The sequence below is a fragment of the Pristiophorus japonicus genome, chromosome 3, assembly GCF_044704955.1.
Source record: "Pristiophorus japonicus isolate sPriJap1 chromosome 3, sPriJap1.hap1, whole genome shotgun sequence".
NCBI lineage: Eukaryota > Metazoa > Chordata > Chondrichthyes > Pristiophoridae > Pristiophorus > Pristiophorus japonicus.
Genome location: NC_091979.1, coordinates 53,601,598 through 53,745,776, shown reverse-complemented (window position 1 = coordinate 53,745,776; position 144,179 = coordinate 53,601,598).

Here is a 144,179-nt window from a genome sequence, read left to right as displayed (position 1 = left end):
CCTGCTTTCTCTCCATACCCCTTGATCCCTTTAGCCGTAAGAGCCACATCTAACTCCCTCTTGAATATATCCAATGAACTGGCATCAACAACGGTCTGCGGTAGGGAATTCCACAGGTTAACAACTCTCTGAGTGAAGAAGTTTCTCCTCATCTCAGTCCTAAATGGCTTGCCCCTTATCCGTAGACTATGTCCCCTGGTTCTGGACTTCCCCAACATCAGGAATATTCTTCCTGCATCTAACCTGTCCAGTCCCGTCAGAATTTTATATGTTTCTATGCGATCCCCTCTCATCCTTCTAAACTCCAGTGAATACAGGCTCAGTCGATCCAGTCTCTCCTCATATGTCAATCCTGCCATCCTGGGAATCAGTATGGTGAACCTTCGCTGCACTCCCTCAATAGCAAGAACGTCCTTCCTCAGATTAGGAGGCCAAAACTGGACACAATATTCCAGGTGAGGCCTCACCAAGTCCCTGTACAACTTCAGCAAGACCTCTCTGCTCCTATACTCAAATCCCCTCGATATGAGGGCCAACATACCATTTGTCTTTTTCACCACGTGCTGTAGCTACATGCCAACTTTCAATGACTGATGTATCATGACACCCAGGTCTCGTTGCACCTTCCCTTTTCCTAATCTGCCGCCATGCAGATAATATTCTACCTTCGTGTTTTTGCCACCAAAGTGGATAACCTCACATTTATCCACATTATACTTCTTCTGCCATGCGTTTGCCCACTCACCTAACCTGTCCAATTCACCCTGCAGCCTCTTAGCATCCTCCTCACAGCTCACACCGCCACCCAGTTTAGTGTCATCTGAAAACTTGGGGATATTACACTCAATTCCATCATCTAACTCATTAATGTATATCGTAAATAGCTGGGGTTCCAGCACTGAGCCCTGCGGCACCCCACTAGTCACTGCCTGCCATTCTGAAAATAACCCATTTATCCCGACTCTCTGCTTCCTGTCTGCCAACCAGTTCTCTATCCACGTCAGGACATTACCCCCAATACCATGTGCTTTCATTTTGCACACCAATCTTTTGTGTGGGACCTTGTCAAAAGACTTTTGAAAGTCCAAATACACCACATCCACTGGTTCTCCCTTGTCCACTCTACCAGCTGCATCCTCAAAAAATTCTAGAAGATTTGTCAAGCATGATTCCCCTTTCATAAATCCATGCTGACTTGGACCGATCCTGTCACTGCTTTCCAAATGCGCTGCTATTTCTCCTTTATAATTGATTCCAACATTTTCCCCACTACTGATGTCAGGCTAACCAGTCTATAATTACCTGTTTTCTCTCTCCCTCCTTTCTTAAAAAGTGGTGTTACATTAGCTACTCTCCAGTCCATAGGAACTGATCCAGAGTTGATAGATTGTTGGAAAATGATCACCAATGCATCCGCTATTTCTAGGGCTACTTCCTTAAGTACTCTGGGATGCAGAACTATCAGGCCCCGGGGATTTATCGGCCTTCAATCCCATCAATTTCCCGAACACAAGTTCCTGCCTAATAAGGATTTCCTTCAGTTCCTCCTTCTCACTAGACCCTCGGCCTCTTAGTATTTCCAGAAGGTTATTTGTGTCTTCCTTCGTGAAGACAGAACCAAAGTATTTGTTCAACTAGTCCGCCATTTCTTTGTTCCCCATTATAAATTCACCTGAATCTGACCTACGTTTGTCTTCACTAATCTTTTTCTCTTCATATATCTATAGAAGCCATTGCCTATCCACCGTCAACCCTTTAAATGTCATTTACCAGTCTATTCTAGGCAACTCACGTCTCATACCATCGAAGTTACCTTTCCTTAAGTTCAGGACTCTAGTCTGTGAATTAAGTGTGTCACTCTCCATCTTAATAAAGAATTCTATCATATTATGGTCACTCTTCCCCAAGGGGCCTCGCACAACAAGATTGTTAATTAGTCCTTTCTCGTTACACATCACTTAGTCTAGGATGGCCAGCCCTCTAGTTGGTTGTTCGACATATTGGTCTAGAAAACCATCCCTAATACATTCCTGGAAATCATCCTCCACCGTACTGCTACCAGTTTGGTTAGCCCAATCTATATGTAGATTAAAGTCACCCATGATAACTGCTGTACCTTTATTGCATGCATCTCTAATTTCTTGTTCGATGCTGTCCCCAACCTCACTACTACTGTTTGGTGGTCTGTACACAACTCCCACTAGCATTTTCTGCCCTTTGGTATTCTGCAGCTCTACCCATACAAATTTCACATCATCCAAGCTAATTACTATTCCTTAATATTGCGTTAATTTCTTCTTTAACCAACAACACTACCCCTCCTCCTTTTCCTTTCTGTCTCTCCTTCCTGAATGTTGAATACCCCTGGCTGTTTAGTTCCCAGCCTTGGTCACTCTGGAGCCATGTCTCCGTAATCCTAATTATATCATATTCGTTAATAGCTGCCTGCGCAGTTAATTCGTCCACCTTATTATGAATACTCCTCGCATTGAGGCACAGAGCGTTCAGGCTTGTCTTTTTAACACACTTTGTCGCTTTAGACTCTTGCTGTAATGTGGCCCTTTTTGATTTTTGCCTTGGGTTTCTCTGCCCTCCACTTTTACTTTTCTTCTTTCTATCTTTTTACTGCAAAGTCTGACCTCCCATATTTTTAAGTTCTAGCTCTGGGTCCTAAGCCTACAGCTGTGTGTCTTGTTTAAAACCCGACTGCTCCCATGTTGCTTTGTCTCTTTTCTCTGTGTGTTCCCAGACAGAGGGACAGCAGTGCTGCTGATTTCCTTGGTCAGTGATTTGTATATAGGTCTGCCAATACAATTTGCTACCTCTCTTCGTCTCTGCCTTAGGAAGTCGGTTTAAAATGGAGATCTCCTGCCATTCTCCAAATGAATGTGGGCCATCCTGGCTAATGGCTGTGGCATGAAATAATTTACATTCATCATATCACTTATGACATTTCACAAACCAGTCCTAATACTTAACTTCAGTGGATGCATTCTGTAGATTTTTTTTGTTAAACTTGTGAAAATTCACTTTGTTTTAAAAACCAACACAAACATATTGCAATCCCAAAAGAAATGATAAGTCCTTGAAATCTCTCAATCATGTAACTTGAACTGCAGTGATATTGGGTCTTTGTTCATTGCACATTTCAGCAGAATAGCATATCCTGTACATATTATAGAAAATATCTCCTAATAGGAGTACACAAAGTTCCATGCAGGTTTGTGTTGTTACAGCTATGAGACTTTAGTTCCCACATGCTAAAAATCCACTGAAATGTCCTGTTCAAACCAGTGAATGTTGTTACTGGGTTTAAAAGTAGAATATACTTCACACAAGTGCCTCACCTGTTTAAGTGTCTTGATGTCTGATGAGGTGTTAGCAAATGATATGATCTCTCCAGGTACTTTACAGTGCTTCGGTTTGGAAGAGCTTGCATAGACTCAATAGATGGCTTGAAGTTTTATTTTAGCATCAGAGCAGTAAAAACATAAACACAAACAGCTGAGGCAAAAAGAAAAATATGAATGCTAAATATCTAAAATAAAAAAATGATTAATGGAAATGTGCAGCAGGTCATGGAGCATCAGCCTGGGAATGACAGGTTAAAGTTTAGGGGGCCGAAATTGCCCCTTTGCACAGGGCCAGTTAGCGCTGCCAACCGGCGATAACGGAGCGCTAATGAGATAGTTCGTGGGCGTGGCACCCACATCGACCAATGCAGAAATGCCCCCAGGGCCCCACCGGCGAAAAGTGATTTCTGCCATGCCCCACAATTAACGCGCTAGCACGGTGCATGCACGGCGATGATGCGCACCGAACCTTTTGCACCCCTCAGGGGAAGTTGCCTCGCAGGACGCGAGGTCGGCGTGGGGCAATGCTACCGACAGCTTCTTGGTGCGAGAAGCTGTGGTGGCTGGTGCGCCCCGGCCTCCCTTAAAGGGGAGGTGGTAGCGCCATGGCCGCCTTTTTTTTGTCGGACGACTTTTCAGTCGACCCGATAATGGCGGCCACTGGTGTGGCCGGGCCGCCAACCTGCAGACCGGCGCTCCCTCTTGGGTGCTAGCCCGCTGGCCCGGCCGACATCCTCCCTGGTGGTCCAGTGGGTGCCACTAAAGAGGCTGCAGAGTTCGCAGTGGCCCTTCCCTTTAAAAGAAGGGGAGGGACGTGTGAGACATCAGTGTGACGCGGCACGTCCACGCCGTGGTGACGTCATCTGCGCGGTGCAGATGCGCTGAGCACGGTGCTGAGCATCACGCCCCGTGAACGCTGGGGGAACGCCCCTTTACCGCAGGCAACAGAAAAAAATCACTTTTAACGAAATGACCACCCCAAACCCAGCGCGGGGTAATTTTGGCCCCTTGGAGTTTAACCTTTCATAGGTCTGAAGGCTGTGCTGAAGGGTCAGACCCCAAATGTTGACTTGACTTCGTCCAAGTCAAGCTGTTTTACCTACTGTGCATTTCCTGCATTTTCTTTATTTTAAACAAAAAACTAAGAACACAAACCCTTCAATACCATGGTTTCTGCTTTTTTAATGATGGCATCTGCTGCACAGCAATCTCCTTGTTGCAGCGTTTCAGCTGAAGCTGTGTCCCAGGCTGTTCCAAGAGCTGAACCTGTCTGCGAACTCCTCAGTAGCTTGACAATAGTTCATCAAAATAATTCATTCTCCCAAATAATTTAGTTCTGTTAAATGTAAAGCACATGTATCTTTTACTTAATGCAGTTTTGATATAATTTAACGAATTGGTGGCCCAAGAGTTGCTCGCAGGTGGTTGGAGCATGGTTGATGTTAGTTGCCAAGATGGATAAACCTGGTATTTGCCATCAAACCCATGACTCAGGTGCTCCCTGGGGTGGTTGGGGTAGGGGGAGGAAAGTGCCATAAATAGGCATATTGTAAGGTTAATTAGAGGCTAATTGTTGAGCATAATTTCTGTGGATTGGCAGCTGCTTTTAAGTCTCCAGCTCTTGCCAATTGAGGCCAGGTTGTCAAGGTCAGAAATAAAAACAGCAGGAAATGACTGGCTTTATTTCTCTAATATTTTGACACTTTGAAGTATGAGCTCCAGTCGCGTTTGGGCCGACCGAGAAATGCCGTGTGAAGAGTTGAAGGTGAGGCCCGGACCATTATATGTCCCAAGCCTTATTAGCACTTGACAGAACTATCTTCTGCCCAAAACCGGTGGGAGGGATATCAGGGCAGGCGGACGGGAACGGGAGCGGCAATTCAGGCAGGAGCCTGATGCTGCCGCGGATTCAAGGAGACGATCCCTGGCATAAAATTAGTGCTGGGAGTGGGGAGGTTGAAAGGAAATGCTGGCACTGGGAGGCAGAGGCAAGGCTGGGGCAAGGGAGGCCCAAGGCCTCCATGTAGAAGCTAGTGGAGCAGTCGTGCTCCTCCTGACCCACAAAGAATCCTCAGAAAAGTTAAATACAAATACTTAACTTGGCCTTCTCTGGCCACGCTGCTGATTCCCACTCGGTCTGACTGTTGAGCTGATTGTGAATGTAAAGCAGGTCCCCACCTGCTTGGGGCAGCACCTGTTTTGAGCTGAGTTAAAACAGCGGCGAGCGGGAAAATGACAGGAACACAGTGCAAACCCGACGGAGTCCATTTTAACGACCCGTCCGCCCCATTCCCGCTAGGAGGGCTGGGTTAAAATCGAGGCTATGATGTGTGAAATGTGGTGGATACATGGGAGATGTTACCACCTCTGGCATTGCTCATGGTGAGTCAAAAGTTTTATAAGAATGGAGACGTTATGTCAAGGAGTAGCTTTGTCAATATTAAAGTGATATTGGGATCTTTAACATTGGATAAGAGATCCAAGGTCTGTCAGTAAGTATCAAGATGGGATACAGTGTCCAGCAGTAATTTCAGACAAATCCTCACTAGATGAAGGAGGACTTATGCGTTCTGGAAAATTTTGCAAACTGCTCAAGTTCAGAATGCACAGGTCTGGTTGGTAACTCGCTTCAATTGTTCTGGGGGAGAAAATGTTGGGGCTAAAAATCTGTGGCTGTTCCAACATACTCCCTTTGTAATATTGTTGGGAATCTGCCAGAATATCTGGAAACTAGGCCAGGACTCCAATATACTGATTTATACAGATAAATGTGAGGTACCATATTTTGGTAAGGAAAATAGGAAGGTTACATATTACTTGGAAAATACAAATTTAAATGGGGTAGAAACATAGAAACATAGAAAATAGGTGCAGGAGTAGGCCATTCAGCCCTTCGAGCCTGCACCACCGTTCAATAAGATCATGGCTGATCATTCACCTCAGTGTTAACAAGGTCATAAAAAAAGCAAACCAAGCACTCGGGTTTATTTCTGGAGAAATAGGATTAAAAAGTAGTGAGGTTGTGCTGAACTTTTATTGAACCTTGGCTAGACCACACTTGGAGTACTGCGTACAATTCTGGTCGTCATATTATAAAAAGGATATAGGTGGCGAGGGTGCGGAGAAGATTTACAAGGAAAATACCAGAACTGCGAGCGTATACCTTTCAGGAAAGGATGAACAGGCTGGGTTTATTTTCTCTTGAAAAGAGAAGGCTGAGGGGTGACCTAATAGAGATCTTTAAAATTATGATAGGGTTTGATAGAGTAGACACAGAGGTTCGAGTTTTCCCCTAAGAAATGTATGGGTTTGGAGCATAAATTGTTAAATGGGATTCCCGACCTGATCTCGCCTCCAATGCACCCACTTCCTGTTTTGCTGGGGGTGGGACGTGGTGGAGGAGATGGTCGACCAAGCCGCTCCCAGGGGTGTTACTTTAATTTAAATATTGTAATGAGGCTGGAAGCCTCTTTTTTTCCCCCGTCCAATTTGTGTTTAACAGTCTGGGGACGGATTTCACACAATTCGTGAAACCCGGCAGTTAAAGCGAAGCGAGGACTGTTGCATCCAGGAGGTAAATAGCTTTATATCGACCTCCTGGACCCAGGGTCCCGGCCTAATCCACCCCCTGCGATCAGAGACCCCATCAGGAGGCCTCTAATCGCATCCTCCCACCCCACCCCCTCACTTCCACCAACGATGATGATGAGGCCGGCCCTGATCCTCTCTCTGCCGCCCCCCCCCCCCGCACCGATCGCTGACCAATCCCCCCATCCCCCCGCAATCCATGATCCCTGCCAATTCTCTCCACCCCCCCCCCCCCCCCCCCACCACCCCTCACAATCCCTGATTCCTGCCAATCCGATTTCCTCCCCATCGGTCCCCGTCCCCAGCTGATTTCCAACCCCCCCCTCTCCTGTTACTTCCCTCCCGGCTGATCCTCTTCCCAACCCCACCTCCACCCACGCCCTCCCGCCTCCTCCCGATCCCCGACACCGCCAATTGCTAACCCCCCTCCCATGATCCCTCCCCCGGACTGGCCCCTCACTTCTGAGGCCTACCCACCGCAGCTAGCCAGCCTCTCAATCTGGCTGGTTGCGGGCGGCAATCCGAGGTCACTGCCATTAACGTCAGCAGGGTCTGCGGGAAACCTGGCCCCCTGATCCCAACCCGCCTCCCTTGAGAACATTTTGGCCAGTGAGAGTGCCACCACTTGTGGGGAAGAGCAAAACTAAAGATCATCAATATGTAATTCCCAAACTGCCATCTCAGAACTAACTGTGCCCCCTAGTTTGGTTATATCCCAGGTTGTACCTATCAGGAAAGGTCTCTTTTCTCTTGAAAAAAAGAAGGCTGAGGGGTGACCTAATAGAGGGCTTTAAAATTATGAAAGGTTTTGATAGAGTGAATCCAGAGAGAATGTTTCCACTTGTGGGGAAGAGCAAAACTAGAGGCAATCAAGATAAGATAGTCATCAAGAAATCAAGTAGGGAATTCACATAGAAACTTCTTTACCCAAAGTGGTGAGAATGTGGAACTCGCTACCATAGGAAGTGAATAATATAGATGAATTTAAAGGGCAGTTAGATAAGTACATGAGGGAGAAAGGAATAGAGGGTTATGGTGATAGAGTTAGACGAGGAAAGATGGGAGGAGGCTCAAGAGGAGCATAAATGCTGTCTGGCATGGACTAGTTGGGCCCAATGGCCTGTTTCTGTGCCGTATATCTTATGTAATCCTATGTAATTTTACACTTAATGCAAAATTCATGTTCAAGAATGAATGGGCCCAACTATCACCTCAGCATTGTTCCTTTAAGGCATTATAATTAGTAAACACTAGCCTCTACACAATGTAACTGATACACTTTTATACTCTCTTGTTAAATTCTGTAACTGAAGAGTATCCCAGGGTGTATCATATTAATGTACTGGTAATCTATATCATAGATTATGAGACTCAGCTCTATCTCCCTATTTTCTTTTGCATCTGAACCTTGGTCTCCGCCAAGGTGTCAGCGACATCACACGGGAAAAGTGCCCAGGCACTAGGTGGGAGACATTGGTAATTAGTAGGCACACCCTACTAGTTGGTTACAGGGAAGCACTGGCAAAGGCACCAATGTAACTGCAATCTCCTCCATGCTGTGTCAGGAGTACAACGTGTACAGACCCTGCTACTGCAATTGATCGTAAAAGAAGGAAAAGCCATCTTATCTCCCTAGATGTTTCAGTACAGCAGTATGGTACACACTGCACCATTTATAACTATAAAGCATATCATAGACAGACTGCTGCTCAGTGTATGCCTAGGTCATCGTATGGAAATATGTGGAAGATCAAATCTATGGTTAACAGGAATACAGTGATAGAGATAGTGCAAAGACTCAATGAATTTTTTTTTGATGACTTACGGAGGAAAGGCATTTGGTGGGTTTGGATACTAGGGCAACCAATGCTGCTCCCAACAGAAATTATCCATCATCGCAATGATATAAAACTTCCATCATGACAACTGGAGTCTGAAAACTAAGAAAGAACATGGGAAATCTAAGAGTTAAAAACCATCTTTGATAGTCTTCAATTATTTAAGTTGGATATTATAGTATAGACTCTCTGGAGTCTATGTAGCAATTTTCAGCTGCCACCGACAGCCAGGAATCTCAGTATTAATTAGGTCTGGTTCCCCAATGAAATGAATTGGAAGCGGAGCTTTGTAAATGGTAGTACATTTCAAAGTGCTAGTTGTGTGATGTTACCAGCTCATACAGAACATGTTCCAGTCAGCGCTGCCTCTCCTTTTCTAACCGAGACAGCCAACATGAATAAAATTTAACATGCACCAGTTTGCAACTCTATTGAAACAATTTTAATTGCACATTGAAGTAAAACAAAGTTAATTTTAAAAAAATGAAAAAAAAATGATAGGCACCGGCAACTTGCATTTATATAATGTCCTTCGTGTTGTAAAATGTCCCAAGGTGTTTCACAAAGGAAGGTTTGACCTGAACAAGAGTAAGGGAAGAGTGGGGGAAGTAACCAAGGATGAGACCATTTATCAGGAGGCTTATGAATGTGGAGACAGATAGTAAGGCAGATAGAATTCCAGACTTTCGGAGCAAAATAGACAAAGGCTTTGTCACTGATGGCAGAGCAAAAGCTGGGAGAAACATAGAAACATAGAAAATAGGTGCAGGAGTAGGCCATTCGGCCCTTCGAGCCTGCACCACCATTCAATAAGATCATGGCTGATCATTCCTTCAGTACCACTTTCCTGCTTTCTTTCCATACCCCTTGATCCCCTTAGCCGTAAGGGCCATATCTAACTCCCTTTTGAATATATTCAATGAACTGGCATCAACAACTCTCTGCGGCAGGGAATTCCACAGGTTAACAACGCCCTGAGTGAAGAAGTTCCTCCTCATCTCAATCCTAAATGGCCTACCCTTTATTCTAAGACTGTGTCCCCTGGTTCTGGACTTCCCAAACATCGTGAACATTCTACCCGCATCTAAGCTGTTCCGTCCCGTCAGAATGTTTCTATGAGATCCCCTCTCATTCTTCTAAACTCCAGTGAATACAGGCCCAGTTGATCCAGTCTCTCCTTATATGTCAGTCCTGCCATCCCAGGAATCAGTCTGGTGAACCTTCGCTGCACTCCCTCAATAGCAAGAATGTCCTTCCTCAGATTAGCAAACCAAAATGGAACACAATATTCCAGGTGAGGCCTCACCAAGGTCCTGTACAACTGCAGTAAGACCTCTCTGCTCCTATACTCAAATCCCTTAGCTATGAAGGCCAACATACCATTTGCCTTCTTCACCGTCTGCTGTACCTGTATGCCAACTTTCAAAGACTGATGAACCATGACACCCAGGTCTCATTGCACCTCCCCTTTTCCTAATCTGCCGCCATTCAGATAATATTCTGTCCTCATGTTTTTGCCCCCAAAGTGGATAACCTCACATTTATCCACATTATACTGCATCTGCCATGCATTTGGCCACTCCCCAAACCTGTCAACATCACCCTGCAGCTTTTTAGCGTCCCCTCCACAGCTTACACCGCCACCCAGTTTAGTGTCATCTGCACTCTTGGAGATATTACACTCAATTCCTTCATCCAAATCATTGATGTATATTGTAAAGAGCTGGAGTCCCAGCACTGAGCCTTGTGGCACTCCATTAGTCACTGCCTGCCATTCTGAAAAGGACCCGTTTATCCTGACTCTCTGCTTCCTGTCTGCCAACCAGTTCTCTATCCACGTCAGTATATTACCCCCAATACCATGTGCTTTCATTTTGCACACCAATCTCTTGTGTGGGACCTTGTCAAAAGCCTTTTGAAAGTGCAAATATACCACATCCACTGGTTCTCCCTTGTCCACTCTACCAGTTACATCCTCAAAAAATTCCAGAAGATTTGTCAAGCATGATTTGCCCTTTATAAATCCATGCTGACTTGGACCGATCCTGTCACTGCTTTCCAAATGCGCTGCTATTTCATCCTTAATAATTGATTCCAACATTTTCCCCACTACTGATGTCAGGCTAATCAGTCTATAATTACCCGCTTTCTCTCTCCCTCCCTTTTAAAAAAGTGGTGTTACATTAGCTACCCTCCAGTCCATAGGAACTGGTCCAGAGTCGATAGACTGTTGGAAAATGATCACCAATGCATCCACTATTTCTAGGGCCACTTCCTTAAGTGCTCTGGGATGCAGACTATCAGGCCCCGGGGATTTATCGGCCTTCAATCCCATTAATTTCCCTAACACAATTTCCCGCCTAATAAGGATTTCCTTCAGTTCCTCCTTCTCACTAGATCCTTGGTCCCCTACTTCCGGAAGGTTATTTGTGTCTTCCTTCGTGAAGACAGAACCAAAGTATTTGTTCAATTGGTTTGCCATTTCTTTGTTCCCCATTATAGATTCACCTGAATCTGACTGCAAGGGACCTACGTTTGTCTTCACTAATCTTTTTCTCTTCACATATCTATCGAAGCCATTGCCTAATTAAACCCTTTGTCCTCCTTTGCTGAATTCTAAATTTCTCCCAGTCCTCAGGTTTGTTGCTTTTTCTGGCCAATTTATATGCCTCTTCCTTGGATTTAACACTATCCTTAATTTCCCTTGTTAGCCACGGTTGAGCCACCTTCCCCGTTTTATTTTTACTCCAGACAGGAATGTACAATTGCTGAAGTTCATCCATGTGATTTTTAAATGCTTGCCATTGCCTATCCACTGTCAACCCTTTAAGTATCATTTGCCAGTCTATTCTAGCCAATTCACGCCACAAAACCATCAAAGTTACCTTTCCTTAAGTTCAGGGCCCTAGTTTCTGAATTAATTGTGTCACTCTCCATCTTAATAAGGAATTCTACCATCTTATGGTCACTCTTCCCCAAAGGGCCTCGCACAACAATATTGCTAATTAGTCCTTTCTCATTACACATCACCCAGTCTAAGATGGCCAGCTCCCTACTTGGTTCCTCGATATATTGGTCCAGAAAACCATCCCTAATACACTCCAGGAAATCCTCCTCCACTGCATTGCTACAGTTTGGTTAGCCCAATTACTATGCAGATTAAAGTTACCCATGATAACTGCTGTACCTTTATTGCATACATCTCTAATTTCTTGTATGATGCCGTCCCCAACCTCACTAATACTGTTTGGTGGTCTGTACACAACTCTCACTAGCGTTTTCTGCCCCTTGGTATTCCGTAGCTCCACCCATACTGATTCCACATCATCCAAGCTGATGTCCTTTCTTATTATTATATTAATTTCCTCTTTAACCAGCAATGCCATCCCGCCTCCTTTTCCTTTCTGTCTATCCTTCCTAAATGTTGAATACCCAATATTGAGTACACAATAGATGTAAATCAGAAGAGCAGAGAGTACAAGCAGGGACAGTAAGCCAAACATGATTGGTGAGAGCAGAGGGGATAGGGATAGGATGTGGCCAGCAGAGCTCTGGATGATTGGGTTCAAGTTTCGGCCTGAGTTGCTCCTATTTTTTTGGATTAACTAGTTTAAAAAGGAGCAGCTTAGAAATTGCAATTCTCGGCATTTAGTTTGCTCCAGTTCTAGTGAGTTAGAATAGTTCCATTTTAGAAAAAATTTTTTTCAAAAGGGGGCGTATCCAGCCACTTACGCCTGTTTGGCAAGTTTCGGCAGCGAAAACATACTCCAAACTAACTCAGATTGGAGTAAGTGTAGATTTCTGTACGCTCAGAAAAACCTTGCCTACACTTATACATCAGGCCTAGGGAACGAGAGATGGGGGCGGGGGGGCGGGGTGGGGAGGGAAGTTTACAAACATTAAACACTTTTACAAATAAAGAGCCATCATCAATAATAAATGATAAATAAATCAATTAAATAACCAATAAATCAATCAAAAAAAATGTTGAAAAAAAATTAAAAAATCAATAAATAAAAAATTAAGTTTTTACTCACCGACTGCAGCACAGGGAGCCCTCCAACAGCGTGCTGGGATCCCCCCCTCCCCCCCCCCCCCCCCCCGTGTCTCTCTCTCTGTCTCTGTCAGTGTCTCTCTGTGTTTCTGACAGCGAGGGGTGGGGGGGACGATGGGGGGGAGGAAGGGGGGAAGGAGGAGGGGGAGGTGGGAGAGAGGAGGGGGAGGGGAGAAGGAGGGGTAGAGGAGGGGAAGAGGAAGGGGGAGAAGAGGGGAAGAGGAAGGGGGAGAGAGAGGAGGAGGAAGAGGAGGGGGAAGAGGAAGGGGAAGAGGAGGGAGAGAAGAGGAGGGGGAGGAAGGGAAGAGGAGGGGGAGGGAGGGAGAAGAGGGGAGGGAAAAGGAGGGAGGAGGGAGGGAAGGAGGGGAGGGAGAGGGGAGAGGAGGGGGAGAGAAGGGAGGGAGGGATGAAGAGGGAGGGAGGAGGAGAGAGGGAAGGAGAGGAGGGAGGAGAGAAGGGGAGGAGAGGAAGAGGGGGGAGAGGAGAGGAGAGGGGGGAGGAGAGGGGGTGGCTAAACGGGCCCCGCCGACGAGAGGAAGCCGGGCCGAGGACTTCGGGTGGGGCCCGCCCCCAGCAAGATGCCGGGCGGGCAGGCCCCGTCGAGGACATGGAGGGAGAGGGGAGAGGATTGGGGAGGAGGGGGAACGGCTGAACGGGAGGTGGGGGGGGGGGGGAACGGGAGCTGAATGGGAGGGAGGGAGGGGGAGGGGAGCGGGAGATGAGCGGGGGGGGAGCGTGAGCTGAACAGGAGGGAGGGAGGCCCGAGTCCGATCTTCGCCACCTCGGTGAGCCCATTCAGCCAGGGCTAGGGGTGACATGCTTCAGGCCCCTCCCATGCAGCCTCGGGGGCGAGGAGCTACTGCACATGTGCGCGCACTCTAGCGTGCATGTGCAGAGGTCCCGGCACTGTTTTCAGCGCCGGGATCTGGCTCCGGCCTCCACGCATTCTGCTGTGCTGCGCCAAGGGCCTGGATTGACCGGGCGGAGGGGAGAATACCAAGGTAAATAATAGGCGCCGTTTCTGTTCTAAAAAGTCGGCACACCACACGGAGATACGCAGTTATAACCCTGGGGGAAAACTTGGGCCCAATGGGAGGTTATGTATGGTAGAACCTAGTAACCTGATGAGGAAGGCATTGCAAACATTTGAGGTCACATAGATATGGATGAACAGCAGTGGGGTAAGATAGGGATAGCATTAACTCCACTCTTTTGAATAATGTCACTGAGAGGCATTGTATAAATGAGGGATAGGAGAGGATGCATGGAAGAGCATTACAACATGTTCATGTGTGGTAATGTCTGTTGTTTCTTTGTACCCTTAATGGGTGAAACTTCACACTGAGTACACTAGTGCTCTGATAATCTGATACCTAAGCCCTCTGGTATCTTTGTATCCCATTATTAAAGTACTTTCATACTCTGGCATCCAGTTACCTTTGTTCCCTTTCATCCTGATACCCCAGTATGCTCATATCTTTGTGTTATGGCATCCTAGAATGAAGACTTATATTTATGCAGTGCATTTCATCTCCCCAGTACATCCAAATCCCTTTGTAGCCAATGAATAACCTTTAAAATATTGTATTGTTATTTTGTAGACAAATACAGCAGCCAACTCAAGCACAGCAAGGTACCATAAACAGCAATGAGATGAATGACCAGATAATCTCTTCTGATGAGTATAATCTATTGCTCTCTGGTAGCTTGGCATTGTCGCACCCATCTGCTAATAGTTCTCTTTTCTTAACAATCTAGATCCAAGTGTTCGAGCAGCTTACTGTCTGATATTCTGTTACCCTCGTAGCTAAGTGAACGAAATTCAATAATACAATGCATTCCATGAAGAGACATTTAAAGTTTAATAGAAATATTTCTGTGGCTCACTAATTCAAACAGCTGTATCCCCAGAACCACTGCCATGTGTTAAAATAATACCTTTTCCACAAGAGTGTCGTAAAGTGTAATTTATGATTGAATGTTGCTACCCTGATGGTTTAGTAAGTACTAGCTGTTCATTGGTGCACACCCAAAGAATATGGCTGCCACAGAGTGTAAAGGCAGCTTAGCAAACATCAGAAGATTGACACTGTTTCTGCTCCGGCTCTGAAGCATATATAGAATGTAATCTTTGAGTAGTATTGGGATTTCGATTATAATTTGTCTATTATTTGCTGGGGATTCTGCTCAAATGTTACACAGGAACAGGAATAATCCATTCAGCATCTCAAGCCTTTCCCGCCGTTCAATTGGATCATGGCTAATCTGTACCTCAGCTCCATTTACCTGGAATATACTTTATAATTTATATAAAATTTATATCCCTGGATAGATTGAACCTGTTGCTCTCAGTCTTGAAAATATCAATTGATCCAGCATCCACAGCTTTTGGGGAGAGAATTCCACTCCCCTTTGTGTGAAGAAATGCTTCTTGATTTCATTCCTGTACGGCCGAGCTCCAATTTTGAGATTGTGCCACCTTGTTCTGGATTCCCCCACCAAAGGAAACTACTGTTGCCTAACATTACCATTTTGAATACCTCAATTAAATCACCCCTCGACCATATAAACTCAAGGAACGATAAGCAAAGTTTATTCAAACAATCCTTATAACTTAACCCTATTAAACCTGGTATCATTCTGGTGAATCTGTGCTGTAACTAATGTTCCTGTTAAGCTGTGTGGCTGAATGGTTGGGCAGCGGTCTGGAGGTCCTGCGCAGGCTGCTCACTGGTTCTACATGAGAGAAACTGCGCACGCACAAAAATTTGAATGAGCCGCACTGCCAGTTAACAGGACCGTGCCCAAAAAACAAAAAGAGAAGGAACATTGGCTGTAACCCTTTCAAGGCCAATATATACTTTTATGGTTCCCAAAACTGATCACAGTACTCCAGATGGGTTCTGATCAAGTCCCTGTACAACAGAAGAATCACTTCATCACTTTTGATTTCCAATCCACTTGAGATACACGCCAACATTCCATTAGCCGCTTTGATTAATTTTTGTACCTGCGCACTTGCTTTTAGTGATTTATGTCCTTGGACACCCAAATCCATTTCCTCCTTCACAGTTCCTTGTCTTTCTCCATAAAGAAAATATTTTAATTTGTTTTTCTTGGATCCAAAGTGGATGACTGCATACCTCCCCACGTTGAACTCCATCTGCCACAGCTTTGCCCATTCAGTCTTCTTCTTTTGTATGGTAGTTTGTGGGAGTTTGCTGTGTGCAAGTTGGCTGTCGCGATTCCCACATTACAACAGTGACTACACTCCAAAAGTACTTAATTTGCTGTAAAGCGCTTTGAGAGGTCCAGTCATCATGAAAGGCGCTATATAAATGCCAGTCTTTCTTTCTTTTTAGCAGGAAAGCAAATCAAATCATAGAATCATAGAAATTTACAGCATGGAAAGAGGCCATTTCGGCCCATCGTGTCTGTGCTGACTGACAAAGAGCTATCCAACCTAATCCCACTTTCCAGCTCTTGGTCCATAACCTCACAGGTTACGGCACTTCAAGTGCACATCCAAGTACTTTTTCAATGTGGTGAGGGTTTCGGCCTCTACCACCCTTTCAGGGAATGAGTTCCAGACCCCCACCACCCTCTGGGTGAAAATATTTCCACTCAAATCCTCTCTAAACCTTCTACCAATACTTTAAATCTATGCCCTCTGGTTGTTGACCCCTCTGCTAAGAGAAATAGGTCCTTCCTATCCATTCTATTATGTCTTGACTAAAGAGTCAGACTAGATACTGCAAGCTCAAAGTAAGTGTGACCATAGTCCTTTATTACAGATCTCAGAGTGCCTCTCCAGCCTGTGAGGCCTCCTTATATACAGGTGCTCCCAAGGGATTGTGGAATCGATCTGAGTGAGTCGATCTGGGGCCTTCCTTTCCCTGGTTGATCGTCTCGGTGTGAATGCTGATGTTGGTGAGTCGTTTCTGGGCCTTCGCTGGGCTGCTGCACAGCTGGCCTTGCTGGACTGCTGGGGGTGATGGGTTCTGCTTCGTGGTCAACCGCTGGGTCGATTGCCACTTGTGTGTGTGTTGGAGGGTCGAAAAAGATAGAGTCTATTGTGGGTTGTTCTGGATAGTCCATAAATCTGAGTTTGGTTTGATCCAAGTGTTTTCTGCAGGTGAGTCCATTTGCGAGTTTGATCACAAGCACCCTACTCCCCTCTTTGGCCAAAACAGTGCCAGCAATCCATTTGGGACCTTGTTCGTAGTTCAACACAAATTCAAGATCATTTACTTCAATTTCTCGTGACACATTTGCGCGATCATGATATGTATTCTGTTGAAGCCACCTGCTCTCTACCTGTTCATCTAGATCAGGGTGGACTAACGAGAGCCTTGTCTTAAGTGCCCTTTTCATGAGCAGTTCAGCAGCAGGGACCCCGGTGAGCAAGTGGGGTCTTGTGCGGTAACTGAGCAGGACTCGAGATAAGCAAGTCTGCAGTGAGCCTTCAGTTACCCTTTTCAAGCTCTGCTTGATTGTTTGAACTGCTCGTTCTGCCTGACCATTGGACGCTGGCTTGAACGGGGCAGATGTGACATGTTTGACCCCATTGCGGGTCATGAATTCCTTGAATTTGGCACTGGTAAAGCACGGCCCATTGTCACTTACAAGGATATCAGGCAGGCCATGTGCCTGGCCTGTGGCAGATGGCATAGTTGTATGTGGACAACGTGAGCGCCCATCTCTGGATGCAGCCCGATGCATTCGTATTTATCCCCTTATTTTCAGAAAAGAGGGAAAAAAGCGGCTTATGGTCAGTTTCCAATTCAAATTTGAGCCCGAATAGCTATTGATGCATTTTCTTTACCCCGTAAACACACGCTAACGCTTCTTTTTCGATCATACTGTAGGCTCTCTTGGCCTTAGACAGACTTCTGGATGCATAAGCAACCGGTTGCAATTTCCCAAATTCATTAGCTTGTTGCAATACACACCCGACTCCGTATGACGATGAATCACATGCCAGTACCAAGCATTTAATTGGACCGTACAACACAAGCCATTTGTTTGAACATAACAGCTTCCTAGCTTTCTCAAAGGCATTTTTTTGGCTTTTACCCCATACCCATTCATCTCCTTTACGCAGTAAAGAGTGCAGTGGTTCCAACAATGTGCTAAGACCTGGTAAGAAGTTACCAAAGTAGTTCAGGAGTCCTAGAAACGACTGCAGCTCCGTCACGTTCTGTGGTCTCGGTGCGTTCTTGTTTGCCTCCATCTTCGAATCGGTGGGCCTGATGTCGTTCGCTGCGATTCTTCTCCCCAGGAACTCCACTTCAGGTGCCAGGAAAACGCACTTTGAGCATTTTAGCCTGAACCCCATACGATTAAGCCGACTAAGAACCTCCTCCAGGTTCTGCAGGTGCTCGACTGTGTCCCAACCTGTAACCAAGATGTCATTCTGGAAGACCACAGTGCGCGGGACCGACATCAGCAAGCTTTCCTTGTTCCTCTGGAATATTGCTGCGGCCGATCAAATCCCAAACGGGCATCTGTTGTGAACTAAAAGATCTTTGTGTGTGTTGATTCAGGTGAGGCCTTTCGAAGATTCCTCCAGCTCTTGCATCATGTAGGCCGAGATCAAATCCAGCTTTGTGAACATTTTCCCTCCCGCCAGCGTCGCAAATAGGTTGTCTGCCTTTGGTAGCGGGTATTGATCCTGCAGTGAGGAACGATTGATATAGTTACTTTGTAATCACCACAGATTCTGATGGTGCCATCTCCCTTGAGGACCGGAACAATCGGACTGGCCCACTCATTGAATTCGATCGGCAAAATGATGCCCTCTCGTTGCAGCCTGTCCAGCTCGATCTCCACCCTTTCTCTCATCATGTATGATACCGCTCTCGCCTTGTGATGGATGGGTCGCGCCCCCGGAATCAAATGGATCTGCACTTTTTCTCCTTGGAACTTCCCGATGCCTGGTTCGAACAGCGCGGGAAACTTGCTTAGGACCTGGGCACATGAGGTGTCGTCGACTGACGAAAGCGCTCGACCGTCGTCCCAATTCCAGCGTATCTTTCCCAGCCAGCTCCTGCCGAACAGCATGGGGCCATCGCCCGATAGCACACAGAGTGGTAAATCTTGCACCGCTCCATTGTAGGAGACCCTTACGGTAGCACTGCCAATTACGGGAATCAGTTCCTTTGGGTCCGTTCTAAGTTTGGTACGAATGGGAGTCAGGACTGGCCTTGAAGCCTTGTTGCACCACAACTTATCGAAAGTCTTTTTACTCATTATGGACTGGCTTGCGCCCGTGTCCAGCTCCCTAGACACCGGGAGTCCATTTTATTCAACCTTCAGCATTTTTAGGGGACACTTTGTGGTAAATGTGTACACCCCATATACCTCTGCCTCCTCGGTCTGAGGCTCTGGTTCATCATGATCCACCGTGGATCTGTCCTCCTCTGCAACATGGTGGTTTGCAGGATTAGCAGGGTTTGCAGCTCGCCGGCACATATGTTGGAGATGTCTCATTGTTCCACAGCCCTTGCAAACGTAGCCTTTGAAGCGGCATGAATGGAATCGATGATCACCCCCGCAGCGCCGACAAGGTGTCAATTGCCTTGTATTCACCACCCTTCATGGCGGACTCTGAGTCATCTGCGGACATGCAGCTACAGGCGTGTAAGTCCTGCCATGTGCATTTCGATTCGAAAACAATGTTACTTTGTTCACAGTACTTGCAGCAGCATTAGTGTGCTGGGAAATTTGTTTGGTATTGTCACTGGTGGCGATGAACGCCTGGGCTATCGCTGTGGCTTTACTCAAGTTTGGGGTCTCTACAGTCAAAAGTTTGCGAAGTATTACTTCATGGCCAATGCCAAGTACAAAGAAGTCCCTGAGCATATGCTCCAAGTGTCCTTCAAATTCACAATGTCCTGCAAGGCGTCTTAGCTCGGCGACGTATCTCGCCACTTCCTGGCCTTCAGACTTCTTGTATGTATAGAACCGATACCTTGCCATCAGAACGCTTTCCTTCAGGTTTAGATGCTCCCGGACCAGTGTGCACAACTCATCGTATGACTTGTCTGTGGGTTATGCTGGAGCGAGCAGGTTTTTCATGAGGCCATACGTTGGTGTCCCACAAATGGGTGAGGAGGATCACCCTCATTTGGCAGCATTCCCTTCTCCTTCCAGCTCATTGGCCACGAAATATTGGTCAAGTCGCTCCACGAAGATTTCCCAATCATCTCCCTTTGAAAGTTTCTCCAGGATGCCCACAGTTCTCTGTATTGTTGCATTGGGGTTTGTCATCTGTATCTCGTCGTCAGTTGTTATGTCTTGGATAAAGAGTCAGACTAGATACTGCAAGCTCAAAGTAAGTGTGACCGTAGTCCTTTATTACATATCTCAGAGTGCCTCTCCAGCCTGTGAGGCCTCCTTATATACAGGTGCTCCCAAGGGATTGTGGGATCCCTTGGGACTCCAGGGGATAAACTGTCTGGTGGTTAAACATGGTAATTACAGGTTTACATACATAACACACTCTATCTAGACCCCTCATAATTTTATACATCTCAATAAGATCTCCCCTCAGCCTCCTCTTCCAAAGAAAACAAACCCAGCCTATCTAATCTTTCCTCATAGCTAACATTCTCCAGTCCAGGCAACATCCTCGTAAATCTCTTATGTACCCTTTCCAGTGAACTCACATATTTCCTGTAATGTGGTGACCAGAACTGCACATCGTACTCCAGCTGTCGCCTAACTAGTGTTCAAGCATAACCTCCCCACTCTTGTATTCTATGCCTCAGCTAATAAAGGCAAATATTCCGTATGCCTTCTTAATCACCTTATCTACCTGGCCTGCGACCTTCAGGGATCTGTGGACATGCACTCCAAGGTGCCTCTGTTCCTCTACATTTGTCAGTATCCTACCATTTAATGTGCATTTCCTTGCCTTGTTTGCTCTTCCCGAATGCATTACCTCACACTTCTCCGGCTTGAATTCCATTTGTTACTGCTCTGTCCACCTGACCAGTTCCTTGATATCTTCCTGCAGTCTACAGCTTTCTTCTTTATTATCAACCACACAGCCATTTTTTAAAATAATTTGTAAACTTCTTAATCATACTCCCTACATTCAAGTCTAAATCATTGATATATACCACAAAAAGCAAGGGACATAGTACTGAGCCCTGCAGAACTTCCAGTCACAAAAATATCCATCAAGCAGTACCCTTTGCTTTCTGTCTCTGAGCCAATTTTGGATCCAACTTGCCACTTTGCCTTGGATCCCATGGGCTTTTAATTTCATGACCAGTCTGCTATGTAGGATCTTATCAAAAGTCTTGCTAAAATCCATATACACTACATCAAATGCACTACCCTCATCGACCCTCTTTGTTACCACCTCAAAAAATTCAATCAAGTTGGTCAGATATGACCTTCCTATAAAAAATCCATGCTGACTGTCCTTGATTAATCTGTGATTTTCTAAATGAAGATTTATCCTGTCCCTCAGAATTCTTTCCAATAATTTTCCCACCACTGAGGTTAGGCTGACAGGCCTGTAATTACTCGGTCTATCCCTTTTTCCCTTTTAAACAAAGGTACAACGTTAGCACTCAAGCACCACACCTGTAGCAGGAGAATTTGGAAAATTATGACCAGAGCCTCTGCTATTTCCTCTTTTGCTTCTCTTAACTTCCAGGGATATGTTTCATTCAGGCCTGGGGATTTATCCACTTTCAAAGCTGCGAAACCCCTTAATACTTCCTCTCTCACTATGTTTATTTCATCTAATATTTCACACGCCACCTCCCTGATTGCAATGTAAAAACAGACACAAAGTATTCATTAAGAACCATACCCACATCTTCTACCTCCCCACACCGATTACCTTTATGGTCTCTGATAGGCTCTACTCTTTTTTTTAGTTATCTTCTTGCTCTCAATAAAACATCATTGTGTTTTTCTTGATTTTACTTGCCAAAATGTTTTCATGCTCTCTCTTTGCTTTACTATTTTCCTTTTTTACTTCACCTCTGCGCTTCTTATACTCCCCTAGAGTTTCTGCAGTATTGAGCCCTCGGTATTTGTCATAAGCCTTTCTTTTTTTGTTTATCCTCTCCTGTATGCCCCTTGACATCCAGGGGGCTTTAGATTTGTTAGTCCCACCCTTTTTCTTTAAGGGAACATACTTGCTCTGAACCCTCAGGATCTCCTCCTTGAAAATCAAAGAGCAAGTTATTATTTAAATGGAGAAAGATTGCAAAGTGCCGCAGTACAGCGGGACCTGGGGGTACTTGTGCATGAAACACAAAAGGTTAGTACGCAGGTACAGCAAGTGATCAGGAAGGCCAATGGAATCTTGGCCTTTATTGCAAAGTGGATGGAGTATAAAAACAGGGAAGTCTTGCTGCAGTTGTACAAGGTATTGGTGAGGCCACACCTGGAATACTGCGGCAGTTTTGGTTTCCAAATTTACGAAAGGATATACTTGCTTTGGAGGCAGTTCAGAGAAGGTTCACAAGGTTGATTCCAGAGATGAGGGTTTTGACTTATGAGCAAAGGTTGAGTAGGTTGGGTCTCTACTCATTGGAGTTCAGAAGAATGAGAGGTGATCTTATCAAAACGTATAAGATTATGAGGGGGCTTGACAAGGTGGATGCAGAGAGGATGTTTCCATTGATAGGGGAGACTAGAACTCGAGGGCATAATCTTAGAATAAGGGGCCGCCCATTTAAAACAGGGAAGAGGAGAAATTTCTTCTCTCATAGGGTTGTAAATCTCTGGAATTCATTGCCTCAGAGAGCTGTGGAAGCTGGGATATTGAATAAATTTAAGACAGAAATAGCCAGTTTCTTAACCGATAAGGGAATAAGGGGTTATGGGGGGCAGGCAGAGAAGTGGAGCTGAGTCCATGATCAGATCAGCCATGATCGTATTAAATGGCAGAGCAAGCTCGAGGGGCCGTATGGCCTACTCCTGCTCCTATTTCTTATGTCCTTATGTTCTTATGCCTCCCACTGCTCTGTCACTGATTTACCTTCAAGTAGCTATTTCCAGTCCACTTTGGCTAAATCACATCTCAGCTGAGTAAAGTTGGCTTTCCTCCAATTGAGGACTTTTATTCCTGGTCTATCTTTGTCCTTTTCCAAAACTACCCTAAATCTAACTGAATTATGATCACTACTACCAAAGTTCTGTCCCACTGATACCCCTTCCACCTGCCCAGCTTCATTCCCTAAAACTAAGTCCAGAACCGTCCCCTACCTTGTTGGGCTTGCTACATATCAGCTAAAAAAGTTCTCCTGAATGCAAGTATCTGCACCCTCGATACTTTTCACATTTCTATCCCAGTTAATATTAGGGTAGTTGAAATCCCCGACTAAAACTATAGTTTTAGCACTTCTCAGAAATTTGCCTTCATATTTGCTCTTCTATCTCCCTCTGACTGTTTAGCGGTCTATAGTACACTCCCAGCAGTGTGATCACCCCTTTTTTATTCTTCAGTTTAACCCATATGGCCTCATTTGATGAGCCATCTAACGAACGATCCCTCCCCACAGCTGTAATTGTTTCTTTAATCAATACTGCGACCCCGCCTCCTTCTTATCCCGTCTGAAAACCCTGTAACCAGGAATGTTGAGGTGCCTTACATGCCCTTCTTTCAGCTATGTCTCAGTAATAGCTGTAATATTCTCCCAAGTGTCTATCTGTGCTCTCAGCTCATCTGCCTTTTCCCTTAGACTCCTTGCATTGAAGTGTATACATTTAACACTGCCAAACTTCCTTGTTGTCTATTTTCCAGCCTTTATTTCCTCTGTCTTCCAAATTCACTTTCTAATTTTTTGCGTTCCAATTTCAGCTTTGCTTCTCTCCCTTCTGAATCTACTCTCAGGTTCCCATCCCCCTGCCAAGCTAGTTTAAACACTCCCCAACAGCAATCCCCCGCCCCCCTACCTCCCCCACCCTCCGCGAGGATATTGGTCCTGGCTCTGTTGAGGTGCAACCTGTTTGGCTTGTACAGGTCCCATCACCCCCAGAAATGGTCCCAATGCCCCAAGAATCTAAAACCCTCTCTCCTGCACGTATTCATAAGGAACATAGATACATAGAAACAGAGAAAATAGATGCAGGAGTAGGCCATTCGGCCCTTTGAGCCTGCACCAACATTCAATATGATCATGGCTGATCATTACCTCAGTATCCTTTCCTAGTTTCTCTCCATACCCCTTGATACCCTTAGCCATAAGGGCCATATCTAAATCCCTCTTGAATATATCCAAAGAACTGGCATCAACGACTCTCTGCGGCAGGGAATTCCACAGGTTAACATCTCTCTGAGTGAAGAAGTTTCTCCTCATCTCAGTCCTAAATGGCTTACCCCTTATCCTAAGACTGTGTCCAATGGTTCTGGACTTCCCCAACATCGGGAACATTCTACCCGCATCTAACCTGTCCCATCCCGTCAGAATCTTATATGTTGCTATGAGATCCCCTCTCATCCTTCTAAACTCCAATGTATAAAGGCCCAGTTGATCCAGTCTTTCCTCATATGTCAGTCCAGCCATCCCGGAAATCAGTCTGGTGAACCTTCGCTGCATTCCCTCAATAGCAAGAACGTCCTTCCTCAGATTAGGAGACCAAAACTGAACACAATATTCCAGGTGAGGCCTCACCAAGGCCCTGTACAACTGTAGTAAGACCTCCCTGCTCCTAAACTCAAATCCCCTAGCTATGAAGACCAACATTACTATTTGACTTCTTCACCGCCTGCTCTACCTGTATGCCAACTTTCAATGACTGATGAACCATGACACCCAGGTCTCGTTGCACCTCCCCTTTTCGTAATCTGCCGCCATTCAGATAATATTCTGTCTTCGCGTTTTTGCCCCCAAAATGGATAACCTCACATTTATCCATATTATACTGCATCTGCCAGGCATTTGCCCACTCACCTAACCTGTCCAAGTCACCCTGCAGCCTCCTAGCATCCCCCTCACAGCTCACACCGCCACCCAGTTTAGTGTCATCTGCAAACTTGGGAGATATTACACTCAATTCCTTCATCCAAATCATTGATGTATATTGTAAAGAGCTGGGGTCCCAGCACTGAGCCTTGTGGCACTCCATTAGTCATTGCCTGCCATTCTGAAAAGAACCCGTTTATGCCGAGTCTCTGCTTCCTGTCTGCCAACCAGTTCTCTATCCATGTCAGTATATTACCCCCAATACCATGTGCTTTGATTTTGCACACCAATCTCTTGTGTGGGACCTTGTCAAAAGCCTTTTGAAAGTCCAAATACATCACAACCACTGGTTCTCCCTTGTCCACTCTACCAGTTACATCCTCAAAAAATTCCACAAGATTTGTCAAGCATGATTTCCCCTTCATAAATCCATGCTGACTTGGACTGATCCTGTCACTGCTTTCCAAATGCGCTGCTATTTCATCCTTAATAATTGATTCCAACATTTTCCCCACATAAGAAATAGGAGCAGGAATAGGCCATTCAGCCCCTCGAGCTTGCTCCGCCATTCAATATGATCATGGCTGAACTGATCCTGGCCTCAACGCCACTTCTCCGCCCGCTCCCCATAACCCTTGATTCCCTTATCATTCAAAAATCTATCTATCATCTGCTCTATCCTCCTATTTCTGAACTCACTAGCACGTGGCACTGGGAGTAATCTGTAGATTGCTACCTTTGAGGTCCTGCTTTTTAATCTTTCTCCTAGCTCCCTAAAATCTGCCTGCAGGACCTCACCCCTCTTTCTACCTTTGCCATTGGTATCTATGCTACCTATGGACCACGACCTCTGGCTGTTCACCGTCCTCCCTCAGAAAGTCCTGCAGAGTTAGGTGACGTCCTTGACCCTGGCACCACGGAGGCAACATGCCATCTTGGAGTCAAGTCTGCGGTGTGTCTGCTCCCCTAACTTTTGAATAATCTACCACTATTGCTCTTCCATTCTTCTTCCTCCCCCCGATTCAGCTGAGCCACTCGTGGTGCCATGCACTTGGCTCTGGCTGCACTCTCCAGAGAAACCATCACACTCACCAGCACTCAGAATAGAATATTGGTTGGCAGAATGGCAGGCAGTGACCAGTGGGATGCAGCAGGGTTCAGTGTTGGGTCCCCAGCTATTTACAATATACATCAATGATTTAGATGAATGAATTGAATGTAATATCTCCAATTTTGCAGATGACACTAAACTGGGTGGCGGTGTGAGCTGTGAGGAGGATGCTATGAGGCTGCAGGGTGACTTAGGTTAGGTTAGGTGAGTGGGCAAATGCATGGCAGATGCAGTATAATGTGGATAAATGTGAGGTTATCCACTTTGGTGGCAAAAACAGGAAGACAGAATATTATCTGAATGGTGACAGATTAGGAAAAGGGGAGGTGCAATGAGACCTGGGTGTCATGGTACATCAGTCATTGAAGTTTGGCATGCAGGTACAGCAGGTGGTGAAGAATGCAAATGGCATGTTGGCCTTCATAGTTACAGGATTTGAGTATAGGAGCAGGGAGGTCTTACTGCAGTTGTACAGATCCTTGGTGAGGCCACACCTGGAATATTGTGTTCAGTTTTGGTCTCCTAATCTGAGGAAGGATGTTCTTGCTATTGAGGGAGTACAGCGAAGGTTCACCAGATTGATTCCCGAGATGGCAGGACTGACATATGAGGAGAGACTGGATCAGCTGGGCTTGTATCCACTGGAGCTTAGAAGAATGAGAGGGGATCTCATAGAAACATATAAAATTCTGACGGGATTGGACAGGTTAGAGGCAGGAAAAAATCTCCTGTTGCTGGGGAGTTCCAGAACCAGGGGTCACGGTCTAAGAATAAGGGGTAAGCCATTTAGGACCGAGATGGGGAGAAACTTCTTCACTTAGAGAGTGGTTAACCTGTGGAATTCTCTTTTGCAGAAAGTTGTTGAGGCCAGTTCGTTATATATATTCAAAAGGGAGTTAGATATGGCCCTTACGGCCAAAGGAATCAAGGGGCATGGAGAGCATGAAAGAGGTACTGAGGTTGAATGATCAACCATGATCTTATTGAATGGCGGTGCAGGCTCGAAGGGCCGAATTGTCTGCTCCTGCACCTAACTTCTATGTTTCTATGCACTCGTGGGACTCCTGCAATACCTGTCTGATCCTCCTCTTCACTCTGGCGGTCACCCATTCCCGCTCTGCCTGCACACTCTTAAGCTGCGGGATGACCATCTCCAGAAATATGCTATCCACAAAGTTTTCAGCCTCGTGGATGCACTGCAGAGACTCCAACTGCCGCTCAAGCTCCAAAACCGCAGAGCTGGAGCTGCTGTAGCTGGTGACACATCCTGCATGCATGGTCGTTCAGGCAGCGAGCAGCATCCAGGACTTCCCTAATGGTACAGGATGTGCATTCCACGGACTGCACTGCCCTGCCATATCTTTATTTATTAGATTAATGAACTAAAGTTTTTAGTATACCCCTCTGCCCTTAGTTAAAGACTAAAAGACAAATGTCAATATCAAAGTCAGATATCCAGGCCAAAGCTTCCGCTGTAACAGCGTGGATATCTTGTCGGCTGCCTGTGAATTTCCTCCGAGGGCAGTGATCAATGATGTGCTCTCGGGTCTGGTTAGGAGCTCCACAGTTGCATGATGGAGATACTTTAATCTTCCATCTATGGAGAAGGTGGCAGCATCTACCGTGACCGCTTTTGAGATAGTTGATGGTTGTCCACTGATTGCGAGGAAGGTTTGATCCTTCAGGTTGTACTGTGGGGTCCTCTATAAGAAATCCATTCCGTATGTCACAGTTCTTCCAAGCATTTCACCATCGGTCATCAAGACTGAGGGGAATTCACTGAAGGCCTTCGGCAACAGTTCAAAATTGCCTTCTAGATTTGAGACGGGTTGGTGGTAAGTTGTTCAAGTTGGCCTGGATCGGCATTTCTTTGCTGGTGTAGCAATGGTATTCTCTAGCGACTGTATATTCGCGGTGTCAGTATGGTGGTGTGATGTTTGGAAGCATGGGCAGCCAAGGATTCGGTGTCGATAAAAGCGTATCTGCAATAATTCTCATAGTAGAATTCAGCTGGACATCAACAAATTTGAAATTTGGATTTCTTAGCCATGCCAAAGAGCAGTACTCCCCTGTAGAGTATACCAGGGCGAGTACAACTGTACGGAGGGTTGGAGCGTCTGCTCCCCATGTGAATCTGGTGAGTTTCTGAATCAAGTTGATCCTACTCTTTAGTTTCTTCCCATGGTTCTGGAGATGCTGTTTATACAACAGGGTGCGATCGAGTGTGACTCCTAAATTGGGTTTTTTGGCATGGTTTATCCCTGCACCTCAAAAGGAGACTTTCAAAGTTTGCTTTGCTTAGAAACATAGAAACATAGAAAATAGGTGCAGGAGTAGGCCATTCGGCCCTTCTAGCCTGCACCGACATTCAATGAGTTCATGGCTGAACACGTAACTTCAGTACCCCATTCCTGCTTTCTCGCCATACCCCTTGATCCCCCGAGTAGTAAGGACTTCATCTAACTCCTTTTTGAATATATTTAGTGAATTGGCCTCAACAACTTTCTGTGGTAGAGAATTCCACAGGTTCACCACTCTCTGGGTGAAGAAGTTTCTCCTCATCTCGGTCCTAAATGGCTTACCCCTTATCCTTAGACTGTGTCCCCTGGTTCTGGACTTCCCCAACATTGGGAACATTCTTCCTGCATCTAACCTGTCTGAACCCATCAGAATTTTAAACGTTTCTATGAGGTCCCCTCTCATTCTTCTGAACTCCAGTGAATACAAGCCCAGTTGATCCAGTCTTTCTTGATAGGTCAGTCCCGCCATCCCGGGAATCAGTCTGGTGAACCTTCGCTACACTCCCTCAATAGCAAGAATGTCCTTCCTCAAGTTAGGAGACCAAAACTGTACACAATACTCCAGGTGTGGCCTCACCAAAGCCCTGTACAACTGTAGCAACACCTCCCTGCCCCTGTACTCAAATCCCCTTGCTATGAAGGCCAACATGCCATTTGCTTTCTTAACCGCCTGCTGCACCTGCATGCCAACCTTCAATGACTGATGTACCATGACACCCAGGTCTCGTTGCACCTCCCCTTTTCCTAATCTGTCACCATTCAGATAATAGTCTGTCTCTCTGTTTTTACCACAAAAGTGGATAACCTCACATTTATCCACATTATACTTCATCTGCCATGCATTTGCCCACTCACCTAACCTATCCAAGTCACTCTGCAGCCTCATAGCATCCTCCTCGCAGCTCACACTGCCACCCAACTTAGTGTCATCTGCAAATTTGGAGATACTACATTTAATCCTCTCGTCTAAATCATTAATGTACAGTGTAAACAGCTGGGGCCCCAGCACAGGACCTTGCGGTACCCCACTAGTCACTGCCTGCCATTCTGAAAAGTACCTATTTACCCCTACTCTTTGCTTCCTGTCTGACAACCAGTTTTCAATCCATGTCAGCACACTACCCCCAATCCCATGTGCTTTAACTTTGCACATTAATCTCTTGATGAGTGTTGAGGTGATATGTCGAGATGACTGTCTTCGGATTTGACCGAAGTCGCCATCAACAGAAGTAGGCCTCTATCCTCTGTAAATCACTGGTCAGTGTCTCCTCGGTGATGGACAGATTCATGTTTTGCGTGACCAAGGCAGTGTCATCAACATATACGAACTTGCGAGACTCTGTTAGTCTGCCTATGTCCATTTGTAACTTTCTGCTCACATCTACATAACTTCTCGTTGTATTCCTGTCGAATTACAGTTGAGTCATGTTTTAAATCTCCAGATTTGACTCCACTCTCCTCCCTCCCTTTATCTCCCTGCTGTAAAATTCAGTCATCCAAAACTCCAATTTGCTTATCCTATCCCACACTAAGACCCACTTGCCCACCACTCCTGTCTTCATTGACTACATTCGCTCCGGGTCCCCAAACACATCAAACTTAAAATGATCATCGTTGTGGTTACATCCCATCATGGCCTCCCTATCTCTGTAACCTTCTCCGGCACTCCCCCTGCCCCCCATTCCTCTGGCACTAGGCTCTTTGTGCATCAACATTCCCTTTGTCCTACCATTGTTGGCCATGCCTTTAGCTATCTAGACTCCATGTTCTGAAATTCCCTCCATAAATCTCTTTACCTCTGTACCTCTTTGACACCCTCCTTCAAACCCACATATTTCACCAAGCTTTAGGTCACCCTTCCTAATATCTCCTTCTTTAGTTTTGTGCCTTTTTTTCTTATGCCTCTGAAGTGCCTTGAGGAACTTTTCTACATTGAAGGCACAATACAGTTGTAAGTTGTTGTGTTATAAATAGTTTTTTTCTTCATTTCTGTAAGTGTGATTGAGAGGACCAATTATTTCAATCTGCATTATAAAGTGTCGGACTATATTCCCTCCAGCTGCTCACTCATATCAACACGTGCTTATCTTCTTATAACCCTTCCCTTCCCCAAAGTGGGGAGAGAATGCAGAACTCAAACATTTAACTGAACATGCCCAGTTATGCTTTCCCACATTTGAAGGTACTAGCTGTGCAATTCATCCACAACACAGACGTAGTTCCTGTTTTTGAAAATTTCATTTGATGTCAACTTATTTGATGGCAACTAACGACGAAACCACAAGCAGTGCAAAGTACTTTTGTAGGAAACTGATGACAATTTCCAATCTACACAAATTGTGGCTCTGACTGAATCTACATTCTTAGTAATTGGCGTCATTTGCAAAAAATGATGTATTTAATTACTTATACTCCTGCTTGATCAGAATCTGACAATGTCATCAGAATACAATCAGACAGACAAAGCAACCTTTAGAACAGGCCAACTAACTAAAATTATTCACTGGTTTAATTTTTAAAGGGGTACGGTCTTCGAGTAAAAACACTTGGTAAACTGATTTTTGTTGAGAAGGGGATAGAGTCAATCGAGCTATTCATCATTTTCATGTATTTATTTGGATATTTGTAGGTGTATGAACAGGGTTTTGCGAAATATTGCTTCATGAAGATACTGCCTCTTTAAGACATAACTGTAGACATTTGTTTTATTTCTTAATGGGGCAGAAATCCCGGCCTTCCCAGGTCCATATGGAATGTGTACGTACAGACCTGGGAAGGCATCGCAAAAGCTCTGGCTTGACAGATCCTCCATATCCCCACAGCCAGGACTTTCGCATGGGCAAGATTGCGGTTCTCTTGTTCAGCGAATGTCCTGAAAACTCTTGCGCCTGGTAAAAGCAGGCGCATAGCCTACTTTTACCAGCGTAACAGTTTTAAAACATTCAAAAACATATAAAAAGAACATTTAAAAAACACATTGTAATGTTAAAAACCCTGCCCACTAAGGTAAGTTTATTTTTAACCCTAATAACAAAACTTAAAAAGAATCAGAAAAATATATTTTTTCTAAGACATTTATTAACTTTAATTTCAATTAATTTTAATTATGTGAGGTGTGTTTTTTATTTTTTATTATGGTGTTTAGTGTGTTTGATTTTCTTCCCTTATTAATAGCAATGAGAACTCGTAGATATGGGGTTCTCATTGCTATTAATGAGAATACTGTACCTAATTGGTTGTGCAGTCACACCTGACTGCACCATCTGCGTTGGAACCTGGAGGATGGGAGCGCGCTTCACAGCGTGGGAAGAGAAGGCCTCCCCACTGGAATCCCAGGGACCAGCAGGTAAATTAGTAAAAATTCTCCGGTTGGAGGCGTTCGTTCGAAGAAGCCTCTGACCGGAGGTTCAGGGCCAAAATGTTAAATGTGGGCAATATATCTCATTTTTTTTTTCTCTGAGGGGATATATGCTTCATGTAGAATCCTGCAGTAAGTACTAAGAGAAATAGTAGTGAATCAAATAGTAGGGAGAAAAATTCAAACAGGAAATGAGAAACAAAACCAAGAAATGTCGGGAGAACAAAAGCGACAAGTTAGTCAGCATCTGAAAAACCAAGTTGTCCGAAGTTTTCATCAGAAGCTTGATTCTGTTTCTACTTTCCTCAGTGGAGTTGAAGCTGGGTAGAATTTCACACAAACTGGAATAAAATAGTATAGTTCTCTTTAATTTTGCCAGCAAATTCTGAATATGTTCTGTTCCACTGATCGACTTTCTTTGCTATTTACTGCATCTTACAAATTTGAAACCATCCAAGTCATTCCAGTATCACTACATACTGACTAAATATTTTACAGCTTGACAGCAGATACGAGCAGCTTATGGCTTAGTTTAAGAAGCAAAATAATTCTGTATATTTAAAAAAAAACAAGAACTCGCAGTCACAGCAGGGTCCTTCTTTGGGCCAGTGGCCTATCACATAATTTATCTTGACTCCAATAAAAATTTTTATACTGGGTCATGCTGTCCCATTACATTCACGTGTTATACTCCTTTCTGAACCTTATTTTTTTCATAGCAGCATTACAAATGAAATTGTAACGAATAATGGACCTTACAGTTTATTTACTCCTACTTCATTCATTTGCCCCGATGCAGTTTTGCATCATTAATCCACTCTGTTTAAGACTGAAGCAGGATGATAATATTTAGTATGTTATAAATCCAGAAATGTGTTAACCTATTCTTGAAGGATAAGTCTGTGCCCATCTTTCCTGCAACTCTGTGTTCAATCAGGTTTCTGCTCCTGCCTCAGCACTGAAATGACCCTAATCAAAGTCACAAATTACATCCTCTGTGACTGTGACAGTGACCATGGTGCACTATTCCCCCTCATGCTTCTCGACCTGTCTGCAACCTCTGACATGGTTGAACGCATCAGCCTCCTCCAACGTCTCTCCTCCATTATCCAACTGAGTGAGACTGCCCTCGCCTGGTGCCACTCTTGCCGATCCAGTTGTAGTCAGAGAGTCTCCTGCAGTAGCTTCTTTTCCTGTCCCTGCACTATTTCCTCTGGAGTCCCCCAAGTATCTATCCTTGAAACATAGAAACATAGAAATTAGGTGCAGGAGCAGGCCATTCGGCCCTTCGAGGGTGCACCGCCATTCAATAAGATCATGGATGATCATTCAACCTCAGTATCCCTTTCCTGCTTTCTTTCCATACTCCTTGATCCCTTTGGCCATAAGGACCATATCTAACTCCCTTTTGAATATATCAAACGAACTGGCCTCAACAATTTTCTGCGGTAGAGAATTCCACAGGTTCACCACTCTCTGAGTGAAGAAATTTCTCCTCATCTCGGTCCTAAATGGCTTACCCCTTATTCTTAGACTGTGACCCTTGGTTCTGGAACTTCCCAGCAATGGGAACATTCTTCCTGCCTCTAACCTGTCCAATCCCATCAAAATTTTATAAGTTTCTATGAAATCCCCTCTCATTCTTCTAAACTCCAGTAGATACAAGACAAGTTGATCCTGTCTCTCCTCATATGTCAGTCCTGCCATCCCAGGAATCAGTCTGGTGAACTTCGCTGTACTCCCTCAATACCAAGAACATCCTTCCTCAGATTAGGAGACCAAAACTGAACACAATATTCCACGTGTGGCCTCACCAAGGCTCTGTACAACTGCAGTAAGACCTCCCTGCTCCTATATTCAAATCCTCTAGCTATGAAGGCCAACATGCCATTTGCATTCTTCACCACCTGCTGTACCTGCATGCCAAACTTCAATAACTGATGTACCATGACACCCAGGTCTCGTTGCACCTCCCCTTTTCCTAATCTGTCACCATTCAGATAATATTCTGTCTTCCTGTTTTTGCCACCAAAGTGGATAACCTCACATTTATCCACATTATACTGCATCTGCCATGCATTTGCCCACTCACCTAACCTGTCCAAGTCACCCTGCAGCCTCTTAGTATCCTCCTCACAGCTCACACTGCCACCCAGCTTAGTGTCATCTGCAAACTTGGAGATATTACATTCAATTCCTTCATCTAAATCATTGATGTATATTGTTAGCAGCTGGGGTTCCAGCACTGAGCCCTGCGGCACTCCACTGGTTACTGCCTACCATTCTGAAAAGAACCCGTTTATCCCGACTCTCTGCTTCCTGTCTGCCAACTTGTTCTCTATTCACGTCAATACATTACCCCCAATACCATGTGCTTTAATTTTACACACTAATCTCTTGTGTGGGACCTTGTCAAAAGCCTTTTGAAAGTCCAAATGCACCACATCCACTGGTTCTCCCTTGTCCACTCTACTAGTTACATCCTCAAACAATTCTGGAAGATTTGTCAAGCATGATTTCCCTTTCATAAATCCATGCTGACTTGGACCGATCCTGTCACTGCTTTCCAAATGCGCTGCTATTTCATCTTTAATAATTGATTCCAACATTTTCCCCACCACCGATGTCAGGCTAACCGGTCTATAATTCCCTGTTTTCTCTCTCCCACCTTTTTTTAAAAAGTGCTGTTACATTAGCTACCCTCCAGTCCATAGGAACTGATCCAAAGTCAATAGAATGTTGGAAAATGACCACCAATGCATCCACTATTTCTCGGACCACTTCCTTAAGTACTCTGGGATGGACCCTATGAGGCCCTGGGGATTTATCAGCCTTCAATCCCATCAATTTCCTTAACACAATTTCCTGACTAATAAGGATTTCCTTCGGTTCCTCCTTTTCGCTAGACCCTCGAACCCCTAGTATTTCCGGAAGGTTATTTGTGTCTTCCTTGACCCAATGTTCCCTCTAAGCTGTGCGCGCGTGTGCAGCCATGCAGTAGTCAGGAAGGTACCACGCAGACCACTCGCAAGCTGTTCTCTCTGAGATACTGTGCGTGCGCAGTTAGACAGAAAAGTTAAAGGTACCGTGCCCAAAATAAATTTAGAAGGTTCATTACTTGGCCCCCTTCTATTGCTCATCTACAAGCTGCCACTTGCCGACTTTGTCTGAAAACACAACGTCAGGTTCCAAATGCACGCTAATGATATCCATCTCGACCTCACCACCAAAGCGATTGTCTTCGGCCATGGCCAAAAACTGCGTTCCCTTGTCACCGACTACATCACCCTCCCTGGCTACTGTCTGAGGCTGAACCAGACTGTTTGCAGCCCAAGTGTCCTATTTGATCCACAGCTGCGCTCTTGACCCCATATCCTCTCCATCCCAAAGACTGCTTACTTCCACCTCCATAATGTCGCCCATCTCTGTTCTTACCTTAGCTTCTCTGCTGCTGAAACTCTCACCCATGCTTTTGTTATCTTTTCCTATGCTAAAGACATTATGTAAATGCGAGTTGTTGTTGTAAAGGATCCTACAACTAGTTTGCAAGATTTGTAGAAACTCAAGTGAATCTCTCAGTTAGACTTCAAAAATGTCTGACCATCAGCATCGCTTTTATAAGCCATCAGCAACAAACTATTACGTTTGACTTGAACTTTTTTATTTGGCTAATGCTTAAATTTAAAAAAATATAATTTTGATATCAATGGGGAAAGAAGCTGGGAGCAGCAACTCGGTCTGACACATGGAAGTGAGCAGAATTAACATCAGTAGAGATGCTGTTATTAATCCATATTGCTTTAAAGGTCATGTTGATTTAACTTTATCCGTTAATTGAGCTCCTTCACAATCTCAGGCTCAGTGACTCCTCTCAGCCAGTGTCACCAGTGGCATAAGAAATAAAGTATTAAAGCTCATCTCGATTCTATTCTTTTCCCTCGATCTTCTCTTGTTTTCTTCCCTGGCTGATTTTCCCTCTGCCTAGCCCAGAGACACCCAGCGAATTGCAGCAGTCTACTGCTGTTCCAACTGAGATCAGCTTTCTCCATACAGATCAAGTGTATTTGACTTAGTCCTATACCAGATGGTGCCTTTACCCACTGGCTGATTCTTTCTTCCCATATTCATTTTCAATGGCGTGGGGATGGTGGACACCCTCTTGAAATATCTTTTCGGTGTATGTGGATTCAAACGGAAGCATTAATCACAAGATTTTATTTGCGCAGTTTGCATTTCTGCAATTTGCATCTGCACAAATGCTGGTGGTAAGGTACAATTCAGAATTTTGTACTGAATTTGAAATATAACAACAACAACTTGCATTTATATAGCACATTTAACGTGGTAAAACGTCCCAAGGCGCTTCACAGAAGTGTTATCAAACAAAATTTGACACTGAGCCACAAAAGGAGATACTGGGGCAGATGAACAAAAGTTTGATCAAAGCGGTCGGTTTTAAGGAGCGTCTTAAAGGAGGAATGAGAGGTAGAGAGGTGGAGAGGTTTAGGGTAGAAATTCCAGAGCTGAGGGCCTTGGCAGCTGAAGGCACAGCCACCATCAGTTGAGAGATTAAAATCAGGAATACTCAAGAGACCAGAATCGGAGGAGCGCAGATATCTAATAACTGGTGCAAACTGCAAGTTGGTGATACCAGATGTATTATTTATATGCTTCACCAGGCTAATTTGGGACAGGGTCACCTCTCGTGTCACAAGAAGAGTCAAGGGCCATTTGCTTGACTGGTGGTGCAATTTCTTATACTCTTCATTTTTTAAAATTTCAGTGATATAATTTCAGCACCACTCCACTGAGATGCTAGCACCAGTGATAAAGGGCAGAGAATGCTGCCACTTCTATGGCAACTCTGGTAAGGAAGTGGTTGTGGTGTTGGACCAAAGATACTGCCACTGCAATATTGCTCCATGGCGGGTGCATTAGCAATATGCGGCCAAGGATGGGGGCACTACGAAAATGTGCTGATGGCACAGGGATGGAGCTATGGAGACAAGGATGGGGGCACTGATACACGTGATCAGAGCAGTGGAATGATATGCTGGGGACAAGAATGGTTTCTTTTTTCTATTGTAACAGTTCTGGTGCTGTGGGACTAAGTATAAAGCTACCATCTCAAGAACGAAAATTGAAGTTAAAATAAAAACCTTGCCTCGGCAGAATATATAAGATCCTGTTTAAAGTCTATAAATAATGTTGATTTTAATAATACAATTTTATTTTGTAGTCTTATTTTTTTTGCAATGGACGTACACACAACCAGTTACAGAACCCACCAGGTCTCAAAGTGTGCAGAAATCACCGTCGTAACATTTGACTTGCAGCTGGTCTCCGCTGTGAGTTTGTTGACATTAGATTTTCTGCTCATTGGCCCAGAATCTGCGGTTAGCAGTGACACAAAGATGATCGCTGCTGGCCCCCAAGTGTGCTCCATCCCTGTGCCAAGAACTTTGGGTTTTCCGATCTACAATTCAAATCAATGATGGTTTGTGGGGATCCCCTCGTGTGATCATCATCATCATAGGCAGTCCCTCGAATCGAGGGTGACTTGCTTCCACGTCAAAAAGTTCACAGGTGTTTCAATTAAGTACCTAAAATTCCAGGTCCCGAACTACATGTTGAAGGGTGGAAGATGCCTGTGCGTGGATTTTGTTAGCGTGTGGTGGCCGTTGCAAATCAGCCACCACATAGGCTTGACAAAGCTAGGTCTTGGTCTAGTGGCAAGGATTAACCAAGATGACTGGAGACCTGCTCTGCTGCACGGGCCTAGTGCATGCACAATCGCAGTGTGGACTGTCTCGTGCTGTCTCTGGGCCCTCACCTCTTCTGGGACCCGAACTCGCGCCTCTCCTGGGCCCCGATCACATCCCTCTACAATCTCTCGCCGCTCCTTCACCCCGACCTCGCCGCTCCTGCTGTACCTGCCCACGCTCCAATCACCGACCTGGACCTTGGTGATGCCCCTCTTCACTGCCGTTGCTCTCCTGCTCCAGCACGTGCTGCTCCCTGGAGTGGTGTGCCGCCACACTGCTCCTTCCGCTCCCCCGGCCTGCTCCGATGGTGCACATAGGCCGGGGGCCGCTCTGCCCTAGTCACTGATATCCCTCGTGTGAGCTGCTGTGACGTCAACATGCTGTCTAAGCAGCGAATCAAGACGCAGAATTCTCACAGATAGCAAAAAAGGAAGTTAGTAAGCTTTTAAAATGCAAACTTTTAAAAAATGTTAGCGAGAGCAAAATGAAGATTGGGGCTCTCACATGGGGAAAATGCAAACCTGAAATAATGCTGGACAAACTTTAAAAAATATTAAAAAAAATAATAATAATTTGTATTAAAATAGACACAGCACAAAATTTAAATTAGTTTGTCAGGTCCTTAACTTTTGTTTAGCAGTCAAATACGCTGTTAAAACTCCAGTTACACCTAATCTCTTTGGGTCTAACTATTAGTGGGGAATTTAACAGCGTACTTATTGCAGACGAGGCAAAGTTTTCGTCAGTTTCCCTGATCTGGGTGATTCCAGTACTGGCTCTGCGGCGGGGTGGCACAGCGCCGCCTGTGGAGGAGCAGTGAATGACAGACCACAGCTTCAGGATCTCCGCAGGCGCCAGTTGCCGAAGTTGCAGTCAGTTTCAAAGGTGGAATGACGGTGAACGCTGCCTGTTCGCTGTCATCCCAGCCGCAGATTGCGGGCCATTGTCTATGAACGGGTGACGAATTTAGACAGAAAGAAATCACCAAATAAAGAGCTAACAGAAACAAGTAATCTCCACAAGTAACTGTGTGTTAGCTGGTGCTAACAAAGACTCGTCCTGAGCATATCATATAATGTTTAAATGTTTCATCCACGACTGCTTTTTTTCAAGTTTATTCCTTATGCGTTAAGTACCCTTCCACATCAAAGATAGTGAGCAGGCAACCCACACCCAGGCTTCTGCAAGTGCTCTATGACCTGTGATGAGAAAATACAAAGTAATGGACCAGAGTGATTTTCCTCTACTTTCTCCCAGTATGCAAATGGCTGCTGTCTGCTGTCACCTTTCCCCTGATAACCGAGCATGCAGGGAAATTAAAGCCAGCGTCTGCTGCTTTGACCTGTTTCATGTGCCCCCTCATCCAATGCTTTTAAAAACTGGCTAACATTTGTATTCCATTTACTTACAATGCCATGAAGATTGTGATAAGCCCGAGATATCTTTACATCATTTTTAGATTTGAATGCTGGTAGTTTTAATATCCAATTTATGAAGGTTTATAAAAAAGAGGCTAATGGATAGATGGGAGTGATTACAAGCCCGTTATCTAATCAAGGAGTTTGTATGAGATCAATCATGTGGTGCTGGAGCACTTTCTAACTGTCACTGGAACCCTCGGATTGGATTATGGCCCCAAAGTGTATTTCTTGGTGTCTGTTATTATTTAAAAAGACTAAATATGTATAATATGTATGTTACTGCTAGTTTATTGAAAAGTAGAGCTTGGATTTTTCTGCACCAATTTTTTTTTTCCTGAAAACTGTGTTGGACAAGGGTGTAAAATTCATCAAGCACCTATTCCTGCCTGATTTCTCACTACTATGCACAATATATCTGCCCATTTCTGGGTGGGTACCGTCCGGCATTTTTTCTGTCATTGCTGCCATAGAGACGGCAAGGTGTGAGGGATGGCTGCATGTGCCTGGCATTCAGTGTTGCTGTAGGCCGCGGAGGGGCCCTTTTACATTTAAAAGGATTAGATGCTGTTTATCTTAAAATGTTTCCATCTTAAACTGGCAGTCCTGAGGTGGCAAACCATGCTAATGCTATGGGAAGCCCCCCAAGCCTACTATAGCTAATCACCGCCTGCCTAAATGCAAAAGAGACCCTAATCACGGCAAAGCACCCAGGGTCATGGCACATCCCAGTGGGGAAGTCCCACACTGCCAAGGGTGCACCAGGATCCCGGTTTAGCGGATAATCCAGGCTATACGTTGCAGCTGGTTACGAGGAAATTATAACAACAACAACAACTTGTATTTATATAGCGCCTTTAAAATATTGAAACATCCCAAGGCGCTTCACGGGAGTATTATGCGATAAAAAAAATTGACACCCAGCCGCATAAGTAGAAATTAGCAGGCGACAAAGAGGTATGTTTAAGGAGCGTCTTGAAGGAGGAAAGAGAGTTAGAGAGGTGGAGAGGTTTAGGCGGGAGTTCCAGAGCTTGGGGCCTAGGCAACAGAAGGCAGGGCCACCAATGGTTGAGCAATTATAATCAGGGATGCTCAAGAGGGCAGAATTAGAGGAGTGCAGACATTTCAGGGGGTTGTGGGGCTGGAGGAGATTAGAGATAGAGAGGGGTGGGGCCATGGAGGTATTTGAAAATGAGAATGCGTATTTTGAAATTGAGGCATTGCTTAACCAGAAGCTAATGTAAGTCAGCGAGCACAGGGGTGATGGTGAGCAGGACTTGGTGTGAGTTAGGACACGGGCAGCTGAGTTTTGGATCATCTCTAGTTTAGGTAGGGTAGAATGTGGGAGGCCAGACAGGAGTGTGGTGCAATAGTCAAGTCTAGAGGTAACAAATTTCAGCACGATGTTATAAAATAACAACTACGGAAAAGATGAGCCATTAAGAGGTTCCATTGTCTCGCTAATGGCTGCAGGTGGGTTTCATAAGTTTCAAATACCTTTCCTTTTCATTATTCTGTGCTGGATCTTTTAAATAGGCATCCATAATACATTGTAGATTAAGTGCATTCTATAGCCAGTTCATAATCACCAAGGTCAGATGGCAAGGAGAAGAAAGAATTTATGACAAAAAGCGAGTCCATTGATATAAACAAGGCTGTGTTTACTGTTGTCCCCAAATTATCTCCCCTTTCTACTGAAGGCATTGTCTTCATGCTGGAGTGCGCTTTATTGAACAGCAATTGATTGGCAGTACCTTACCTGAGTGACCATCATCATAGGTAGTCCCTCGGAGTCTAGGAAGACTTGCTTCCACTCGAAAAATAAGTCCTTAGGTGGCTGTACAGTCCAATACAAGAACCACAGTCTCTGTCACAGGTGGGACAGACAGTCGTTGAGGGAAAGGATGGGTGGGGCTGGTTTGCTGCATGCTGTTTCCGCTGCTTGCGCTTGGTTTCTGCATGCTCTCGGCGATGAGACTCGAGGTGCTCAGCGCCCTCCCGGATGCACTTCCTCCACTTAGGATGGTCTTTGGCCATGGACCCCCAGGTGTCGGTGGAGATGTTGCACTTTATCAGGGAGGTTTTGAGGGTGTTCTTGAAATGTTTCCTCTGCCCACCTTTGGCTTGTTTGCCGTGAAGGAGTTTCGAGTAGAGCGCTTGCTTTTGGAGTCTTGTGTCAAGCATGCGAACAATATGGCCTGCCCAGCGGCGCTGATCAAGTGTGGTCAATGCTTCAATGCTGGTGATGTTGGCTTGGTCGAGGACGCTCACGTTGGTGCACCTGTCCTCCCAGGGGATTTGCAGGATCTAGCGGAGACATCATTGGTTGTATTTCTGTAGCGACTTGAGGTGTCTACTGTACATAGTCCATGTTTCTGAGCCATACAGGAGGGCGGGTATTACTACAGCCCTGTAGACCATGAGCTTGATGGCAGATTTGAGGGTCTGATCTTCAAACACTCTTTTCCAAAGGCGGCCGAAGGTTGCACAGGCGCACTAGAGGTGGTGTTGACTCTCCATTGTTTATGTGTGAGCTTTGACAGTGAATGACAAGAGGCTATTCAACTGCAGGAGGCAGAGGGAGCATTTGTTAATTTTTAGTGGATTCACACAGAAATGAGGGACAGCCCCTTGGAAATATCCAATGCCGAGTTTATAGTATAAATATCCTTTTCCCCAATGCCAAGAAATGTTTTTATTCCTGAGACCTGAGAAATACATGCTTCCCGTGGACACAGTTTGACTTTGGTTGGTTTAGTTCTCTTGCTTTTCCGAGGAGTATTCCTAAAGTGGCACATTTTGCATGGCAGACACAGTTGAGAGATAGGCCCTGCTATCTCTAATGCTCAGGATATTCAGCTGTATGAGCAGGAGAGTCAAGGCTCCCCTACCTCCCTGCCATCCCTGCCTGAAGGAACCTTTAGGGAACTAAATGGCGATTGTGGCGACCACAAGTAAATAAAGAAAACCTAAAAACAGCTCTTATACAAAGAAAGAAAGAAAGAAAGAAAGAAAACATTATAAAAGTAGGGAGTCAAATCAAATACTGGAAATAAATATTTGGACCAAAAGTTGATAATGTGTGATATTGTCATTCAAGTTGTGTGAAGGTCATTCTGTTAATAATTTGACTTTAAAATTAGAAATGTGTGCATTAAATTGGATGGGTTAGGTGGTGTCAATTACTGCCAGCCCCAACTAATGAAGTCTTATTCCAGGATGAGTCCTGGGCTTGAAACTAAAGGGTTACATTGTCCTTTATAGAACACTGATTTAAGTGTGACCAAATGAAAGATAAAAAGCTAGAAGGTTTTCAAGTCTGTAATCATCCTGGTACTTTACAAAGCCATTTGTAACATGAAATGACCCCCTTTCAAATGGAGTTCATTGCTAACATGCCAGGATAGCACGCAGGTTATTTTCCCCCCTTCTGCATTGGGGGCAGCTTTGCATCAGAAGAATTCTTGGCAATTAATGCGCTACCTCTTGGGCTAATTAAATTAGAAAGGATAAAAAAAAATACAGAGCTGCTTTTGTGGTGGACACAATGTTGTGCTTCATGCATCTTGCTCAGGGAGGAATTTATGCCATTTAGCCCCAGCTCCACAGTTGCCTCTAGCAAAGCTCTGGACTCTCTTAACACAGTCAAGTTCCTAATTTGCTTCAATGAGAAAGAATTATTAACTGATGATAAGAAAGGAGCATTCAGGGCTCCAGGCTTGGTGTGTGAAAGAATGAACTAACTGGCACCTGAAGCGCATGCGATTTTTATTAATTCCTGCCTAAAACAACGCATTCAGGAGTAAAATTGCTGTGCAAATGACAAAAGAAATTATGTTTTAAATTCTTCAGCTATGTAAATGTTACTGCTTAATTTCAGCTCTAACTGAATCACAGGACTAAAGGACTTGGAAAAATATACCACAGACTTAAATAAAAAGATAGTGCAAAAAGCTGGGTCATCAGCTCTGAACATATGATTTTTACACTGTAAACAAGTTACTGTAGAACCTCCAGATCATTAATACAAATAATGCAGAAATAAGAAAGATACTCAATTTATCCACAAGTTTTGAGGTTTTAGGATCTGCTTTAGCAAGAGATATCAAATATCACTCAGCCACAATAACGCAATGCTTCCTTGTTGGGTGCAGCAATGGAACTATACATACAATCGATTCCCAAAGAACATGTACATAAACCAATATACCAAATCATATCCCATTGGATAGAATTCTGGAACATAGCAAGCATAAGTTGCTCAAATTATCATTTTTTAATGCTAATCCTATTGAATTTATGCCAGATTTGACCTTGAGACGAGAGTATATTTTAGAAATCTTATCCACATGCTGTCAAATATGTTTTTTGTTAAATGTTTTCATTTTTTTGCTTAGATTGCAATTGTGGAATTAATAATTAAGTGGGTTTCAGTATGAAGATTTATGAATTGGCAGATTGGAGGATATAGAAATCCCAATCCAAGCATAATCCTGATTTGGGTCCAACAATTCCTACCAAATGAATCATGCATTTTTCAAGATTCAACTATATGTGAGTTTTAGTTAGGGGTTTTAACTCTATGCCCTTAATAATCCTTTAAGATTTTAAAACATTGCCAAAGCATCTGTTTCAACTGCCATTTAATAATATTACATACACACCTGGGATAATGTGAACACAATGTGTGTAAAATGCAAGCACTCCAAAAGGAATACAATAATTCATTTTTTTCTTTCAATCAGTGACACTGCAGAGAGAATGAAAAGTCAAAGGGAGTTCAACCCATCCGCAGCTCTGTGGTGTACAGAGAGCTTCTGCATCATGACAACTGGCCAGTTAATGGGTTAACAAGCTAAGCTGTGACAGCGCACTTAAAATGAGTTTCAATATTTTATATAAAGCCGAACATTTTGTCATGTCTGAGGAACTGTAATACAAACCACATAAAATGCTTTGGCTTCAGCCATTGTGGAACACACTTAATCCTTCAGAGGACACATGTGGCATTGTTGAAGGTGCAGCCTTTCAGATAAGATACTAAACCAAGCTCTAATTTGCCTATTCAGGTGGATGTAAAAGATCCCATGGTGTTATTTGAAAAAGAATGAGAGTTTTCTCGGTGTCCTGGCCAACATTCCTTCCACAATCAACTCCATTAATAAAGAATAGTTGGCTCCTTACCTTGTATGCTTTGTAGGACCTTACTGTGTACAACTTGCAAGTTCCATTTGCCTACATAACATTGACTATGCTTCAAAAGTTGACTGTGAAGCACTTTGAGATGTCCTGAAAATGTGAAAGGTGCTATATGAATGAAAATACTTTCTTTTTCTTTCTTTACTGGAAGTTTTTTTTAATTCGTTCACGGGATGTGGGCGTCGCCAGCAAGGCCAGCATTTATTGCCCATCCCGAGAGAAGGAGATGATGAGCTGCCATTTCAGTGGGCAGTCAAGAGTCAACTATATTGCTATGGGTCTGGAGTCATAGACTGGATAAGGATGGCAGATTTCCTTCCCTGAAGGACATTAGTGAACCAGATGGGTTTTTACGACAATCCGATAATTTCATGGTCAACATTACTGATACTAGCTTTTTATTCCAGATTTTATTATTAACTGAATTTAAATTCCACAGCTGCCGTGGTGCGATTTGAACTCATGTCTCCGGATCATTAGTCCAGGCCTCTAGATTACTAGTCCAGTGACATAGTAATCATATCGTATAAGATATTTGATTTTTAAGACATCTATATATTTTCTTATTTGCAAAGTTCAACACATAGGATACTTATAGATGCATAAATGAAACCTGTAGGAATGTATCTTTCTTGCTATGATTTGATTAGCAACATCAGTGTTCTCGATCAGGCCAACATCCCCAGCATCGAAGCACTGACCACACTCGTCCAGCTCCATTGGGCGGGCCACATTGTCCGCATGCCGGACACAAGGCTTCCAAAGCAAGCGCTCTACTCAGAACTCCTACACGACAGGTGATCCCCAGGTGGGCAGAGGAAACGTTTCAAGGACACCCTCAAAGCTTCCTTGATAAAGTGCAACAGCCCCACCGACACCTAGGAGTCCCTGGCCAACGACTGCCTTAAGTGGAGGAAGAGCATCAGGGAGGGCACTGACCACCTCGAGTCTCATCGCCGAGAGCATGCAGAAACCAAGCACAGGCAGCGGCAGGAGCGTGCGGCAAACCAGACTCCCCACCCACCCTTCCCTCCAACGACTGTCTGTCCTACAGAAACTGGAATTCCCGTATTGGACTGTTCAGTCACCTGAGAAGTCACTTTTGGAGTGGAAGCAAGTCTTCCTCGATTTTGAGGGACTGCCTATGATGATGATGATTACCTATTAATCAATTTTGCCAGTCTTATGCAACATACAATGGGGCTATCATTGAAGGCATCCATCTGAATCTTTCCATTTCTTAATATTGACATTATTGACTGACATTACTATCATTGTACATAAGACTGACATGCTTATATCAAATTTCTCTCCCCTCTATTTTAACAGGGGCATTAATCTATTTAAAATAAATGTGTTAACCCCGCCATTACAGAAATGAAAAGAATTGCTCTCATTAATTTAAGAACATAAGAACATAAGAACACATTTCCAACCTATTTTCCATTAGCACTAGCAGAGATTGTGCAATCAATGAACAGATTGACACAATTTATAGGGTGGCAGTATAACAGCATAGTAGATATGTTACTGGACTAGTAATCCAGAGGCCTGGACTAATAATTGAGAAATATGAGTTCAAATCCCACCATGGCTGCTGGGCAATTTAAATTCAGTTAAATTAATCTTGAATAAAAAGCTAGTACAGTGACCATGAAACTACTGGATTGTTGTAAAAACTCATGTGGTTCACTAATGTATTTTGGGGAAGGAATTCTGGCCTTTATGTGACTCTTCTTAACTAACCTCTAAAATGGCCTCGTAAGCCACTCAGTTGTATTCAAGAAACATAGAAAATAGGTGCAGGAGTAGGCCATTCAGCCCTTCGAGCCTGCACCACCATTCAATAAGATCATGACTGATCATTCCTTCAGTACCCCTTTCCTGCTTTCTCTCCATACCCCTTGATCCCCTTAACCGTAAGGGCCATATCGAACTCCCTCTTGAATATATCCAGTGAACTGGCATCAACAACTCTCTGCGGCAGGGAATTCCATAGGTTAACAACTCTCTGAGTGAAGAAGTTTCTCCTCATCTCAGTCCGTAATGGCTTACCCCTTATCCTAAGACTATGCCCCCTGGTTCTGGACTTCTCCAACATCAGGAACATTCTTCCCGCATCTATCCTGTCCAGTCCCGTCAGAATCGTATATGTTTCTATGAGATCCCTTCTCATCCTTCTAAACAGTGAATAAAGACCCAGTGCATCCAGTCTCTCCTCATATGTCAATCCTGCTATCCCGGGAATCAGTCTGGTGAACCTTCACTACACTCCCTCAATAGTAAGAATGTCCTTCCTCAGATTAGGAGACCAAAACTGAAGACAATATTCCAGGTGAGGCCTCACCAAGGCCCTGTACAGCTGCATTAAGACCTCCCTGCTTCGATATTCAAATCCCCTAGCTATGAAGGCCAACATACCATTTGTCTTCTTTACTGCCTGCAGTACCTGCATGGCAACTTTCAGTGACTGATGCACCATGACACCCAGGTCTCGTTGCACCTCCCCTTTTACTAATCTGTCAGCATTCAGATAATAATCTGTCTTCCTGTTTTTGCCACCAAAGTGGATAACCTCACAATTATCCACATTATACTGCATCTGCCATGCATTTGCCCATTCACCTAACCTGTCCAAGTCACCCTGCAGCCTCTTAGCGTCCTCCTCACAGCTCACACCGCCACCCAGTTTAGTGTCATCCTCAAACTTGGAGATATTACACTCTATTCCTTCATCAAAATCGTTAATGTACATTGTGAAGAGCTGGGGTCCCAGCACTGAGCCCTGCGGCACTCCACTAGTCACTGCCTGCCATTCTGAAAATGACCCGTTTATCCCGACTCTCTGCTTCCTGTGTCTGCCAACCAGTTCCCTAACCACGTCAGTATATTACCCCCAATACCATGTGCTTTGATTTTGCACACCAATCTCTTGTGCGGGACCTTGTCAAAAGCCTTTTGAAAGTCCAAATACACCACATCCACTGGTTCTCCCTTGTCCACTCTACCAGTTATATCCTCAAAAAATTCCAGAAAATTCGTCAAGCATGATTTCCCTTTCATAAATCCATACTGACTTGGTCCGATCCTGTCACTGCTTTCCAAATGCATTGCTATTTCATCCTTAATGATTGATTCCAACATTTTCCCCACTACTGATGTCAGGCTAACCGGTCTATAATTACCTGCTTTCTCTCTCCCTCCTTATTCAAAAAGTGGTGTTACATTAGCTACCCTCCAGTCCATAGGAACTGATCCAGAGTCGATAGACTGTTGGAAAATCACCACCGATGCATCCACTATTTCGAGGGCCACTTCCTTTAGTACTCTGGGATGCAGACTATCAGGCCCCGGGGATTTATCGGCCTTCAATCTCATCAATTTCCATAACACAATTTCCTGCCTAATAAGGATATCCTTCAGTTCCTCATTCTCACAAGACCCACTGTCCCCTAGTACCTTCGAAAGTTTATTTGTACCTTCCTTCGTGAAGACAGAACCGAAGTATTGGTTCAATTGGTCTGCCATTTCTTTGTTCCCCATTATAAATTCACCTGAATCCGACTGCAAGGGACCTACATTTATCTTTACTACTCTTTTTCTCTTCACATATTTATAGAAGCTTTTGCAGTCAGTTTTTATATTCCCTGCAAGCTTCCTCTCATACTCTATTTTCCCCCTTCTAATTATACCCTTAGTCCTCCTCTGTTGAATTCCAAATTTCTCCCAGTCCTCAGGTTTGTTGCTTTTCTAGCCAATTTATATGCCTCTTCCTTGGCTTTAACACTATCCTTAATTTCCTTTGTTAGCCATGGTTGAGCCACCTTCCCTGTTTTATTTTTACTCCAGACAGAGATGTACAATTGCTGAAGTTCATTCATGTGATCTTTAAATGTTTGCCATTGCTTATCCACCATCAACCCTTTAAGTATCCTCTGCCAGTCTATTCTAGCCAATTCACACCTCATACCGTCGAAGTTACCTTTCCTTAAGTTCAGGACCCTAGTTTCCGAATTAACTTCATCACTCTCCATCTTAATAAGGAACTCTACCATGTTATGGTCACTTTTCCCCAAAGGGCCTCGCACAACAAGATTGCTAATTAATCCCTTCTCATTACACATCACCCAGTCTAGGATGGCCAGCTCCCTGGTTGGTTCCTCGACATATTGGTCTAGAAAACCATCCTTCCCAATGTACTAGGGGCAGTGGGTCTAGTGAGAATGAGGAACTGAAAGATATCCTTATTAAGCGGGAAATTGTGTTTGGGAAATTGATGGGATTAAAGGCTGATAAATCCCCGGGTTCTGCTAGTCTGCATCCCAGAGTACTTAAGGAAGTGGCCCTAGAAATAGTGGATGCATTAGTGATCATTTTCCAACAATCTAACGATTCTGGATCAGTTTCTATGGACTGGAGGGTAGCTAATGTAACGCCACTTTTTAAAAAGCAGGGAGAGAGAAAGCGGGTAATTATAGACTGGTTAGCCTGACATCAGTAGTGGGGGAAATGTTGGAATCAATCATTAAGGATGAAATAGCAGCCCATTTGGAAAGCATTGATAGGATCGGACCGAATCAGCATGGATTTATGAAAGAGAAATCATGCTTGACGAATCTTCTGGAGGAGAGACTGGATCAACTGGGCCTTTATTCACTGGCATTTAGAAGGATGAGAGGGGATCTCATAGAAACATATAAGATTCTGACGGGACTGGACAGGTCAGATGCGGGAAGAATGTTCTCGATGTTGGGGAAGTCCAGAACCAGGGGAAATAGTCTTAGGATAAGGGGTAGGCCATTTAGGACTGAGATGAGGAGAAACTTCTTCACTCAGAGAATTGTTGACCTGTTGGAGTTCCCTACTGCAGAGAGTTGTTGATGCCAGTTCATTGGTTATATTCAAGAGGGAGTTAGATATGGCCCTTACGGTTAAGGGGATCAAGGGGTATGGAGAGAAAGCAGGAAAGGGGTACTGAAGGAATGATCAGCCATAATCTTATTGAATGGCGGTGCAGGCTCGAAGGGCCGAATGGCCGACTCCTGCACCTATTTTCTATTTTTCTATGTTTCTATTACACATCACCCAGTCTAGGATGGCCAGCTCCCTGGTTGGCTCCTCAACATATTGGTCTAGAAAACCATCCCTAATAGATTCCAGGAAATCCTCCTCCACTGCATTGCTACCAGTTAGGTTAGCCCAATCAATATGTAGATTAAAGTCGCCCATGATTACTGTTGTACCTTTATTGTATACATCCCTTATTTCTTGTTTGATGCTGTCCCCAACATCACTACTGCTATTTGGTGGTCTATACACAACTCCCACTAGCGTTTTCTGCCCTTTGGAATTCCGCAGCTCCACCCATACCGATTCCACATCATCCAGGCTAATGTCCTTCCTTACAATTGCATTAATTTCTTCTTTAACCAGCAACGCCACCCTGCCTCCTTTTCCTTTCTGTCTATCCTTCCTAAATGCTGAATACCCTTGGATGTTGAGTTCCCAGCCGTGGTCATCCGGGAGCCATGTCTCCGTGATGCCAATCACATCGTATCCGTTAACTGCTATCTGCGCAGTTAATTCATCCACCTTATTCCGAATATTCCTTGCATTGAGGCACAGAGCCTTCAGGCTTATTTTTTTAATGCGCTTTGCCCCTTTAGAATTTTGCTGTAACGTGGCCCTTTTTGTTTTTTACCTTGGGTTTATCTGCCCTCCACTTTTACCATTCTCCTTTCTATATTTTGCTTCTGACTCCATTTTATTTTCCTCTGTCTCCCTGCATAGGTTCCCATCCCCCTGCCATATTAGTTTAACTCCTCTCCAACAGCACTAGCAAACACTCCCCCTAGGACATTGGTTCCGGTCCTGCCCAGGTACCGACCGTCCGGTTTGTACTGGTCCCACCTCCCCCAGAACCGGTTCCAATGTCCCAGGAATTTGAATCCCTCCCTTCTGCACACTACTCGAGCCACGTATTCATCTGAACTATTCTACGATTCCTACTCTGACGAGTACGTGGCACTGGTAGCAATCCTGAAATGAATACTTTTGAGGTCCTACTTTTTAATTTAACTCCTAGCTCCCTAAATTTGTCTCGTAGGACCACATCTCGTTTTTTACCTCTGTCATTGGTACTTATATGCACCACGACAACTGGCTGCTCACCCTCTCTTTTTAGAATGTCCTGCACCTGCTCCGAGACACCCTTGACCCTTGCACCAGGGAGGCAACATACCATCCTGGAGTCTCGGTTGCGGCCGTAGAAATGTCTATCTATTCCCCTTACAATAGAATACCCTATCACTATTGCTCTCCCACGCTTTTTCCTGCCCTCCTGTGCAGCAGAGCCAGCCATGGTGCCATGAACTTGGCTGCTGCTGCCCTCCCCTGATGAGTCATCCCCCTCAACAGTACCCAAAGCGGTTTTGCAGGGGGATGACCGCAGGGGACCCCTGCGCTACCTTCCTTGCACTGCTCTTCCTGTTGGTCTTCCATTTCCTATCTGGCTGTGTACCCTTTACCTGCGATAAGACCAACTCACTAAACGTGCTCAGTACCACCTTCTCGAGGGCAATTAGGGATGGACAATAAATGCTGACCTCAGTATATTGAACATCTGATTACAGATTTAAACATAAAGTACCACACAATCTATATGGAATCCTAAACCTACTGAACTAGATAACAGAGGAAAGGCATTGGAGAGAGGTTGTGCAGTATGAGAGGGATTGATGTACAATGATCACAGAGAATGTTGTTTTATGATGTTGGTAGGGCCATTCATTGCTGTGGGACAGCCAGAGTCTGACTGGAGTTGCGAGAGTAATGCTATGAATCTGGGAGGCCACAGCACAGGAAGCTTTGGGCAGGGAACGAAAGAACATTGAAGGTAGGTTTTTCAGGAGGTAGGAAAGGGGTGTGATGGTGGCAGTTTTAAAAAGGTTGACAATGATTGAGGAACCACTTACAGTGCCAGCTTTCATGGGAGCCAGGAGGGGAAACTAACAGACAGATAAGTGCCTCTGTCTCCACCCTATCAATCAAGAGGTCAATTCATGCCTTCAATGTGGAGCAATTACAATTACACAATAGAAAATGTAGAAACATTTTTCCTGTCAACCTGTAATTTTAAGTTTTGTTGCAGCTGGAAAAGATTCAATGTAACAGATTTGGCTCTTCTGTGGTTTCTCCTCAGCACCACTGAAGACATCAGTAATATTCTCCAGTCATTAACTCAGTGCCCTTGGAATGATCACATCACAATCATTGCTGCTTTTATTTGAATATATCATGAATCAACAATATGGACGGAACTGCTGTCAACTTCCACATTTATATCTGTTCTTGGCGAAAATACAGACCAACAATTGAATAAAATTATCGCAATGAATCCTTAATATTTTTTTTGTCCCAGTTTCTGATCATAAGTATGTTATGTAGGTTCCCCGATGCAGTGGGGCAGAAAAAATGTCTCATCACCTCTGTGTCCTTACTGGACTTGGGGCAGGCCCCAGATAACTAAAAATAGCAATTTCAAAATGAGGGATGAGCCATCGAACTAAAACCTAGTTACAAATTCAAGTCAAGTCTACTTCAGATACCTTTGTGGGTTCAGTGACGTTAATTATTTCCATACGCAGTCTGAGCATCATACCTTTAAGAGAGTTCTATATCTACTTGCGTGATAGCACTACCTGAGGGCATAACAAGACGGCCTCAACTGTGTATCTAGGCTACTGCATGTCAACTTCTTTAGTCCCTCTGAAAGTAGGCTGAGTAAACACTTGGGTGAGGTGAGGATTGATATGAATTAGTAACCTGCTTTATTTCAGAGTGATGGACACACAAAGAAAGAAGAAAGAAAGAAAGAAAGACTTGGATTTATATTGCACCTTTCACAACCACCGGACGTCTCAAGGCGCTTTACAACCAATGAAGTACTTTTGGAGTGTAGTCACTGTTGTAATGTAGAACACAAAGCAAAAGTTGTGATCAGATTCACTTTGTTGAATCATACAATTTGCCTTTGCATAATGATACAAAAATAACAAATATGCTTCCCCACAAAAGTATGTCACCTTGCTTAACTTAAAAAAGGTTATTTCTACCTATGTGCTGCATTCTAACCTCATGTAGCTTATTCAGAGCCTGACTGCCACGCAGCTCTCTGTTTCAAAGAAAGTAAATGGGGTGAAGTTGGACATTGCTGGGGACGCAAAGCAGGCAAAATCGCGTTTGCCAACGGTTATACCACACATCCGATGTTCAGTTCTACTGAAGTCAATGGAACCGAATATCAGGCGAGCATATAACGGGCGGTCGATTCGAAACATCCTGTGTTGCATTCCTGCTCATGTCTGACTTCGCCCCCTTGTGTGTATTATCCAGATTTTAAATAAAGGTATAAAAACGGAAATGTTGGAAATACTCAGCAGGTCAGGCAGCATCTATGGAGAGAGAAACAACGTTTGCGTTTCAGGTTGATGAGCCTTCGTTAGAACTGGAAAAAGTTAGAGATGTAACAGGTTTTTACGCAAGTGTAGGGCTCGGAAAAGGGGGGAGGGGAGGAAAGGACAAAAGAGAAGGTCTGTGATAGGGTGGAAGGCAGAAGAGATTAAGAGACAAAAGGGATGATGGTGCAAGGCAAAAGGAGATGATATTGGGGCAAGTTAAGAAACAAAAGATGAGCCTAGATAGGGAATAAATTGCAGAATCATCAACAGCTGCCGTGGGAAAGGGAAAAAAACAAAAAAAAACAGAGGTTATGGTTTGAAATTGTTGAACATGATGTTGAGTTCAGAAGGCTGTAAAGTGTATAAATGAAAGATGAGGTGCAGTTCCTCGAGCTGCGTTGGGCATTGGAACAGTGTAGGAGTCTGAGGACGGAGATGTCGGAGTGGGAGTGGAGTGGAGAATTAAAGTGATAGGTGACTGGAAGCTCAGAGTCATGCTCACGGAATGAATGGAGGTGTTCTGCAAAGTGGTCACCCAATCTGCGTTTGATCTATCCAATGTAGAGGAGACCACATCGCGATAAGCAAATACAGTATACTAAATTGAAAAAAGAACAAGTAAATCGCTGTTTCTCCTGGAAGGAGTATTTTGGGCCCTGGCAGTGGGAAGGGAGCAGGTAAAAGGGCAGGTGTTGCATCTCCTGCGTTTGCACAGGAAAGTGCTGTGGGAAGGGGAGGGTGTGCTGGAGGTGATTGAGAAATGGATCAGGGTGCAGAGGGAGTGGTCCCTTTGGAATGCTGAAAGGGGAGGGAAGGGGAAGATGTGTTTGGTGGTGGGATCACGCTGGAGGTTGCAGAATTAGCGGGGGATGATCTATTGAACATCGAGGTTGTTGGGATGAAAGCTGAGGACAAGGGAAACCCTGTCATGGTTCTGGGAGGGAGGGGATGGGTTGAAAGCAGAAGTACGGGAAATAGAACTGACACAACTGAGAGCCATGTCAACCATGGTAGAGGGGAATCCTTGGTTGAGAAAAAAGAAAGACATATCGGAAGCACTAGTATGGAAGATGGCGTTGTCAGCTTTTGTTTTAACTGAAGGTGTTAGCTATGATTCCGGATTTTAAAAAGATGTTCAAAAGAAGAAACTGTCACAAATAGCATTAGCCCAATGCTTGCAGGTAGATAAAGTAAATGAAATGTTGAGCTGTGGAAAATACAAATCAAAAAGAGGCGATTTGAGCAGGATTGCATCCTGCGGGAAGGATGGCAGTGTGCCCCTACTGTTGACTCAATGTCCAGAGCAGAATCTCCCTCAACCCAACCCTGGCGGGACCGGACCACCGCTGGCCACTCCATCCCTGCCCGCAGCTTGCAAATGCTCATGTCGAGCGGGGCCAGCATTCATGAAGGATTTCCCTCCCATCCACTTCATTTACGGTTCCTTCCTGGGGCTGCCGTGTAGTAGATGGTGGGTAGGCCCTAGGAAATGGCGGGCAAGGCCTCCAAGTTCCCCCAGTGGAAAGTCACGGTCTTGTAGCAGCCTTCTTTTCCTCCAATTAGATCCTAGTACATATCCGTTGAGGGTCTCTGAATCAGCCAATGCCTTCAGTAGGAGCTTTGATCCTTGAGGGCGCTTCCCCTCATTAAGGTCCCTCGCGGCCTCTTCTGGTGTTGCAGCAGCACCTCCACTGCAGCACTATTGGAATTTTGCGGCCTTGCACTGCTCAATGGGCCAGTGCCCAAAGCACGTATTCAAGGGAAATGTCTTGCCATGCCACACTCTTATTCACACTCTGACACTGGAATAGGAGAGTGACCACCAACAGCCATTTAATCAGGAGTTGTAATAGCCAACAATATTATCAGAAAGGAAAACTTCTACTGACACTCTGAGTGAAAAACTCCTTTCAAGTTAGCTGATCTCAAGCTAATTGGTTATATACAAGTTTTTTATGGTCCAAGGAAAGTCAGCAAGGTGCACATTGAAATAATTGAGACTGGAGGTGACAATAGCATAGATAAGACCTTCAGCAGTAGAGAGGCTAAGGTGAGGAGACAGGCAGACAATATCGCAAAGGTGGAAATAAGTGATCTGGACCACAGAGGGAATATAGGAATTAAAATGTTTAAAAAAGTGAAAAGACACAAAGTGATATTATAGTCAATGATAATTTTTTTATAACTGTTTGATTTTTAAAATGATTCCTGGTGGTGAGACTCCTTTAAGAACCATTGCAAATTGTATGACCCTGGAGTTTAGGGTGTACAATATTGTGAAACATAGCATGATGGTGGTGTTAATCCATTTAAAGTAAAAAGTTAATACCTCAGAAAAAATAGAAGACCGAGGAATTTGATGTGATTCCATTAAGCACTCATTTCATAATATTGTACACATAGGGGTGAATTTTCGGCTTCATCCTATTGTCGTTTAGTTGGCGGAGTTGATCGCTCACCTGCTATCGACCCCACATAATTTTTATTCCATTGAAATCAATGGAATGAAAATCAGGCAGGTTCTATAATGGGCAGATAATCTGTTCCACTAGATTATTGCCCGGATAGTGAAGATAAAAATTTACCCAATCATTTACAGGCTATGGGTAGCTCAGCGGTTAAGGTCAAATAGCCACAGCAAATTCAATGTTTTTCTAAATAAAGCTTAGGCATATTTTTTCGGCCATTGATAGTAAAATAATCTCATTCCCCATCAAACCCATTCACACACTTTGCTTCCACCCGGTCAGCTGTGAGTTGAACATGTTAAACAGACTGTTGAATAAGTTGTACTCTCCTGCCTACATTCATTGAAAGCAGGGGAAGAATTGTCCCTTTGTAGTGATTTCAAACTTAAACTGTATTTGTAGTTCGCTCTTGTTCACTTGCAGAGGCAGCTTATCAGAATATCTTAACACTCTCTCCGAGCCTCTTTGGCTCTGAAATAGCCAAGGTGATAATTAGGGATGTGGAAAGTTGGAAACCTCCCGATGCTTGGTGCAATGGAAAGGCTAATGAACCATTGAACAAAACTCAGAACACTGCATAAATCTACTTGTGTGGCATCACTTCCAACACATGTATGGTGAACACTGGCACATGGACAAGTGTGGTTGTGTATGCAGTGTTTGATTTATTTTCCCTTACTCTCAAAATCCATACTATGGTAGCTATCGCATTCCATTTTAAAATGAAACATTTAAATTAACTCTTTGAAACCTTAAGTGAGTTAATAGCTTGTATAACATGCTTCTTTCCTGTCACTTTAAAATCTCAGCCAGTATTACTTCCTGTGAATTGCTAAAGGCTAGATATAATACTTTGAACAGGCGCACTATTTTTAAGCAAACTACTGGAAATTAATGCTCTATTGCTAACCAGTTAAACCATTAGATTTTCAGTGATCGCTTACTGATGCTGGCTATTATATTGCAGAATCAGAGACTAGATGGAAACACAAATGTTTTCATCGTCACTTCAGGTATATAACTCGATCACAATTTCCCCTTTTAACGTTACAGTTTTCCTTTAGTTTATACACAGACTGCTGCACATGTTGTCCAGTCTCTTAAGTTTCTGTAACCTTGTTGTAACAGGCAGGGCTGGTATTTTACAGGAAATCATTTGTGCAACGTTAATTAGTAAAAAGTTTTAAAACTGCAGAGGCGTGTACAACTTTCTGGCACAACATTCAGAGCAGGTCAGGCATTCCTGTCAATTCACCATTGCCCACACTGACATTTCAAGATAAGCTGCAGAATACATACAGTTTAACAACTTCTTAAAGGAATAAATTACTTATCTGCAGAGAGTATAATAAGGTTCAAGATGCATTAAACACTCAGTAATAATCTAAGAATGAACTATAAAATTCTATATGGATGTCTGTGTGCTGTATATATGTATATTAATTGGATTAGTGTGCTTTATATTTATGTGGATGTTATATATCTATTATTTATGATAATATCTATGTTGCATGTATGTGCGCCACTTAGAGCTGTGCATGATTATATGAGTGAGAGAGTACAAGCTATAGATTTACAACTTGAGTGAGAGTCTATATTTTATATATGTGTCCATAAGTATATTGCTAAATATCTGAATGTATGAGAATGTATATGCTGTATGTATTAGTGAATGAGTTTGCGTTTTGATGAATGCTTGAGTACTTTAAAGAATGGACTAACTAGTCCTTAATTTTGATCCTATAACAGCTACAGACCATAATTTAACTATTTTTTCTTTTTCTGTAAAGTTTAGCCACTGAAAAAAATTCCACTCAATTGTAAAAATCCACATAAAAAAAATCACACGGATTAGATTTAAAATGGTTTTAAGCCTGTTTCCAATCTAATTTTGAATACACAAATGTCGCACTCTGCCAGTTCTTCACTTGAGAATAGATGTGTTCTGAAAGTTAACTGTTTCATAGTCACAACATCCCCATGAACATATAGGGATTTGTTCTGAAAAATAGGTATGTGCCGTATAGGGTTAAATCATTTTTTTTTTAACTAAACATCGTCAGCTGTAAAAAGTTTGCATTTGTGTATATACCAGTTGTCATTTTGTAATTCTCACAATTGTTAGCTTTTTATTATATCATTTGGAATTTTTTTGGGGGAAAAAAAAGAGTGCACATTTTATGTGAAAATATCTGAAAAGTGCAAATGAGTGTTTACAGTAAACAAGGTAAAACTGTTTAAAGTCAGACTTGCAATGTGTAAATAGGGTTTAATCCTGGAGGAAATAATCACTTCCTGGTCAGTCAGTTTTTTATTTTTCTTAACTTAGTTTTGTAATGTTTAGTAGATGTTTGAGCATGATAAATCCTGACAGCAGCCAGGTCTGTTATCAGAGAGAACAAAAAATGGGAGAGGTCTGCCTTTCTCACAGGCAGTGTAAACTGGGAGATAATGCCACTGCTCTAATGGGACTGAACATGCATTGTTGAACGCAAAAAAAAACTTAAATGTCTTCTTCACTCAAGTGGAAGGAGTTGGTATAAGCTGCTTGTCGTTCAGGTTTCTGAAATATATTGCAGACAACTGTTTTAAATTTCATTGAAGGGACAAAGGAGCCAGGATGGGGGCCATGCCTTCTCTCACAGGTGATGGAGTACGCACAAAGAATTCAGCAGATAATGGCTGCCCTTCCTACGAACAGATGGTGATGGGGTTGTTGCTAGGATAAAGCAGAAGAATTTAGTTTTAATTCCAGATTATTTGCCTCAGTGCCATGAATATCCCTAGGTTTCCTGAGGCAAAAAAAAATACAAAACACACACACGAGGGGGAAAAAAAGGGCTGGAGCCAGGTCAACAGAAGCTTCTGGGAAAGTGTCTGTTCAGCTGTCTGCAGTCACCTGGGTTTGAAATGAGGCAGGAAGGAAGATTGGTTTGGCAGGAAAACCAGCAGTCTTTGATGCACCAGATACCACAAAGAAAAATACCCAGGCCTTCCCATTAGAAGACTGTTGACTGTCTTAATTAAGATAAACAGATCACTGAAAAAGGACAGGTTTCTAATACTATTCTGATCATCATAGTTCTAGATATCCATTTTTTTTTGTGGAGGGAATTTAGTCTGTTAGTAGTTTTTCCAGCTGTATTTCACTCATACGTTTGGGCTCGCATCAAACTCCCACCCTTTCTTACTTTCCCACTGTCAAGTGAAGGTTCATCAGCACATATCCCTGCTGTATCTCTCTGTATACAGAACCTTGTCTGCCTGTTTCCTCAATTGCACTTTTTTGTTTGTACTACTGTAATCATTGTGCTAGCCTAGATCCGTGTGGGTGTGCTGGCAGCTTTACAACAAAGTTACATGGGAACCGAGTTAAGGTTGAATATTTATTAGAAGAAGCCATCTGGCGTCAGACTGTCTGTACATGGGGCTCTTTTATGCTCTCTCTCTCTCTCTTTCTGCTTTACAACTCAAACATATATGTGTACACAGCAAACACAAATATATAAACTAGACAGCATCTGCATAAAAATGTGCATGTATGTAGTATGCAAATATATTATACAGCATTTAATTAAAAATATATACATACAGAGTAAACATAAGCATGTATACAGTACATTGATGGGCATATAATAATATATTGTATATTAAACACAAACATTCACAATATATGCATGTACAGTACACACAAACATACAATATATAAACACAGACACATATTCAAACCCATACACACAAGTATATAGGCAAATAGTGCAAACATATAAACAATAATATTAACTCAGTTCCAACGTAACTTTGCTGTCAAATTACCAGCACTGTTATATGGATCTAGACCATCTATACATCGCAGATACACACAAACTTAAATCACTTTTTTGCCTTCAGTGAAACCATACATTTTTAGAGTTTGAGGTATATGTAACCACTATAAGAGCAGGTGTGGTTTGAGACTTGGATTACCAAATGCAGGTTATCAGATCACTGGTTTCGATGGTGTCAAGATTGTAGCTCAGTAAATCTAGAATTCAGAACAAGGATTTATCTGCCAGTTCAACAGGAAGGCACAGAATACTACTATAAAAAGCAGACTCATTTACCTCAAATTACATAAACTTTGAATGAGAGCCATGTTAAAACAAAGGCAACAAAAACAAATTGATAAAAACATAGAAGGTGAAGGTTATCAATGCTGCAAATTGCAAAATGAACTATGCTAAATGGAAACATATTATGGGTTATCTTGTTTATAAAAAGGCATAAAATCTTACTGTGTTGACCTTAGACAATTTTATATTCAGTTTTTGCATCAGCAAGCAGAGATATAGCCAATGTGAGCAGTCTGTAAATTGTCAAGGTTTCAAAAAACAACAATGTATTTTAGGATACTTTGCATTTCAGATGAGATTTTATTCACTTTATTGTACTTCTACTATCTGCTTATTTTTTTTTTCTTTTTGCAGAATGTTCATCAGAAGTAGATCTTCAACTTGCCAGGTGAAACAGTCTGGGTAATAAGCCTCTCTCATGACACCAGTTAATGCCACTGCAAGATTGCTTAATGGAGACCTTTCAGATGACGTCAATAGAAGCTAATAAACAAAAGCTTATAGATTGCATTCTATTTCTCTCAATGTATTATATCATAACTGGTAGAACTTTATGAGAGATACGATTCAGACAGGATGACCTGGACGAAATCCATTCTTCCGCTCCCTGTCCCCTGCTACTCCACCCAGAAACCTTAACTTACTTCCATGTAGTGTTATGTTGTTTTTCATCTGTTGGTTGATGATTAATCAAGCTTGACCAACTACAACAAGAAGATTCAGGTAACAGGCAAGTCCTGGCACTTGGATTTAATTAGGAGCCAAACACTCAACACTTTGTGCAGCTACGTCAAGCAGGTCAGTTTTTACCCAAACATGTGGGTTCTAGTCCAGGAATTAAGGTAGCTATTGTCCTTGCACTGAAGGACAATGAAGATTGTTTTCAAACTGGTGTTACAGATGGATTAAAATTCATGGTCCCTCAAACAAACATAAGGGTTGCCAAGAAGATCACGTAAATCATGCTGATTGGAGCTTTATCTCTTTTCCCTAAAGATAGTCACAGGTGGTTGACTTCTAAACAACCGAGTCTGATTTCCAGACCTGGCTTATGTGTACTCATGAAGTCCTAAAATTTCTGAACACACTGTTCCTTGCAGTTTTTAATTAATTTATGTTTATACTGGCACCTGAATCATCAATTTAGTGCCAAGCTTACACTATTAATGACTCACTCTCACCAGTAAAGTTTAGCTGTCATCATATGTTTCAAAAATTAGGCTGATTCTTTTACAAATATGATTCGGTGGGTGGGACATAGAATAAAAATGAAAGAACTTTCCAAAGCGCTTTACAGCCAATTGAGTACTTTTTGAAGTGTAGTCACTGCTGTAATGTAAGAAACATGGCAGCCAATTTGCCCACAGCAAGGTCCCACACAGAGCAATATGATAATGACCAGATAATCTGGGTTTTTTTTGTGATGTTGGTTGAGGGATAAATATTGACCAGAGCATATTTGGACTATATATAAAATCTCATTATTTAATTCAGTATAAGAGCAATCGTGGACATATTTACATGAAGTTAACAAGGTCAGACGAGAACTTTCTCCTAATTCAGTTGATAAATTGAAAAAGTCATTATTTTGCTTACTGGTAGTTAACTGCCGCTAATGGATTGCCTTCAGAATTGCAACTAATTCCAGAATCTAGTGTGTACAGGAAGCTGGAAAACCAATGTCTGTCACAAAATCTGTTGATTAAATAAGTAACCATTAATAAAGTTACAGCACAGAAGGAGACCATTTGTCCAATTGTACTGGGTCTTTACTACAGCAATCCAAAACCAATTCCACTTCTACATTCTCCCCATAGTCCTTCATCTACCTCTGCTTCAAATGTTTATCTACTTTTCCTTTAAAATATACAATAGTCCATGCCTCAACTATTCCCTGCGGCAAAGCATTCTATGCTCTAACAACTTTCTGGGCAAACAGATTTCTCCTAACTTCCCTCCTCATTCTTTTAGTGATGATTTGAAATTGATGACTTTTTGTCACTGACTCCCCAATCAGGGACAGCGGCTCAGAATTTGCAGTTGGGATGACGTCGAATTGGCAGTGTTCGCTGTCATTCCGACTTTGAAACTGACCACAACTTCAGGATATGGCGCATGGAACTTATGGTCTGTCATTCACAGCTCCAAAACAAGCTGCGCTGTGCTCCCCGTCGCCTGTCCCCCACCCCCCGCACCCCGCCATAGAGCTGGCAATCTGTGTAATCACCCAAATCAGGGAAACTGATGAAAACTTTGTCTCTTCCGCAGTAATTACGCTGTTAAATTCCCCACTAAAAGTTAGACCCAAAGGGATTAGGTGTAACTGGGGTTTTGACAGCGTCATTACTGGTAAACAAATGTTAAGGGCCTGGAAAACTAATTTTAATTTTGTGCAATGTGAAATTTTTCCATTTGAATAAAAATTACAATTTTTAAGATTCTTAAACATTTCTTTTTTAAGTTTGACCATCTTTATTTCAGGTTTGCCTTTTCCCCATGCGAGAGCCCCAGTCTTCGTTTTGCTCTTTCCAACATTTTTGAGAAGTTAGGGGGAAAGATTTATCCATGCCAACAGAATTGTGCGTGTCACCAGCAACTCAATTTAACGGTCAGCGAAAATCTTCAAAAGCCGTCTCCTACCAACTGCATCACCAGCCTTACACACTGCTCAATGCACAGCAGCCCCCGCCACGCCCATCACTCACCTACCAACAATCTGTATCAATCACGAGACACATCTCCCATTCCCAGCCTTATCTCACCCCCTTAGAGGAGACAGTGCAGGCGATTCTTGGCAGGGGCATGGTGGAGCCCTTGTTAGTGGCGGGGCTGAAAGGATACATGATGCGGGTCTCCTCATACATTATCCTCCTTCTCGCATGCACCTCTTGCTTTCGCGCCCTCCCCTCACCACGACTTGTTTGAAGTCTGTGAGAATTCTGCATTTTGATTCGCTGCTCAGACAGCTTGTTGACGTCACAGCAGTTCGCACAAGGGAATCCCCACTATACTTCCTTGATTTGAATTGAATGTCAGAAAACGCAAAGTTATCGACACAGGGATTATGAGATCCTGGTGCGAAGCGTACTTCAAAGCCAGCAACGAACACCTTCGCTTTGCTGCTGGCCACAAATTCTGGGCCATTATTCAGTCTGTCGTACTAACAAGTGGAATCAACAATAAGTTAAAACTCAATATTTAAGTTGGATAAAAACAGAAAATGCTGGAAATACTCAACAGGTCAGGCAACATCTGTAGAGAGAGAAATAGATATCGACCAGAAACGTTAACTCTGTTTCTCTCCACAGACGCTGCTTGACCTGCTGAATATTTCCAGCATTTTCTGTTTTTATTTCAGATTTCAAGCATCAGCAGTATTTTGCTTTCGTTTAAGTTGGATATCCTTATTCAAATGAAGCCAACATCATCATCATAGGCAGTCCCTCGAAATCAAGGAAAATTTGCTTCCACTCTAAGGGCCCAAATTTCCCCATGAGTTGCACTGTACTTTTTTGGTGTAACTTGATTTTTCTGGTGTATCTTTTTAGTTGCAAATATGGCCATTTAATTTGCGCCAGTGTAAGTGAGTTAGTTAGGTGTTTTGTTCGGTCAGTTTTTTTTTTCAAAAGGGGCGTTCCCAACCACTTACACCATTTATGCCAAGTTGTCCAGAAAAAAGTTGTACTAAAGTAAATTAGGGCAGTGTATGTGTCCACTTTTGTCTGCACAGAAAGACCTTACTTACAGTTAAGGAATCGGCGCAAGTAACTACATTTAAAGCACCACCAAGCACCAAACAAAGCACAAAAAATATTAAGTAATTAATTAGCAAATAAAATAGAAGGAACCCTGCATCTAAAGCACCAAGATCAAAGTAATAAGCAATCAATAAATAAAAAATAAAAAAATAGGAGGAACCCTGCATCTAAAGAACCAAAATCAACAGTAAATAACATAAAAAAATAGAACTCCGACCTTAGGGAATGCAGCGGGCCACCGATGGGGGAGCCCATTCGGCCAGGGCTAGGGACAGCGTGCTTCAGCCCCTCCCACACAGTCTGCAGCACGTGTTTGCAGAAACTGCCTGCCAGGAGCTACTGCACATGTGCGCAGACTCTAACGCACATGAAACATAGAAACATAGAAACATAGAAAATAGGTGCAGGAGTAGACCATTCGGCCCTTCGAGCCTGCACCGCCATTCAATATGATCATGGCTGATCATGCAACTTCAGTACCCCATTCCTGCTTTCTCTCCATACCCCTTGATCCCTTTAGCCGTAAGGGCCACATCTAACTCCCTTTTGAATATGTCTAACAAACTGGCCTCAACAACTTTCTGTGATAGAGAATTGCACAGGTTCACAATTCTCTGAGTGAAGAAGTTTCTCCTCATCTCGGTTCTAAATGGCTTACCCCTTATCCTTAGACTGTGACCCCTGGTTCTGGCCTTCCCCAACATCGGGAACATTCTTCCTGCATCTAACCTGTCCAATCCCGTCAGAATTTTATATGTTTCTATGAGATCCCCATTCATTCTTCTAAATTCCAGTGAATATAAGCCTAGTCGATCCAGTCTTTCTTCATATGTCAGTCCTGCCATCCCGGGAATCAGTCTGGTGAACCTTCACTGCACTCCCTCAATAGTAAGAACGTCCTTCCTCAGATTCAGAGAACAAAACTGTACACAATACTCAAGGTGTGGTCTCACCAAGGCCCTGTACAACTGCAGTAAGACCTCCCTGCTCCTATACTCAAATCTTCTCGCTATGAAGACCAGCATGCCATTTGCTTTCTTTACTGCCTGCTGTACCTGCATGGCAACTTTCAATGACTGATGCACCATGACACCCAGGTCTTGTTGCACCTCCCCTTTCACTAATCTGTCACCATTCAGATAATAATCTGTCTTCCTGTTTTTGCCACCAAAGTGGATAACCTCACACTTATCCACATTATACTGCATCTGCCATGAATTTTCCCATTCACCTAACCTGTCCAGTCCCCCTGCAGCCTCCAAGCATCCTCCTCACAGCTCGCACTGCCACCCAGTTTAGTGTCATCTGCAAACTTGGAGATATTACATTCAATTCCTTCGTCTAAATCATTAATGTATATTGTAAATAGCTGGGGTGCCAGCACCGAACCTTGTGGCACCCCACGAGTCACTGCCTGCCATTCTGAAAAGGACCCGTTTATTCCTACTCTTTGCATCCTGTCTGGCAACCAGTTCTCTATCCACGTCAATACATTACCCCCAATACCATGTGCCTTCATTTTGCACACTAATCTCCTGTGTGGGACCTTTTCAAAAGCCTTTTGAAAGTCCAAATACGCCACATCCACTGGTTCTCCTTTATCCACTCTACTAGTTACATCCTCAAAAAACTCTCGAAGGTTTGTCAAGCATGATTTCCCTTTCATAAATCCATGCTGACTTGGACCGATCCTGTCACTGCTTTCCAAATGCGCTGCTATTCCATCTTTAATAATTGATTCCAACATTTTCCCCACTACCAATGTCAGGCTAACCGGTCTATAATTCCCTGTTTTCTCTCTCCCTCCTTTTTTAAAAAGTGGGGTTATATTAGCTACCCTCCAATCCATAGGAACTGATCCAGAGTCCATGGAATGTTGAAAAATGATCACCAATGCATCCAATATTTCTAGGGCCACTTCCTTAATTACTCTGGGATGCAGTCTATCAGGCCCTGGGGATTTTATCGGCCTTCAATCCCTTCAATTTCCCTAACACCATTTCCTGACTAATAAAGATTTCCCTCAGTTCCCCCTTCTCGCTAGACCCCCGGTCCCCTAGTGTTTTCTGAAGGTTATTCGTGTTTTCCTTAGTGAAGACAGAAGCAAAGTATTTATTCAATTGGTCAGCCATTTCCTTGTCTCCCAGTCCTCAGGTTTGCTGCTTTTTCTGGCCAATTTATATGCCTCTTCCTTGGATTTAATACTGTCCCTAATTTTTCTTGTTAGCCACGGTTGAGCCACTTTGCCTTTTTTATTCTTATGCCACACAGGGATGTACAATTGTCGTAGTTCATCCGTGTGATATTTAAATGTCTACCATTGCCTATCCACTGTCGACCCTTTAAGTATCATTCTCCCGTCTATCCTAGCCAATTCACGTCTCATACCGTTGCAGTTTCCTTTCTTTAAGTTCAAGACTCTAGTGCATTGTTTTCAGCACCGGGACCTAGCCCCGGCCCCCCTTCTTTCTTCTGCACCATGCCAGCTCCACAGATGGCCCGAGGATCGATCATGATCGCAAGGTTTTTTTTGGTGCTGCTTCTGATGTAAAATGTCGGCGGGGGGCTTGGAGGTGCGCCGAAAAAAAAGGGAGGGCCAAATTTGGGCCCATAAAGTGAATTCTCAGGTGACTGTGCAGTCCAATATGGAACAGACAGTCGTTGAAATAAAGAGTGGGTGGGGAGTCTGGTTTGCTGCACGCTCCTTCCGCTGTCTGCGCTTGGTTTCTGCATGCTCTCAACAACGTGACTCGAAGTGCCCAGCGCCCTGCTGGATGCTCTTCCTCCACTTAGGGCAGTCTTTGGCCAGAGATTCCCAGGTGTCAATGGGGATGTTGCACTCAATCAAGGAGGCTTTGAGGGTGTCCTTGAAATGTTTCCTCTGCCCACCTGGGGCTCGCTTGCCGTATTGGATTTCCGAGTAGAGCGCTTGCTTTGGGAGTCTCGTGTCGGGCATGCAGACGATGTGGCCTGGCCAACGGAGATGGTTGAGTGTGGTCAGTGCTTCGATGCTGGGGATGTGTGCCTGATCAAGGACACTGATGTTGGTGCGTCTATCCTCCCAGTGGATTTGCAGGATATTGTGGAGGCAGCGCTGGTGGTATTTCTCCAACGCTTTGAGGTGTCTACTGTACATGATCCACGTCTCTGAGCCAACAACTGGAGAGGTGAGATTCATTTCTCCTCATAGACTGAGTTCCCTGCACCAAAATTAACAAATGAATATATACTGGACTTTAACAAAATATATATATTTATTTATTCATTCACAGGATGAGGGTGCCACTGGCAAAGCCAGCATTTAATGCCCATCCCTAATTGCCCTTGAGGAGGTGGTGGTGAGCCGCCTTCTTGAACTGCTGCAATCCATCATAGCAGTTCTTTTTTGATACGACAAGGGTGGCTTGCTGTGGTCATTTCAGAGGGTAGTTAAGAATCAACCAGATTGCTTTTGATCTGGAGTCACATATAGGCCTGACCAAGTAGGGCGGGCAGATTTCCTTCCCTGAGATACATTAATGATCCAGTTGGGTTTTTAAAACAATCTGGTAATTTCATAGTCACCATTACTTATACCTGTACTAGCTTTTTATTCCAGATTTATTTAATTATTAAATTCCCCAGCTGTCGTGGTGGGATTTGAACTTGTGTCTCCTGATTATGACTCCAGGCCTCTGGATTACTAGACCAGCAACATAATCGCTATGCTAAATTTCAATGCGGGTCCCTTTAAATTTCGGCACCTGCACGGTATTTAGAATGGAGAAACTTGCGGGTGCCCTGTGCAGTCCAATGCAGATTCTTGCACGGCCACGCACAAGTGCTACATAGAGGGAATGTTGCATAGCGGCTCACTCCGGGGCTATCTGGGCTCCTACTTCAGGACCAAGGACCAAGCTGCTGTCCACCATTAATTATAAGCTTTTTGACTGTAGATGCAGGCCAAAAAATTCATCCCTCCATTTCTGACAGCTTGAGACATGCATTTAGTTTGCAACCTGAAGATCATACTGAATCTATCACTGGCTTCATCATGGGAATTACCACTTCTCCAAAAGGAGCCAACTCCCTTTAGAGATCATTTAGCCTTTGGGAAAGTTGCCATGGAAAAATTCATGGGAGATCGACTGTGCACAAATGCTATCAGCTTCTTTGATCTTTTACCCAATTTGAAATAAACAAACCCGCAAGAACATTGTGGAATCAAAAACTATATATCACATACCAGATGAAATAAATGTGGTCAAGAAATCTTCAGCACATGTAAAAGTAAGAAAAACATGTGCACTCTTTAAATGTGAAGGATTTTGTAGATATTTCAAGGATTAAATATTTGATGTGCTCCTCATGCAAGTTAGATATAATTACATAGAATTTACATCGCAGGAACAGGCCATTTAGCGCATCTGGTCCATGCTAATGTTTATACTCCACCTCAGCATCTTTCCACTCAAATTACCTCTTCTCACCTTGCTCCCGTATCCCTCTATTCTCTTCTGTCGCATGTATGCATCAATATGGTAGAATTCTTCATTAAGATGGAGAGTGACACAGTTAACTCAGAGACTAGGGTCCTGAACTTAAAGAAAGGTAACTTCAATGGTATGAGACGTGAATTGGCTAGGATAGACTGGCGAATGATAATTAAAGGGTTGACAGTGGATAGGCAATGGCAAATATTTAAAGATCACATGGATGAACTTCAACAATTATACATCCCTGTGTGGTGTAAAAATAAAACGGGGAAGGTGGCACAACCGTTGCTAAAAGGGAAATTAGGGGTAGTGTTAAAACCAAGGAAGAGGCATAAAAATTAGCAGCAAACCTGAGGACTGGGAGAAATTTATAATTCAGCAGAGGAGGACAAAGGGTTTAATTAGGAGGGGGAAAATAGAGTATGAGAGTAAGCTTGCAGGGAACATAAAAACTGACTGCAAAAGCTTCTATCGATATGTGAAGAGAAAAAGATTACTGAAGACAAATGTAGGTCCCTTGCAGTCAGAATCTGGTGAATTTATAATGGGGAACAAAGAAATGGCAGACCAATTGAACAAATACTTTGGTTTTGTCTTCACTAAAGAAGACACAAATAACCTTCCGGAAATATTAGGGGACCGAGGGTCTAGGGAAATCAGGGATAGTATTAAAGCCAAGGAAGTGGCATACAAATTGGCCAGAAATAGCAGCGAACCTGGGGACTGGGAGAAATTTAGAACTCAGCAGAGGAGGACAAAGGGTTTGATTAGGGTAGGGAAAATGGAGTACGAGAAGAAGCTTGCAGGGAACATTAAGGCGGATTGCAAAAGTTTCTATAGGTATGTAAAGAGAAAGAGGTTAGTAAAGACAAACGTAGGTCCCCTGCAGTCAGAATCAGGGGAAGTCATAACGGGGAACAAAGAAATGGCAGACCAATTGAACAAGTACTTTGGTTCAGTATTCACTAAGGAGGACACAAACAACCTTCCGGATATAAAAGTGGTCAGAGGGTCTATTAAGGAGGAGGAACTGAGGGAAATCTTTATTAGTCGGGAAATTGTGTTGGGGAAATTGATGGGATTGAAGGCCGATAAATCCCCAGGGCCTGATGGACTGCATCCCAGAGTACTTAAGGAGGTGGCCTTGGAAATAGCGGATGCATTGACAGTCATTTTCCAACATTCCATTGACTCTGGATCAGTTCCTATCGAGTGGAGGGTAGCCAATGTAACCCCACTTTTTAAAAAAGGAGGGAGAGAGAAAGCAGGGAATTATAGACCGGTCAGCCTGACCTCAGTAGTGGGTAAAATGATGGAATCAATTATTAAGGATGTCATAGCAGCGCATTTGGAAAATGGTGACATGATAGGTCCAAGTCAGCATGGATTTGTAAAAGGGAGATCATGCTTGACAAATCTTCTGGAATTTTTTGAGGATGTTTCCAATAAAGTGGACAAAGGAGTACCAGTTGATGTGGTATATTTGGACTTTCAGAAGGCTTTCGACAAGGTCCCACACAGGAGATTAATGTGCAAAGTTAAAGCACATGGGATTGGGGGTAGTGTGCTGACGTGGATTGAGAACTGGTTGTCAGACAGGAAGCAAAGAGTAGGAGTAAATGGGTACTTTTCGGAATGGCAGGCAGTGACTAGTGGGGTACCGCAGGGTTCTGTGCTGGGGCCCCAGCTGTTTACATTATACATTAATGATTTAGACGAAGGGATTAAATGTAGTATCTCCAAATTTGCGGATGACACTAAGTTGGGTGGCAGTGTGAGCTGCGAGGAGGATGCTATGAGGCTACAGAGTGACTTGGATAGGTTAGGTGAGTGGGCAAATGCGTGGCAGATGAAGTATAATGTGGATAAATGTGAGGTTATCCACTTTGGTGGTAAAAACAGAGAGACAGACTATTATCTGAATGGTGACAGATTAGGAAAAGGGAAGGTGCAACGAGACCTGGGTGTCATGGTACATCAGTCATTGAAGGTTGGCATGCAGGTACAGCAGGCGGTTAAGAAAGCAAATGGCATGTTGGCCTTCATAGCGAGGGGATTTGAGTACAGGGGCAGGGAGGTGTTGCTACAGTTGTACAGGGCCTTGGTGAGGCCACACCTGGAGTATTGTGTACAGTTTTGGTCTCCTAACTTGAGGAAGGACATACTTGCTGTTGAGGGAGTGCAGCGAAGATTCACCAGACTGATTCCCGGGATGGTGGGACTGACCTATCAAGAAAGACTGAATCAACTGGGCTTGTATTCACTGGAGTTCAGAAGAGTGAGAGGGGACCTCATAGAAACGTTTAAAATTCTGACGGGTTTGGACAGGTTGGATGCAGGAAGAATGTTCCCAATGTTGGGGAAGTCCAGAACCAGGGGTCACAGTCTAAGGATAAGGGGTAAGCCATTTAGGACCGAGATAAGGAGAAACTTCTTCACCCAGAGAGTGGTGAACCTGTGGAATTCTCTACCACAGGAAGTAGTTGAGGCCAATTCACTAAATATATTCAAAAGGGAGTTAGATGAAGTCCTTACTACTCGGGGGATCAAGGGGTATGGCGTGAAAGCAGGAAGTGGGTACTGAAGTTTCATGTTCAGCCATGAACTCGTTGAATGGCGGTGCAGGCTAGAAGGGCTGAATGGCCTGCTCCTGCACCTATTTTCTATGTTTCTATGTTTCTATGTTTCTAGCGAGAAGGAGGAACTGAAGGAAATCCTTATTAGTCAGGAAATTGTGTTGGGGAAATTGATGGGATTGAAGGCCAATAAATCCCGAGGGCCTGATAGTCTGCATCCAGAGTACTTAAGGAAGTGGCCCTAGAAATAGTGGATGCATTGGTGGTCATTTTCCAACAGTGTGTAGATTCCGGATCAGCTCCTATGGATTGGAGGGTAGCTAATGTAACTCCAGTTTTTAAAAAAGGAGGGAGATAGAAAACAGGGAATTATAGACCAGTTAGCCTGACATCGGTAGTGGGGAAAATGTTGGAATCAATTATTAAAGATGAAATAGCAGCGCATTTGGAAAGCAGTGACAGGATTGGTCCAAGTCAGCATGGATTTATGAAAGGGAAATCATGCTTGATAAATCTTCTAGAATTTTTGGGGGATGTAATTAGTAGAGTGGACAAGGGAGAACCAGTGGATGTGGTGTATTTGGACTTTCAAAAGCTTTTAACAAGGTCACACATAAGAGATTAGTGTGCAAAATTAAAGCACGTGGTATTGGGGATAATATATTGACGTGGCTAGAGAACTGGTTGCCAGATAGGAAGCAAAGAGTATGGAATAAACGGGTCCTTTTCAGAATGGCAGGCAGTGACTAGTGGGGTACCGGAAGGTTCAGTGCTGGGAACCCAGCTCTTTACAATATACATTAATGATTTGGATGAAGGAAGTGAATGTAATATTTCCAAGTTTGCAGATGACACTAAGCTGGGTGGCAGTGTGAACAGTGAGGAGGATGCTAAGTGGCTGCAGGGTGACTTGGACAGGTTAGGTGAGTTGGCAAATGCATGGCAGATGTAGTATAATGTAGATAAATGTGAGGTTATCCACTTTGGTGGCAAAAACAGTAAGGCAAAATATTATCTGAATGGTGACAGATTAGTAAAAGGGGAGTTGCAACGAGACCTGGGTGTCATGGTACATCAGTCATTGAAAGTTGGCATGCAGGTACAGCAGGTGGTGAAGAAGGCAAATGGTATGTTGTCCTTCATCATGAGAAGATTTGGAGCAGGGAGGTCTTACTGCAGTTGTCCAGGGCCTTGGTGAGGCCACACCTTGAATATTGTGTACAGTTTTGGTCTCCTAATCTGAGGAAGGACATTCTTGCTATTGAGGGAGTGCAGCGAAAGTTCACCAGACTGATTCCCGGGATGGCAGCTCTGACATATCAAGAAAGACTGGATCGACTATGCATATTCACTGGAATTTAGAAGAATGAGAGGGGATCTCATAGAAACATATAAAATTCTGATGGGATTGGACAGGTTAGATGCAGGAAGAATGTTCCCGATGTTGGGGAAATCTAGAACTAGAGATCACAGTCTAAGGATAAGGGGTAAGTCATTTAGGACCGAGATGAGGAGAAACTTCTTCTCTCAGAGACTTGTGAACTTGTGGAATTCTCTACCACAGAAAGTTGTTGAGGTCGGTTCGTTAGATATATTCAAAAGGGAGTTAGATGTGGCCCTTATGGCTAAAGGGATCAAGGGGTATGGAGAGAAAGCAGGAATGGGGTACTGAATTTGCATGATCAGCCATGATCATATTGAATGACGGTGCAGGCTCGAAGGGCTGAATGGCCTACTCCTGCACCTATTTTCTATGTTTCTAAGCCTCCCCATGTTGCTACCTTTCTCCTGACCACACCTTTGCCATGAGTCTCTTATTTGGCACCTTAGCGAAAGATTTCTGAAAGCCCATGTATCCCAGTGCATTGCCTTTTATCTACGTTTTCTTTTATTTCTGCAAAGAATTGAATAAAGTTAGTTAAACATGATCTTCCTTTCACGAGTCCATGCCATTTTTATTATAATTTGCACTTCTACATGTTTTGTAATCTGATCTTTTAGCAAAGATTTTAGTATCTGATGTTAAGCTGATTGGTCTCTCATTCACTGGATTAGTTCTATCTCCCATTTTGAAGATAGGAATTACTTTTGCTCTTTGCTGGTTGTAATATACCTTTTACTGTTGTCATTTCTGCTTTGATAGCCTCTTAGTGAAAACTGACCTAAAGTATCTATTCAGTATCCCTGCCATTTCACTATCATCTCCTGTGAGTTTATCTTGCTTCTGTCTGAAGCTGAACCAGACTGTTCACAATCTTGGTGTCATATTTGACCCTGAAATGAGCTTTCGACCACATTTCTGCAGAATAATTAGGACCGCCATTTTCCACCTCCGTAACATCGCCCGTCTCTGCCCCAGCCTCAGCTCATCCACTGCTGAAGCCCTCATCCATGCCTTTGTTACCTTTAGACTTGACTATTCCAATGCACTCCTGGCTGGCCTCCCACATTCTACCCGGTGTAAACTCGAAGTGATCCTAACACCCACCAAGTCCTGCTCACCCATCATCCCTGTGCTCGCTGACCTACATTGGCTTCTGGTTAAGCAACGCCTTGATTTCAAAATTCTCATCCTTATTTTTAAATCCCTCCATGGCATTACCCTCCCCTATGTCTGTAATTTCCTCCAGCCCCACAACCCCCAAGATGTCTGTGCTCCTCTAATTCTGCCCTCTTGAGCATTCCTGATTAAAATTGCCCAACCTTTGGTGGCCGTGCCTTCTGTTGCCTCGGCCCCAAGCTCTGGAACTCCCTGCCTAAACCTCTCCAACTCTCGACCTCTCTTTACTCCTTCAACACGCTCCTTAAAACCTACCTCTTTGACTACGTTTTTGGTCATCTGCGCTAATTTCTCCTTATGCGGCTCAGTGTCAAATTTTTATCTCATATCACCTTGGGACATTAGACTACATTAAAGATGCTTTATAAATACAAGTTGTTATTGTTGTTGGTGTTGTTTATCTCTTAATGACTCTATCCCTACCTTAATTCTTCTTTAGTTACTTATGTGTCTATAAATACTATTTTGTTTTATAATCTTTGATATTCTCATTTTAGATTTCCTCTTTACCTTCCTAATTGTCTTTTAACCTATTTCTGAAGTGAATGAGAAGATTAGCAATGCTCTAATTGATATTTTAGGAGCTCATGGACACTGGAGTGTTATCTATGGAATGCAGAATAGTCAATGATCCCAATTTTCAAAAAAAAAAGATGCAAAGCAGGCTATTACAAGCCAGTTAGTCTAATATCTATGGTAGGGAAAATGCTAGAGGGCATTCTACTAGAAACTCCTATTCATGAGCATCTAAAAAGCACAGATATCTAAGGAACATGCAACATGATTTTAGCAGTCAACATTGTATAGAAGTAATCTACTGGATTTATTTGGTCTTTGGAGGGATACCTTGGATGAGGGCTCCATTATATATAGTTTACATGGATTTTTCCATGTTTGATGAAGTTCTTCATGTGAAGGTACGAAAGAAAGATTCGGCTCAATATTTTAGACTATAGATTATCCAAATAGATTAAAGATTGGATAGTGACAGAAACCAGAAGTTAATGATACATGGAATATGCTCTGCCTGGAAGGCTGTTCATCCTACTTGTGCATGATGTGGAATAGTAGCAGTATTATAACATCTTCTAATGACACAGAAGCTATTTTGGGCAGGTAATGATTAGAAAGAAGATTGATGTATTCAGAGAGATTTATGCCAATTAAGCAGTTGGTCTGAGAGGTTGATAGATTTTAATATGAAGATGGGGCATAGAGGAAGAGGAAATAATACGTGTATGTGACATGGAAGGCCATTTATTTGTGAGTGGCAAAGGGAAATAATTTGGGCGTGACCATTGCTCATATCCTAACAATATCAAGCAAATATGAAGGTGTTTTCAGTGAAGCAAATCTAATCTATTGAAAGTCAGCAACATCTGGAGCACATTGGATTATAAATCAGAACAACAATGAGATTGTATAGGTTATTGGTGAGGATAATTCTGGATTAAGCTATGCAGTTTTGGTCAGTTACCGCAAAAATGAGTTCCATAGAAACATAGAAAATAGGTGCAGGAGTAGGCCATTCGGCCCTTCTAGCCTGCACCGCCATTCAATGAGTTCATGGCTGAACATGCAACTTCAGTACCCCATTCCTGCTTTCTCGCCATACCCCTTGATCCCCCTAGTAGTAAGGACTACATCTAACTCCTTTTTGAATATATTTAGTGAATTGGCCTCAACAACTTTCTGTGGTAGAGAATTCCACAGGTTCACCACTCTCTGGGTGGAGAAGTTTCTCCTCATCTCGGTCCTAAATGGCTTACCTCTTATCCTTAGACTGTGACCTCTGGTTCTGGACTTCCCCAACATTGGGAACATTCTTCCTGCATCTAACCTGTCTAAACCCGTCAGAATTTTAAACGTTTCTATGAGGTCCCCTCTCATTCTTCTGAACTCCAGTGAATACAAGCCCAGTTGATCCAGTCTTTCTTGATAGGTCAGTCCCGCCATCCAGGGAATCAGTCTGGTGCACCTTCGCTGCACTCCCTCAATAGCAAGAATGTCCTTCCTCAGGTTAGGAGACCAAAACTGTACACAAATATCACAAAAATTATTCCAGACCTGCGGGGACTCAATTATGAAAGAGGACTCAGGCAACAACAACAATTGCAAAAAACACTGAGAGGAGATGTGGTACAGATCTTCAAAATAATAAAAAGTATAGCAAAGGTAGATGTAAGCAGGATCTGTAGGTTGGACAGCGAGCACGGAATTTAAGGAAATAATTTCAAGATTCCCAAGCCTCGAGCAAGATTAAAAGCTCGATAATTCTGGGCTAAATTATACATTTAAAAAGGAACTACATCACTGGGCCAAAATTCAGCCTCCCGAAAAGGCCTCTTTCCGCCAGAAAGTGGCAGTCAGGCGGCAGAGTCGAGCAGCTGCTGACTTCCGGTCCAATGGCCGCCTCCAGTAAAATTTAGCTCGGGGATTTTTCTGGCGGTCCCCACTTTCGCCCCGCTGCTGCCGCCCATCCTAAGTGTGTCATTAAAGGGCGTACTGCCGATCTCCCGCACCTCCATCACACCTCCCACAAAATTTAGGTCCAAAAATCTTTAACCTGCCGCGCGATGGCCCCAACAGCTTTTTCTGCACCTTGCTTTCACTCTGTGGGTCACGGCAGCGCAGCGGCCCTTCAAGGGGAGGGCGCACTGCCATGGCTGCCATGTTTTTTTTTGTCGGCCGACTGCCAGGTCGGGCCGAATATTATGCCCCCGGGTTCAGCCGGGCCACCAACAGGCAGCTCGGCACCCCGTCTTGGGTGCCAGACTGCTGGCCCGGCCGAAATCCTCCCTGGTGTCCCAGTGGACCTAAGTTTCAAAATACCAAATGCTCTCCCCTTTAAGTGAAGGGGAGAGCGTGGTGACGCACACACGTCATGACGTCATCTCCGCTATGCTGCTGGCTGACAGTGGCGGAGACTCTGTCCCGCCTCTACTTCCGCCCCTCTAGAGTACTTACGGCCCCACGTCCACCCCCATTATGACCGACCTCCAGTCCGCTTCAAAAAACAACAAAGAGTTGAATTTACCAAAAGAGGTGACCTCATCCGAAACGGTGGAGCGGAAGGTTTGACCCATTTTGGGCGGAGTTAAATTTCAGCCCTTCTATCTCTAAAGACATGAACTTAAAGGATGCACAGGACTGGTTAGGCTCAAAGTTCTGGAATTCCCTCCCTAAACCTATCTGTCCTCTTTTAAATCGCTCCTTAAAACCCACCTCTTTGACTAAACTTTTGGTCACCTGACTTAATGTCTACTTCTTTGGCTCGCGCTATATTAATGCAAGTTGTTGTTGAAAAAAATCATTGCAGTCCATTTTGCTGGTCCCAATGTTCACATAAATACCCTATTATATATAGAAACATAGAAACATAGAAAATAGGTGCAGGAGTAGGCCATTCAGCCCTTCGAGCCTGCATCGCCATTCAATGAGTTCATGGCTGAACATGCAACTTCAGTACCCCATTCCTGCTTTCTCGCCATACCCTTTGATCCCCCTAGTAGTAAGGACTACATCTAACTCCTTTTTTGAATATATTTAGTGAATTGGCCTCAACAACTTTCTGTGGTAGAGAATTCCACAGGTTCACCACTCTCTGGGTGAAGAAATTCCTCCGCATCTCGGTCCTAAATGGCTTACCCCTTATCCTTAGACTGTGACCCCTGGTTCTGGACTTCCCCAACATTGGGAACATTCTTCCTGCATCTAACCTGTCTAACCCCGTCAGAATTTTATATGTTTCTATGAGGTCCCCTCTCATTCTTCTGAACTCCAGTGAATACAAGCCCAGTTGATCCAGTCTTTCTTGATAGGTCAGTCCCGCCATCCCGGGAATCAGTCTGGTGAACCTTCGCTGCACTCCCTCAATAGCAAGAATGTCCTTCCTCAGGTTAGGAGACCAAAACTGTACACAATACTCCAGGTGTGGCCTCACCAAGGCCCTGAACAACTGTAGTAACACCTCCCTGCCCGTGTACTCAAATCCCCTTGCTATGAAGGCCAACATGCCATTTGTCTTCTTAACCGCTTGCTGTACCTGCATGCCAACCTTCAATGACTGATGTATCATGACACCCAGGTCTCGTTGCACCTCCCCTTTTCCTAATCTAGCACCATTCAGATAATAGTCTGTCTCTCTGTTTTTACAACCAAAATGGATAACCTCACATTTATCCACATTATACTTCATCTGCCATGCATTTGCCCACTCACCTAACCTATCCAAGTCACTCTGCAGCCTCATAGCATATAATAACATAAATACCATCAAGCCAGGGGACCTACCCTGGTTTAATGAGGAGCGTATAAGAGCATACCTGGAGCAGCACCAGGCGTACCTAAAAGTGAGGTGCAAATCTGGGAAAATTACAACACAGGACAATGTGCATTCTAAACAGTGGAAGCAACTTGCTATAGACAGAGCTAAGGGATCCCAGAACCAACGGATCGGATCAAATCTCTGCAGTCCTGCCACATCCAGCCATGAATGGTGGTGGACAATTCAACAACTAACAGGAGAAGGAGGCTCCATGAAATCATTATCTTCAACGATGATGAAGCCCAGCATGCAAGTGCAAAAGACAAAGTTGAAGCGTTTGCAACCATCTTCAGCCAGAAGTTCCGAGTGGGTGATCCATATCGGCCTCCTCCTGAGATCCTTGCCATCATCAGCCAATCTAATTCACTCCACGTGATATCAAAAAACGGCTGATCACATTGGATAGGCCCTGACAATAACCCAGCTATCGTGCTGAAGATGTGTGCTTCAGAACTAGCTGCTCCTCTAGCCAAGCTGTTCCTGTGCAACTATAACACTGGCATCTACCTGACAATGTGGAAAACTGTCCACAAAATGCAGCACAAATCTGGCCAACTATCGCCCCATCAGTCTACTCTCAATCACCAGCAAAGTGATGGAAGTGCAGCACTTACTCACCAATAACCTGCTCAGTTTGGGTTCTGCCAGGGCCACTCAGCACCAGACCTCATTACAGTCTTGGTCCAAACATGGACAAAAGAGCTGAATGAGGTGAGAGTGATTGCCCTTGACATCAAGGCAGCATTTGACCGAGTGTGGCATCAAGGAGCCCTAGTAAATTTGAAGTCAATGAGAATCCAGGGGACAAATCTTCACTGATTGGAGTCATACCTAGTACAAAGGAAGATGGTTGTGGTTGTTGGATCATCTCAGCCTCACAATGTCATTGCAGGAGTTCCTCAGGGCAGTGTCCTAGGCTCAACCATTTTCAGCTGCTTCATCAATGAGCTTCCCTCCATCATAAGGTCAGAAGTAGGATGTTTGCTGATGATTGCAGTGTTTCATTCCATTCGCAACTCATGAAGCAGTTCATGCTCGCATGCAGCAAGACCTGTATGACCTTCAAGCTTGGGCTGATAAGTGGCAAGTAACATTTTCGGCATACAAGTACCAAGCAATGACTATCTCCACCAAGAGAGAGTCTAACCACCGCCCCTTGACATTCAACGGCATTACCATTGCCAAATCCCACACCATCAACATCCTGGCTGTCACCATTGCCCAGAAACTTAACTGGACCAGCCTCACAGATATGTGGCTACAAGAGCAGGTCAGAGGCTGGGTATTCTGCGGTGAGTGTCTCACTTCCTGACTCCCCAAAGCCTTTCTACCATCTACAAGGCACATGTCTGAAGTGTGAAGGAATACTCTCTACTTGCCAGGATGAGTGCAGCTCCAATAACACTTAAGAAGCTCGACGCAATCCAGGACAAAGCAGGCCACTTGATTGGCACCTCATCCACCACCTTGGACAATCACTCTCTCCACCACCGGCACACCGTGGCTGCAGTGTGTACCCTCTACAAAATGTACTGCAGTAACTCGCTAATGCTTCCTCAACACCACCTCCCAAACCACGACCTCTATCGCCGAGAAGGACAAGGGCAGCAGGCACATGGGAACACCATCACCTGCAAGCCCCCCTCCAAGTTACACACCATCCTGACTTGGAAGTTTATCATTTTTCCTTCATTGCCGCTGCATCAAAATCCTGGAATGTCCTCCCTAACAGCACTGCGGGAGTTCCTTCACCACATGGACTGCAGCGGTTCAAGAAGGTGGCTCACCACCACCTGCTCAAACCAATTAAGGATGGGCAATAAATGCTGGCCTTGCCAGCGACACCTACATCCCATGAACGAATTAAAAAAAATACCATATTTTATCTATTCCTATCTCATATACATCTCAACTGCTTCCTTCACTATAAATAAAACAGTCCAGATCCTTCTTGGAATTGCTAAATCTACCTGACTCCATTGTCCCCTTGAGAAGAGCACTTCAAATACTTGTACTCCTTTTTGTGAAGTAGTTAAATAATGTGTTTGTTTACCATTTCTCAGCTCAAGTATGTATATGTGTCGATCTGTTTAATTCACATAAATTTACAAAGGGAATAAAGATCTGGTGTGGGGATGTGAGATATTCAGGATTGGCGTAGGCATGATGGGAGGAGTGAGCTGAATGAGCCATATGGCTTTCTCTTCCTTCTCATATTTTGTATTCTTATCGATTCAGACAGAAGATTGTTTGGAAGTTTCGCTGCTTATTATGCACATGAGGTAGATATCAATCTACTTTCACTTATGAGCTCTCCCACTCATCATCATTATAGGCAGTCCCTCAGAATCGAGGAAGACTTGCTTCCACTCTAAAAGTGAGTTCTCAGGTGACTGTACAGTTCAATATGGGAATTACAGTCTCTGTCACGGGTGGGACAAAAGATCATTGAAGGAAAGGGTGGGTGGGACAGGTTTGCCACACGTTTCTTCTGCTGCCTGCGCTCGATTTCTCGGCGACGAGACTTGAGGTGCTCAGCGCCCTCCCGGATGTTCTTCCTCCACTTAGGGTGGTCTTTGGCCAGGGACTCCCAGGTGCCAGTGGAGATGTTGCACTTTATCAAGGAGGCTTTGAGGGTGTCCTTGAAACATTTCCTCTGCCAACCTGGGGCTCGTTTGCCATGTAGGTCTACCAGGTCTAGCATCTATATCATCTAGAAGGATTCTTTAAGAAAACAAAAAGAAGTGTCTTCATGACAGAGTAAGAAAGAAATGTTAAAGTTAAGGGAGATTTTTCAACATCACCCACTATGATAACAGTTCATGATGAAATGGCAGTTACCAGTCACTAAAATAATGCAATGCCAGGACTCTTGATGAACTTCCTAATAAGATGTATTACTATATGACACAACAACAACAACTTGCATTTATATAGTGCCTTTAACATAGTAAAACATCTCAAGGCACTTCACAGGAGCGTTATCAAACAAAATTTGACACCAAGCTACATAACGAGATATTAGGACAGGTGACCAAAAGCTTGGTCAAAGAGGTAGGTTTTAAGGAGCGTTTTAAAGGAGGATAGAGAACTAGAGAGGTGGAGACGTTTAGGACTGACTTCCAGGGCTTAGGGCCTAGGCAGCTGAAGGCATGGAGCGATTAAAATCGGGGATGCGCAACACGTCAGTATTGAGGAATACAGAGATCTAGGAGGGTTGTAGGGCTGGTGGAGAGTACAGAGGTTGGGAGGGGGAGGCCACGGAGGGATTTGAAAACAAGGATGAGAATTTTAAAATCAAGGCATTGCCAGACTGGGAGCCAACGTCGGTCACCGAGCACATTATATAACCTCCATTAAATAACCAAATACATAAAATAGTTGATATATTTTGAGCTACTATGGCAAAGCAGATTCCAATAAGGCAGATGAATGTTCTAGCAGGCAGGATTTTGTACCACAAAACGTGGAGGACAAGATTCATGGACATTGCACAACAGTATCAACAAATCAAACCTTGCTACTTAGCTTTCAGAGCAGTGGTACAGTGCAGCCATCTCAGCAATTTGAGATTAATAATAACCACCTTGATGTTTTTTTTGACCAGAATTGTCTCCAGAGGCTTCAAGGTAGCGGTTGATAGCCATTTACAAGGATAATACTTTGCATCCATTAAGTATAAGAAGATCATTAAAGTGTAATAATCGACTTTACAGGTATGGTTGTGTATGCACTTACGTCTTCCTATAGATGTCTGCTCAGAACTAATGTATCAAGTCTGGTGTGAAGGATAAACCGTGGAGGCTAATGTGATCCTGCATACAGATTCTTGTGTTTGAACAATGTTAGATTACATTGACATAAACAAGTCAGTTGTCAGATGACTATTATGACAATACTGAATAGTATGATAGTTTTGATAACAAAACTAATTTATAAAGTGTTTTTAGTGGACCAATAGTTGCGGAGCAGGCTCGAGGGGCAGTATGGCCTACTCCTGCTCCTATTTCTTATGTTCTAAAAGCTGCAAATGACATATTTCTGGTTATGTGACCAGATCGTCATATGTTTATGTTTCTTTAAACAGACTGACTTGGATTATGTTAAAAAAAATGGTTGTATTATTAGAGGTGTTGGTAGAGTAAATAAGGAGAAACTGTTTCCACTAGCAGGAGGGTTGGTAACCAGAGGACACAGATTTAAGATAATTAGCTAAAAAGCCAGGGGGGAGAGGAGGAGCATTTTTCCAGACAGAGAGTTGTTATGATCTGAAATGCATTGCTTGAAAGGGTGGTGGAAGCAGATTCAATAGTAACTTTCAAAAGGGACTTAGATATATACTTGAAAAGGAGAAATTTGCAGGGCTCTGAGGAATGAACAAGGGCATAATTGAATAGCTCTTTCAAAGAGGCACGATGGGCCAAATAGCCCCCTTCTGTCCTGTATGATTCTATAATTCTATAATCAGTCAGCCTGAGTCCATGCTTCCAGTAAACAGGTGACTGATTCCTTGCTTGATAAAATAAACATATTCATCACTTTCTTCGTGTCCATCCAGACGCAGCAGGATAGGGCTCAGGATTTTGCACAAGTTGCAGAATTCCTTGTGTCCATGGTATTATTGACTCCACCATGTTACCCGAGGGCAGCTTCACACAATACAACTGCCCCAGGATTGAGCACATAAATCTGGGCTGACACTCCAGTGCAGTGCTGAGGGAGTGCTGCACTGTCGGAGGTGCCGTTTTTCAGATAAGATGTTAAACCGAGGCCCTGTCTGCCCTTTCAGGTGGACGTAAAAGATCCCATGGCAGTATTTCGAAGACGAGCAGGGGAGTTATCCCCAGTGTTCTGACCAATATTTATCCCTCAATCAACATAACAAAAACATGTTATCTGGTCATTATCACATTGCTGTTTGTGGGAGCTTGCTGTGCACAAATTAGCTGCTGTATTTCCCACATTACAACAGTGACTACACTCCAAAAGTACTTCATTGGTTGTAAAGCGCTTTGAGACGTCCGGTGGTTGTGAAATGCGCCATAAGTCTTTCTTTCTTTAACTTCATGAATTGCAAGGGCTTCCCCTCTATTAATGTGCACCTGGTGTGTGATGACTAGCAGCGCACCGTGCAGGTCTCCGCTGTCGTGATTATTTTATATTTTGTTAATTATCCATCCATCTCCCCCACCCAACACTGTTTGCCCCAGTATAAGGTAACGGTTGACTGCTTGGAGATATAGTCGACTATTCCCCACATATTGGCTTATCACTCATCTCAGGAACCCTGGCTTGGCTGAAGAACTCTGCTGCAATCAGATCCATGAGTTAACTTGAGCCCTCGTCGAGCAGACCATTGGAGTCCAAAGAACAAAAATTCAGATGCCTGGACAGGTCTGGTGGTTTTGTGCAGTAGAGTTCAGAAAGATATGATTGTGGTTTGCATGTGCGCTGCATAATGTTCCTCTGCAATGGGGACAGCACGAGGAGCCACCATTGGAGATGAGCCTTCACCATGATGAGGGAGAGGACACTGATGACATAGAGGATCGCACAGAGCTCTTTGGCAGCAGTTCACTTAAGAGAGCTTTAGCTGATGAATCCATGCTCCTCTGCATTAACAGTCATGCTTAACATATGTCCATCCTGTTATGTATGTGAATCTCACCTGTGTGTAAGACTTGCCACCAGAGGGCACACCTGTGGGAGACCTATGAGTCACCTGTGTGGACCCTGGTGCAAGCAGGTATAAAAGGCAGGCCACCACGTTACTGCCTCACTTTGGAGTTATATTAAACAGATCAAGATCACAATGGCTTAAGTTTACAACACAGCCCCATGGAGTTATTCTAAACATAACAACTGCCGACGAGTTACAGATCACGAACTTTCACGTGGAAATGGCTGCCGTTGGTATTCTTGTGAGATTTATTGAGGGTGATGATTGAGAAGCCTTCGTAGAGCACCTCGACCAGTACTTTGTGGCCAACGAACTGGACACGGCTGAAACAGAGATCAAGCGCAGGGCGATTCTCCTCACCATATGTGGGTCATTGGTATATGGCCTCCTTAAAAACGTGCTGGCACCGACCAAACTAACGGACAACTCATACACAGAGCTGTGTACACTGGCTAAGGAGCACCTCAAGCCCAAGGAGAGCATCCTGATGGCCAGGTACCGCTTTTACATGCACCGTCGCTCCGAGGGCCAGAACGTGGCGAGTTTCATCGCCGAACTTAGATGTCTTGCGGGGCAGTGCGACTTTTCAGGATCCTTGGGGTAAATGTTGCGGGACTTTATCGTGCTCGGAATTGGCCACGAGGGCATCCTTTGCAAGCTACTGTCTGCCGAATCCCTGGATCTGAGCAAGGCCATCACGATAGCCCAGGCCTTCACATCCACGAGCGACAACACGAAGCAGATATCTTCACAGAATCGAGGATCACCGGCAAGTACTGTGCTTAAAATAATGCCTTCAGCAGGCAGGACTGTACGCGATAGGGCCCACATGACTGCAGAGGCCAGGCTCAGGGTGATTCAGAGGCTGCTGGGGAGTACTATATGAATCCATTAACACTACGCTGGTGCTGTGGGGGCAGTCACAGAGCCCATCAATGTCATTTCGAGCACTACATGTGCAGGGGCTGTGGGACAATGGGGCACCTCCAGCGATAGTGCAAGTGACCTCGGACTCACCACGTGGCAAAGTCAGCAGAGAACGACCGATCCAGCACGGATCACGCTGAACGAACAGGAGAGGCAACTCAACTGGAGAATGAAAAGGAAGTATATGGGGTACATAACTTCACCACCAAAAGCCCTCCAATAATGTTAAAAGTCAAACTTAATGGCATTCCACTCTCCATGGAACTGGACACGGGAGCAAGCCAATCGATAATGAACCAGAAGGCCTTTGAGAAACTGGAGTAACAAGGCACAGAGGCCAAAACTGACCCCGATTCACACTACGCTGCGAACTTACACCAAAGAACTCATACCTTTTATCAGCAGTGCGGCAGTGAAAGTATCGTATGATGGAATGGTGCATGATTTACCACTATGGATTGCACCAGGTGATGGTCCTACACTGTTCGGCAGGAGCTGGCTAGGCAAGATCCAGTGGAACTGGGACGACATCAAAGCACTGTCCTCAGCGGATGACGCCCCGTGCGCCCAGGTGCTAAACAAATTCCTGGTGTTATTTGAGCCAGGCATCGGCAACTTCACAGGCGCCAAAGTGCAGATCCACCTTGTTCCTGGGACATGGCCCGTTCATCACAAGGCCCGAGCAGTCCCATATATGATGCGAGAGAAAGTTGAAATTGAGCTGGACAGACTTCAACGAGAGGAGATCATACCGCCAGTTGAGTTCAACAAGTGGGCCAGTCCAATTGTGCCGGTGCTAAAGAGCGATGGGATGGTCAGAATCTGCGGGTACTACAAGGTAACAATCAACCGAGTCTCGTTACAGGACCAGTACCTACTACCCAAAGCGGAGGATTTATTCGCAAGGCTAGCAGGGAGAAAGTCGTTCACAAAGCTAGACCTCAGTTCCACTTACATGATGCAGGAGCTGGCTGAACTGTCAAAGAAGCTGACGTGCTTCAACACGCACAAAGGACTGTTCGTATATCACAGATGCCTCTTTGGGATTCGCTCTGCGGCGGCCATCTTCCAGAGGAACATGGAGAGTCTGCTGAAATTGGTTCCATGTACAGTGGAAGAGGTTCTGAAGCGACTGGCCAGAGTAGGACTCAGGCTGAAATGTTCCAAGTGTGTTTTCCTGGTGCCAGAGGTCGAATTTCTGTGGAGAAAGATTGCGGCGCACGGCATCAGGCCCACGGACTCCAAGACGGTGGCCATCAAGAATGCACCCAGACCGCAAAACGTGACGGAGCTGCGTTCGTTCCTGGCACTCCTCAACTACTTTGGTAACTTTCTACCGGGGTTGAGCACTTTGCTGGAACCCTTGCATTTGCTGCTATGTAAGGGTGATGACTGTATTTGGGGCAAATCTCAAGAAACAGCCTTTAACAAGACCAGAAACCTGCTATGCTCCAACAAATTACTTGTATTGTATGACCCGTGTAAACGTTTGGTACTAGTATGTGATGCGTCGTTGTACGTGTTGGTTGTGTGTTACAGCAAGCAAATGTGTCAGGCAAACTGCAACCAGTTGCATACACGTCCAGAAGTTTGTCCAAGGCTGAAAGAACCTAGAGTATGGTTGAGAAAGAAGTGCTGGCTTGTGTATACGGGGTTAAGAAAATGCACCAATATCAGTTTGGTCTCTGGTTCGAGCTCGAAACCGACCACAAACCACTCACATCACTGCTCTCAGAAAGCAAAGGTATCAACACCAATGCTTCATCCCAAAGATGGGCGCTAACGTTGTCTGCATACGACTATGTAATCCGCCTCAGACCAGGCACAGAGAACTGCGCTGACGCCCTCAGTTGGTTGCCATTGCCCACCACCGGGGTGGAAATGGCGCAACCCACAGATTTGCTTCTGGTAATGGACGCCTTTAAGAGCGAGGGGTCACCCGTCACGGCTTGCCAGATCAGGTCCTGGGCTAACCAAGACCCCCTGTTATCACTAGTAAAAAGATGCATCCTCAATGGGAGCTGGTCGGGGGTTACTGGGGAAATACAAGAGGAATTTAAGCCTTTTCACTGACGCAAGGATGAACTGTCAGTTCAATCGGATTGCCTCCTATGGGGGAATCGTGTGATTTTGCTTAAAATGGCAGGGAAACGTTTATACGCGACCTACTCAGTACCCACCCAGACATAGTTATGATGAAGGCTATCGGCAGGTCTGGTGGCCCGGCATCGACACCGAATTAGAGTCATGTGTACACCAATGTAACACTTGCTCACAGTTGAGCAACGCACCCAGGGAGGCCCCACTAAGTCTGTGGTCATGGCCCTCCAAACCATGGTCCAGGATCCATGTAGACTTCGCTGGCCCCTTTCTAGGGAAAATGGTTCTAGTAGCAGTGGACGCTTACTCAAAATGGATTGAATGTATAATAATGTCATCATGTATGTCCACAGCCACCATTGAAAAACTCAGGGCTATGTTCGCCACCCATGGTTTGCCCGACGTCCTTGTCAGTGACAATGGACCATGTTTCACCAGCTCGGAATTCAACAAATTCATGACCCGCAATGGCATCAAGCATGTCAGGTCGGCCCCATTCAAACCCGCATCCAACAGCCAGGCGGAACGGGCAGTCCAAACCATCAAGCAAAGCTTGAGATGCGTAATGGACGGCTCCTTGCAGACCTGGTTATCCAGGGTCCTGCTCAGCTACCATACGCACCCCTACTCGCTCACCGGCGTTCCCCCTGCAGAATTGTTAATGAAGAGAGCACTCAAAACCAGGCTCTCTTTAGTCCACCCGTATCTCAATGATCACGTAGAAACCCAGCGGTACAGGCATAACTTGTATCATGATCGTGCTGAGGCCTTGCATGACATTGAAGTCAATGACCCGGTGTTTGTTCTAAATTACGGTCAAGGTCCCAAGTGGATTGCTGGTATTGTCTTAGCCAAGGAGGGGAATAGAGTGTTTGTTTTAAAATTTTTGAATGGGCAAACGTGTAGAAAGCACCTGGATCAGACCAAACTGTGATTCACGGACTACCAAAAACAGTTTGAGGAAGACACCGCCATCTATGATCCACCAACACACATCCAACCGGCAAGTGACCTTGCTGTCAACCACGAGAATGAACCCACCTCGCCCGACAGTCTGACCAGACCAGCCAAACTGCCGTGCAGCGATGACCCGACCAAATCACCCATGCCAGGATGTCAATTCAGGTGATCGACCAGGGACCGCAGACCGATTGATCGCCTCAACCTGTAAATAACTTGTACTCAAGGCTTTGGGGGGGGAGTGATATTATGTATGTGAACCTCACTTGTGTGTAAGACTTGCCACCAGAGGGCATACCTGTGGGAGACTTACGGGTCACCTGTGTGGACCCTGGTGCAAGCAGGTATAAAAGGCAGGCCACCACGTTGCTGCCTCAATTTGGAGTTATATTGATCAGACCAAGGTCCCAATGGTTTAAGTTTACAACACAGCCTCGTGGAGTTATTCTAACCATAAAACATCAACAGCATCTGCCCAAAACACCAACACTGATATTCATGTCACTTAACATTGCTTGATCAACAGCAGCAGCTACTACAGGTTCAAGCAGCATTGTGCTTTCACTGAGCTACAAACCATTTTGCACTCTGTGTGAGCCCCTAATGGCTTAAGGGCTGTTTTACCTACTCTAGTGCATCTACAGGGTAATCCCCCAATGGCAGCAACATGGGAGGGGCAAGGCGACTGTGGTTCATTCACGAGTTCATGAAATGCTCATGCTCAAACAGCTTGGGTATCAAAAGGGTCCAGCTGCAGACTGTAATGACTCAGCATCTGCCAGGGAAGTCAGCTGGCTTTTTGGCAGGGGAGGCACTGTTTCATGTGCGAGTTCTGATGTGCGAGATACCAGCCTCAAGAGGTCCCATCATCTTCATAGGCAGTCCCTCGAAATTGAGGAAGACTTGCTTCCACTCTAAAGTTCTCAGGTGACTGAACAATCCAATACGGGAATTACAGTTTCTGTCACAGGTGGGACAGACAATCGTTGAAGGAAAGGGTGGGTGGTGAGTCTGGTTTGCCGCACACTCCTTCCGCTGTCTGCGCTTGTTTTCTGTATGCTCTCGGCGACGAGACTCGAGGTGCTCAGCGCCCTCCCGGATTCGCCCTCCAGGAGCGGTAGCGGGAGTTCCAGGCCCAGATAAATGGCCCGAGAGTTGGGAGGAGCCACAGCAGCAGGAGGGGGGGTTCCGGGCCCAGATAAAGGGGCCCTAGAGTCGGGAGGAGCCTCAGGAGCGGGAGCGAGAGTTCCAGGCCCAGATAAAGGGGCCCGAGAGTTGGGAGGAGCCAGCTGGTGCAGGGACAAAAAGCTTTTAAAGAAATCGGAATCGAAATGTGACATCACAGCCAAGTGGGTAAGTGATTGGCTGGTGGATTGGTGAGTATTTTTCTTTTTTCATTCATAGGAAACCTTTGGCATTGCTGTAAGTAGCATCTGCCAGTAAATATATGTGATCTTTATTATCTAAGGCGAGCCAGTTAATTAAATCGGCTGTTTGCTGAGTAGCGGCTGGGTGTGTGGTGCTCAGGTTTAGAGTTTTGTTCTACTTGATAGTTGCGGGTATAACTAGAGGGATGGCAGTGCAGCTCAGTCATGTGGATTGCACAGCCTGTGGCATGTGGGAAATCCTGGATGCAGCCGGGATGACCACATGTGCAGGAGGTGTCTCCGGCTGCACCAACTCGAGCTCCACATTTTGGAGCTTGAGCGGCGGCTGGAGTCACCACGGTGCATCCGCGCGACTGAGGGCAACGCGGATAGCATGTTTCTAGAGGTGGTCACCCCGCAGCTTAAGAGTGTGCAGGCAGATAGGGTTTGGGTGACCCCTGGACAGAAGAGGAGGACTCGGCAGGTAGTGCATGAGTCCCCTGAGTCCATCTCACTCTCCAACCGGTTCTCTGTTCTGAGTACCGGTGGGTTGATGGTGGCTCTGGGGAGTGCAGCCAGAGCCAAATCCACGGCACCACGGGTGGCTCAGCTGCACAGTGGGGGAGGAAAAAGAATGGAAGAGCTATAGTGGTACGGGATTCCATAGTCAAGGGAGCAGACAGGCTTTTCTGTGGCCGCAGACGTGACTCCAGGATGGTATATTGACTCCCTGGTGCCAGGGTCAAGGATGTCACTGAGCAGCTGCAGGGCATTCTGGGGGGAAGAGGGTGAACAACCAGAGGTCCACATCGGTACCAATGACGTAGGTAGGAAGAGGGATGAGGTCCTGCAGGAGAATTTAGGGAGCTAGGTGAGAGATTAAAAAGCAGGACTTCAAAAGGTAGTAATCTCCGGATTACTCCCAGTGCCACGAACTAGTGAGTACAGAAATAGGAAGATAGAGCGGATGACTATGTGGCTGGAGGGATGGTGCAGGCGGGAGGGCTTTAGATTCCTGAGGCATTTGGACCGCTTCTGGGGGAGGTGGGACCAATACAAGCCGGACGGGTTGCACCTCAACGGAGCAGGGACCAATATCCTTGTGGGGGTTGGGGGGGGAGGGGGTTTGCTAGTGCAGTTGGGGAGGGTTTAAATTAGCTTGGCAGGGGGATGGGAACCTGAGAGTTGATTTAGTAGGGAGGGGAGAAAAGCGGAAATTAGAAAGCAAAAATAAAGAAATTGAATTTGAAGGAGAGAGGAAACAAGCAGGAAAAAAGGGTAAAATAACAAATTTAAAGGCACTTTGTCTAAATGCACGTAACATTTGTAACAAAATAGATGATTTGACAGCATAAATTGAGACAAATGGGTATGATCTTACAGAGATTACAGAGATGTGGCATCAAAGTGACCAGGACTGGGAATTAAATATTCAGGGGTATTTGACAATCCGGAAGGACAGATAGAAAGGAAAAAGAGGCGGGTTAACTCGATTGATAAAGGACGGAATCACTGCAATAGTAAGAAATGATATATGCTCAAAGGATCAGGATGTTGAAACAGTTTGGGTGGAGGTAAGGAATAATAAGGGGAAAATGTCACTGGTGGGCGTAGTATATAGGCCCCCTAACAGGAGCAACTCTGTTGGTCGGAGCATAAACCAGGAAATAGTGAGGGCGTGTAAAAAGGGAATAGCAATAATCATGGATGATTTTAACCTCCATATTGATTGGACAAATCAAATTGGTTAGGGTAGCCTTGAGGAAGAGGTCATAGAGTGTATAAAGGACGGGTTCCTTGAGCAGTGTGTAACGTAACCAACCAGGGGGCAGGCTATCTTAAATCTGGTCCTGTGTAATGAGACAGGATTAATAAACAATTTCCTAGTAAAGGATTTCCTTGGAATGAGTGATCATCGCAAGATTGAGTTTCAAATTCAGATGGAGGTTGAGAAAGCTGGATCTCTAACCAGCGTACTAAGCTTAAATAAAGGAGACTATGAAGGTATGAGAGCAGAGTTAGCTAAAGTGGACTGGGAAACAGATTGAAGTGTGGGATGGTTGATGGACAGTGGTGTACATTTAAAGAGATAATTCACAACTCTCAAGAAAAATATATTCCAATAAGGAGGAAAGGGCGCAAGAGAAAAGAAAGCCATCCGTGGCTAAATAAAGAAATAAAGGATGGTATCCGATTAAAAATAAGGGCATACAAAGTGGCCAAAACTAGTGGGAGGACAGAAGATTGGGAAGCTTTTAAAAGCCAGCAAAGAATGACTAAAAAAATGATTAAGAAAGGAAAGATAGACTATGAAGGTAAACGAGCCCAAAATATAAAAAACAGAAAGTAAGAGTTTCTATCGGTATATAAAAAGAAAAAGAGCGGCTAAAGTAAATGTTGGTAGCTTAGAGGACAAGACCGGGGAATTAGTAATGGGGAACATGGAGATGGCAGAAACTCTAAACAAGTAGTTTGTATCAGTTTTTATGGTAGAGGACTTTAACAATATTCCAACAGTGGATAGTCAAGGGGCTATATGGGGGAATCACTAAGGAGGCAGTGCTCAGTAAGATAATGAAACTAAAGGCAGATAAATCCCCTAGACCTGATGGCTAGCATCCTAGGGTCTTAAGAGAAGTAGCGGCAGGGATTGTGGATGCATTGGTTGTAATTTACCAAAATTCCCCGGATTCTGGGGAGATCCCAGCAGATTGGAAAACTGCAAATGTAATGCCCCTATTCAAAAAAAGAGGCAGACAAAATCAGGAAACTATCGACCAGTTGGCCTAACATCTGTGGTTGGGAAAATGTTGGAGTCCATTATTAAAGAAGCAGTAACAGGACATTTGGAAAAGCAAAATTTGATCAGGCAAAATCAGCATGGATTTATGAAGGGAAAGTCATGTTTGACAAATTTGCTGGAATTCTTTGAGGATGTAACAAACAGGGTAGATAAAGAGGAACCAGTGGATGTGGTGTATTTCGACTTCCCGAAGGCATTTGACAAGCATCCACACAAAAGGTTGCTGCACAAGATAAAAGTTCAAGGGGTTGGGAATAATATATTAGCATGGATAGAGGATTGGCTGACAAACAGAAAACAGGGAGTCGGGATAAATGGTTCATTCTCTGGTTGGCAATCAGTAATGAGTGGGTTGCCGCAGGGATCAGTGCTGGGACTTCAACAATTTACAATCTATATTAACGACTTGGAAGAGGGGACTGACTGTAACGTAGCCAAGTTTGCTGACGATACAAAGATGGCAGGAAGGACAATGTGTGAGGAGGACATAAAGAGGCTGCAGGAGGACATAGACAGGCTAAATGAGTGGGCAAGAATTTGGCAGATGGAGTATAATGTTGGAAAGTGTGAGGTCATGCACTTTGGCAGAAAAAATCAAAGAGCAAGTTATTATTTAAATGGAGAAAGATTGCAAAGTGCTGCAAAAAGCGGGAACTGGGGATACTTGTGTATGAAACACAAAAAGACAGTATACAGGTACAGCAAGTGACCAGGAAGGCCAATGGAATATTGGCCTATATTGCAAAGGGGATGGAATATAAAAGCAGGAAGTTTTGTTACAGCTATACAGGGTATTGGTGAGGCCATACCTGGAATACTGCGTGCAGTTTTGGTTTCCATATTTACAAAAGGATATACTTGCTTTGGAGGCAGTTCAGAGAAGGTTCACTAGGTTGATTCCGAGGATGAAGGGATTGACTTATGAGGAAAGGTCGAGTAGGTTGGGCCTCTACTCATTGCAATTCAGAAGAATGAGAGGCGATCTTATAGAAACCTATAAGATTATGAGGGGCTTGACAAGATGGATGCAGAGAGGATGTTTCCACTGGTGGGGGAGCCTAGAACTAGAGGGCATGATCTTAGAATAAGGGGCCGCCCATTTAGAACTGAGATGAGGAGAAATTTCTTCTCTCAGAGGATTGTGAATCTGTGGAATTCGCTGCCTCAGAAAGCTGTGGAAGCTAGGACATTAAATAAATTTAAGACCGAAATACACAGTTTCTTAAGCGATGGGTGCATGAGGGGTTATGGGGAGCGGGTGGGGAAGTGGAGTTCAGTCCATGATCAGATCAGCCATTATCTTATTGAATGGCGGAGCAGGCTCGAGGGGCCTTATGGTCTACTCCTGCTCCTATTTCTTATGTTATGTTCTTATGTTCTTATGCTCTTCCTTCACTTCGGGCGGTCTTGGGCCAGGGATTCCCAGGTATCGGTGGGGATGTTGCACTTCATCAGCTAGGCTTTGAGGGTGTCCTTGAAACGTTTCCTCTGTCCACCTGGGGTTTGTCTTCCGTATAGGAATTCAGAGTAAGAGCGCTTGCTTTGGAAGTCTTGTGTCGGGCATGCGGACAATGTGGCCCGCCCAGCAGAGCTGGTTGAGTGTGGTCAGTGCTTCGATGCTGGGGATGTTGGCCTGATCGAGAACACTAACATTGGTGCGTCGATCCTCCCAGGAGCTTTGCAGGATCTTGCGGAGACATCGTTTGTGGTATTTCTCCAGCGATTTGAAGTGTCTGCTGTGTGTGGTCCACGTCTCTGAGCTATACAGGAAGGCGGGTATCACTACAGCCCTGCAGACCATAAGCTTGATGCCAGTGAGAATGACCAGGAGCTACAGGAGCTAATAAACTGCAAGCACAGGGCACTTCTGAACTTAAAGCAACAACCCAACTAGGGAGCAGCAAAACAGCTCTACAAACAGCTGAAGGCCGAGGTCCAACAAAATTCCCACGACCTAAAGAACGCACAGGAAATTCAGCAGTTGGTCGACAGCCATGACATGAGAGGATTCTTCACCGCAATCAAGTCCACCAAGCACCCAAGACCCCACCCCACTGCTGGCCAAGAACGGGAAGACACTCATCAAGGACACTGAGGCAGTCAGGGCCCGCTGGAAGGAGCATTCGAAGATCTTCTTAATCGAGACTCTACCTTTGACATGAGTATCCTCAACTCCAACCCGCAGCATGCTACCCGCCACCATCTCAGCAAAACCCCAGCCCTGCACGAGGTAGAAAAGGCATCCATCAGCTCAAGAACAACAAGGCATCTAGAGATTCATGATCTTAGTGAAGCTCCTAAATATTTGCTCTCCCCACAACTGAGCAAGCTTGCTGCTGCTGCTCATCATATTGTTGATGATGACCATTCCAGTGCTGACTTTGATACACAACCTCAGGAGGAAGTGTATAGTTTGTATTCATTCTCTTCAAAGAGCCAGCCGATAATTGTTATTGTGAAGCTGAATGGCGTGTCTGTATCAATGGAGCTAGACACGGGTGCAAGTCATGAGGAGAAGACGGAGAAGAGAGCACAGAGAGACCAGCCCAACCAGCTGCAGACAAAGATAGAGGGGTGTGAAATCGAGAGGTGACGTCACAGCCAAGCTGGTAAGTGGTTGGCTGTTCGACTGGTAAGTATAACTCTCTTTTAGACTGACTTTTAGATTGGTTTAATTGGCAGTGAACTACTAAGTAGCTGTTTGGTGTTTAAGTAAATTTTAGTAAGTGAATTAATTTAAGGGTTAAGTCATGGCAGGAGAGCTCGGACCCATGTCATGCTCCTCCTGTGCTATGTGGGAAATGACTACTATGTGTGCAGGAAGTGTGTCCAGCTGCAGCTCCTGACAGACTGCATGATGGCACTGGAGCTGTGGATGGACTCACTCTGGAGCTTGCGCGATGCTGAGAATATTGTGGATAGCACAGTTAGTGAGTTGGTCACACCGCAGGTAAGGGTTAGGACAGATAGTGAATGGGTGACCAAGAGACAAGGCAAGAGCAGGAAGGTAGTGCAGGAGTCCCCTGCGGTCATCTCCCTCCAAAACAGATATACTGTTTTGGATTCTGTTGGGGGAGATGATTTACCAGGGGAAGGCACCAGCAGCCAGGTTCATGGCATCATGGATGGCTCTGCTGCACAGAAGGGCGAGAAAAAGAGTGGGAGAGCTACAGTGATAGGGAACTCTATTGCAAGGGGAATAGATAAGAGTTTCTGTGGCCGCAACCGAGACTCCAGGATGGTATGTTGCCTCCCTGGTGCAAGGGTCAAGGATGTCTCGGAGAGGCTGCAGAGCATTCTGGAGAGGGAAGGTGAACAGCCAGTTGTCGTGGTACATGTAGGTACCAACGATAGAGGTAAGAAGCGGGAAGAGGTCCTACAAGCTGAATTTAGGGAGCTAGGAGTTAAATTAAAAAGTAGGACCTCAAAGGTAGTAATCTCTGGATTGCTACCAGTTCCACGTGCTAATCAGAGTAGAGGGAGCAGGATAGTTAGAATAAATACATGGCTTGAACAGTGGTGCAAGAGGGAAGGATTCAAATTCCAGTTCTGGGGGAAGTGGGACCTGTACAAAAGGGACGGTCTGCACTTGGGCAGGACTGGAACTGATGTCCTCGGGGTAACATTTGCTAATGCAGTTCGCGAGTGTTGAAACTAATATGGCAGGGGGATGGGAACCTATGCAGCGAGACAGGGCGAACTAATATGGAGTCAGAAACAGATGGTAGAAAGGTAAAAAGCAATAGTGGAAGGCCGAGTAAACAAAGGCATGAAAGAAAAAGGGCCACACTATATCATAATTCTAGGTGAAGAAGTTTCTTCTCATATCGGTCCTAAATGGCTTACCCCTTTTCCTTAGACTGTGACCCCTGGTTCTGGACTTCCCCAACATTGGGAAAATTCTTCCTGCATCTAACCTGTCTAAACCCGTCAGAATTTTTAACGTTTCTATGAGATCCCCTCTCATTCTTCTAAACTCCAGTGAATACAAGCCCAGTTGATCCAGTCTTTCTTGATATGTCAGTCCCGCCATCCCGGGAATCAGTGGTGAACCTTCGCTGCACTCCCTCAATAGCAAGAATGTCCTTCCTCAAGTTAGGAGACCAAAACTGAACACAATATTCCAGGTGAGGCCTTACCAAGGCCCTGTACAACTGCATTAAGACCTCCTTGCTCCTATACTCAAATCCCCTAGCTATGAAGGCCAACAAAGCATTTGCCTTCTTTACCGCCTGCTATACTTGAATGCCAACTTTCAATGAATGGTGAACCATGACACCCAGATCTCATTGCACCTCCCCTTTTCCTAATCTGCCGCCATTCAGATAATATTCTGCCTTCGTGTTTTTACCCCCAAAGTGGATAACCTCACATTTATCCACATTATACTGCATCTGCCATGCATTTGCCCACTCACCTAATCTGTCCAAGTCACCCTGCAGCCACTTAGCGTCCTCCTCACAGCTCACACCGCCACCCAATTTAGTGTCATCTGCAAACTTGGAGATATTACACTCAATTCCTTCATCTAAATCGTTAATGTATATTGTAAAGAGCTGGGGTCCCAGCACTGAACCTTGTGGCATTCCACTCGTCACTACCTGTCATTCTGAAAAGGACACGTTTATCCCGACTCTCTGCTTCCTGTCTGCCAACCAGTTCTCTATCCACGTCAGTACATTACCCCCAATACCATGCGCTTTGATTTTGCACACCAATCTCTTGTGCATGACCTTGTCAAAAGCCTTTTGAAAGTCCAAATACACCACATCCACTGATTCTCCCTTGTCCACTCTGGTAGTTACATCCTCAAAAAATTCCAGAAGATTCATCAAGCAGGATTTCCCTTTCATAAATCCATGCTGACTTGGACCGATCCTGTCACTGCTTTCCAAATGCGCTGCTATTTCATCCTTAATGATCGATTCCAACATTTGCCCACTACTGATGTCAGGCTAACCGGTCTATAATTACCCATTTTCTCTCTCCCTCCTTTTTTAAAAAGTGTTGTTACATTAGCTACCCTCCAGTCCATAGGAACTGATCCAGAGTCGATAGACTGTTGGAAAATGATCACCAATGCATCCACTATTTCTAGGGCCACTTCCTTAAGCAGATCTAATGTTGGTAATGGATGTTTTTGAGAGTGATGAAACTCCTGTTACTGCTCAACAAGTTAGGATCTGGACCAGCTATGACCCTATTTTGTCAGTTGTGAAACGTTGTGTCCTCAGTGGTGATTGGTCCAAAATACCTACGGAGATGTGTGAAGAGACCAAACCTTACACCCGTTGCAAAGATGAGCGGTCCATTCAGTCAGATTGTTTACTGTGGAGTAATCGTGTCATCATGCCTAAGAAAGGTAGAGAGAGATTTGTACGTGAGCTACATAGCACTCATCCCAGTATTGTTATGATGAAAGCCATTGCTTGGTCTCATGTATGGTGGCCTGGAATTGACTCTGATTTGGAATCATGTGTGCATCAGTGTAATACTTGCATGCAGCTAAGTAAAGTACCAGCGGAATCTCCGTTGAGTCGTTGGTCGTGGCCATCTAAACCGTGGTCGAGGATGCACATCGATTTTGCGGGTCGATTCCTTGGAAAGATGTTTTTTGTTGTGGTGGATGCATATTCAAAGTGGATAGAGTGTATTATTATGTCATCCAATACATCTACAACCACTATTGAGAGCCTATGTGTCATGTTTGTTACTCATGATTTACCTGACATGTTGTGAGCGACAACGGATCTTGTTTCACAAGTCTTGAGTTTCAGGAGTTCATGAAACTTAATGGTATTAGACATGTGAGGTCAGCTCCATTCAAACCTGCTTCTAATGGTCAAGCAGAGCGTGCTGATAAAACTATCAAACAAAGTATGAAACGTGTAACTCAGGGTTCACTTCAAACTCGTTTGTCATGTATATTGCTCAGTTATAGGACAAGACCTCATACTGTTACTGGTTCCCCTGCTGAACTACTGAGATGAAGAGAAATCTTAAGACCAAGCTTTCACTTGTTCATCCTAATTTGAATGATCGTGTTCAAAACAGATGTCAAATTCAGCAATTGTATCATGATGGTACTGCTGTGTCACGAGATATCTCTGTCAATGATCCAGTGTTTGTATTAAACTATGGTCGAGGTCCAAAATGGATCGCTGGTACTGTTACAACTAAGGAGGGTAACAGAGTGTTCATTGCCATGCTCAAGAAGGGGCAAACATGCAGAAAACATGTTGACCAGGTAAAACTGCGGCACACAGATGAACTAGAACCGTTTGAGGAAGATCCAATCAGTGACCCACCAACTATCGTTCATTCACCAGAGGCCTCTGTTGTCATTCCTGAACCCGGACCTTCAGTCTTTGATGTTGTTATTACCACTCCCACCAGAACTGTTACTCAACCTCCAGTCACAACTGATTAGAACGTTCACCTAGAACTAATGTTGAACTGAGATGATCAACTCGTGAGCGGAAAGCCCCTGATCGTCTTGTATTGTAAAGTGACTGATACTAAGATCTTGAAAGGGGGATGTTGTAATATATTTATACTTGGGGTCACCTGACCCAGAGAGCACCACTGTCAGATGTCATGCAGGTAGTACAGGAAGTCGGATCTTGTACTTATCCGAAGTGGGAATAAAAGAGATCCTGTACACACCCGAGGCAGTTTATAATAACAGGACTCTTGTGTTATTACAGTATCCACCAACTATCAGTCAGGAAGAGGATCTCCTTTCCATTGTGAACTCACTCCACCAGCATCTCCACTGCTATATCTAAAAACTTTGGGACTCTGTTGGAACTCTTCTAGACACTTTCCTGCAGTTCCATATTGTTGCTTTCTTTTCTTGGCCACAAAAAGGCAACTCCTCGTTAAGCTGCTACAGGCTCTCACTGTGTCACTAACAGATTGAACTTGGGTGTTGATAACAAGGAAGCCCTGATGTCTGTTATTCACAAAATCATGGTATCAATAGAAAAACTTACAGCCATTGCTATGGTGGAGTGCTAGCAAGTGGGTAACTGGGACATTGTAAAGCAAATGACAGCTGTCCCGAATTCTGGAAATTTCAATGCATCATTCATTGAAAGCAACTTGGAGCAAAGCACCTGATTTTGAAGCATGGCATGAAGACCACTTTGGAAATTATAAAATACAATGAAATCTGATTGATGAACTGAATGAGGAATATCCCCTTTCAGACCTTATGCTTCACTGTGCTGTGTGCCAGCTTTCAAGTTGAAAACTGCTCACTAGTTTTTTTAAATTGCATTCATGAAAGAAAAGAGCAAAGCACATTGTGAATTGACAGACCTTCGGTGGCTTTGGATTTGGCCTTTCTAGCAGAAATATTACTGCATCGGGACAAATCAAAGCTGGCAATGCAAAGAAAGATGACATTTTTACTTAAACTCATGTAACGTGAGCCTGCCTTTATAAACAAGCTACACATTTAATTGCACAGAGGTGAACTGACACATCTTCTATCTATGATTTAGATTTGTGAAAATGATAATATGGCAGAATACCAACAAAACTACAAATATTACACAATGCTTTGCCTGAGTCTTCAAGATAGCTTTATTCAATGATTTAAAGATTCGGAATTGAAAATGCCTGAGGTTAAATTTATGGTCGATGCATTCAATGCTGAGGTAGATTTCTTGAAGTCCCCATTGGTTACTGATGAAACAGCTTCCCAGCTGGAAATGATTGAACTGCATGAGGAGGACAGATTGAAGCCAATTGTAGAAGAGGGATACTTGATTTTTGGAGGGCTGGGCTCTGTGAGAAGTATCAAATATCAGACCCTTGCCTTCATCTTCTATGTCAGTTCCACCTATGAGTGCAAATCTCTCTTTTCTGCTCATCAACTTGCAAAGCCAAAGCAAAAAAGGGAAATTTCAAAAAGAAAGTGGGAATCAAAATATGTCAAAAGTAACATTGATTTCTGTGCCCAATTGTACTTTATGCAATGCAAACATATTTGTTGTGAGACTATGGGGCCGAAATTACCCCCCAACCAAAAAGTAAGCGCACTTACCGATCTTGTAGTATTTTCTCCGTCCCAATCCATGGGGCAGAGATTGCACCAATATACAGCTCTTTGCTGTGCATTTCCGGTCAGGCGGTGCTGAGGGGTGGAAGTGACCTTGCAGCGGGTCGGCCAACACGAGTCATCAGTGCTGCACTTTATAATTTCCAAAATGGTCTCAGTTAAAGGGGAGAGCTGCAGCGAGCACTGCATGGCGTTTAGTTAGGTCCAATGGAGGGTTTCGGCCAGGCCAGCAGCCCAGTACCCAAGAGAAGATGCCGGTCTGCCTGTTGGCGGCCCGGCCAAAGCCATGGCCACCATTGTCGGGCCGACCTCGGAGTCAATTAAAACAAAATGGAGGCGCCAGCAGCGCTCTCTCCCCTTTAACTATTTACAATCTATATTAGCGACTTGGATGAAGGGACCGAGTGTAATGTAGCCAAGTTTTCTAATGATACAAAGATGGGTGGGAAAGCAAGTTGCGAGGAGGACACAAAGAATCTGCAAAGGGATACAGACAGGCTAAGTGAATGGGCAAACATTTGGCAGATGGAGTATAATGTGGGAAAGTGTGAGGTTATCCACTTTGACAGGAAAAATAAAAAAGCAAATTATTATTTAAATGGAGAGAGATTACAAAAAGTTGTATTACAGAGGGACCTGAGAGTCCTTGTGCATGAAACACAAAAAGTTAGTATGCAGGTACAGCAAGTAATCAGGAAGGCAAATGGAATGTTGGTCTTTATTGCAAGGACAATGGAAGTACTGCTGCAACTGTACAGGGTATTGATGAGGCCACACCTAGAGTACTGCATACAGTTTTGGTCTCCATATTTAAGGAGGGATATACTTGCATTGGAGGCAGTTCAGAGAAGGTTCACTAGGTTGACTCCTGAGATGAAGAGGTTGAAGAAAGATTGAGCAGATTGGGCCTATACTCATTGGCATTTAGAAGAATGAGAGGTGACCTTATTGAAACATATAAGATACTGAGGGGGCTTGACAAGGTAGATTCAGAGAGGATATTTCCACTCGTGAGGGAATCTAGAACTAGGGGGCATAGTTTAAGAATAAGGGGTCGCCCATTTAGAACTGAGATGAGGAGGAATTACTTCTCTCAGAGGGTCATAAATCTATGGAATTCTCTGCCCCAGAGAGCTGTGGAAGCTGGGTCATTGAATATATTTAAGGTGGGGGATGGACATATTTTTGAGCAATAAGGGAATGAAGGGTAATGAGGAGTGGGCGAGGAAGTGGGGCTGAGCCCAAGATCAGATCAGCCACGATCTTATAGAATGTCGGAGCAGGCTCGAGGGACTAAATAGCCTACTCCTGCTCCTATTTCTTATGTTCTTATGTTTAAGGGCCGACATGCTGCTCAGCCACTGGCAGCTTCCCGCCGGGGAAAGCTGTCGGAGGCACCGAGCACCGGTGGCACCGTTCCTGCTGGGTAATTTCCAGCGGGAGTCGGAAAGGGGGTCGCCGCCGGTCGGAACGGGGTCGGCATGTGTCCGACAGGTAACAGCACGGGCGGCGTGGAAACCCACTCCCGCCGCTCCCCGCCCGGGGGCAATTTAGGACGGGTCAGTCCATCCGTCTGCCCCCAGACGGTAAGGCCTATTTGCTCCATTACCGCCTCTTAGAGCTGGTAATGGAGCTTAAGGAAGGGGGGGCAATTTCGGCCCCTATCACTGTATTACCCCAATGGTATTATTACTAACATTACTTCAAATAATGGATTTGCTTCATTATTCAACAAAAATTATTGAACTGTATTTCTTGTAGCTTAGTTATTAGTTGTTGGTTCGGCATCATCTGTGGAGATTGGATTTCTGTTCTTCTAACTCTATTCAGCAAAAAAGGTTATACTGCAAAATCCACTGATATTTTAATTTATGGTACTTTTACCATTATAGGGAGCCTTGGAGTGCAGCTTTGTGATTCTTGCGCTGAAGATAAATGGCAACCTGAATATAAATTATCTGCCATCTGTAGAGCCAATGGCAATAGAGGTAACATTCAACGGAATGTGGCACCAAAAAGCCTTGGCAAAACGCAGGCCAACAGGAATCAAGGGGAAATCTCTCCTGTAGCTGGAGTCATATCTGACACAAAGGAAGATGGTCATTGTTCTTGTGGGCCAATCATTGCAGCCCCAGGAGGTCACTACAGGAGTCCCTCACAGTAGCATCCTCAGCCCAAACATCCTCAGTTACTTCATCAAATACTTTAACTCGATCATGAAATTAAGGCCAAATTCCACCCCCCCCCCCCACCAGAAATGCGGCGCACTTACCGTGTTTGAGCTGTTTGCACCACCGCGGTGGATGTGATGGCCTCTTGTGCAAAATTCCGCTCTTTGGCTTTTTTTTTCAGTCGGCTAGGAAGTCTGTCATAATGGAGTCGGAAGTGTGGTGGAAAGAGAATCTTCGCACACTAGAGGGGCGGAAGTTGGGGGCGGGTAGAGTGTCCGCTGCTGTCAGTCATCAGCGGAGCGGTGATGACGGCATCATGCTGGCACATACCACCTCTCTCCCCTTTACTTAAAGGGGAGAGCCACTGCTAAAAAGCTTTTAGTTAGGTCCACTGGGCGACCAGGGAGGGTTTCAGCCGGGCCAACGGTCTGGCACCCAAGACGGGGATCCAAGGGCCATAATTGTTGGGCTGACTTGGTAGTCGGCCCAAAAAAAAGTAAGAAGGCGGCCGGGGCAGTGCGCCTTCCCCTTTAATGGTTGCCGCAACGCCATTTTGAACACACTGCAAGCCCAGTGCACCGACAGAAAAAGCAGCAGCAACATTTTCTCGGCGGAATTTTGCGTTGGGGGGCGGGGGGGGGAACATCGGTGGATGACGCGCGCTCTGATGACGCACTTAGGACGGATCAGCAGCAGCGGGGCAGAAGTGGGGTGAGCGGGTCACTGCCGGATACCGCAAGAGGGTCATTTTCAAAACGTGGCCATTCTACAAAAAATCGGCGGCCATTCCACTCCATAGCCTGGCCGGCAACAGGCCTTAAGGGAAGGGGCAATTTCGGCTCCCTTGGAGTGAGATTGATCATTTATGATCCTACAGTAATCGACTCCATTCACAACTCCACTGATCATAAAGTGACCCATGCCGGCCTACAGCAGGAATTGGACAGCATCCAGTCTTGGGCTGATAAATGTCAGGTAACATTTGCACCGCATAAGTGTCTGGTAATGATTATCATTAAATAAAACAACAATCTCCCCAGACCTTTGATGGCACCATCATTGCTAAATCCACCACCATTGACATGCTTGTGGGGAAGAGGCAGGGGATCATCATGGTCCAACCATAACAATAAGATTGCTACAAGAGCAGGACACAGGCTGGGTACCCTGTCAGGAGTGGCATATCAATGACTCTCTATCATCTTCAAGGCTCACATCAAGAGTGTGATGGAATGCACATCACCTGCCTGAATGGTGCAACTGCAATGAGACTCAGGAGGCTTGATACCATTCACGGCAGTGCAGGTCGCTTGATTGGTTTTCATGTCACTGAATTCAACATTCACCCCCTCCCCCACTGTCACACTATGGCTGCAGTATCCACAGGATAAACTGCAGCAATTCATCAATTTTACTTTGGACATGTACTGCCATTCCTTCATTGTTGCTGGGTTAAAATCTCTCTTTAACACCATTATGGAATCATTATTCTCAACAGCACCTTGGATCAATCTCACTACATAGGATTCCTCTCTCTCAAAGTCCAGCTCATTTTTGACCAACAGCACCAAATTGTAAAAGTACAGGCCAACTTTCTTCAAAGGCTCATTGTAAATGGCTGTGTACAGTCCATTCTTGAAAGATGCTGCCATCTCCTCTTACCTTACCTTCGCTGATAAGTTCATTTAAGCTTTTTTTTTATGGTGCAAAGGTGCTGTGCATGATGTGGTATTATTTTTATAATAAAAACAGAAAATGCTTGAAATACTCAGCAGGTCAGGCAGCATCAGTAGAGAGAGAAACAGAGTTAACGTTTCAGGTCAATGAACTTTCATCGGAACTGGAAAAAGTTAGTGATGTAACAGGTTTCAAGCAAGTACAGAGGCAGAGAAAAGGGGGGCGGGGAGAAAAGAACAAAAGGGATTGTCTGTGATAGGGTGGAAGGCAGGAATGATTAAATGACAAAAGGGATGATGGTGCGAGGCCAAAGGGGTGGAAATGGGACAACAAAAGAAACAAAAGATGGGTCTAGAGGAGCTGAAAATGGCAAAAGCAGAATCATTCCCAGCAACTGCTATTCAAAAAAATGGCAGCAGTGGTTATGATCTGAAATTGTTAACTTCAATGTTGAGTCCGGATGGCTGTAAAGTGCCTAATCGAAAGATGAGGTGCTGTTCATTGAGTTTCATTTGAACAGCGTAGGAGGCCGAGGACAGAGAGATCAGAGTGGAAATGGAGCAGAGAATTAAAATGATAAATGACCGGAAGCTCAGAATCATGCTTGTGGACTGAATGGAGGTGTTCCGCAAAACGGTCACCCAATCTGAGGTGAATGATCAGCCATGATCTTACTGAATGGTGGTGCAGGCTCAAAGGGCCGAATGGCCTATTCCTGCACCTATTTTCTATGTTTCTATGTTTCTAATCTACGTTTGGTCTCCCCAATGTAGAGGAGACCGCATTGTGAGCAGCGACTACAGTATACTAAATTGAATGAAGTACAAGTAAATCGCTGTTTCACCAGGAAGAAGTGTTGGGGGCCTTGGGAAGGGAAGAAGTTAAAGGGCAGTTATTGCATCTTCTATACTTGGATGGGAATGTGCCGTGGGATATGGCGAGGGTATTGGGGGTGATTGAAGTGTGGAACAGGGTGTCATGGAGAGAACGGTCTCTTCAGAATGCTGAAAGGGAAGATGAAGGAAAGATGTGTTTGATGGTGGGATCATGCTGCAGGTGGTGGAAATGGCGGCAGATGATCCATTGAATGTGGAGGCTGTTGGAGTGGAAGTTGAGGACAAGGGGAACCCTATCGTGGATCTGAGGGGGAGGGGAAGGGGTGAAAGCAGAAGTGTGGTACATGGAATAGACACAGTTGAGGGCCCCATTTACCATGGTGGAGGAGAATGCCCAGTTGAGGGAAAAGGAAGACATATTGGAAGCACTGGTATGGAAGGTGGCATCGTCAGAACAGATGTGGCAGAAATGGGGAAACTGGGAGAATGGAATAGAGTCTTTACAGGAAGCAGGGTGGGAGGAGGTGTAATCAAGGTAGCTGTGGGAATCAGTGGGCTTATAGTAGATATTTGCCGATAGTCTATCCCCAGAAATGGAGATGGAGAAGTCAAGAAAGTGAAGGGAAGAGTCGGAGATGGACCATGTGAAGGTGAGGAAAGGGTAGAAGTTGGAAGCAAGGTTGATTACATTTTCCAGTTCGGGACGAAAACAGGATGTGACACCAATACAGTCATCACTATACCGGAAAAAGAGTTGAGGGAGGGGACCTATGTTGGGCTGGACTGTGTTGCATTACTATTTATGTTGACTAACCTGTTCACTTCTTTTTGTGCTGCATTCTTTTGTGGCCTGCATTTTTTCAACGCAAACCATGTCGCCTTACTTTGTGGTGAAGCCTGTCCACTGCTTCCTCACTTAACTAAGGGGGTCTCTACCCTTTTGAAAACCTCCCTGACATTCTTGAGTCTGAACTCTTCAAGTTATGCTGTGACTGGGAGTCTTGCTGTGCAGGCCCTTTAAATCTCGCAGAGCACGCAATTCCCCGCGCCCAAAATTGTTCGCTCCCAAACAGAGGCAGTACCACAGCCAGGACCGTACCAGTAATATTAGAATTAGGCTGACTCTGAATAATGTGGCCCTCTTCCTACCCCGACGGGTACAAAACGTGCTCTGCCATTTCGCTGCTCGGGTTTCTGTCTGAGTTGAAAATCTAGCTTTTACAGTCTAAATCCCTTTCATGTTGACTCCTGACCAGAACTTCAGTCAGGTTAAAATAGCTGTAAAGGATCTGCAAATCCCTCGGCATTCTTTGAAATATAACTATCTGTAACCCCTTCAGCAAAGAAATTAGCATAATGTTGTGCTCCATACCAAATGAAAACTTATTATATTTTCAGTGGAGAAGGCATTTAAAATCATGTTTTATCAGATTTAATCTTTAAAAAAGGGACACATCTTTAATCAAAATGTACATTATTTTGCAATATTCCACTAAGTGTGCAAAATTTCCTTCATTATCAGTGGCTTCTGCCTTCAGTAGTATACCTCTCACATGCGCAATCAAGGTTCTCAATGGGCGACAGCACACACAAGCTGGTACTGATGTGCCATGGCAAGACAAATTGCTCAGTGCAAATAAAAAAAGCAGACCCACTGACTTCTTTAATCCCATAACCGAAAAACAGAGCATGTTTATAAATGACTGATGCCGTGTGCTGGGATCCCAGGTACATCAGGTAATGACATTATTATGTGTGTTCCTTAGAGTCCTGATTTAGTCCTGCTCTCAAAATCATAATAGTTGAAAGCATATTAGTCCTCTGCCGTATAAAGTTTGCATGCTCAACTTTTTTTATACTTGATTGAAAAATATGTAAAGTATTATCAGCTGGGACTGCAGTGATAAATTAATGATACTGTTTTAGTATTGTCTTACAAGGTACTTCTGTAATTAACTGAAATATTTATATGGAATATCATACAAAGCTCAAATTATTCAGCTGAAAGCCAGCTTGTTATTTATTTAGTTACTTTGTCTAAAATGGAATACAGTATATGCACAGATAAATTTTTAACACCCTGAACGGTACATCTTAGATGTGATAAAAATAATTTTCCAAGATGAACCTTTTCTTTGGACCAGTGGATTATGTCATATAATGTTCCTATATCTGTAGTTTAATGGTTGAGGTAGAATCACAGTGCTGGTAAGATTCTTTCATGAGCTGACAGGAGCTATTAAAGCATGGACCATAAACTTAATTCCCATAAATGAAAAAACAGAACTTACCTTAATTAAACTGATTTAAATCAATCTATGTGTATTGAAGCTGTTCATCTGCTACTAGCAGGGGATGGCGAGGAGAAGCTATCTTCACGAAGAAGCTTTTTGTTAAAGCTGTAGTGCCCCACAGTTAAATTGTTACTGCGTGAGTTTATATGCAAAAGGACATTGCTTCTATCATCAGTATTGAAGATATTTCACTCTTTTGTGGCAGGGATTGACACTAGTATTGTGTGGTTTGTGTGCTTGTCATGCTAATACCTCCATTTTTGGGGCCTTCTAATCACAAAATCAGTAACTAGGGCAAAGCAGAGGTCCCTACTATAAGTACACAAACAGTGTATTGCTGTAATTGCTCGATTTCAAAAAGTTAAATAGCTTTGAAATGGGCAGTGTAAGAGGCGGCTTTTATTCCTTGCCGGAAGGTAACTTCACGACGAATGTGTGGAAAAATTAATAATGAATTACTTGGGTCTTAATTTATCTTGTCTAGAGGTCAAATTTCATTAAGTTAAAGGTTTTGAATCAGCAGGCCAACATTCCGCCTTTAATACTACCAAAAACACATGTACTGGTTAGTCATCTGATTGTTTGTTGGATCTTACTGTGTGTTATACATCTGCTGCATTTGTCTACAAAACAATGACTTCACTTCAACGTAATTCTTTATGAGGTTTTTTGGGACATCTCTGATATGTAAATGCAAGTTGTTCTTTAGTTCTTCAAACTTTGAATCATTAAAATTGTCTGGATCGACTTGTTATTTATTTCTCTATAGATGTGCTAGATGAGCAATTTGTTTACTTTAGCAATTCCCTTTATAAAATTTCCCTTTAAGAAATTCACTGGCAAAATTAAAAGGGCATCAAGTTTATTTGAGCCTTTGCTAAAATATGTAAGCTTTATGATTGACTTCCTTGTAGCATCTGGGAGTTAATAAAGCTCAGTTTTTAAAGATAATTAAACACAAATTTTTTAAAATCTAATTTTTTAAATGTATTCATAGTATGTTATTAATTTAAAACATTAGTTTAAAAAATTTGTATCTAATTCACCTTTTGAAACTGCACCTTATTAATATTCAGTTCTTAGACAAGGACAGAAACAATTAAATATTGTCAAATCGGGCGTGAAGTTTGTCCGCAAAGCCTTCAGTGGGAGGCCTGTACTATTTTTAGGTTCAAGCCTCATTAGAATACAGTCGGTGAGCTGTCCGGCACTCACTGACCGCGACAAGCCAGTTTCCAGACGGAAGAGGGAATGGTGGGAAATCTGTCGGCTCCATGGGCGAGTTGAGCTGCAAGTCGGTACTAAAATGGTGTGGGGGAGGGTGGCAGTGCGGGGGGGTGGGGGGGGGGAGGGGTTGGGGGGAAAGGAACTACCCAGCGGCCGACAGTGGGCTTCAGTTATTTTGTAGGGCCAGGAGGAGCATTGCTGCTTCTCTGGGCCCCATAAAAATTTACACAAATAAGCTTCCAGGAGCCAATTCCATTAAGGATCGTTAGTTAGGTCACTCACCGCTTGGCCCAGAAGGGCGTAATTTATATGGCGCGTGTTCTGCCCATTTGTACTTGTGCTACAACCAGCATCAAGTGCAAATGAACATATACAAGAAGCCTCCTGCCCGTTTACAGACCCATCTGAATATTGCATTGCATGGCCTTGTGCAAGGCAAAGTGTGGCTACTGATTCCCTGCCATTTTCAACTGATCGATGCCTCGTAAACCGGGCAGGCGACAGTTGAAACTTACTCCCAAGTTCCTCACTAAATATATGCTCAAAGTAGAACTAGTTTACCTCCTATATGATAATACAGGCCCATCAATGCTCCATTAAACACGTGACTATGCAATTAGAAAACTAGCACTACAACAGCTGGACCTCTACAAAATGCATTAAAAAAACAAATGGCCCATCACAGAAATAAATATTTTGGGTTTCTATGTGCTTTAAAGAATACTGGTATCATTATAGATTTTAAGCAAATTAATCACCTCCAATTTCTGACAACAGATTGTTACATGTAAATAAATATTAATTATGAATTAATTTTTAATTTATTATTATGCTTAAAGGGGTATCATGCATAAAATGGGGACCGATTAAGTGGTATCAAAATTAATGACGTCGTGCCTGTCTATTGTGACGTTCAAGAAACTGACCTTGAACAGTTTCAAAGACAGTTTCAATGTAGTTTTTCAAGTTAGATAGTATCTGCGCGGTGTCCAGCAACACCTGTGTTGTAAAATGTACACTGGCGCATCACTGCCATCATTTTACCTTGAATTGGTCCTTGTCTATTTACAAGAATGCCTGATTTACATACCAGCTAACAAGTCCTGACAACAATATGCCTTTAAGTAGGAGTGTCCTTTCAATGTGACATGTCTGAATGATGCCCCTGCTAATTACAGCTATTCAGGAACACATGTAACATTGTGCTCGGTGGTTATATAATCCTAGGAAAGTTCCATAATTATACAGATACGGAACTAATCTGGAAGCCAAAAGTATTATTATTACTCAACATTTTAAGATTACTTTCTTTATATGCATCAAACGTGTTAGTTGTACAGTTTCTACCTTTAGATGAATCTGTAAATTGAACATCAACCGATGTCAGAAAGATAACAGACTTGTGTGTCATTGAGGAATGTAGTAATGTCGAATGCAATAATGTGGCTGGTCTATCACAAACACTGCTCCTTCTTTCACTGCTTTCATATGCTTTTACACAGAAGTGCAAATTCTGTACAACATTCGGTCTGGGACTGAGAGCAATGGCATTAGAATTTGTCAAAATGTTTAAAAAGTCTCAACTGACTTTTACTCAAATGCTTGCAAAATTTATTCTACAAAATACCTTCTTTATAAAATATTTTCTTTGTTAACAAGGATATAGTCATTTCCTTAATGCATTCTGTCTTGTAGTAAGTTGTAGCATGCATAAAGCACCAACTCTGCACATGCCTACTCTGTTTGGTGGTCCTTTCGTAGAATTTTTTTGAGTCTGTTTCGATAACATTAAAACAGTAATTGTATGGGAACTGGCTGCACAAGAGACAGCAGAGTCACAGAGAAACAACTCTATTTTATATTTCTGTCGCTTTCTGTCATCATTGTCTTTACAGGCAGACTCTGTCTGCTCTTTTACCCGTCAATAAATAAACAGCAATTTGTTTTCATTCACAGTGGTTCACACTGCACTCATAGACTTAGGAAGAAAGGACAACAGTGAAATTTGAGTAAGCATAAAAAAAGAGACTGCTGGACCAAGCATAGATTAAAGGGTGCATTCAATTCAATTATAACTACCGTTACCACTGTGCACAGAGTCAACTGTCAACTCTGCTCACCAGTCTGCACAGAATTTGGCAGATACCTTAACGGAAACATAATGCTATCAAACATAATCTATTGATGTACTTACAAAAAAATAATAAACTCGAACATAACATCCTAGATTTTTTTGTGAATACTTTTGAAAAAAATATTGAATGTTGATGACATCATTGGGTGGATTTGGCTTGAAGGAACTACTCAATATGACAGGGTGCAGGAGCTGACTTGACATCAGCCAAGTAATAGGTCTTGATTTTCTATTGGATTCTAATGTTGACTTGATTTTCCTGTCATGTTTACCTGGCTTTTGTTTTAATCAAGCAAAGCCATTATAGACTTACAGCCCACTTGGGCAGAATACTGTTAACTGAGAATGAGGCAGAAGATTTACCGTCAGCTCTTCATTTTGCTCATTCAAATTTCAATGATAATAATTTTATAGATTCTTAAGGAAATAGATAAATTGAACTTGATATTGGCCCAGAATTTGCAGTTGGGATGATGGCGAACTGACAGTATTTGCCATCATTCCGCCTTTGAAACTGACCGCAACTACAGGATTTGGTGCAAGCGCATGCGGAAATCCGAAGTTGCGGTCTGTCAATGACAGCTCCGAACTGACTATGCGGAGCCCCCTCCCCTACCCCACCTCCCCCCTCCAAACCTTCCCCCTCCAACAGAGCCTGCAACCGCTGAAAACTCGTCAATCATTGAAACTGATGAAAACTTTGGCTCTTCCGCAGTAATTACACTGTTAAATTCCCCACTATAAGTTAGATCAAAAGGGATTAGGTGTAACTGGGGTTTTACCAGCGTATTGACTGCTAAACAAATGTTAAGGGCCTGGAAAACTAATTTTAATTTTGTGCAGTGTGAAATTTGTCCATTTTAATAAAAGTTAACATTTTTTTGAGAAGTTTCTTAAAAATGTTAACTTTTTTAAAAGTTTGTCCACCTTTGTTTCAAGTTTACCTTATCTTCGTGTGAGAGCCCTGATCTTTCTTTTGCTCTCTCTAACTATTTTTAAAAGTTGGAATGTTAAGGGCTTATTTGTTCCTTGTTCACTGTCTATGAGAATTCCGCCTTCTGATTGGCTGCTTAGAATGCCTGCTGATATCACAGCAGCTTGAACAAGTGGATCCCCGTTAAGTTCCATTGAATTGAATTGTAGGTCGGAGAACCTGAAGTTCTCGACACAGGGATTGCGAGATCCTTGTGCTGAGCGTACTTCGGGGCCAGCAGTGAACACCTTTGCTTCACTGCTGACCGCAAATTCTGGGCCAATATTTTTGAGATTGCCATTAAGTCTAGGTCGGGCAGACATGGGCTCAAACCTACAAGAGGGAAGGTGCACAAGAGAGTATAGATTTAACTACTTTACGCAGAGAGTGATGAATGTGCAGGATGCACTGCCCAGGGAGACAGATATTATGGATAGATTTAAGGACGAATTGCATAGATATTTTAGAGAACAGGCAATTAAGAGGCGTTAGCTTCTGGAACAAGTGGATAGCAGTTCCTTTTCTGCTCCTATACTGTCCTTTGTTTCTATGTAATAGGGGGTAATATATTAGCATGGATAGAGGATTGGCTAACTAATAGAAAACAAATAGTCAGGATAAATGGGTTATTTTCGGGTTGGCAAACTGTAACTAGCAGGGTGCCACAGGGATCAGTGCTGGGGCCTCAACCATTTACAATCTATATTAATGACTTGGATGAGGGGATCGAATGTAATGTAACCAAATTTGCTGATGATACAAAGATAGGTGGGAAAGTAAGTTGTGAAGAGGACACAAATAATCTGCAAAGGGATATAGATAGGTTAAGTGAGTAGGCAAAGATTTGGCAGATGGAGTATGATGTGGGAAAATGTGAGGTTATCCACTTTGGTAAGAAGAATAAAAAAGCAAATTATTATTTAAATAGAGAGAGACTACAAAATTCTGTGGTACAGAAGGATCTGGGGTCCTTGTACATGAAACACAAAAGGTTAACATGCAGGTTCAACGAGTAATTAGGAAGGCAAATGGAATGTTGGCCTTTATTGCAAGGGAGATAGAGTATAAAAGTAGGGAAGTCTTGCTACAACTGTACCACACCTGTTGGTGAGACGACACCTGGAGTACTGCATACAATTTTGGTCTCTTTATTTAAGGAGGGATATACTTGCATTGGAGGCAGTTCAGAGAAGGTTCACTCGGTTGATCCCTGAGATGAAAAGGTTGTCTTATGAAGAAAAGTTGAGCAGGTTGGGCCTGTACTCACAGGAGTTTAGAAGAATGAGAGGTGATCTTATTGAAATATATAAGATTCTGAGGGGGCTTGACAGGGTAGATGCAGAGAGGATATTTCTCCTAGTGGGGGAATCTAGAACTAGGGGATATAGTTTCAGAATAAGGGGTCTCACATTTAAAATGGAGATGAGGAGGATTTTCTTCTCTCATAGGGTCATAAATCTTTGGCATTCTCTACCCCAGAGAACTGTGGAGGTTGAGCCATTGAACATATTTAAGGTGGAGATAGACAGATTTTTGAACAATAGTGTTTATGGTGAGCGGGCAAGGAAGTGGAGTTGACGCCAAGATCAGATCAGCCATGATCTTATTAAATGGCGGAGCAGGCTCGAGGGGCCAAATGGCCTACTCCTGCTTCTGGTTCTTATGTTCATCTCATTACTTATTCTATTGAAAGAAAGTCTCCTAACTGGTATAGCTGGACTCATGTCCTCAGCAGGCAGTATTTCAGCCATGCTTTTTCATGGTCATTGATGTTGGGTGGAGGGAAGCAAGCTTAATAAAATATGACAGTGTTTCCTCTAACCAGAATGTTGTTGATGGGCTGTTATGTCTCTTCCTCCACTTTGACCATTATTTTGATATTTACATCTTTTGCTACATTAGTCATTGTTTCAACTGATGATCTGTCTAAACAGTGCGAGTGAAATACTTTGAATCATGGCAAATAGTTGCAGTGAGCAGCAGCAAGCGCTTTTCACCAGAGTTAAACCCACAGCATCCACCAAGAACAAAATGCCAGTTAGAATCATTAATCTGCAGTGCTTCAGTACACTTAAAAATTCTGAATGTGTGCTTTTGTTCAGTCCCTGTACCATCAAGCTCAAAAACTCCGTAAAAACAATTTCCCCCCCAATTATGTAATCAATATTCACAATTGTAATTGTTATGGATGCTTTGCTTCTTAAAAGGGAGTTGTGTAAATGAAACTTCCATTTCAAAAGCACTCTTGCCTTCCCAGCTAAGTCAATTTAATTAGCAAGTAAAACAATTCTTGGGAGGGTGCTCGTAATTTTAAAATTGCTGTGTTTTTGTCTCACCATAGTGTTCGGGTACATTGGTCGAGCGTACAGAAGGTGAGTCTCTTCCACGTTCAGGACCAAACATTCAGACTAGCACTGATATTACTGATGCAATCTCTACAGCGCTGAGTGGCACCAATATATCGCCCTGAAAGTGTAAGAGATGCATCTTCTGAAATGTCGATGAGACTGTTGGAACAATAGCAAAAAAAAGCCTACCTCTATTTAAATCCCTTCTTGTTTCCTTGAAAACTGAAGGACTGAAATTTGGCCATGGGGTATTTTAGTGCTAAAATGCATGGGTAAACACTTCAACTAAAATACTGGCGAGAGAAACTGCAGACAAGTGCATCAACTGTGAGCACGTTATTTTCCAACAGTGTCAATTCTGGGCCTCAATTTAAATGTTTCCAAGTACTTTTTTGTAGACTTATAAAATAGGAAGTTTCTGGGACTATTCTCCTAATAAAATTAACTTCTGGAGATTTCTTCATTTAGTTCATGCCAGTCTGCAACCACAGCATCTTTATAGTCCACCCTTATTGAGTATGTAATTCATTTTCCTCAAAACTGTAGACTAACTGGCGTTATGCATTGAAGAGGAGCCTCTTGTAGCCATGAAATAACCATGTGTAATAGAGAAACTGACAAATGGATTTCCAAAATATAGTTGGAAGTTGTCTCAGGTGCATTTTCCTCCCTCCAATTTACTCCCTTCTTCTCTTGAAGGCAATGATAGATACTGGAGTACAGTTTAATGCTGTCCTAAAGTACCTTTTCTCAAGTTGTCACTTTTCATGTGTGAGCTTAGACAATGAGTGCTATCCGGTTCTTTGAATAAGGTGGCATTATTGCTATCTAGTGATTCGGCTATGCGGCTATCAGGAGCTGGAATCTTAACTGATTTACCACTCCCTAGCCCTGGGATACCAAGGACAATCATAGTAGGTAGGTAGGACCAGGACTAGGCCATTCAGCCCCTTGAGTCTATTTCTCCATTCAATTAGATCATGGCTAAGCTGTATCTTCTCTCCATCTATTCGCCCTTATCACTGATATTAATAGGGACAGGTAGTGCCCCTATCACAGGCCTGGCTGAAATCAGCAAACTTCACACAGATTGGGAGTAAAACCAGCAATACATTTTAACCGTTTGCCACGCAGAAAGATAAGGGCTGCATGCAAGTTATTCTGTATTCTTATTTCATGCGTTCAGTTTTGGGCCACGCACCTCAGGAAGGATATATTGATCTTAGAGGAGGTTACAGCGCAGATTTACCAACAATGGTACCAAGGCTTAAAGTGCTAAATTATGAGGACAGGTTGCATAAATGTAGGCTGTATTCCCTTGAATTCAAAAGATTGAAGGGTGATCTAATTGAGGTATTTAAAATGGTAAAAAGATTTGAATGAGTAGATACAGCGAAGCTATTTCCACTGATGAAGGGGGCACAATCTTAAAATTAGAGCTAAGCCATTCGGGGTGAAATCAGGAGGTACTTTTTCAATAGTGGAAATGTGAAATTCTCTCCCAAAAAGACTGTGGATGCTGGGTCAATGGAAAATGTTAAGACTGAGATCGATAATTTGTTATTAGATCAGGTTATCAAGAGATATCGATCAGAGGCAAGTAAATGGAGTTTGAGATACAGATCAGCCATGGTCTAATAAAATGGCGCAATAGGTTTGAGGGGCTGAATGGCCGAATCCTGTTCCCATGTTCCTATCGTGATTACAATATCTAAGCACTTTAAGATACACTAGAACACCTTATTAAAGTTTCAAGTAACGTCCATTACTTATGTATCAGATTGAATAGGCTCACATTTTGCTTTCACAGCAACTTCTGCTCTATCATGATTAGAAACTAGGGATACTAAAAACATATGGTTATGCGACTAAAACGGTGACATGAAGAATGCTGTGTTCACATGATGGTGTTAGAGCTGGAGACAACAAGTCTCCTCAGACTAGATAGATGTTTAGAAGTGATAATGTTTTGGTTCCCTGCTGATGTTATAACATTCTGCACTATGATAGCCATATACAATTATCTGTTGTTTTCAAGTTAAGAATTCAACTTTAGAACATAAGAACTTACGAAATAGAAGCAGGAGTTTTCCCCTGTCTCCTCAAGCCTGCTCTGCCATTCAATAAGATCATGGCTGATCTGATCATGGACTCAGCTTCACTTCCCTGCCCTCTCCCCATAACGCTTTATTCCCTTATCGCTCAAAAATCTGTCTTTCTCCGTCTTAAATATATTCAATGATCCAGCCTCCACAGCTCTCTGAGGCAGAGAATTCCATAGCTTTACAACCCCCTGAGAGAAGAAATTCCTTATCATCTCAGTTTTAAATGGGTGGCCCCTTATTCTGAGACTATAATCCCCTCGTTTTAGTTTCCCCTATGAGTGGAAATATCCTCTCTGCATCCACCTTGTCGAGCCCCCTCATTATCTTATATGTTTCGATAAGATCACCTCTCATTCTTCTGAACTCCAATGAGTATAGGCCCAACTTACCTTCATAATTCAACCCCCTCAGCTCTGGAATCAACCTAGTGAACCTTCTCTGAACAGCTTCCAATACAAATATATCCTTCTTTAAATACGGAGACCAAAACTGTACATAGTACTCTAGGTGTGGCCTCACCAATACCCTGTACAGTTGTAGCAGGACATCTCTGCTTTTATACACCACTCCCCTTGCAATAAAGGCCAATATTTCATTTGCCTTCCTGAATACTTGTTGTACCTGCATACTAACTTTTTGTGTTTCATGCACAAGGATCCCCAGGTCCCTCTGTACTGCAGCACTTTGCAATTTTTCTCCATTTAAATTATAATTTACTTTTTTATTTTTTTGCCGAAGTGGATAATGTCACATTTTCCCACATTATACTCCATCTGCCAAATTTTTGCACACCCACTTAGCCTGTCTATATCCCTTTGCAGATTTTTTGTGTCCTCTTCACACTTTGCTTTTCCACCCATCTTTGTATCATCAGCAAATTTAGCTACATTACACTCGGTCCCTTTAGATAGTTGAGGACCCAGCACCGATCTCTGCGACACCCCATTAGTTACTGTTTGTCAACTGGAAAATTACCCATTTATCCCAACTCTTTGTTTTCTGTTAGTTAGCCAATCCTCTATCCATGCTAATACATTACCCCCAACTCTGTGAACTTTTATCTTGTGCAGTAACCTTTTATGTGGCACATTATCGAATGCCTTCCGGAAATCCAAATACACCATATCCACTGGTTCCCCCTTATCCACCTTGCTCATTAGATCCTCAAAGAGCTCCAGCAAATTTGTCAAACATGATTTCCCTTTCATAAAACCATGCTGATTCTGCTTGATTGAATTATATTTTTCCAAATGTCCTGCTACTGCTTCCTTAATAATGGACTCCAGCATTTTCCCAATGACAGATGTTAGGCTAACTGATCTATAGTTTCCTGCTTTTTGTCTGCCTCCTTTTTTTAAAACAAACTTTGTTTATGTATCCTAAATTTCACCAACTAAGCTCTATATTATTAAGTTATAATGCTAAGGTAGGAATTGGAGTTAACTTAACAGAACTGCTTGCAAAAATAAGTAAAAGTTAATGTGTTAAAGAAAGACTTTGAATGGAAGGAAATTGGGGAGTTAACGTAAATAATATCTCAGAATGGAGTAATTTGCTAGTTCATAAAAACAGGTAACCGATGGTTGAAAGAATACTGGACTAAGCCTTGTATTAATGGTACCCAAGAGGATAGGGACCAGGGAGATAAGACACGAATTTCAATGAAAAACCCCCTGAGTAAATATAAATAGGAAAGATATGCAGACAAGATCATGAGGCATCTTTAGGGAGGGCTTTGTTTCAAGAATCGAGAAAAAGAACTCAAAGCCCCATTGGGTACTGAGTTTTTTGGGGAACCTCTATGGGGGCAAAATGTCTTGTCAATATCCCATTTTAGTCCCACCCCTAAAAATAGAATAAATGTAACCTCTTGGGGGCTTGTCCTCTCTGATGGAGGAGGAGAGAGCTATAAGCTCTAGATGGAAGGAAGAGAAGCACTCAGAGAGCTGCTCACGTGTGCCAACTATCTGTCCGATCGGATCGGTATCAGCTACTTGTCATGGTCGTACGTTTTTGCTGTGTAACTAATGTGTTGTATTTCATCTTAAACTCAAACACATCGGGCTGGATTTTAGGCTATTCTGTTCTCGGGGTGAAAATGGAGGTGGGGCAGGAAAGTTATCGGCCGGGAATAGGTTGCGCTTCTGTAAGGAATTTTCACCATCTGAGCCCCGTGACAGGGTGTGCAATGCGAAGGGAGGCATTGTACAACTTTCCAGGCATAAAAATGGGAAACTCGTGAACTAAAGTGTCGGGCTGTGTGTGCTCCGAGAGAAACCTTGGGGGGGAGGGGCAGGAGGACAATCTTTAAAAAAACATTCCCAAAACGTTGACCATGCCACCAAAACACAAATCGATAAAAAAATTAAAAGAACAAACACTTGCACTTACCTTTACACACTTTACCTTCCTCACCACCCTTGGCATGGCTGGAACACTCTACTTTCCCAAGCAGTCATTGCAAGGCGCGATTCCATCTGTATGGGTCGAGTTCGAGTCAAAACTCGGACGGTGTAGGAACGAGAGACATTGCACACCCGGTGTGACTCTTCCTTGCGGTGCTGCTAAGCGCCGCCCCAAAACCCAACCTGAAGCTCCCAACAAAACAGGAAAATCCAGCCCACCATACTCATCATATTGGATTGCACGCAAACCTGATTATTTAAAGTGAACAGAGACAGCCGTAAAGAGGTTATCTTTAACATATACCACTCCATCATAACTACTATATTTGGTCTAAACAAATCAACAGTTAAATGGAGAAGAGTTCCCATCAAATCTACCTCTGCCCCAGAGAAAACTAGCTCAAAATTTGATAATTCTGACTGTCTTTAAGAAGATGTGAATTTGACCTAATTTAATACATCTTATACTAGGCAGAACTAGTCCCTGCGCCAATGTCTCGTATCCCAGTGTTGTAAAACATGTCTTTTTCCTGTAATATATATCTCAAGAATACTTGAATACAAGTTAACACAAGGAAATACTATATCAGCAGAGGTTCTCCTGATCTCTTGCCATAACTGAGGCAGAAAATCGGCAGAAACCCCAGAGAAATGGTGTAAAAGGATTACTTTGGTTGTGCGCCATTAAACTGCAATACATCTTTGACCCATACTGGTCTTGATGTTGGACAGGAAGCTGGAGAACATAGCAGCAGCCTTTGTATTGATGGAGGAGGCAGTGAGTTAGAGCATGGTGTTGCCAACATGCATGTGGAAGCTGATCCCATGCTTCTGGATGAGGTGCCAAGTGGTAGATGTTAATGGTCAGGTGAGTGGGCAAATGCATGGCAGATTCTGTATAATGTGGATAAATGTGAGGTTATCCACTTTGGGGGCAAAAACGCAAAGACAGAATATTATCTGAATGGCAGTAGACTAGGAAAAGAGGAGGTACAATGAGACCTGGGTGTCATGGTTCATCAGTCATTGAAAATTGGCATACAGGTACAGCAGGTGGTGAAGAAGGCAAATGGTATGTTGACCTTCATAGCTAGGGGATTTGAGTATAGGAGCAGGGAGGTCTTACTGCAGTTGTACAGGGCCTTGGTGAGGTCTCACCTGGAATATTGTGTTCAGTTTTGGTCTCCTAATCTGAGGAAGGACGTTCTTGCCATTGAGGGAGTGCAGCGAAGGTTCACGAGACTGATTCCTGGGATGGCAGGACTGACATATGAGGAGAGACTGGATCAACTGGGCTTTTATACATTGGAGTTTAGAAGGATGAGGTGGGATCTCATAGAAACATATAAGATTCTGACCGGATGGGACAGGTTAGATGCGGATAGAATGTTCCCGATGTTGGGGAAGTCCAGAACCAGGGGACACAGTCTTAGGATAAGGGGTAGGCCATTTTGGACTGAGATGAGGAGAAACTTCTTCACTCAGAGAGTTGGTAATCTGTGGAATTCCCTGCTGCAGAGAATTGTTGATGCCAGTTCATTGGTTATATTCAAGAGGGAGTTAAATATGGCCCTTATCGCTAAGGGGATCAAGGGGTATGGAGAGAAAGCAGGAAAGGGGTACCGAGGGAATGATCAGCCATGATCTTATTGAATGGTGGTGCAGGCTCGAAGAGCCGAATAGCCTACTCCTGCACCTATTTTCTATGTTTCTATGTTAAGTGGAGGGGATCAAGAGTGAATCACTAGGACCTGTATTGATGGTAAAGAAACTACGAAAGGCACGGAAAACTAAACTCTTTGAATTATAATAATATAATCAAGTCAGTAACGTACTTGTTGGCACATTACTGAATAATCTCATTCTCGCCCCTCATATGTGCTCCTGACCCGAGTACATTCCCAGTTTATTTGCTATACTAAGACTCTTCCTTCTTGTGATTTGCCTACTAGATAATGTCGGTTACATTACAATGTTGTGATATTTACTAACTCCAACTTCATGATTTCTCCTGTTCAAAGCACATTTTTGGCTAATGCGGTTTAATTTCTTCTCCCGTTTCGTTATGGTACATGATATTGTCTCTGGATTGCTAATTTTGGTTTTCTCTCAAACCTTTTCCTCTTGCTCGACCTAAGTGCTTGTGACCCAGTACCCTGGCATCAAAGTGTCAGCAATTTGAAAGGTAGGAGGCTGCAGATTTTGACACAGATTGAATGAATGCAGCACCTTAATTTATCCATTCAGAGGTGCACTTGGGTGACAAGGGGAAAAATCATTTTCTCTCTTTTTTTCCCCCTCCTTCCCAGAGATGGCCTGGATAAACCTGGCAAACTCTTCCCTTGAGGAATTCTGATTTCAGCTCGAGCATCCTAATTGAGAGGGCAACACTTTTCCCAAATGTATAAAAGTTTCAGGAAAAGATAATTCCTCTTTACCTCAGTTATGATTTCTCAGTGGTTTAATTTGTAACATTGTCCCATAATGAGTATATTTTACATTTTCATTTGCAGTAACATTTGGTAAAGCAGTCTTTGTGCATGTCTTCAAAATTTGAGACAGCAACTTGGACAGATTTAACTGGTAGGGTATTTAGTTTAAATGAAAATTCTAAAAAAAGATGTGGGGCTAATGGAGATGTGTAAACATATTTTAGCATGCCTGCCTTCAGAGTCTATAAGGTATAAATTACATGGAGACTAGGGATTTTAGGAACCCCTCCCCACAAAAGAAATCTTCATGCTATGATATGCCTTCATTGCCTTATGCAGATTAGAGCTCTATAAACAACATTGCAAATGGCTTATGTTTTAACACGTGTCCTCCAGCTCTTCTAACCAAAAAGAAATGGCTCTGGCTGTGACAGAGTTCCATGTTGGAACAGCCTAATGATTAAATGGGAAGGTGGGGTTGTTACACTAGATAAACTGATTCTTAAAAATATATAGTTTCCACAGGTTTCTTTCTTGCTTCTATGACAGATGTTTTTGCTAACACTGAACAGCAGGGAAACATCAACCAGTTAAGAGAAGCTGTCTCTCCTACATGGAAGGAATTACTCAGAAAGATTTTGACAGAACATTTTGTTTTTCATAGTTTCTCGAATTCCAGCATGTATTGTCTGACAAGGTTACCGTCCATTTTAAAAATAAAACAAATTGATTGCCGGAGCTGCATTTTGTCACGTCTTGCAACTTCCTTTTACCAAAAGGAATCGGTAAAAAAAAAGGGACAAATCACAGAGCTCAAGCTATATATTCACGCTGTGAGTTATTACAGAGACGAGCAGGCCCACATATTTCTGCCGCACATTTTTCTCCTTTGTTGCTGTCTTTGGTGCAAGCATTATACAACTACCAACATCCGTCGGAAAGTGCAGACCGGTTTGTTTCAAGATGTGATAATCAACAAGCGTGTTAGAGCCACTGTTTTATTCAACAGTAGAAAACATGTGCCACAAAATCACTTGTAACAAATTCAGAGTTATGTATAAATACATGTACAAAGTGCACAGAGTAAAAACTTTTAAGGGGAAAAAAAGTGAACTTGGTTTCCTGAATTATTACCCTTTTAAAGGAACATGTTAAAGATACAGCTACCTTGCCAGCTCCTTGAAAAATGACACCAATTATGGCATGAATTGCTTGTTTTTTCATAAGGTAGAAACTTTCATTGCTCTAAAATCAAATAATTGCGCCATTTTTATTAAATGGAATGATACTGGCTTTGAGAAAATTGCTACAAGGATTTTAAAAGCCTTTCCCTGCCCTCTCATGTTTAAAGTTGTGCTGAAAAGAAGTAATAATATGCAAATTTGTGTAAATGACACCAAAATTACATGAGATTATTGCATCATTCGTCATTTGTGTCACTATATCATGTGTGTAATCTTATTTTTTGATTAATTGTTTGCAAAAACTGCATGCTGGAAAGGAGTAAGATTTTACAGATTTTCTGCACAAACCTAAAGCCTATTTCAGTATTGGGTACCAGAAGGTAATGTTTAATTCCTTGCGCAAATGCCCAGAAAACGAGACCCTCTTAAAGACTCAATTAATAATCAGCAGCAGTAGTAGCTGTAACTGTAACTCTTTTAATAACTAGAATAACTTTCCTATACTATTTAAACATGTACATCAATTACGTTTGTACTTTGTCATACAGTGTTAATGACCACAAGGCAGTTTTTCTAATACTGAATTATATTTTGCATAAGTAAGTCATTGCTGTGCTCTACAGATGACAGAGGAAGGCACTAGAACAAGCAGTGCATTTTAAGTAGAATAAAATAAGTACTTTAAACCAAATGAGATACCTACCTTTTCAACTATGTTTCTGATTTTTCGAGGTTTCAATTTATATACCTGTACTATTAGTATCTTTGCCTATGGCGATTGTATTTATTTTTTCATACCAGAGTAATAACCCAATATTTATGATTTTAATATGTGCTGAACACCTCATACTAATATTCTACTAGTGCTGCTCCTTTCTAAATTCTCTTTATGGAACACAAATGGAATAAACAAATTGGAAAACCCTGAACTCGCAGGAGATTTGAAGGAGTTAATCCCAGTTAAAGGGAACTGTAATCTAGGGCCAAGTATCATGAATGTTAAGTAATTACATCCAGATGAATCCCAGATACTTAACTTAAAAAAAAAATCCCAATATTCTCACTTACAGAACTCCTCCGTCGAGCTAAACAGAGTGGCACAAAGAAAGGGAAGTCACTTTTGATCATTACGATATAAATATAGAAAATGTTCAGTGGAGACTGAAAGAAACAAAAAAGAAATGTCTTGTGATGAGCCTGGAAAAAGACTGGTCAGGCTGACACCAATAATAAGTAGATATGCTCCGAGGGGAAATTGTCCACTTGTCCTGTGTAGCTGGTGTAATGGACAGAAAAATGTCTCATCAACAGGAGTATTGGGAACATTGATTTTTATTTGACATTATTACCTCTCATTTTCAGTGCCGAATAAGTGCATATTTCTGTCAAAGTAAATCCAAAACTGCATTCATGTCTGTTAACTTTACGGCAAACTTTATCTTTGAATCTCTGTTGTTAAAATCTAATCATTTCTTCCCATTTTGCCATGTTAACAGTCAAAATTACAGTCACCATCCAGAATATGTGCTGGCATGACTTGTGTTATTTTTATAATTTACCAATGTGTGGCAAATTAATGGCAGTGCAAGCTCCAAAGCATCCATTAAATTCAAAATATATCAGAAACTGCACTATAGAAAGCATTGCAGAATGACTAATGGAAAGAGGTGGGATATGAAAATGAATCTACCTAGCAATGCCAAGAACAAGTGACCCACTAAATGATGCGTTACGTGCTCTTGACATCACAAATTGGATTACTTTCTGCATTTATCCTTTCTGAAGTCCGCTATTACTATAGTTGCACCACTTAATAATGAAATAAATTCATTTGTTTTCACTTAGTAATTGCTGGTGATGGAGTTGACCAGAGGTTATGTGACATCACCAGTATTAGCTTTGGGTTAAAAACAAAGCAGAAATAACCCAATGACTTTTATAGCATATACATAACATAAATAACGCTAATTCACTGTTAATTCTAGATCAGCAAGTACAACTTTCTGACAAACAGCTTATCTACTTAATGGAACAAAGTTATACCCAGAATAGTTGATATATTCTCAAGTACCATAAAAAAGAGAAAATCTCAAGAATTGCTTTACTTGTACATCATGTTAAGCACCAGTATATATATTCTATATATTTTTTTCAGCTTTGAGATTTTCAAGCGTATGCTAAGCCAGAGTGTATCAGAAACCACACATCTAAACCCATGCATTTATAGTAAATAATAAAATTCCTATGAAGTCACCAGCTAAGTGGTAAATCACAATACAGTAATCTTCAAGTATTGCAACCCTACTGTTCAGCTGGGAAACAATCCAAAAGCATTTCACCGCAGCCTTACAGAAAGCATTCCATTCTCTTCCATTTCTCTCTTATTTAAAACCCACATCCACAATAACCTCTTAAAACAGCACTGACCAGCTGAGCCCAAGAAAAGGGGTCGACCTTAAGCGAGGATAAAAATCTACCTTAAAAAGTTGACATGGATATAATCGACAGTTTGTCTGTGATTTGGAAATGATTTTATCCGGTTTTGAAAGGCTCTTGTGCTGTGCATAATTTGAATGAATAGGCTACGTTGTCTAAAACACTTCCAGAAACATGAGTTCACTTCATGCACGAATACAGTGTGTACATGTCACAGAAATAGCATAGCTTTCACATGGGAATTTTTTGCTTGTTTTTTTCCCCCAGAAAAAATAAAGTTATATTTCTCAGTTCTAACAATGTTCTCAGGCACAAATGACCACAACTGGAAATGTTTAAACTCAAAATGCCATTTTTTTCTAGCTAGAAAGTGGTTATCTTTCAATACAAAACTCCTCTGCGTTCTGTTTTCTTGCTTGGATTCTAATTTTTTTTGCGGAAACCTTTACTGTAAAACATAAATAAATATTGTAGACTTGAAGAATGCTGTTCACAAGCTTACAATTTTAGTACAGTTCACTTCACTTAACTGAATACTTGGTAAGTGTATACTTTTATTAAAGGGTTAGACATGGAAATTTCCAAACTATTGACACTCATTGTATGCAGTTCTATTAACTGTATCAGTCGAGTGTAAGTCCCGGTGCAATCAGTGCCATTTTGTATTGCTCGCTGTGTTCATGTTATCAGGTTTACAGTCAAATCGCACAGAGTTATCTGCTATATAAATTATAAAAATTTTATTATTTGTTCAAACAATGCAAGGTTTCAAAAAAATATTTAATTACATTTATGCAAGGTGAAAAGTAAAACAACAAAAAAACTTTAGGAATATTTTACTTGGGAATTCCCGATAAGTGAATAAAATGTTGAGACAAATCCGTTATTCAGTGAGCAGCAACTGAGTGTCATGTAATTTTAGCCTTATCTAATGTGTGTGTTGAAACTGCTTTCCTTTAATGAGGTGGAGGTTGCAGCTTCGCTGGCTTGGATCGGATGTATCAGCATTTGAGCTCTAACATTTATGATAAATTTTGATAAGGCACAGTTTTGAATTAAATTAACACTTTCTAAAAGAAAAATAATGAAGAATAGTTTACAATTCTACTGTTTTAAGAGGGAAAAAAGTAATCAAAGTTGAGATATTTTGTGATAAAGTAAAAAAAGACAAAATTAAATAAATTATCATTTTGTCTCATTGTAAATGTAGCTTTAAAGTATTATTTTTATTTTTTTTAATTTATTCATTCCGGAATGTGGGCTTTTATTGCACTTTAGTTTTTCCCCTGGCTGCACATGTTATTCCTTTGGTTTAGGGTATAATTCACAAGGATTAAAAGGGAGAAAAAATTGCCAATGCTAGAAATACATGACAGGTCTGTCAGCCGCTGAAAAGAGGAAAAATAGGTATTATATTTTGGGTGGAGATCCTTCATTAGGTTCCGATATGTTTCACCTTTAGCTTAGTGCAAGTAGGTGACCGAGAACAAACTCAAGGTGACACACTCTCCAATTTCCCTTGCTGTCCTTTGTAGAAAGTGCCTGATCTCAACTCAATGTTTCTTCATAATGGTACAGATAGGATCAAGGACTGGCCATGTGAGGACTTCAGGACACAAATGCAAACCTTATTACTCTTGTGGCACCTACCAATGCACCACCCGGGACAGCAATGAGGTTTGTTATATGTAAAAGAAGTTTTAAAGAGAATAAAGTGAAATGCAAATCTTTATCTATGCAGCAAGGATAGAGTCTCTTTTGTGGAGACAATTAATTGTTCCTGAATTTAGAGAATAGACTAGAGCACCCGGCAGTAGCAGCATCAGCCTTTTCAGCAGCTCAGTGTAACTTGGCCAACTAACTGCTAAATTTGTGCTACATTTACAACATTCATTATTTTCATTTTAACATTTTCATTTGCTGAATGTTCTAGACACGTCCTTGAAATATGTTGTTTGTGATATAGTCAAACCCTGATAAGGGAACAGCTTGTGTGCCTCAAAACTGTATTTGCTTGTCAGGAATTCACAGTTAAATATTAGTAAAATGATTCTGTTGCACAATTTTTTTTTTACATACTGAAGCAGAATAGCTTCCAAAATGTAAACCGTTTCATATTGTTATTGGTTCTGGTTTGCCATATTGGCTACAAACCTAGCAATATACTCAATCTCGAGGGGAAAACAATGTTTGACAGGAATTTACAACTCTACAGCAGCAAATACAATGTACGTAGTTAGAAATTGAATTTCAACATCTTTTCATTTGATAGAATCACTTGGGTGGAGTGGACTGTACCAGTGATGAAAAGAAATGAAGTGCATTGTAAATGATTAGTATTTTCTTGGAATTAACTCTTATTGTGGCTGATGCAGAACATTAAGTTAGATTGCAGTCAGATTGAAAGTGCGCTTGCCAGGTTGCAGGTAATTAAATTGACTTTAAAAATAAAAATAAAATGCCGACAGCAAAGATCAGCAGCAGTGTTTAAGATTGAATTATATCAGCCTTGGTTTTGCTGAGGAGGGCTTGTGTATGAACTGCTCACCAATTCTGAAGCTCAGTGTTTGATTGTGATGTGAAAGTGTTGATCATTGGTAATTAAGTCACAGTGACCTCCATACTGGCACTGTGATTGGCTATCATTGTTTGTACTTGGCTGAGAAAGTCATGTTTACATTGTTCAATTGTGTCCTCCACATGTGTCTGTGTAAACATTCAATGACAAATGGTCTTTGCAGATTTAAAGTCTGTTTATATCTGATTTATATGATTTAAAGTTTGTATTATTTTATCTTTATTTACATCTCAGTCAAAGGTTAAAGGTTAATTTCCCCTCCCACTGGAAACAATGAGAACTTTTAACTTGCAATTTGTCCTCTGTTTGTCTGATGACTGCAACTCTTTTCTGTGTAGATATACTGAGAGATTCTATATATTGTTACTAGTGATGCTTTAACCTTAAACTTTTGTTTTTTCTTCCTAAAGACATTGCCAACCTTGTGGATCTATTGGGGACTGAAATAGGGTCCAAGGCAACTGAAAAAAGCTAATTAAATCCAAATTTAAAGCAAATGTGAACCTGAATCAATCTTTTGCACAAGCCATTTTGGAATTCAGAAGCTATAATACTGCAATCACATTTTAAAATTATTTTATGGGTCATATTTGTTGAGACCCTAAAGTTCCGTGAAACTGCAGCGAACTGATTCATTTCATAGAAGAGTTTAACATTGATTTTTGGAGACATTAATACACTTCACTGGGTTCTTTTTACACCACTTGGCAGATTTTGAGCTCAAGTGTTAGCTTTGTTTAGTGGTCGAAGTTGAAGCGCCTTGGGACATTTTATAACATTAAAGGCGCTATACAAATACAAGTTGTTGTTGTTGTGGTCGCAATCTTGTCTCTAACTCAGAAAGCTGTGGCTTCAAGCCCAGCTTCAGGGAATTGAGCACATAATCCAGGTTGACACTCTAGCGCTGTACAGAGAGAGTGCTGCATTGCCAGGGGTGCTGTCCTTCAGACGAGATGCTAACCTGAGGCCCTGGCTGCCTGTTCAGGTGACACTGTTTGAAGAAGAGCAGGAGAGGAGGCAAACATTTATCCCTCAACCAACACCGCGAAGCAGATTAGCAGGTCATAGAATCATAGAATGGTTACAGCACAGGAGGAGGCCATTCGGCCTGTCGAGCTCTCAGCAAGCGCACTTCAGCTAGTCCCACCCCCCTGCCCTTTCCCCATAGCCCTGCACATTTTTTCCCTTCAGGTACTTATCCAATTTCCTTTTAAAAGCCACGATTGAATCTGCCTCCACTACCCTTTCAGGCAGTGCATTCCAGATCCTAACCACTCACTGCGTAAAAAAGTTTCCCCTCATTTATCTTGTTGCAATTTGTGAGACATAGCTATGTGCCAATTGCCTGCACGTGTGCATACATAAGAGTGACTACACTTCAAAATAATTAATTGGCTATGAAGGGCTTTGGGACATCCTGCAAGTCCTCTCTAACAAAGCGAACTTGTGTGAAAGGTACAGGCGCTACCTAATCATTCTAGGTGCTGTGAATATTCAGTATTGAATTTACCTGGAATAATTGCATCTGAGATTTGAATTAATTTTCAAACTAAGCAAACTGTGATGCATTTTAGTAGATGTGAACTGCATTAGTTCAGTTGTCAATAGATTCACAACGTTGGAATCAGAGACCACCTCTACTTGAGAATTTGTTGCCACTCGATCCAAATACAAGCTGCCTCAACTCACTTTCAAAGATCTGGTGAATCAGTCCCGGGAAAGTCCAACATGCTTCCAAAGGGATGCCGAGATAGAGTCTGGCACTTGGTCATTTATTAAGAAATTGTGAACATGTATGTCAATGATCATACATTTTGGATCTAGATTGGAACAGGGCTTATGAATAGATTAGCAAAGAAAAACTATAGGAGAGAAAGTAATGAAAGGAAGGGAGGGGACTGATTCTTCAAATCACAAAAAAAGAAAGTATTTTAAAAACAATTTTAAAAACGCTTTTTTAATGTGAGATGCCTTCCTTCACACAGCAAATAATCAGAAAGCACACTTTCCTAATAAAATGTAAAATAAAGTTCTTTTTACCCAGCAAAGAACTTAAAAAACAGCAGTTTCACATGTAGACAGACATGTAAAGAAATAATTAACATTGTAACTGTAAAAAGATAAGCTTTGTGATATGGGATATACAAAAAAATATATAAAAGAAAATGTAAAAGATTACTGTTGTTTATGAGTATGAGTCTAATAGAATCTTACATCCTTCTACAAGTGTAATGTTTCATTACAGATCCAAGAAGCTGGTGAACTAGAGTTGGGTTCTTATTAAGTGAATTAACATTCCGCCCGGTATTTTCCTTCCCTGTGACAGTATTATGCAATGCTCACCTTGCCTGCAAATTCAATAGGCAATAACCAGTTCAGAAACCACTTCAAAAGTACTTCATTGGCTGTAAAGCACTTTGGGACATTATGAGGGACATTATGAAAGATGCTATTTAAATGCAAGCCTTTCTTTTAACTGCTGTACGCCACAAGTTAGTTTTTAAGATATACAACTATGACTTGAATTGTGTACATTTCCTAAGTTTAACTTAAGATTTGTTGGGAAGAATTCACAAGCTTGCACCATACTTCCACTCCAAGACAAATTAACTCTTCCTAGCCACGTTCCAGAGGATAGGCAGGTAAAGAAAGAACTTGCATTTATACACCATCTACCCTTCTGGGGAGGTCCCAGCAAATAGGGGCGTTACATTTTCAGGTCCCAGTGATCGATATCTAAACGTAGCACCTTCTGGATTGGCTGAGTTGCCTTCTTATCCTATTTGTCTCTTTCTGCTGAACCCATTTGGTCAGGTCGCAGGCGGACACTAGCAGGATTCCTGTTTGTGGGAGCTATAGCCTGTCTTGCCATCATTTTGCTGCCAGAGAATAACTGCAAATAATTTGGAAAACTGCAAATGTAATGCCCCTATTTAAAAAAGGATGCAGACAAAAAGCAGGAAACTATAGACTAGTTAGCCTAACATCTATGGTTGGGAAAATGTTAAAGTCCATTATTAAAGAAGCAGTAGCAGGACATTTGGAAAAGCAACATTTGGTCAGGCAGAGTCAGCATGGATTTATGAAGAGGAAGTCATGTTTGACAAATTTGCTGGAATTCTTTGAGGATGTAACAAACAGGGTGGATAAAGGGGAGCCAGTGGATGTGGTGTATTTGGACTTCCAGAAGGCATTTGACAAGGTGCCACATAAAAGGTTCACGGGGTTAGGAGTAATATATTAGCATGGATAGAGGATTGGCTAACTAACAGAAAACAGAGATAAATGGTTCATTCTCTGGTTGGCAGCCAGTAACTAGTGGGGTGCCGCAGGGATCAGTGCTGGGAGCCCAACTATTTACAATCTATATTAACGACTTGGAAGAATGGACTGAGTGTAACATAACCAAGTTTGCTGACAATACAAAGATGGGAGGAAAAGCAATGTGTGAGGAGGGCTCAAAAAATCTGCAAAAAGACAGGCTAAGTGAGTGGGCAAAAATTTGGCAGATGGAGTATAATGTTGGAAAGTGTGAGGTCATGCACTTTGGTAGAAAAAAAAATCAAAGAGCAAGTTATTATTTAAATGGGGAAAGATTGCAAAGTGCTGCAGTACAGCGGGACCTGGGGGTACTTGTGCATGAAATACAAAAGGATAGTATGCAGGTACAGCAAATGATCAGGAAGGCCAATGGAATCTTGGCCTTTATTGCAAAGGGGATGGAGTGTAAAAGCAGGGAAGTCTTGCTACAGCTATACAAGGTTTTGGTGAGGCCACACCTGGAATACTGCATGCAGTTTTGGTTTCCATATTTATCAAAGGATATACTTGTTTTGGATGCTGTTCAGAGAAGGTTCATTAGGTTGATTCCGGGGATGAGGGGGTTGACTTATGAGGAAAGGTTGAGTAGGTTGGGCCTCTACTCATTGGAATTCAGAAGAATGAGAGATGATCATATCGAAACTTATAAGATTATGAGGGGGCTTGACAAGGTGGATGCAGAGAGGATGTTTCCACTGATGGGGAAGACTAGAACTAGAGGACATGATCTTAGAATAAGAGGTCACCCATTTAAAACTGAGATGAGGAGAAATTTCTTCTCTCAGAGGGTTGTAAATCTGTGGAATTCACTGCCTCAGAGAGCTGTGGAAGCTGGGACATTGAATAAATTTAAGACAGAAATTAACAGTTTCTTAAACGATAAGGGGATAAGGGGATAAGGGGTTATGGGGAACGGGCGGGAAAGTGGACCTGAGTCTATGATCAGATCAGCCATGATCTTATTGAATGGCGGAGCAGGCTCGAGGGGACGTATGCCCTACTCCTGTTCCTATATCTTATGTTCTTATGTTCTTATGTCCTCAGGATAGCCCAAATGAATTAATTTTAAGAGTAGTCACTTGTTTTGTGGACAAATGCAGCAGCCAATTTTCACACAATAAGGCGCTATTGAAAGCAACATAATAAATGACCAGTTAATCTCCTTTTATAGAAACATAGAAACATAGAAAATAGGTGCAGGAGTAGGCCATTCGGCCCTTCGAGCCTGCACCGCCATTCAATGAGTTCATGGCTGAACATGCAACTTCAGTACCCCATTCCTGCTTTCTCGCCATACCCCTTGATCCCCCTGGTAGTAAGGACTTCATCTAACTCCTTTTTGAATATATTTAGTGAATTGGCCTCAACAACTTTCTGTGGTAGAGAATTCCACAGGTTCACTACTCTCTGGGTGAAGAAGTTTCTCCTCATCTCGGTCCTAAATGGCTTACCCCTTATCCTTAGACTGCGAACCCTGGTTCTGGACTTCCCCAACATTGAGAACATTCTTCCTGCATCTAACCTGTCTTGTTTAGGGGATAAATATCGAACATGACACCACAGAACTCCCTTTTTCTTCCTCAAATAGTGCTGTAGAATCTTTTACATCCACCTGTCAGGGCAGATAGGGCCTCAGTTTAACATTCACCTGAAAGACAGAACCTCACACAATGAAACAAAAGAAAGACTTGCATTTATACAGCGCCTTTCATGACCACCGGATGTCTCAAAGCACTTTACAGCCAATGAAGTACTTTTGAAGTGTAGTCACTGTTGTAATGTAGTATTCTCTCAGTGCTGCACTGAGATGTCAGCCTCGATTATGTGCTCAGGTCTGGGTCAAGCATACTTGTACTGAGCTAAGGCTGACACTAGGTCATATATTTGCCAGTTCCCTACCAGAGCTCATTATAAGTTGGCCTGAAAGACCTTGCAATGATGTGCCTCCGACTGTTCCTCTAGTCTTGTGCCATAGCATCTCATAGCTGCACAACATCAATACCGTACCTGGATAGGAACTCATTATACATGGAAAATACAGGTGCAATAGTACTCTACAAAAGCATACATCAGTACTCAGCTTGCCTCTGTAGAATTGTAATCTCCTTCATTTGTTCACATGCAAGATGTAGATGCATTCTATGCCAGCAGATAATAATATCAGTTCAGGCTGATGCACATCAATAATATAGTCACTCATGTGTGATGGCAATTTGAAAAGTCTGTGTTATTAAAAATACATTTTTTATTGAACATTATAAAACTTATAGTACAATACATTGATTTTGTTTCTCCCACAGCAGGCCCTGTTATTGGTTGTCAGGTTTCCTTCGTCATTGCTTTAAAACACGTGTATAATGCACCTGAAAAATAGATTGGATCTACCTAAATAGTCAGATTACTGAAACAGCGGTAGATTCAGCACATGGACTAATTGACTAGATCAGGAATGTTTGTGTGCCTGTAGCTAGATTAAGTGGGTATGCAATATGTCTGTGGGTCCTGTACACGGACTGAATGAAAACTGTGGCTACATCCATGGCCTACATACAGTGAGTTTCCCATCCCAGTAATGGAATTAATGTTATACAAATATTGCATCAGTAGAAAGAAAGAAAAGCTTGCATTTATATAGCGCGTTTCACCACCACAAACCATCCCAAAGTGTTTTACAGCCAATGAAGTACCTTTGAACTGTTGTAACGTGGGAAAAGTGGCAACCAATTTGCGCACAGCAAGCTCCCACAAACAGCAATGTGATAATGACCAGATAATCTGTTTTAGCAATGTTGATTGAGGGATAAATATTGGCCAGGACACCAGGGATAACTCCCCTGCTCTTCTTCAAAATAGTGCCATAGGATAATTTACGTTCACCTGAGAGGGCAGATGGGGCCTCGGTTTAATGTCTCATCTGAAAGACGGCAACTCCGCCAGTGCAGCGCTCCCTCAGTACTGCACTGGAGTGTCAGCCTAGATTTTTGTGCTCAAGTCTCTAGAGTGGAACTTGAACCACAAACCTTCAGACTCGGAAGGGAGAAGCAGTTTTAGGTGAGTCAACACACACTATTCTCACACAGCTCTCTGAGGCCTGCTCACAAGCAACCTTGATAAAAAGGAGGAAAATAGATTACCTGTCTGCCCTCTCAAATGGACAATGGGACATGGCTAGGCATATCCAAATTGGGGGATTGTGCAAGAATTTCTCTTTGGAAGAATATTCAAGAAAAATCCAGTTTCTCATTCTTTCTTATTATATTGTTTTTTGGAGATTAGGAGATTAAACAACTTTTTAAATAATGACTTGAGCAACAAGAAAATAACCTTAATGAATCCAGCTTTTAGTGTCTGTTGGTTTTGAATAGAGACAGATCATTTCAAATCTGCTTTGATGATTTGTTTCAAAATTCTCCCAAGTTATTAAGTTACAACATTTTAATTTTGTAGTAATTATAGATTAAATCATCTTTGTGCCAGAGATTTCAAAGTAGGCTTTACATAGAACAGAAAAGTTTTATGAAGTGCCATGTTGAGCATTAATAAATGATTGTTGCAGAATCATTTTTTGAAAATTTTCCTTACAGTTTGGCATCTGGCATTACCATGTTACTGCTTTCAGATCTGTAAAGATTTCTTAAAAAGTCAATAATCTTTAAGGGCTGTGAATAGTCATCGGATGATCTGCATGTTCCTAACAGACTGTCACATCTGTCACCACGTTTTATAACCAGATCATCAAAAATGCCCTTCACAGAAGTACAGGCTGAGGTGTTAAGAGCAATCAGTGCACTTAACACATTCATTTGATTAATTTAATTTGGAAATATTCAACCAGAAAATGAAATTATTAGCAGGTTGATGCATTTAGTATAACAGTGTTTCAGGATAGCAGGCAGGAGTATGACATGTTACAACACTAGGTATATGACTTATGTAAAATAATGGCAGCGTTATATCCTCAACTCAATTACGGAATTGGTACATGAGAAGATGGTGAATTATATCAATTTGAGAATCCTTTTCTGTATAAATCCTCTAAGTACTGTCTCAGAATGGCCAGTGAAGAGGAGGGTTACATCTTTAACTCATAGGGCATAGCTCACATCTGGGGTTTCTGCCATCTCATGCCCTCTTTCACCCCAGTTACATGGCCGCTGTTAATTAAGTTTCTACTATATTTGTAGCTGTTACAGTTGAAAAGTTTAGGTGTCACCATCAAGATGTTTTTCAAAATTCAGCTTTAACGGTCTCAGTAAAGTATTGTGTTCAATTCTAGGAACCAGAAGCGAGGAAGGATGTCAAGGCCTTGGAGGGGTCGCAGAGGAGATTTACCGGAATGATGCCAGGAGAGACTAGAGAAGCTGGGATTGTCCTCCTTCGGGCAGAGAAGGTTAAGGGGAGATTTAACAGAGGTGTCCAAAATTTGAGGGGTTTTGATAGAAAAAAAATAAGGAGAAACTGTCTTCATTGACGTGTAGGTCGGTTACCAGAGGACACAGATTTAAGAAAACTGGCAAAATAACCAGAGGCAAACTTTGGTTACAAAACTGATAGTCAAGAATCCAAACAACGATACAGTGGCAAGAGATGGATTGCAAATCATGAATGAAGACACTAAAGCAGAACAACATTAGAACATCACAAAGCCTTCTATAACTCTATTACTACGGTCTGAATTGAATCATTTGGGCAACACAGTTTTAGCTGCCGCCTCCTGGCACTATGCATTTAAGGGAAAGCTAGTTAAGTACATGAGGGAAAAAGGAATAGAAGGATATGCTGATAGGGTTAGATGAAGCAGGTTGGGAGGAGGCTCTTGTGGAGCATAAATGCTGGCCTAGTCCCGTAAGGCTGAATGGCTTGTTTCTGTGCTGTAGACTCTATATAATTCTATATAATCAGGGAAACCAATACAAGAGCGTACCAAAACACAAAAATGAGAATACCAAGAGAAAGGGACTGAAGGCACTGAAACACCGAGACTTAGACATGGAAATACCAAAACACGACAGCACTGAAAAAGCAAGAGATGAAGACATCTTGGTACACCAAAATAACAGGGCATGGTAGACACCAAAACACTAGGATATTGAACATAAAGTTACCAAGAATGCAAAATATCAAGCCATGGTGACACTAGAACACTAGGAGATGAGACTGACAAGATCATCATCATAGGCAGTCCCTCGAAATGAGGATGACTTGATTCCATGCCAAAAAGGGCTGAGTTCACAGGTGTTTCAAAGAAGGAACTAATATTCCGGATCCCGAACTACATCTTGAAGGGTGGAAGATGCCTGTGCGTGAATATTTTTAATGTGTGATGGCCGTTACACCCCAGCCACCACACGGGCTTGACAGAGCTAGGTCTTGGTCCAGTGACAAGGATTAACCAAGACGACTGGAGACCAGCTCTGCTGCATGGACCTAGTGCGCACACATATCACAGTGTGGGCTGGCCTGTGCTGCCCCTGGGCCCTCGCCTCTTCTGGGCCCCGAACTCTCGCCTCTCCTGTGCCCCGATCATATCCCTTACGGCTAAAGTGATCAAAGGATATGGAGAGAAAACAGGAAAGCGGTACTGAGGTGAATGATCAGCCATGATCTTATTGAATGGTGGTGCAGGCTTGAAGAGCCGAATGGCCTACTACTGCACCTATTTTCTATGTTTTTATGTTTCTATGAACTCTTGCCGCTCCTTTGCCCCGACCTCGCCACTCCTGCTGTACCTGCCCACACTGCAGTCAGCCGTCACCCCCCTGCAGCAGCACGTGCTGCTCCCTGCAGTGGTATGTGGCTGCGCGCTGCTCCCTCTCATGGCCCCGGCCTGCTGATGGTCTTGCAGGCCGGGATTGTGCCGATTTCCGGCAATACATGCTACCAAGATATCAGGACACCAAATTACCAAGGCATGAGGACATAATGGCACCAGCCGCTGAAACCCCAGGATACCAAAACACTCCGTGGGCATACCAGGATACTGAGGCACAAGGATACCTGGAGAGAAAAAAGGGCAGTTCTGTTGGACTGGGACATCTAGTCAACTTATTTTATGTTCCAGATGAGGTAAGGTAATGTCACACATTGTGTGCACATAACGCATTTCAGCATAACATTCTCTGCTACCATTTACAGTTGCTGGCTTTTCTACTTTAAAGTCAAACTCTATTGATTTTAATTATCTCAATCTTAAGTGTAACAAACAAAGTTATGTGTACAACAGCAACTTGCATTCATATAGCGCCTTTAATGTAGTAAAATGTACCAAGGGCATTTCACAGGAGCGTTATCAGACAACATTTGAAACCGATTACAACATTTGTACACTTACCAAGCCCTTCAGTCTCGTTGCTTTGATTTTTGTTTTGAAACTGCTGATCGATGGTTGCTTGAGAATGAAAATTTTATGCTGAATGTGCCCTTCAATAGCAGCATTTGAGTTCCAGTTGAATGATGTCGTGGATGGAGAGTCAGATTCTCTCAGGAAAGAGTGGGCTGTGAATGGCACTGCCCATGAAGTCACTGGACTAGGCAGTGCCTCAGCTGGGAATCTTAGAACTGGATCAGTGTATTTCGCAGGGGACCTTTATGAACTGAGAAAAGTAGAAGGAAGCTTAGCGATTGACCAAGCAATATAAAATTCTAATACCATATTCTAAAGCCAACAACTTTAATTGGCTGCCAAGAATGTTAATTTGAAGGCCTTTGTGTGTGCACAGTGGGGATATGACCTTATGTGCAAACTTCCCTCATGATTTCTTCAATTGAAATTATGCAGTATGTAATATATATTTGCTGATATTTGGCATTTTTCTATGAAGGAATACAGAGTATCACAATATATAGCGATATATGCATCTCATGCACTTGAAGGCACATATAATAAGAACAATATAAATAGGAAATTGATAATTAAATTGAGCACTCTGGTAACATTGAGCTAGAGCTTCATCATATAGAAACTTGGAAACATAGCAATTTACAGTGCAGAAGGAGGCCATTTTGGCCCATCGTGTCCGCGTCGGCCGACAAAGAGCCACAGGGTCAGCACCCCTGAAGGTTACAAATAAACCTATGAACAATAAACAATGGTGAACAGGTAAAGAATATCCACACCAACTAGTCCACCCACACAACTGCGATACCCGATGTATCGCAACATTTTACAATCCACCCCACCCGGAGCCATGCGATCTCCTGGGAGAGGCAAAAAAACAGATAAAAACCCAGGCCAATTGGGGAGAAATATCTGGGAAAATTCCTCTCCGAATCATCCAGACGATCGAAATTAGTCGAGGAGATTACTCTGGCCGTATTCGATTCCATGATGTACTTACCATCGTGCCTGCGCCAGACAATAAAAGGTTATCCAGTCTAATCCCACTTACCAGCTCTAGGTCCATAACCCTGCAGGTTCATCATAGGCGGTCCCTTGAAATGAGGATGACTTGCTTCCATGCCAAAAACAGGACGAGTTCACAGGTGTTTCATTGAAGGACCCAAACTACATCCTGAAAGGTGGAAGATGCCTGTGAGTGCATTTTTTTAATGTGGGGTGGCTGTTGCACACCAGCCACCACATGGGCTTGACAGAGCTAGGTCTTTGTCCCGTGGCAAGGATTACACAAGACAACTGGAGACCAGCTCTGCTGCACGGACCTAGTGCATACACGTATCACAGTGTGGGCTGGTCCGTGTTGCCCCAGGGCCCCTGGCCCCGAACTCGCCCCTCCACTGGGCCCCGCTCACATCCCTCCACAATCTCTCACTGCTCCTTGGCCCCGATCTCTCCGCTCCTGCTGTATCTGCCCACACTCCAATCACTGAACTGGATCTTGATGACTTCATTCTTCATAGCTGTCGCCATGCAGCTCATGTACTACAGGGCTGTAGTAATACCTGCCCTCCTGTATGGGTCAGAGACATGGACCATGTACAGTAGACACCTAAAGTTGCTGGAGAAATATCACCAACGATGTCTCCACAAGATCCTACAAATCCACTGGGAGGACAGGTGCACCAACATCAGCGTCCTCATTCAGACGAACATCCACAGCATTGAAGCACTGACCACACTCAATCAGCTCCGCTGGGCAGGCGACATAGTCCACATGCCAGACACGAGACTCCCAAAGCAAGTGCTCTACTCGGAACTCCTTCACGGCAAATGAGCCAAAAGTGCGCAGCGGAAACGCTACAAGGACACCCTCAAAGCCTCCCTGATAAATTCCGACATCCCCATTGACACCTGGGAGTCCTTGGCCCAAGACCACCCTAAGTGGAGGAAGTGCGTCCGAGAGGACACTGAGCACCTCGAGTCTCAACGCCGAGAGCATGCAGAAATCAAGCGCAGACAGCGGAAAGAGCATGCGGCAAACCAGTCCCACCCACCCCTTCTATAAACGTCTATCTGTCCCACCTGTGACAGAGTCTGTGGCTCTCGCATTGGACTGTTCAGCCACCAAAGAACTCACTTCATGAGTGGAAGCAAGTGTTTCTCAATTCCGAGGGACTGCCTATGATGATGACGATGATGCCTCCATGCTGCCCATGGCCGCAGCTCGCTGCTCCTTTTATGGCCCCGATATGCCGCTGATGGTTACGGCAGATTAGGGCACTTCAAGTGCACATCCAAGCACCTTTTAAATGTGGTGAGGATTTCTGCCTCCACCACCCCTCCAGGCAGCGAGTTCCAGATCCCCACAACCCTCTGCGTGAAGAAGCTTCCCCTCAAATCATAGAAACATAGAAACATAGAATATAGGTGCAGGATTAGGCCATTCGGCCCTTCGAGCCTGCACCACCATTCAATAAGGTCATGGCTGATCATTCCCTCAGTACCCCTTTCCTGCATTCTCTCCATACCCCTTGATCCCCTTAGCCGTAAGGGCCATATCTAACTCCCTCTTGAATATATCCAATGAACTGGCATCAACAACTCTCTGCGGTAGAGAATTCCACAGGTTAACAACGCTCTGAGTGAAGACGTTTCTTCTCATCTCAATCCTAAGTGGCTTACCCCTTATCCTTAGACTGTGTCTCCTGGTTCTGGACTTTCCCAACATCGGGAACATTCTTCCTCATCTAACCTGTCCAGTCCCGTAGGAATTTTATATGCATCTATGAGATCCCCTCTCATCCTTGTAAACTCCAGTGAATACAGGCCCAGTCAATCCAGTCTCTCCTCATATGTCAGTCCTTCCACCCCGGGAATCAGGCTGGTGAACCTTCGCTGCACTCCCTCAATAGCAAGAACGTCCTTCCTCAGATTAGGAGACCAAAACTGAACACAATATACCAGGTGAGGCCTCACCAAGGCCCTGTACAACTGCAGTAAGACCGCCCTGCTCCTATACTCAAATCCCCGAGCTATGAAGGCCAACATACCATTTGCCTTCTTCACCGCCTGCTGTACCTGCATGCCAACTTTCAATTACTGATGTACCATGACACCCAGGTCTCGTTGCACCTCCCCTTTTCCTAATCTACCGCCATATAATATTCTGCCTTTGTGTTTTTGCCACCAAAGTGGATAACTTCACATTTATCCACGTTATACTGCATCTGCCACTCGTTTGCCCACTCACCTATCCTGTCCAAGTCACCCTGCAGCCTTTTAGCGTCCTTGTCACAGCTCACACTGCCACCCAGCTTAGTGTCATCTGCAAACTTGAAGATATTACACTCAATTCCCTCATCCAAATCATTAATATATTGTAAATAGCAGTGGTCCCATCACTGAGCCCTGCGGCACCCCACGAGTCACTGCCTGCCATTCTGAAAAGGATCCGTTTATCCCGACTCTTTGCTTCCTGTCTCCCAACCAGTTCTCTATCCACGTCAGTACATTACCCCCAATACCATGTGCTTTAATTTTGCACATCAATCTCTTGTGTGGGACCTTGTCAAAAGCCTTTTGAAAGTCCAAATACACCACATCCACTGGTTCTCCCTTGTCCACTCTACTAGTTACATCCTCAAAAAATTCCAGAAGATTCGTCAAGCATGATTTCCCTTTCATAAATCCATGCTGACTCGGTCCGATCCTATCACTGCTTTCCAAATGTGCTGCTATTTTATCCTTAATAATTGATTCCAACATTTTCCCCACTATTGATGTCAGGCTAACCAGTCTAGAATTACCTGCCTTCTCTCTCGCTCCCTTCTTAAAAAGTGGCATTACATTAGCTACCCTCCAATCCAGAGGAACTGATCCAGAGTCGATAGGCTGTTGGAAAATGATCACCAATGCATCCACTATTTCGAGGGCTACTTCCTTAAGTACTCTGGGATGCAAACTATCAGGCCTAGGGGATTTATCGACCTGCAATCCCATCATTTTCCTTAACACAATTTCCTGCCTAATAAGGATTTCCTTCAGTTCCTCCTTCTCACTAGAACCTCGGTCCCTTAGTATTTCCGGAAGGTTATTTGTGTCTTCCTTCGTGAAGACAGAACCAAAGTATTTGTTTAACTGGTCCACCATTTCTTTGTACCCCATTATAAAGTCACCTGAATCTGACTGCAAGGGACCTACGTTTACCTTCACTAATCTTTTTCTCTTCACATATCTATAGAAGCTTTTGGAGTCAGTTTTTATTTTCCCAGCAAGCTTCCTCTCATACTCTATTTTCCATGTCCTAATTCAATCCTTTGTCCTCCTCTGCTGTATTATAAAATTCTCCCAGTCCTCAGGTTTGCTGCTTTTTCTAGCCAATTGTTGAAGTTCATCCATGTGATCTTTAAATGTTTGCCATTGCCTATCCACCGTCAAACCTTTAAGTATTCAACATTTAGGAAGGATAGGAAGAGAGGAAAAGGAGGCGGGGTGGCATTGCTGGTTAAAGAGGAAATTAATGCAATAGTAAGGAGGGGCATTAGCCTGGATGATGTGGAATCGATATGGGTGGAGCTGCAGAATTCCAAAGAGCAGAAAACGCTAGTGGGAGTAGTAGTGAGGTTGGGGACAGCATCAAACAAGAAATAAGGGATGTGTGCAATAAAGGTACAGCAGTTATCATGGGCGACTTTAATCTACATATTGATTGGGCTAACCAAACTGGTAGCAATGCTATGGAGGAGGATTTCCTGGAGTGTATTAGGGATGGTTTTCTTGACCAATATGTCGAGGAACCAACTAGAGAGCTGGCCATCCTAGACTGAAAAGAGAAGGGACTAATTAGCAATCTTGTTGTGCGAGGCCCCTTGGGGACGAGTGACCATAATATGGTAGAATTCTTTAAGATGGAGAGTGACACAGTTAATTCGGAAACTAGGGTCCTGAACTTAAGGAAAGGTAACTTCAACGGTATGAGGCGTGAATTGGCTAGAATAGACTGGCAAAGGATATTTAAAGGGTTGACGGTGGATAAGCAATGGCAAACATTTAAAGATCACATGGATGAACTTCAACAATTGTACATCCCTGTCTGGAGTAAAAATAAATCGGGGAAGGTGGCTCAACCATGGCTAACAAAGGAAATTAAGGATAGTGTTAAATCCAAGGAAGAGGCATATAATTTGGCTAGAAAAAGCAACAAACCTGAGGACTGGGAGAAATTTAGAATTCAACAGAGGAAGACTAAGGGTTTAATTAAGAGGGGGAAAATAGAGTATGAGAGGAAGCTTGCAAGGAACATATAAACTGACTGCAAAAGCTTCTATAAATATGTGAAGAGAAAAGATTAGTCAAGACAAACGTAGGTTCCTTGCAGTCGGATTCAATTTATAATGGGGAAGAAAGAAATGGCAGACCAATTGAACAAATACTTCGGTTCTGTCTTCACGAAGGAAGACACAAATAACCTTCTGAATGTACTAGGGGACAGTGGGTCTCGTGAGAAGAAGGAACTGAAGGATATCCTTATTAGGCGGGAAATTGTGTTAGGGAAATTGATGGGATCGAAGGCCGATAAATCCACGGGGCCTGATAGTCTGCATCCCAGAGTATTTAAGGACGTGGCCTTAGAAATAGTGGATGCATTGGTGATCATTTTCCAACAGTCTATCGACTCTGGATCGGTTCCTATGAACTGGAGGGTAGCTAATGTAACACCACTTTTTTAAAAAGGAGGGAGAGAGAAAACGGATAATTATAGACCAGTTAGCCTGACATCAGTAGTGGGGAAAATGTTGGAATCAATCATTAAGGATGAAATAGCAGTGCATTTGGAAAGCAGTGACAGGATCGGTCCAAGTCAGCATGGATTTATGAAAGGGAAATCATGCTTGACCAATCTTCTGGAATTTTTTGAGGATGTAACAAGCAGAGTGGACAAGGGAGAACCAGTGGATGTGGTGTATTTGGACTTTCAAAAGGCTTTTGACAAGGTCCCGCACAAGAGATTGGTGTGCAAAATCAAAACGCATGGTATTGGGGGTAATGTACTGACGTGGATAGAGAACTGTTTGGCAGACAGGAAGCAGAGAGTCGGGATAAACAGGTCCTTTTCAGAATGGCAGGCAGTGACTAGTGGAGTGCCGCAGGGCTCAGTGCTGGGACCCCAGCTATTTACGATATACATTAATAATTTTGATGAAGGAATTGAGTGTAATATCTTCAAGTTTGCAGATGACACTAAACTGGGTGGCGGTGTGAGCTGTGTGGAGGATGCTTAGAGGCTGCAGGGTGACTTGGACAAGTTAGGTGAGTGGGCAAATGCATGGCAGATGCAGTATAATATGGATAAATGTGAGGTTATCCATTTTGGGTGCAAAAACACGAAGGCAGAATATTATCTGGATGGCGGCAGATTAGGAAAAGAGGAGGTGCAATGACATCTGGGTGTCATGATTCATCAGTCACTGAAAGTGGGCATACAGGTACAACAGGCAGTGAAGAAGGCAAATGGTATGTTGGCCTTCATAGCCAGGGGATTTGAGTATAGGAGCAAGGAGGTCTTACTGCAGTTGTACAGGACCTTGGTGAGGCCTCACCTGGAATATTGTTTTCAGTTTTGGTCTCCTAATCTGAGGAAGGACGTTCTTGCTATTGAGGGAGTGCAGCGAAGGTTCACCAGACTGATTCCAGGGATGGCTGGACTGTCATATGAGAAGAGACTGGATCAACTGGGCCTTTATTCTCTGGCGTTTAGAAGGATGAGAGGGGATCTCATAGAAACGTAAAAGATTCTGACGGGACTGGACAGGTTCGATGCAGGAAGGATGTTCCCGATCTTGGGGAAGTCCAGAACCAGGGGACATAGTCTGAGGATAAGGGGTTGGCCATTTCGGACTGAGATGAGGAGACACTTCTTCACTCAGAGAGTTGTTAACCTGTGGAATTCCCTGCCGCAGAGAGTTGTTGATGCCAGTTCATTGGATATATTCAAGAGGGAGTTAGATATGGCCCTTACGGTGAAGAGGATCAAGGGGTATGGAGAGAAGGCAGGAAAGGGGTACTGAGGGAATGATCAGCCATGATTTTATTGAATGGTGGTGCAGGCTCGAAGGGCCGAATGGCCTCATCCTGAACCTATTTTCTTTGTTTCTATGTTTCTATGTTTCATACCATCAAAGTTATCTTTCCTTAAGTTCAGGACCCTAGTCTCTGAAGTAACTGTGTCAATCTCCATCTTAATAAAGAAATCTACCACATTATGGTCACTCTTCCCCAAGGGGCCTCGCACAACAAGATTGCTAATTAGTCCTTTTCAATTGCACATCACCCAGTCTAGGATGGCCAGCCCTCTAGTTGGCTCCTCGACATATTGGTCGAGAAAACCATCCCTAATACACTCCAGGAAATCCTCCTCCACCGCATTGCTACCAGTTTGGTTAGCCCAATCTATATGTAGATTAAAGTCGCCCATGATAACTGCTGTACCTTTAGTGGATGCACCCTAATTTTCCCCAACCTCACTACTACTATTTTGTGGTCTGTACACAGCTCCCACTAGAGTTTTCTGCCCTTTGGTATTCCGTAGCTCCACCCATACCGATTCCACATCATCCAAGCTAATGTGCTTCCTTACTATTGCATTAATTTCCTCTTTAACCAGCAACGCCACCCTATCTCCTTTTCCTTTCTGTCTATCCTTCCTAAATGTTGAATACCCCTGGATAGAAACATATAAACATATAAAATAGGTGCAGAAGTAGGCCATTCGGCCCTTCGAGTTTGCACCACCATTCAATAAGATCATGGACGATCATTCCCTCAGTATCCCTTTAGCCGTAAGGGCCATATCTAATTCCCTCTTGAATATATCCAATGAACTGGCATCGATAACTCTCTGCGGTAGGGAATTCCATAGGTTAACAACTCTCTGAGTGAAGAAGTTTCTCCTCATCTGATTCTTAAATGGACTACCCCTTATCCTAAGACTGTGTCCCCTGGTTCTGGACTTCTCCAACATCAGGAACATTCTTCCCGCATCTAACCTGTCCAGTCCCATCAGAATCTTGTAGTTTTCCATGAGATCCCCTCTCATCCTTCTGAACTCTACACTCCGCGGCGGCAGTCGGGAGCAGCGTGAGGAGGTGCGTCGCTGAGTCGGGAGCAGCGTCGAGGAGGTGCATGGAGAGGTGTGAGTTCCGGGGTCGCCGAGAGGCCTACAAAAGGCCCAACGCGGCGGCAGTCAGGAGCAGCGTGTGGAGGTGCGTCGCTGAGTCGGGAGCAGCGTCGAGGAGGTGCGTGGAGAGGCGTGAGTTCCAGGGTCGGCGAGAGGCGTGCCGGTGCAGCTACAGGGAGAAGGCAAAAAAGAAGTAGAAAGAAACATAAAGGTGAGTGATTGGCTGGTGATTGGTGAGTAATTTTTCTTTTTTCTCTTCTGTAACAGTGAGTAAACTTTAGCATTGTTGTTGCAAATTTAAGTGTATCTCAGGGTTAAGTCATGGTAGGAGAGCTCGGTCATGTGTTATGCTCCTCCTGTACCATGTGGGAACTCAGGGACGCCTCCAGTGTCCCTGACGACTACGTGTGCGGGAAGTGTATCCGCCTCCAGCTCCTGACAGACCACTTTGCAGAATTGGAGCTGAGGGTGGATTCACTCTGGAGCATCCACGATGCTGAGAATGATGTGAATAGCAAGTTTAGTGAGTTGGTCTTACCGCAGATGAAGGGTCCACAGCCAGCTAGGGAATGGAAGACCAGCAGGAAGAGCAGTGCAAGGAAGGTAGTGCAGGGGTCCCTGCGGTCATCCTTCTGCAAAACAGATACACCGTTTTGAGTGCTGTTGAGGCGGATGACTCATCAGGGGAGGGCAGCAGCAGCCAAGTTCATGGCACCATGGCTGGCTCTGCTGCACAGGAGGGCAGGAAAAAGAGTGGGATAGCGATAGTGACAGGGGATTCGATTGTAAGGGGAATAGATAGGCGTTTCTGCGGCCGCAACCGAGACTCCAGGATGGTATGTTGCCTCCCTGGTGCAAGGGTCAAGGATGTCTCAGAGCGGGTGCAAGACATTCTGAAAAGGGAGGCTGAACAGCCAGTTGTCGTGGTGCACATTGGTACCAACGATATAGGTAAAAAAAAAAGGATGAGGTCCTACGAGATGAA